At 44.9% G+C, this 144,179-nt stretch overlaps 1 protein-coding gene across 4 annotated transcripts; it reads right to left on the reverse strand.

Moving 5' to 3' along the window:
• Window positions 1-25,566: 25,566 nt before the first annotated feature.
• On the reverse strand, window positions 25,567-88,117 carry LOC138521033 (potassium voltage-gated channel subfamily A member 2). 4 transcript variants are annotated; one of them, XR_011282921.1, is made up of 4 exons: window positions 87,824-87,985; window positions 84,046-84,467; window positions 81,141-82,836; window positions 25,567-26,889 (listed from the first exon to the last, which is right to left on the reverse strand). XR_011282921.1 is itself a non-coding variant. In XM_069633541.1 (3 exons), exon 3 carries the CDS (start codon window positions 82,692-82,694, stop codon window positions 81,195-81,197), a length of 1,500 nt encoding a protein of 499 aa, XP_069489642.1. In that variant the 5' UTR covers window positions 82,695-82,836; window positions 84,046-84,467; window positions 87,993-88,117; the 3' UTR covers window positions 80,379-81,194. The 4 variants fall into 4 exon arrangements, 3 of the variants coding, with proteins under 3 accessions (XP_069489642.1, XP_069489640.1, XP_069489641.1); XM_069633541.1 differs by lacking the exons at window positions 25,567-26,889; window positions 87,824-87,985 and adding an exon at window positions 87,993-88,117 and having other exon boundaries at window positions 80,379-82,836; XM_069633539.1 differs by lacking the exon at window positions 25,567-26,889 and having other exon boundaries at window positions 80,379-82,836.
• Window positions 88,118-144,179: the final 56,062 nt, after the last annotated feature.

Raw genomic sequence — 144,179 nt, forward strand, 5'->3', positions numbered from 1 at the left:
ATTTCATACTATTGGTACTCGTTGTAGTCTGTACTGCTACTGCCACAGATTTGGCTGGTCTCTTGACTCACTCTGAAGTGTTAATCAGTTTGAAAGACTCTCGTTCAGCTATTTTGCTCAGCCACCCCAGAACACCATGCTCACTGTTTAGTTCCACAAGCTTTTTGGCCTTTCCGTTTTCTCTGGTCTATCCACTCCAAGCAAAGGAGTTCTCCATGTCCTCTTTTCTTTTGACAACCACAGTGCCAGACATATTGCAGGACCTTCCGTGAGGGTATCCATCAGGGGCGCCTAGTATGCGGGTGCTCAGGGACTTGCCCCCCTCCATCTATGTACCGGGGAAGTCCCTATACTTTCAATGGGACTTTTCTTTTTGGGGGGGTTGCTGGCAGCCCCTGAAAAACCAGGATGCTCCTGGCATCCATCTCGGCTCCAGTATGTCAACCAGTCACATACGGTTAAATGTCCCCAGTGCCTTAAGTGGCACTGAAAAATGAGCTGGGGCTCATCAAGGGGGCGTGGCCTAACAGTGGGGTGTCGCCTGCTGGCATGTTAGGCCACGCCCCCTTGTGGAGCCCAGGCTCAATGGGCTACAGGCACAATTGTCAGGCAGCCTTTTGTAGAGATCAGCACCGTCCCCCTCCTGGGGGAGAGGTCGCGTATCTCTGCATTTATTTTCTAAAGGCTTGCCTGGTAGGGGACAGCACCTCGCCTTTCAGCCCTAATGGTGGTGCATTCCCTCGCCACAGAGGGGCAGCGTCAACATTGAGGCTGAAAAGGTGAGCCCACTGGAAGCAGAAGTCTTTTTTTTCAAAATCCACAAGCTCCCGCTCATTTGCGGGAACTTCAGGATTTTGGAGAAAAAAAAAACTCTGCTTCCATTGGCCTCACCTTTCTCTCCATAATGGTGGCACCGGCACACAGGCATTTCTTGCTTGAAGGGATGCCTTGCAAGTGCGGCGCCACCATTATGCATGAAAGACATTTTTTCTGAAGCCTGAAGCTCTCGCACATGAGTGAGAGCTTCAGGCTTTAGAAAAAAGGGCCTTGACTTGTAGTGGCTGCGGCTGCCACGGGAAATTAGTAAGCCCAGCAGGCCCCTGCCTCAGAACGAGATTTCTGAGCCTGCCAGGGCTCTGTGGCCACCGCTGTCTGCCTTTGGGTGCCCCACCACTCTGTCTCCTCACTGCAGGGGAATGAAGCCCCCATCTTCCTCTTTTCAGGTGATTGTGGAGACACCTGTCTAGCCCGCAGACCTTATCTAAGGAAGGAAGACCTCTCTGAGCAGTCCTCCTTAGGGGGTAAAATATCACACTTGCAACTTGTGATCCATGACAACAACAAAAAAAACGAACCGTGTCTTCTCATCCGGAGCAAAGAATCAGAACATCAGAACGAAACGGGTTAGTTGTATTGTATTGGATATTTTGGGTAAGGTCAGCGCTGTATTACAGTTTACATAAATAAAGAGTTTTCTTTGAGGCTGGTACTTTTCTGCTGTCCCATAGTTCCGGGAAGGTGGGGGTTGGGCAGAAAACTCGAACTAGATAGATTATGAGTGAACAAAGGAAACAATCACACCAGGCTAAGGTGGCCAGTGAATATATAAATAACTCCCAATTTGGACTGCTCATATGCATGCATTTTATTTAAATTATTTATATATATATATATATATATATATATCTTGAAAACATAGGGGTTATTTGACTAGCGGTCCCCTGGTCCAAAAGATTGTGATCCTAGCCTTCGCCCAGCAGCAGCTGGATACACGCTCTGCTGAGTAGCCTTCCCTCATGATGTCTAATGGAATGATAGATCTTGCATTCAGAAGGGATAGCACCACATATAAGGTAGGCGATGAGGATGGTCTATCATTTATTGACGCTTGGAGGCCACATCCAAACCACAAGCATCAGCATGGAGCTGATGGGTAAAGTTGGGAGTGGAAAGGTCTGTAGCAGTGTCTACACATCGAGGTTAAATGGACTAGTTGTAAAAGTGGGTGTGGTCTACCATGAAATTATGGGGGAAAAAGACCTAATGAGAAATGACCGAATTTGTTGTTAATCTAATTATTTTTTTGATAATGCAGGGGTAGAAGCCCCCACACCCCACTTCCCCCTAACCCAGCCTATACCCTTACCCCACTCCCATCTATTTTTAATAAAAGTGAACAAAAATCCCAAACAAATTCGACCACAAACATTTGTTCATTTCTCATTAGGTATTTTTGTATTCAATCAATTCTGCAGATACCAGTGGCTGCTGGGTCCTTGCAGCAGTGCAGTTAGTTTACTTTGTCACTCTGTGTTTGCGAGATGCGGATTTCATGGCATCAGAGCGGAAAACTTAAATCTCTATCCCTGTAGCCAATGCCTCCTAATCCTGCAACTGGATAGAAGAATGGAGTTTCATGACCTAACCCAGGGTTGTCCAAATCCAGGCATCGTGGATACCCCTCATCACTATTCATGAGGCACATTTGCATACAATGATTCTAAACATATGCACATTCCCCCAATGAATACTAATGAGGGATATCCTGAAAACCTGTGGGGATTCTGGCCCCCCGAGCCCTGGAGCTGAACAAGCCTGATGCCCTCTAGAGATGTGCATCTCTTGACAAGATTTTGATGGCAAGTGGAGTCCTTGCAGTGTATGCTTAGGTAAGCCATATAGAGACATGGAAGGCCTTAAATGGGTACCAACATGGGGGAAGGAGGGGTTAGGATTAGTGTGATCCCTGAGGTTTCAGAAACTGCCTACTTTTTTTGTCCTGGCTTTGACCAATATCGTTGGACCTCTCACAGTTCACTCTTAAAATGACAAGCGATGCCTCCTCCCTTGCAGTGAAGAAATGCACAGATTCCTCAATGTCATCATTTGTTGCTGCAGGTCTGACCAGCAGAGTGAGCATTATTTTAATAACATCTTTGCATAACATAGCACCCAAGATATTGATATGGAAGATCCTGAAAAAATAACGTTATTTGTTTTCTTTTATTTATTTATTTTATTCACATTTGTTAAGCGCACAGCAGCCCGTGGGCATTGTGGCGCTGGTTACAGTGGATATTCATATCTTAGTTACAGTAGTCACGTAAATACATACAGCATGAAGATGGCACTGTGGCTTGTAGCGCATATGTACATATATCATAGTAGTGCGCAAGTATATACAGTGAGTTAGCAGCTAGTTGAAGAGTGTAGTTTTTAGGTTTTTTCGGAAGGCCTGAAGAGAGATTTCCGCTCTGAGGGCTGTGGATAACGTGTTACAGAGTTTAGGTGCCAGATAGGGGAATCCTAGACCTCCTGCTTTGGCCCTGGTGATTCGTGGCACTGTGAGTTGGTTGGTGTACTCTAGTCTAGTGGGTCTGGTGGATTTTGTTCTGACTAGAGAGTCCGATAAGTAAGAGGGTGCTGTTAGGTTGATGCATTTGTGTGCGGTGGAGAGAATCTTGAAGGAGATTCGGTCTTTAACTGGTAGCCAGTGAGCGTTTTTTCTTGCTTGGGAGATGTGCTCTCTTTTGGGAATACTTAGAGCTGCTCTGAGAGCGTTGTTTTGAGTGGTTTGGAGTCTGGCTAAGTTTTTTGTTTATGTCCCCGCTAGGAGGGAATTGCAGTAATCCAATTTAGCTCCTATTGTAGCTCTTGCAATAGAGAGGCAATTGTCTTTTGTTAGAAACGGCTTTATGGCATTGATTAGTTTGGTACTCAGAGCGGAGGCTGATACAATGACGCTAACTTGCTTATCCATAGATAGTGTAGCATCAATGTGGACTCTGAGCGTTTTAACTGACAAAAGGACTGGGATGATACAGTCGTCAATGCAGAAGTTTTGATAGGTTGGACTCAATTTGGCTAGCGTGGATTTTTGACCGAGAATGAGGATTTCAGTTTTATCCCTGTTGAGGCATTATCCATTGGTGGCCATCCAGGCTTGGATGGTGGAGTAAATTTGTTGGAGGGTAGAAGCGTCTTTGATATAGCTCCCCATGAGGGGAAGGAGCACCTGGGTATCATCAGCATAGTTTGTGTATGTAATCCCAAGTGCATCCAGTTTATCGAAGAGTGGCTTTGTAAATAGATTATATAGCGTAGGGGCAGTACAGGATGCCTGGGGAACACCACAGTGTATGATAGTGGGTTCAGCGTTTGCTATATTGGAGAACACTTTCAGGGCTCTGCCTTGTAGGAAGGACATGATCCAAGTTGCTGCGTGATTGGAGAAGTGCGCGGCATGTGTGAGGTGGTTGGTGAGGGTATTATGGTCAACAAGATCAAACGCTGCTGAGAGGTCTCGGAGCAGGAGTACTGCAGGCTTACCCATGTCAAAGATGGAAGTGATTTGGTTTTTCAGATCTAGTAATGCGTTTTCCATTCCGTGTCCTTTGCGTAACCCTGATTGTCTCGTACCAAGGATAGAGTTAGTTTCGAGGTACAGTTGGATTTGCCAGTGGGCAGCCTTATCTAGTATTTTAAGAAGAAATGGGACGGTTGTAATTGGTCTATAATTATTTGGTTGGGAGTGGTCTAATGTAGGTTTTTTTAGGAGAGGACGTACCCACGCCTCTTTGAGGCAGTTGGGGACTATACCTGCTTTGAATGAGGCGTTTATGAAGGTGGTGATTAGTGGAGCGAGCTGCTCCGCGCATTCTTTGATAATTTTAGGGGGCATACATCGCCCTTGCATAGCGATGGCTTGAGATGTTTTAGGATGTCTGTTGATGGAAGCAGTCTTCTATAACATACTTTTAATCAGGAATTTCAGTCTGGCATTGATGCAGTCCCTAGTGCTTGGAAATTGGTTCAGTGGCAGTATCAAGGGGCGAGAAACAGGGTCAGACTGGGGGATAACATTGGCCCAGGGACCAATGAAAAGGATGCCCATAGTCACAAATGGCAACTCATTCCCTTTGTGAAAGAGTGTTTGGGTGTTACAAAAGGGTGGGGAACATTTTGGTAAAATGTGTTGCAAATCCTGCATTTTAAAGAATATTTGTTCAGTCACACATTTGTTCAAAACAACTATGGAAGCTGCACAGCGAAGTAACTCATTAAACTGCTCCACTTTAACCAACAAAATCTGCCCCATTTTAACCAACAGAAACTGCCCCACTTTAACTAACAGAATTTGGCCGACACTAGCATAGTTGAATTGCTATTCAGGATCTATTGCCCTATAGGTAGTGGTCGAAGTGAGTAGGTAGCAGCATTCCACTACTTTTATTTTTTACTGTTAACAGTTCCACTACTTTTTGCAACCATTTCCACCATTCCGGAAATGTTCTTTGTGAAGTTAAGGCACACCTTTCCCATTTACCAGCAGTTAAAGCTAAACTGAAATCTGTTTCAAATCAATTGGCCATCAACCAGCATGGCTGCAACCCTTGAAAAATGTTTTGCATGTTGCACCCTTACTGACTGCTCTATCCCCAACCGCGGTCACATGACCACTACTTCTTTAGGTACACTTCTACCACTGCCTATAGGCCACTCATAGGTTTGCGGGAACGACTGTACTGTGGAACTGCATAATGCAATGACATTGATTTTGCACCAAGAGCAGAAGATGGATACAGTGGGCTCTGTAGAAATATTAATACAGCTAAGCTGAGGGTGAGTGGCATGGATTTTGTTAATGTTGTCTTCTATGTTGAGAATGTGTGTAGAGAAGATGTGGAGTTCATTGTGTATTTCCTGGATGCGTGCTACCAGAGCACTGATCTATAGATGGTTTTGTTAGTAAGAGGAAAGTTGGTTTAGTTGTGGCCCTGAGGTGGTGAATTCAGTGTTTTTCTTTGCATGAGAGTAATAGTTGTTCTTTGCCATGCTGGAGGATTCTTTTATGCTTCTCTGCTGGAATTGATAAGCTAGTGGATCTGATCAGGTTGCATGTTGTCTGCAGAAATTCAGTACATTTATGCAGGTTATTGATTCAGGCCAGAATGATTAAGGCCTTCTTGACCACTTAGAAAAACTTTCCCTATGAGGATACTGCTAGTATAAATGTGACTGACCCTTTTCCTGGAAGGCCTTCTGGCAAATATCAGGGCACCTGTGAGATGTGGCCTACATGCTGCAGCACGACTCATCAAAGGACTCTGCACATTCCACATCACCCCATGCCTCATCAAACTGCTCTTGCTCCAAGAAAAAGCACATATCTTCTACAAATCCTGCTGCATCATCTACAAGGCTGGTGCTCTAAAGTCACCAAGCTACCTCGCTGATACACTCCACATCTCTGGAGGCTTGCAATCCACCAGACACAAGAACATGTTCAGACTTGAACTCCACTGCTGGAAGGAAAGAACCAGAAGACCGCCCTTCTTTGTCTATGTACCCAGAATTTGGAACCTCCTACCACCAATACCAGACTCACCCTCTCACTTCTTCCTTTCAGGAAGGAGCTCATGACCCTCCTTCAATGAATGGATCCTCCCAAAAACCTAAGGCCCACACACCCTACCCTCCCATCCTAACCTGAGACTAGGTGAGCTGCTCCCCCTGTTTCCTCCCCTGGTTGCTCCACCATTTTTAGCTCCCCGCTCCCTTGTATCTCTGCTTCCATCATTGTGTCCTTTCCCCCATGACTTATAAAGGTCTTATTGAGTTAATTCCCCTGGGGGTGGTGCTCAGCGGGAGGATCTCATGGGGAGGGAGGACTCCATTGAGGACAGTGACACCAGAGGAAAAAAGCAGTATCCCCTTAACCCTCCCACCTTTACCCAAACCACTTCTCTGCACCTTTCATTCATTACCACAATGTACTGTTGTCATGCTGCTCCAGTACAATCCACTGAAGAAAAGGACATTCACCTAGCAGCTAGTGGCAGTACTTTGCAGAGGAAGAGGAGCAATGAAGATTACTTGCAGAAACAATGGCATATGTTCTAGTCCTTGACTTAATGTAATTGTCTGCCTGTCATTTAAAGATCCAGGGGGAAGGGAAGGATGGCATCTTCGATTCCAGCTCGATACTGACCAAGCACTTTGCACCTCATAAGAACTAGCTGACAGAACGCAGAGGATAGGGAGTCCTGCCGGAGACTGTCAATCCAAGAGGTTGAGCAGGGAGGATGCGACATAGCTGCCGGTTACCGGGGCTGGTCCAGAGACGCTAACCCAGAGACCAATTTCTGCAACGGCACACAAAAGACCGCAGAAGGGTCTGCAGAGCCAGAGAATCCGTCCCGATGCCTGGGAGGCCGAAAAGCAAATGCAGCAATGAGGCTAAGGCCTGACAGGTACACGGCCAGTCGTAAGGTTGAGGAGACCCAGAAAGGCACAGGGAACGCAACTCGAGGAAAGAAAGGAATACTTACTGGGGCAGAGGGTCCCAGAAGAGAGGGCCTGGGACCCGGTGCAGACGACCATACGCCACACAGGAATAGGGAAAGATACGACCTTTACAAATGTGAAGAACATTCATAGACCTTGGCAGTAGAGTGAAAAAGGGCTATGGAATGAAGACAGAGGATCTCATCACAAATTGGGCAGTATCACGGTGGTAATACTGCCAGGATACTTCCCAACACTAATAGTGCTACCGCAACTCAGTCTGGCACAATTTGCACTGGATCACGAGTTGCATGGGGTGGTAAATCCCCATTTCCCATTCGGTCCATAAGACCCAATGGGGTTTGGAAGTGATATTACTGCCGGCGGTACTACCACCAAAAATGGACGAAAACAGCTTGCAAATGGGCATTTTTACCTCAATCAAAAAGCTGGAGGTAAAAATGCCATTTTCCACCCAACTTGTGATTTGGTCAGCCCCTAAATGCAGCAGTAATACTGTTACCACCGCATGTAAGGGCTCAGGCCAAACTCGTGATAAGGTCCAGAGTGAGGAGTGAGACCATTGTAATCAGCCAAGGGAAGGGGGGTCTCAGAACTTTGAGGAAAAGGCAATCCCCAACTTATGGCAAAGCGGAGCACGATCCCTACAGAAACCAGTGACAAACACAGACCAGACCATTGGCAGGGGAGAAAACCAGGGCTGTGGGACAGAAAGAGATTGGAGCAAAGAAACACTGAGAGTGAATAAGTGAAAGAGATCGAAAACTCAGATTGGGGAAGTGTTCCTCAAACCATACTGCAAGAGTATACACACTTGGTGTTGTACAGTGGCACCCAGAGACCTTGGCAGAAGAGTTAACCAAGGCTGTGGGTAAAGGATATGGTATGGTGAGTAGGGTCTGGGACCCACAACACATGAAGCAGAAGTGCAATACATCTTGGGAGAATAGATCCACGCTGTTTTACCTTGCCACAGTCCTGGGAAGCAGGTCTGCTAATAAAGAGTCAAGTTGGTGGAGTACGAGAAAGGCTGTGGAGAAAGGGGAACAAACCCTAGGCTTGGTGAACTTATATTTATTTTTTTGTCACCCTTATTGATCTTTCATTTGGAACTTTTTTGATGAACATACCATCAGGCTGCAGGTTGACCGTCAAAAATACATTTATCCTTTCATCTTTTCCTCAGTTAATGTCTGTCTCTCACTCCCAGAACCTCACAGTTTCTTTAGAAAGTCTCATACTAAGCATAGTATGGTTTATTTTTCTCACATTGGAGTGAATGCATGTTGTGACATGTTATGTTATGTTATTTGGCATTTATATAGTGCTCTATATATCATTGGTATGACCTCAAAGCGCTTGTAGATTGAACGCCCTCGGGGACCATAGTCCAGATCAGTCAAGAGAGTAGGGTATCACAGGGTGCTTGGGTGCACTCAATATGTGAGCAGTTTATGCGATTGCCTGATGGTAGCTGCATCCTAACATTAGGTGTGGTGGCATTGATATGATATGATATGGCATTTATAACGTGCCTACACACAGGTGTTTCAAGGCATGACAAGGCAAGGGAGGGGAACAGAGACAGACAACAATCCTACTAGACCAGGTGTTATTCAGATCGCGCAAGTGCATGGGAAGGGCAGGGAGGAGAAGTGCGGGGGGAAAGGGGAGAGGACAGTGCAGTACATAGGAAAAGAAAATAAATAAACAATAAGTAAAGTACAGCCAGCAGGTGGTGAGTGTAAGGGTAAGTGCAGACATCAGGTGTCAAGTGCTGGTAGTGGGACTGTTGGGATACAGAAAACAGTCCCCAAGTGCGGGGTTGACAGGAGGGCAGTGCAGGAGTGTGACTGATGGGGGAGGGGACCTGCGCCCGAAATCAGAGGGCGGCCAGGCAACCAGTGCAATGTCAGTGTCAGCCAAGAAGTCAGCAATGGAGAGGAGGAGAAAAAGCAGCAGCAAAGAGAAAGGTTTTGAGGTGCTTCCAGAACCGAAGATGATTCTCCTCAAGTTTCAAGGAGGCTGTTCCAGAGGGAGGCGCCAGCCGAAGAAAGAGATCTACCACCAACTCGTTGCTTGGAGAAGCGACTGACCCTGAGGGAGTTTGAGGCAGATGAGCAACGAGCTCGAGAAGGAAGGTATTTAGGAAGAGAGAGTTGAAGGTATTGAGGCCCCAGACCCCAGAAGGCCTTGTGGCTGATGCATAGGGTTGTGAACTTAATCCCCACAGCCACTGGTAGCCAGTGCAGAGATTTCAATCCTGGAGAGATTTGATCCCTGGGCTTGAGGCCAAGGACAAGTCTCGCAGTCCTGTTCTGGATAAGTTGCAGAGAGCGGATAGTAGAAGCAGGCAGATTTGGAAAGAGGCTGTTGCAATAGTCCAGCCTAGAGAGAACCAGAGCTCTGGAGACATTGAGCTTCTGGGGGAAGGAGAGGAAAGGAAGAATACCTCTAAGGAGGTGCAGTTGGTAGTGTGACTTCTTAGAGATGTCAGAGATGTGTGTAGAGAAGGAGAGTGTAGAGTCGAAGATGACCCCGAGGTTTTTAGCCTCACAGGTGGGAGCAGGCAGATGGCCAAGAGAGGCCAACCAGAGAGCTACAGGAAAGGAGGGAGCAGGTGTTCCCATGAGGAGAATCTCAGTCTTACTGGCATTAAGGCAGAGGTCATTGATGGCACACCACTCCTGGAAAGTAGACAGACAGTCAGAGATGAGGGAAGTAGAGGAGGAGGCCAAGGGTAGCCTGAAGATGAGCTGGGTGTCATCCGGACTGAGATCAGTTGAATGTGTGCAGTCAGGAGGTTGGTCTCCGAAACTGGATTCTGGTTGCGTTAGGCCTGTGTAGGACGCTTATGAGTGCAGCTAGGCCAATTTATCATAGAGGAAAGCTGCGTTCTAGCAGGATGTTGAGGTGTCCATGGAGTATTGTTCATATGTGAACAGATAGGCCCAAATTGATCGAGGGGTGTAACTGCGCTCTTTTTTGTGTTGGTGTAGAGTAGAGAGTGAGCATAGTGAGAGGAGAGGAGAGTGTATTGAGTGGAGGTTTTATTCGTACGAGCCCACCGTTTCGGATTTCATTTATGCGTTTTGCAATTGCTACATTCAGACTGACTTATTAGTGACTTAATAGTTGTTTTCAGTGGTGTAATTGCTTGGTATCTCCTTGAACATTTGTCTGCAGGTTGGAGGGTCTCAGTGGCCTTAGATGGTCTTAATCGGCATTATGGAAAGAGCTAGGTTTTTAGAGCTTTGCGCCAAGGTTGAGAAGGCGGATCCTCCAATCCTGGTAGAATTGGAGGTTGGAATCCCAAGTAAGAGGGCAGTGCTTTATTTTAGGGTGCGTGATGGGTGGTAGGGTTTTATTTTCTCTTGTAGGTACATTGGGCCGGTCTTGTGCACTGCTTGGTGGGTAATGCATAGGGTTTTGAAGGTGGCCCTTCATCCGACAGGGAGCTAGTGGAAGGTGCGGAGAGCGGGGGAGCTGTGGTCGCTGTGTCCCAGGGCAAGAAGGAGTTTTGCAGCAGCGCTTTGTGCTCTTTGGAGTTTGTTAAGGTGATATGCTGGTGCTCCCATGTATAAGGAGCTGGCATTGTCCAGTCTTGACATAACAACAGATATAACAGCAGCAAGTCTGTTGGGATAGGTGAGGTAAGGGAAAATGCGTCTTAGGAGTTTGAGGTTGTATTGACAGGATTTTGATATATTAATGATCTGACGGGAGAGGGTTAAGCCTGAGTCCATAGTGCAGCCGATGTTTTTGACTATTTTGGAAGGAGGGGGGCAAGGGAGGGGGCCATGGGAGCGTTAGCGGGAGAAGGGCAGTATTGACGCATGCAATGATTTCTGTTTTATCAGTGTTCAGAAGGATGTAGTTACTTGTCACCCATCAGCCAATATCACTTAGACATGCTTCAAGGTCAGGACGTGGGTTGGTGCTTGTTTTGGGAATTCTTAGGATAATTTGGGTATCGTTTGTGTAGTTGTAACAGGAGGGGTTTCGCGCATGGATGATCCGGGTAGAGTGGTCAGATAGAGGTTGAAAAGGAGAGCAGAGAGGCAGTCGACTTGGGGTACTCCGGTGCTCAAAGTATGAGCAGTTGAGACAAAAGAGGAGAGGAAGGCGATTTGTTTCCTGTTGCTGAGGAAGGACGCAATCCATTTGAGTGCCGAGCCACGGATTCCTACGGATCCAAAGAGCCACAGAGGCGGTCAAGGAGGATTGAATGATTAATGGTATCAAAGGCTGCTGACAGATCAAAGGGAATCAGTGCTGCGCAATCCTCAGAGTCTGCCGCAACCTTGAGATCATCCCATATGGAAATCACAGTGGTTTCTGTTCCATGGCGTGGTCTGAAGCCTGATTGTGGAGGGTCAAGTAGTTTGTTGGATTCTACGAAGGAGTTGAGCTTGAACTATGCAGTCCGGTTAATGAGTTTTGCGAGAAATCTGGTGTTGGAGATTGGCCTGCAATTCTTAGGGTCATGGGGGTCTAGGAACTCCTTTTTTAGAAGCGGTTTGACATGTCTATTTTTACGCTTCTGAAAGGTGCCAGAGGTGAGAGATTAATTTAGTATGGATCTGGCATGTTCTCCTGCGCAAGTAGAGGAGAATATTTCTTTCAGATAAGAGGTGGGGTAGAGGTGGAGGGGGGATCCGGAGGTTCTGCTGCGGGATATTAGGTCTAGCAACTCGCCTCTTGAGATGGGTTGGAAAGGGTCGAAGGTTGGCATAGTGGTCGCCGGGGTAATGGGATCAGGAGGGGTAGATGTAGGGTGGGGGTGAGGGTGGAAAGTTTGGTGTTAAGGGTTGCCATCCTGTCAAGTGCGGTGTTGTAGAAATGTAACAAGAGGGAGTCGCAGAGTGTTTGTCTGGGAGTGGTTTGGGCCAATTTGGTGTTGATCTTGTGGAGTTCTTTGCTGCTGCTACTGCCATAGTCCATAATGTGTTTATTGTAATAGGCCTTTTTGGCCTTTTGGACTTTGGATTTGTAATTTCCGTGGTGGAGGGCAAACATGGATCTGCTGAGATCAGTTTTTGATGCTCGCCATTTGCGTTCAAGAGAGTTATTTTGATTTTTTTTATGTCTTCAAGTGGGGCGTGAACCATTTGGGGGATGGTTGTGAGGCTGTGGGGGTGAGGGGGTGAGAGGAATTAGTGATTCTTTAAGCCATGGGTCAAAGGATTCAATGGTTAAGGGTCTACCACAGATCAGTGTCATTGGGGGACAGAGTAGAAGGCTTTGGCAAGGTCAGGTGTACCTTGACTTTGTTTCAGCATTTCTGATCAAAAGTGGGGGTAGGGGGAGCTGTGGGAGGAGGGGCTGGTGTGTGGATGGAGAAAAGGATGGCAGAGTGGTCTGTCCAGATAAGCAGTTTGGGACTCGATATAGAGACAAAGTCATAGGAGCTGAAGATCGCATCAAGGGTGTACCCACCTGAGTGAGTTAGACCAGTGGTATGTCGGGAGAGGTTGAGTGCACCAAGACTGTCGACCAGAGGTTGGGTCATAGGGTTGTTGTGCATATCGAACCAGATATTGAAATCTCCAATAGTGTGAGAGTTGGGTGTCTGTCATATCCAGGGGGTCTGTAAATTAGTAGGAAGCTGTGGGTGAGTGTTGACGATAGCGAGAGCTTTACTAGAAGGGATTCACAGGAAGCATTGCATGTCTGGGTTTCGACGAGTGAGACTGAGAAATTAGGTTTGTAGAGGATTTCCACTCCGCCACCTCTGGAAGGTCTGTTGTGGGCGATAAGCGAGTACCCGGGCGGGGGGGAGGCCTCGTGTGCGACTGGTACAAAATAATACGAGAACCAGGTTTTGGTGATATTAATGAGGTTGGGATTGTGAGAGGATAGGAGGTCAAAGATGCTGTGCCTGTTTCTTGCTACGGAGTGGGCATTGAAAAGGATGCATGAGACTTCATGAGGAGAGGTGGTTTTTGTGACATTGCTGGGAGTGCTCGGTGGACATTGTTTGTTTGTTTGTTTATTTATTTGTATTGCGCACCAGACCCAGGGGTATCAGGGCGCAGGAAAGACAAGAAAACTTTCAGCTTAAGTTACAAAAGACAAGTAAAAAATACAAGACATGGTAAGTAGATAAATAATGTACAAAAGACATGTAAAGAATACAAGACATGGTAAGGGGATACATAATGTACAGGCCATATTGGGCAGATACAATACAGAGAAATAACAATTGGTGAGCAGGATAACATTAGGTGAGGCAATATATTTACAAGGTATGGTGGGAGACAAATGCGTCATTGGTCGTTGACTTTGAGCCAGCCAGTGCAATTCTGTCTAAAGCTAGCATATGTTTGGTCCGCTCTCAATGATGGAGACAGGGAATTCCAAAGCTGAGCTGCTTTAACTGGGTACTACACCCCCCAATCGTAGAGAGTCTAAACCCTGGTACAGTTAGACAGTTAGAGTTGGCTGATCTTGTGGGCCTGCTAGACAATGTTCTATTAACTCTCTCAGTAAGGTAGGAAGGTGCTGTGTTATTCAGGCATTTGGAGATCAATGAAGCAGTTTTCAGCCTGATTTTATCGCTAGTCGAGAGACAGTTGTTCCTTCTTCTGATCTCTGAGATGTGTTCTTTCCTAGCTATATCCAGAGCAGCTCTAAGGGCATTGTTTTAGAGTGTCTGTATTCTTCTGACAAACTATGTATTAGCACCAATGTACAGGGAGTTACAGTAGTCCAGTTTGGACAGAATCAGAGCTCTGGCCAGGATAAGACGACTGTTCTTGGATAAGAATGGTTTACCCGCTCTGATTAATTTGCATGTATATGCATTGGTGGAGGTTATAGCCTTTACTTGTTTGGTGAAGGTAAGGGTGTAATCAATGTAGAAGTCAAGGGTTTTAACGTCTTTGGCAACCTTGATATGGTTACCATCGTTGTTGAAGGTGGTATATTCAGGGCCACGTTTTTTGAGGTTAGATGTGGTTCCCAAGATAATGAGCTCGGTTTTATCATCATTCAGGCAGCGCTCATGCGCAGCCATTAAGGCCTGGATGATGAGGTAACCTCTGTTTACCAAGGCCAAATCCTTATTGTTGTCCCCAGTAAGTGGTAAGAGAATCTGAGTATCATCTGCATAGTTAGTGTAGGTGATACCGAGATGGTCCAGATCATCGAAAAGGGGCTTGGTAAATATGTTGTACGGAGTAGGCGAGACACAAGAGCCTTGGGGCACTCCACAAGTGATAGGGACGGGGTCAGCTGATGCTGTAGGTGAGAAGACCCTCATAGTCCTGTTGCTTAGGAAAGATTGGAGCCAGACTTTTGCTTCCTTAGAGAAATGCGCTGATGAGTCTAGGTGGTTGCATAGGACCTTGTGGTCTACCAGGTCAAATGCAGCTGAGAGGTCAAGAAGAAGAAGGAAGGCTGATTTTCCCTTATCCCTAAGCTCATCAATTTGAGCTTCAAGGTCAATTAGAGCTGTTTCGGTGCTGTGTTGTGGCCAAAATCCTGAATCGTGGGCTCCAATGAGTTGGTTTAGCTCCAAATACTTCTGTATTTGGAGATAGGCTACCTTGTCTAGGATTTTAAGGCGAAATGACACAGTAGTGATAGGCCTATAGTTGGTCGGGATAGAAGGGTCTAGAGTCTGTTTTTTAAGAAGAGGGAGTACCCAATCTTATCTTGAAGGGTTGAGACTTCATTGGATAGTGCATACTGAATATTAGAGCACCATGTTTTATCCTTCACGCAGTAGTCTTGCACTGGGATTGGTGTTTCTAGTTCTTTTAGAATTAAAAATAATTCCTTCATACTTGAATTAGCTTGCAAGAGTCTGTTATTATAGGTTTACTGTTTGGCTGAAAGAATTTCTTTCTTATATTATGAGGATATGTTTTTGATGTTAGTTCTATTATCATCGGAAGGTGAGAGCCTCCATGAGACTTCACGTTGTCTTTTTTTCAATCTCAAGGTTTTCAGGTGAGAAGTGAACCAGGAATTGAGGTGGCTTTTAGGCTTACATTGTCTCAGTTTTAGAGGGGCAATAGAGTCAAGAGAAACAGTCATAATTTTGTTATATTCGTCCACCAGCACATCTGGATCCATATTATCTGAGAGTGCGTTCAGCGTGGGTAAGATAAGGGGTAGGAGGTTGTCGACCGTAATGTTCTTTTTGTTTCTTGTAAGTGTTGGAGGCACAAATAAGGTGTTTTTGGAAGTAGGCATTGAGGTAGCTAAAGTAAATACTACAAGGTGATGATCCGACCAGATCTGCGGGGTTATGGCAGTGATCGCGGCATTACAATTGTAGTCTTCCACCCAGTCGAGTGTTCTTCCCTTGTCATGTGTGGGTAGGTTCACTCTATGGGTGAGGCCATGATCTGAAAGGATATTGGAAATAGTAGTTGCTTGTTGGTCTTTAGGATCATTACATCCCAAATTAAAGTCACCTAGCAGTAATACTTGTGAAGTGCTCTTTAATTGTCTGAGAGGGTGGTAGATATGATCTCCTCAAATAAACCAGTGGGTCCTGGGGGTCTGTATATAAAATGGATCGTGAGTGTTTGGGAATGAGTAATAGGTAGTTTAACCGTGAGGGATTCACATGATTTCGAGGCTGTTGAGGGGGCTAGCCTCATGGAGAGATTAGATTTAACAATGAGGCCTAAACCACCTCCTTGTGCCTCACATCTGTCTGCTCTCAGGATGGTGTAGTTGTTAGGAACTGCCAACATGAGGGCAGGACCTGATGCAGCATGCAACCAGGATTCGGTGATGGCGAGAAAGACGTAGTTTTCTGGCAGTATGATGTTGGCTATCTCAGTGGCATGTGCAGCTAGGGATCTGGCGTTTATTCTTGCCCCCTTAAAATCTGGAGCAAGGCTGCCTACCAAGGGGGGTGGAGTGCAAATGGCAGCTCCCGCATCATGTGATCCAGTCTGAAGCTTAGCCTGTTGGTGTTTTTTGGCCAAGAGGTTGTGAGTAATAATCGAGGATATATTAGACAGAATGGGCTTGTTGGTGAAGGTAGTTTGTCTACTTTGGAGGCTTTTTCTCTTAAAGTCTGTATTAGTCATAGAATTGACAGGTGGTTCAACTAGTTTGGACAATCTAGATCGGAGTCTGGAGTTTTTAGAGGCTGTGTTGCAAGGTCTAATGGGAAGGGTCTGTCCCTCGGAGAGATTCAGTTTACTTAGCGGATGTTGGTGAGGTGTATAGTCAGGGTGGGAAGAGGTGTATATATCTCCCAGAGCATAGTTAAGTGTGTTACCCAATCGCAGTCTGGTAATGGTGGGGTAGTGAGTCTAGTGCAGTTAGGCATTGTGCATAGCATAAATAAGGTGCCTAATGAGACTAGGTTCAACGTTGTATCGCGCATGTTGCTCCAGGGTGGGAGTGGCGGCATCAGAGGCGTTCGGGCTATGGTGGATCCCTCTAAGTTATGCTGTAGGTCACAGAAAATTGTAGACACTTGTTCAGGTAGCTAGAACCAGGGTCAGGTGTATTTATAACTTCAAGTAGAAGGCAAAATCAGAGTACTAAAGAGGTGAGGCACTACTATGGTGGAATGCTAGATAGGGTATATTGCGAAACTAGCCGTTGGCCCTAACAACAGGCATGTTCAAATACTAAGAGTACGCAGATGAAATAATGGAAGGCGGAATTAGGTTGCATGCAGGTTCAGATATAAAGCAGAAGGGCACTTCTACGCTGGAATGTTGTACACGATGCGGCCAAGAATAAAGTACATACGGTAAGGCATTATTAAAGTTATGCAAAAACATACATAGCTAGTATATTCGACACACACTATGGCACTAGTATGACAAGGCATTAGCATATATTACAGGCAGATTCAAAGGATAAGCCGTGAGTCGCTGCTGATAGTGTATTCCATCGCATATTGAATGGGCAAGGAAGTGAGAGTAGCAATAAGGTGATAAGGGATCATACACATTAATAACAGTTGTACCGCTGATGGGTGGCATAAACAGTGATGTGGGATACGCTTGGACCAGTAGAAATATGGTAGTCAACGGTGTAGTAAGTGGCGTTCATGAATGTGTCCTCTATGACTTTCGAATCGGAGGAACAATGACGTTGTAGACAGAAGGGTTTAAGGCAATATTATATATGTACGTCGGGCATTAAGTCACTAATGAGCTCCGTTCTGCATGGCATGAGTGGATAATATGCTATTGTCCATGGATTTACTGTAGGTGTCTCGGTTGGGAGACCGGAGCACGTGGTTGGTAGGTCTCAGTTGAAAGGTGTGTCAGCAACTCATGGCAGGGTTAGTGGGATACAGACCACAATTGGAGATGAGCTGCTGAGGGCGGCCCCCTTGCGCCCGTGGTGGACAGGGGCAAACAGGGCCTTTTGCAGGCCTTCTGCACTGGCCGGCGTTTCCGCCTGCCCACGGAACTTCAGTAATTAAAAACGCCTTGTGTTGCTTGGCAACAGGGTGAAGCGAGCCTTGTCCTGGTGCCACATCGCGCCCAACATCTTAGGGGCAGGCAGAGGTAGCGATCGTAGGCACGGCTCCAAGTGTTCAAAATAGGTAAAATTGAGCAAAGCTAGCCTTGCATGGTAGGCAGGGGCAGATTGGGCAGCCTCACCATTATGATGGGCACCACGGTAAATCTCAGTGTGACGCGGTGATCTCTCGTAGCAGTAGCCGCGTGGCTGTGCAAAAGGTAAGATGGCTTCCTCGGTGGAGTGGTGGGGGCTCCTGCCCTCTCCACCTTGGGGATGCTGGATTACTGAGGGGCGGTCCAGGAGCAAACAGGCCTTTTCAGGCCTTCTGCACTGGCCAGCGTTTCTGCCTGCCGGCGGAAATTCGGTAATTAAAAACGCCTTGTGTTGCTCTGCAACGGGGCGAAGCGAGCCTCGTCCTGGCGCCGCATCGCTCCTGACATCTTAGGGGCAGGCAGAGGTAGTGACCGTAGGCAAGGCTCCATACACTGGGGCAGACCGTGCAATATAGGTAAAATTAAGCAAAGATAGCCTTGCATGGTAGACAGGGGCACAGATTGGGCAGCCTCACCCTAATTCTGGGCACCACAGTGAATCTCAGTGTAACGCAGTGATCTCTCGTAGCAGTAGCCGCATGGCTGTGCAAATGGTAAGATGGCTTCCTCAGTGGAGTGGTGGGGGCTCCTGCCCTCTCCACCTCAGGGATGCTGGATTACTGAGGACTTGGGTGTCCGGTAAGATGTGGGGCGGGTAGCATCAATCTGGAGGGTTGAGACTGACTGAGGGGGGATAGTGGTGAGTCTGGATGCATGTGTACTTTGAAGGTCGGGTGAAAGGGTTAGGTCATGGAGAAGCCAGTTGTTTTCCACCAATTCCGATGTTTTTAGAGATACATTCCTCTATGTATTTGACAGTGAATGGTGTGTTGGTAACTTGTCTGTAGTTTCCTAGGTCATTGGGTACAGCCACTTGTTTTTTGGCCATACGTTTGACAAGGCTGATTTGAAGGCATGAAGGACAACCCCTTGCTCGATGGAGGCATTGACGGGTTCTAGGAAGGAAGGTGCTATAGCATTATTTACTTATTGCTTTGTAGACCTGGAGGGAACATGGTCTTGCGGGCGAGTCTGCTGCTTTGCTAGCAATGACCTTCGTAAGATACTCCTGGGTGATGAAGGGAAGAAAAGATCTCAGTGTTGGGGTCTGTGGTTTCTTCTATACTGCTTTCCTTTTTGCTGGCTCCAGCCTGCACTTTGCAAGTTGAAATCTTTCAGCATGGCCAACTCAGCCCTTCATTGTTCCGAAGTTGATACATTGAGAAGGGTCACCTTGGGTAAAAGTAATGCTTGTTATTAAACACTTCGTAGTGGGAGGCCTCCAGTATGAAGTGCGTATAAAACCACACATTATTATCCTTGATTTACAATACCTGTGTTGCTGTCAGTGAGACTTATTTCATGGATGACTGGAATTTGAAGACTACAGACTTCTTTCAGATAGACAGTAACTGCTTGTTTACTTTGTATCCTGTTTCTATGCAACCAACAAGGGGAGAAGACTGTGGGTGAGGTTGGTTGGAGAATATTAGGGATTGTAAGAGAATGATGAGTTCTGGTCAGAGAACAACGCTGTTATAGGAGAGCAGTCCTTTGAAATGTGTTTTGCTTCGTTACCTAGGGTTTGTAGGGCTGTGATGAATCCAGTGGAGTCATCACTGGTCCTCAGCTTAAAATCTCCTCCCATGTGGCCAGGGGAAGGCAGCTGCTACCTGATCCTTACCCGGAGGTTGGACCACATGGGTAGAGATGGCTTTCAGGGGGAAGTGGTGACTGCAACAGGAGAGACAAGGTGTTCTTCCCTTTCCTACGAACAAGACTGCCTAATTCTAGAGTTTCTGATGGCATGTTGTCATTGTTCAAAATCTTTTAATTGCAAAAACCTAAAACCTACTTCTGTCAAACATTCCAAACAGAACTCTGTTCAATCTTCACATGTACATAACACCTCTAAAACACAATTAACATTGAATATTTATGATGGTTATGTTTTTAAACAAAAGCGTCCAACAATGTAACTGAAAACAGTTTTAAAATTATTTAAACTCCAAGTCCCAGAAAGCCTCAAGTACTGAGACAAAAAAGAAGAGCACGGGGTTAATATGGAATGAAAGCAATACTAAGTACTATGTGCGGTCTAGGTGTCGAGTTCACAATCACCTGTGCGAGACATTTAAACTTAAAAATCACCTGCAAGCAAGAGGGAGAGAAGAGGAGAGTGCAGAGCAGTAAGCAAACCCAGAGGTAGAGGCAGGGCAGGAAGAAGCAAACGATTACAGGCAACGACTTGGAGGCGTATCATACTGGAGAAGGGCAACTCCAGTGAAATCTTAGCGGGTGCTCTGGAGGGACCACTAGAAGTGAGATATTTGCCGCGTGACCGGAGAAGACTCAGTCCTGTGGAGTGGCAATGGTTCCTTTTGTGAAAGGGTGAAAAGATGACGCAGGAATCGAAAGAGACTCTGCCTGATAGGGAACGCGTGTCGAACGAAAACCCCTTTGCTGCAGCTGCACATGACACCAGTGAGTCAAACCAGAGGACTTGGGGGCCACGGGACATGCCAACAAGTTAATGAACACTTGGGGACCGAACAAGTAGAACTAAAAGACAGGGCAAAAGTGGTACAAATCTCCTTATATGATATATCAGTTTGGGGAACTTTATACCCACATTGCCATAAACCAAGAGACACTAAAGACGAAATAAAAGGGAAAAGGTTGTACAATTTCCCTTATATGAGATGTAAATTTTGGGAAACTTGTACCAAACATTGCCAAAAGCCAAGAGAAATTAAGAAAGAAGTTGACAGATAAAACTTGAACAGACCCCCAAATCTGGGATATCAATAAGAGGGGAGTTGGAGCAAGTGATACCGGAAGTCAGATTACTCTGATTTACCGAATGAAAATGTTGAGAATTACATTTTACTGAACCCTAAATACTGAAAAAAATACTGAATTTTCTTTTCTTTTCTTTTTGGGGGTACCCCTTGTTCCCCCTGTTTCCCCATGTTAAAACCCCTGCCCCAACCCCCTCCCCACCAGATTTAACTCCTTATCCCACATATACGTTTTTTTATCAGTATTTATTTCAGTATTTTATATTCGTTAAAATGTCATTCCCTATTTTCTATTAGGTATATTCACTGGATACCCGGGAGTCAACAAAGGTATAACCAGTAAAGAAGTGCAACTGTGTTATACTTCATAGGAAAGTGAACATTGCAAAAGGACCTGGTGAAAGGTAAACATCAGGCAATTAACCCTTTTTGTAAAGAGATGTCTGGCAGGAGAGTACACCAAGGTATCAGCAAGAGCCAAATGGGGGTATATTCCTGGCAGGAGAGTAATCCAGGATATCAAAGGATTTAGTGGAGAAATTCATGGCATGAGAGTAAACCAGGAAAGGAACGGTTGTGTGAAAGTGAAAGTTTATCATCTCAAACAGTTGTGGAAATTAAACATATTTTTTCACCCTGTTAAGTAGCCTTTTGATATATTCCAACCAGTGTGGTGGAAAAGAGATTTGCTTTGCCATCCACAGGAAAGCAGTAGTTTTTTGTGGGAAGACATTTTCGTTAACTTTACCAGACCATTGTTGGAACAGAACATTTTGAACACTTTTCCTGAAATAGTTCAGGGTAATGGAAATAAATCCTGGACACAAGGATTGTTTTGTTGGTATTATACATTTGCACTTTTGCACACTTGTGCGGAGTTGGAAACCGAGACATTTACCTTTCACCTTTTGAATGAGTATGTTAGTGTGAGTGTCAGATATATTTTGGACACAAGGTCAGCTTGCTTTAATTTTAGTTTCCTAGGTTGGGACACTTTCTTTAGGATAGGGACAGTTAGTCCTTTATTGAGAATATTACAACTGTGTGTCTTTAATTTCTGATCACTCACAGGGCAAACCTTTGCTATTTACACATCCTGATGGAGGTGACCCCACTATTCACTAGCTAGGGGAGATTTAGGAAATGATAAATGATAGATGAAGGTCTGATGCAGTCAAAGATGATGAAGAACCTGTCAGTAGGGCTTAGGGGTAAGAGAACACACATGGTAAAATTGATTGGTTTTAAGTGATGATTAGATTTGCCAAGTGGATGCATGTGTTGTCTGTGTAGGGCTCAGGTATGGAGAAATTCTATAGTGGGATGCCAAAACAGCTGTTAATAATAAAGCCTTATAGAGTGAGGGAGGGGTTGTTATCACGGGATAATGACCCACCACGAAGTTATGGCCCAAGTGATGATAACACCCTTAGAGGTGTATGGGGTATTAGCAGATGGTTTTAGTAGCAATAAATGCAGTGGAGTTTCGTGGTGATGTTAATAAATTAGTTTTAAGAGTAAGTAAAGTAAATAGACAAAGTGAGTTAGTACATTCAATGTTGTTTAATTTTGTAGTATTTAAATAACATGCTGTCTTGGAACAGGTTTAACATGAGCATGCATTATATGTAAAAGTAAACGGTTTTGCTACAATAATGTGAAAGCATTTTCCAATGTTTTATCTTTTCCCAGAGAGGAATTCTCTTGATGAAACAAAACCTTTCCTGGAATTTGTATTGTTTTTGTCTGCTTCTGAAGATAGATTGTCCAGAATGCAGTCAATACCTGTAGTTACTGACTGCGTCGTAAGCATTCCAATTGCATGAGAGGAGAGCCATACTGATGTCCATGTGCTAATAGCCAGTGTTTTGTTGATATGCCTAAGTCTATGACAGTGAAGAAGAGATTTTTTGTGGTTCTTGCTGAGTTATTATGTAGAGTTTCAAGAGGCTGATTAAGTATTCCTCATTGTGTTGTCGGAGGCAATCATCATGAAGACAGTTGATGGTAAGAAATCCCAGATTCATATTGCTAACTTTATCAAGCTGCCTCATGTGGGATGCTCTCTGTGCACATTTCATTAGAGGCTCCTGGTTGCTTTCCAGGATGTAGGGTGCAGGGTTTTAGCTGACCAATTAGTCAATATCTGCCGCTGTTCAAGTTAGTTCCTTCGCCTTAAAATGCCCACCCTTCATTCTGAGAAGTTGCTGGGGAGAAGAAATTACAGCAGAATTTTCCAGGTGTTCATGGCATGGCTCACACTAAAAAAGTGGGCATGGAGAATGAGTGATTAGATAGGTGTGTGAGAGAGTGCGTGAGTGAGTGACATCTAGCCCCAGGTGATTGAGTGTATGGACCAGTTTCCTGAGAGGTACCAACATCGGTATGCAGTTCTAGATTCTGATCTCTCTTTCAAACCACACCAATGCACAGAAAGTCATCATCGACTCATGAGGGTCTGAGCATATAGAAGCTAGAGGGATGGTAGCACTTAAAGACGGGAATGATATGGAGAGGTTTCAAATCTGTTTGGGGCTACTGGGAGTAAAAGTGTGAGGAACCCAAGTATTCTCAGCACGCCATCTGGAGCTGGATGTGCTGTCGGACCCGGGCTCTGGGGAAGCACTGCATTGCCTATGCAATTAATAGGCCTTTGCAAGACAGAACATGGTGGCTTAAGGCATTCAGCTAAGGGACGAAGAAGAAGACTATTAAATAATAGAGGATACTAAATGAGGGGCTAAAAAGGAGGATGCTACATAACGGATTCCTCCTGCCCACTTATTTAGCATCTAAAGTGGTGATGTGGGTGGCACTTGGTGCATGAGGGTTCAGAATAGATTACTAATAGAGGCACCAAAATGTTGCCTTACACAAACCCTCAGAAGCTTTTTCTCAAGAGCCGCAGCAAAATCGTGATCTCCTCTTTCAGAAGCTTTGAAAAACACTGCTTTTCAATTATGTTATTTCTCAATATTGAATAATTTTTTTTTTTCTTTAGACGTAAATTCTTTTGGTGACATTTTATAAATGTTAATGTGTATATTTATTTTATTTTCTTCTGTTGTTATACATCGTCTGTACAGTGCTCTGACACATTTTGGAGTAATTGCTCTTATTTTAGCAAACGCATATTTTAAGAATATTAAACAAATAAGAAACACGAAATATTGTTTGTCCCAATGAAATATTAATGTTAAATCATTTCCCATAAACCAATTTTTAAAGTTTGTTCTGCTTACCTTTGTTGGATGAAAATGTCTTCCCGTCATCATGTCAGTATGAAGGGAGGTTTGGCCAGTTGCATTGTCTCAGAACCGAATGATGCTCTGAATCATATATATATATATTTGTTTGACAGGTTTTACATTTTAACTTGTTTTCTCTCTGCTGCTTTTGCTCGCTTCGCGCTTGTTTCACCCCCATACTTCTCACTTCACACTCTACTCACACTGATTCCTTTTTTTCTTTGTCTCTTTGCTGATCCAGCCATCTCTCCTTCTTCGCTTTCCCTTCTTCTCCCCTTCTCAATTCGATTCAATTCAGTTATACTTTATTGGCATGGCACATGAGGTTTGAAACATGTTGGCTTGTTGACGATTTACCCCAAACTGCTCAATAATTGTCTACATTTACAGATTGCTACTCTTTCTGAGCAATGAAAAAATTGTGGAATATTGCCACAAATGTTATGAATGATTAGACAAATATTGTCAATGAACTACAATACAACTGTGTGTTTTGATTCTAACTATTGTGATCCCTTAATTTTTGTTTCATGTTGATATGGTTCCATGTAATTTCGACACCAGTAATTACCTTGAAGTAATTTACTTTAAAGTAATTACTCTGAAATTACTCTGAAATATGACTTCAATATTTGTTTTGATTGGGGGATTTTCCCCATGCCCCCATTCCCCTACACTACTATCCCTCTACCCAAGCCCGGCTATCCCCTTTTTACCCCTTTACCCACAACCCTTTATATATTTGCAAATCATACACTAGATGACGTCATCTTGTAGAAGATATTGAGTGCAAGTTTTGTCATCTAGGATTCTGTTCCTGCTTCATTTGTTAGGAATCTGTGGACATACTGAATTCCCAGGTATTAACATAATTGACCTAAAAACATTTCACTTAAAACATTTGATTGAATTTTTTGGGAACTTTTTGCAGGTCAAATTTAAAAATGTAATTAAATATATATATATGAGGGGGAAGGGTATAGATTAGGTTGAGGGGAAGTGGGGGTTTGCGGTTTGCCTCCCCCTCAGTTTAAACCGAAAAAAGGTCAAATAAATTTGATCAAATGTGATTAGGTCAAATGTTTTAGGTCAAATAGACCCAAACCGAATTCCCACACCCCAATGTTGTATATATGACATATGAGGATTAAAGTGTTGAGAAAGTTTTAGAGATCCACAGATATTGCAGATGTGATTGTGGTTCCAATTTATAAGTATTCTGTTGTTTCAAACCCATCTGCCTCTCCCTTCCTTTCAATCTAACTCTCTCGCTATTTCTATCTCTCTCCATCCTTTTCTCTATAGCCTCCACCTGCCCACTCTTCTCTCACTCTCTATTAAGCATCTAGCAGCTATGCCTCTCTCCCTCCCTTTGACTCCACGCATCTTACATTGGCTGCCTCTTCAGCACCGCTCTTACCTCTTGCTCGTCTCTTCTCAACGATAATTCTCAAGTCACGAGACATCTTTAATTAAACAACATTTTGAAAACCAACGTTGTTAGCTGCACATATAAGAAATTAATTTTACTTTGAATCCGGCACACTCTGTGATATGAAATTGATCCGTAAACTGTACACAAATACAAATAATAAAATGGTTGCAAACATTAAAAATATAATTAATGCATTGTTCTCAATGATTTGAAGCAGCCACTTGTGATACTGATGTCACAGTTCAGTCTTTTAAAGATATTTATTTCACTGTATCATATACAGCATATTCTAAATAAAATAGCAATGGCATCATGCATTTACAGTGTACAATGAGTCCTGCAACTGATTGTATCTCAAGAACTAAGCCTGTTGCAGGTTAATAATAGCACCTTTTTTTGTTTGCACAGCAATTTATAATGATACATAGTTTAACGTTGCCTACCCAATAAGGTCTGGATAGTGTATTTATACCACCTCTTCGGTTTCTTCCTTGACTTCAAGAAGAGTCAGCGGCAACTACATTTTCTTCAGCAACCAAAAAATAAACTTTGTTTTTAATATTAGGCTCATTTTAAATGGAGTTAAGCTTAGTCTGGGAGTGCATGCAGCAAAAAGAAAGCCTCGTTACATATCCTTGTAAAGGAAAGCAGCTAATAGTGAGAGTACCAGGCAAGGTAATTATACTTTTCAAATATCCTAAACTTGCTACAGAGAAACCACATTTCCCACACAGGGTCCATGTGAGATGTTTGGAGATGGTGGAGAAGGTGATTTGTAGAGTCACTTCATTGGAAGCATTTTCATGTATTTATTTTTAGCAGGTTGTCGCTAAGTCTGTAATTCTGGTTCCCCTTCACCAGCCAGTATTTGAAAATAAATACCAGGCGTGCGCATCATGAGCAAAAATTGTCCCCAAATATTGTTTGATTAATTTGAGCCGTTCGTGTCCCAGTCCAAAGCAGCGGGTTTACGGATGGCGCGCTGCAGTATGCTCAGGGGGTTGGTGCCGTGGGAGCGGAGGCTCGCAATGAGATTTGTTAAGTTGTGCAGCGAGCCTTTGTACAGCCCCCTCCCCCAGCACGGACAACCTGCTCCATCCTCGTCGCCATGCAGAGGGCCGCTTAGTGTCATTAATGAGATCACTGCTGCAAGAAGATGGTGTGAGATCTATAATTCCAGCCATTGATCGGCCGGCGTAAGTGCAGCAATGAGGTTCTCGGACAGATGAGCCCGGCCTTTTGTATTTGAGCCTTTTACACAAGTCTAACCACACCGCATAAAAAGCCGAACCTTCCAGAAGAAATCCATCAATAATGCATCCACCGGCTGTAGGCCGAAAGGTACTGCTATCAAAGCCACACCCACAATCCTCTCTGGCTTATGGGAACTGCAAGGAGATTCCATGCAACAGACCCCCATTTGGAATGTTCAAGTAGTCATAGAGTTCAAATAATGTATTCTCATTCAATGTCTAGGTTGAAGGGGGAAGGATAATATCAGATGTACACATTACACTTGTGCTGATGTTTATGGTCGTACCAGTGCTCACCTAAGAAAATAATGCACATATGTGGTCAATAAACATTGTGTAATTCATATTCCCTCATACCACTTACACTCCACCCCGCAAAATATGAGGCATAGTTTCTAGTCGTTAAATGCATATATACATACAGTAATTGCTACATTTCCGTGGAAGCATATCCTACTACGCGGCAGTGTGTGAGCGTGCATGCTGCATGGCGGGATGGCTATAGGATTTTAAAAAGGTGCACTGATGCTTGTTTCATACACACAGTTCAAAGAGCCAAAGTCCCAGGAGCCACCCCCCTCCTCTTTATGAATCTCCCCTCGGTCATTGGTCCCCCTTCTCCAGTAACCATGGAGACACAAGGTTCCTTCCAAGCATGAGTATTGCACAGATTCTCAAACAGATTTGGATGTTGTCCTCCGTTGAAGTCTTTTAACGTAGGCAGTGCCACCCGTCGTGTGGCATACCGTGTTCACGCCCAGAGTCGGTAACACTATGACATTAAAAAGCATGCGTAAAGTGAAGGCAATGGGAAGCGAGTACAAAAGTGAGTCTTATATGCATCTTAAAGGCTTTAGGCAGCAGAGCTGCACCAACACAGGCGCCTCGCGCGACAGCGTGTCTGGCAGTAGGGCTGCATACATTCTAAGCATCAAAGCACATATGGAATTTGTGTTGCAAACGACCACACAATACAGTTGCAATGATTACGCAGTCACCGTCTGAGGTTTGCTACAATCATGAAAAAGGAAATTGATTTGGAAAAGGCCTCGGAAATGACATTGACAGTGCAACTGTATGATGCAAGCTCATTCGCTGGCAGTATTAAGCTTCGGGAACGTGTTCAAAGAGTCACATGTTATTACTATCACACAATGCTATCCATGAATATTTTACAATGACATTTGCTTTTTTTTTTAGCATCAAAACTATGTTGTGCTAGGCTGTTAAGGCATATGAGCAGAATGATTGCTTTGGTTGCACAAAGACAGCACGGTTAGCTATATACAGCAGTAGTAGTGGGTTTCGAAACACACACAGGCTGCCCAAAAGTAGGAAATTGTGGAATGTTCTGCCAGTTCAAACCTTTACTTTTTGGAGGGCACGTGCATAGCAGTGTGGCGACCCATGATGGACTTACTTGTCAGGGCCAAACAAGTTGTCTATCATAGTCTGTAAAATCGAGCTATGTCAGTAGGGGCCGGACAGACATGCTTCCCTGCATGCATGTTAATTGCGATACAGTCAACTGCGGCAGTGGCGTGGAGTAGGGCTATTGACAATTCTGTTGGTTTTGCCTGTGGGCAGAAGGCTTCACCTAACCCTAGAAGCACATCTACCCAGTTTCAGCCAAATATATTCCATGAGATGCAGTCTCAATGAAGTTACATGTGGTTATTTGTAGGTTGAATCGTGGCCGGATTCTTGCGTCGTCCACATAGCATATGTTGCGGCACCGCCCCCCCCAAAACTACCAAATGGAGCTCAAGTAGAAATGATATTACATCTAGACACAACGAGAGGTGAAACCAGGCTGAATGAACAGGAGAAGGGGGAGGAATCGACCAAATGCCACCAGATGGGTATAAATCTACTCAATGCATGCTGTGAACTTTTGTTAATATGAACACACCTCATCAAGTACAAAATCACCCAACTGCAATGTCATTACCCTTTTTAACATCCAAGAAAAACAAAAGTCTGCCAGGAAGATAAAGACATTCACGGAAGTGCTGCTAGTTACTTTTTGGGACAAGTTATAATAACATTCTGGGACTGAAATTGGAAAAGTCTTACACATTTCTTGAAGACCTTCAAAACTCCATGAATCACATTTGGGGAATGTGTGATTTATATCGTAAAAAATGGAAGTCAATATTTAGTAGAATTGACAGGCTGAATCTTCCTGACGTCTATTTTTGAAGTCTGAGAATATTCTGATGAATAGAGACACCAATCAAATTTGCAAAAATCCAATCTGAGAAATTAGCACAGTAGAGACGTTGAGAGGAGTAGATGACTTTGATAATACGTCTCAAACTCCAAAGATGGATGGAAGTTATATGTTTGAAACCAGTGCAGTCTACAACGTATTTGTCGTCTTGCCTTCTTGTTCAGAAAGTTAATCTTTCACCTTAAAATATTGCAATTAGGTAATCGGGGAGTGACAAACTGGATGCTGACAGGAAGAGAGAAAGTCAGAAGAAGAGGAAGACAGGTAGATGGATAGAAAAAGAAAGATTGCTAGATAGACTCAAACAATGGTAGACAGATAGATAGCTAGACAAATAGATCAAAAGGAAGATAGATAAACCCAAATACCGGTAGATGGACATAAGGATATATATGCAGGTTGAAAGCAGGACACAAAAGGAAATGTGTGTGTGTGTGTGTGTGTGTATGAGAGAGAGGGAGAGAAAAAGTGATCTGCAGAAATTTGGAGAGCATTCAGATAAAGAGGGAACGGAGACAGAGGGCCTCATTAGGACCCAGGCGGTAAGGGGTTTACGGCGGCGTAAACAGCGCCGACCCTTACCGCCTGATTCCGAGGTCCCTTAGCGCCATGGAGGTTTTAACACCTGCTTTTAGCAGGTGTTAAAATCCATGGCGCTAAGGGACCTTGTTGTTAATTACGCCACCGTAATTTACGGTGGCGTAATTAACGCCTTCCCCACTCCCATTATGCCCTATGGGGCAAAAATGGGAATGGGGAAGGGTAAATGGGTTAATGGGGACTTACCGCCCCACTCACCTCGGAATGGGGCGGTAAATCCGCCAACCACCATGGCGTAAACGTAGTAAACGTAGTTTACGCCATGGTGGTAAAGGTACGACCCAGGCGGTAATTTACCGCCTGGGTCGTAATGAGGCCCAGAGTTAGTATACCCAATCACTTTCAGAAGCAGTTATATCTAAATCACCCTTAACCAAAAACAAATTAGAAGACTAAAACAATATTGCGTTAGCATTGATCATTGACAGCAGCAGTACAATAGTCACAAGGAGTGATGCATCGCTTTCATGGTCATTACGATTTCCACCCATTACAGTGAAATAACAAAGGGTGGACTGCAGCGAAACAGTAAACACCTGCATTAAACAATAGATCAATTATTCCTTCTTTGGTTTGGTAAATTCAACTAAGTAGAGATGGTCCAGAGACTTCTATGAGCATCTGATCATTTGTGCAGAGTTTGTGCATGCACACACATAGGTGCCATAGGGGGGCGTGTGCCACACACACACACGCACACTCACACGTCAACTAGCATCCCTTGCGTGTGCCCCTTAACACTTTCAACTCTTCACCTAGGATTGGAGCTCCTTTCGATGTCTGACGAGAAAAGCAGTACGTGTGATCAACATGTGATATATTAATGGCTGCTTTAGTATCGAGCACTTTCACTTTGTTCTGTCTGTGAAACAGCAGATCCTACAGTGTTATATAGCACAGCCTTACATGCACGAGAAACAAAGTGGGACGAACAAAGTGCGATTACCACGGACAGACGGCAGCACATTCTGCGAATTTTAAGGATAATTCACAAGCTAGAATCCTTAATCAGCATCAGCTGGTAAGGCTTTGTGGAGCTCTCATAAACAGCACGCAGAAAGACCAGTAGATCGCCCATAGGGCTCAGAAGTGCATTGCATGGAACTAAGAATTTGATTGGATAAGGTAGCTGAACACGGTTTCTTCTAAAGCTGTCATCTTTGAACCATGTTAATATTTCTGGGTGGGTTACGTTGTGTATCACTCCTTGCTTCCCAAATCTCTTCAGTATTTACACTTTGTTGTGGTCTGGCAGGCCCTGATGCCCACGGGCTATCGGTGCCCTAAAAATAAATAAATAAATGATCATTTGTCACTTCTTATTATCAAATGGTAAGACAATATGATGGGGCCTAACATTACGAGCACTGAGACTTGCAGAAGGAAGTGCAGAAAAACACCATTTCGCGAGACAGCAAATCTGAGTCTGTACAATAAAAGTGCATAATACGAATAGTGTTGCTTTTAAGACTGTGTGTGCTCTGGCAAATCGAGTGATGCTGCTACTGACTCTATGAAGGGAGTCTTCTACGTGGCCAGAGAAAGGCGGAAGCTACCTGACTCTGCCCTTGGGAGTGGCTATCTGCAGGAAGACCACGTGGGGGAAAACCAGGTTCTGCGAGGTAAGGGATTGTTAAAACAGAATTACCCCTCAAAGGTGATTTTGAATAACACTGATGTGCCGCTGCAACATGCCTGCATGGCTTACTATGACATAGGTGAATTCCCAAGTCTGCATAACCAACCTCCCTGTTTGTCTCCCACTCTCCTTGGAAGAGGGATAGAACACTGATGATCACTAGAGGTGGGAAGCAAACACTTCACTCTAATTTTTGGAGAGTAATCATGAAGACCAGGAAGTTTAAAACATACACAGCTGATCAGAAACATGGGGCAAGACAGAGGCGGCAGGAGAACGCAGCTTGTGCTGGCGCTTGTTGGAACGCTGATCATGAGCGTTTTGTGCTAAATATCACAGAAGCCGACAAGAGTGGTGAGACAGAAGAGCAGACGAGGAGAGGTGTGCTGCATTGGTGCAAGAGGCAGCCAGAGCAATAAGAGTGACAGAGAAGAAAGCAGCAGCTGAGAGACAAACAGGTCGCATTCCCAGTCAGTCCGGATAAGCTAAGAAGTATGGAAGAACGTGAAGGACACTGGAGGTTGACGATAAGCCCAAAGAGAAGCAGTAGATTCCCGGAGCGCTCAGCAGTGAGGCTCACCTGTCCTTTACAGTGTGTGACAGAGTGATTGAAACCAGTGGAAAGACGGATACAAATGAAAATGAGAAAGGAGCTGTAACCCGCTGACTGGCAGGAGAGTAAGCCAGGAGTAAAGAACCAAGAGTGAAACTTCCTGGCTGGAGAGCAAACCAGGAGTAAAGAAAGAAAGTGTAACTGCATACGCTACCCAAGATTGAAAAATCCTGGCAGGAGAGTAAACCAGGAGCAAAGAGAGAAAGTGAAACTATATTTGAGAAACAAGAGTGTGACATCCTGGTAGAAGGGAAAACCAGGAAGAAGAAGAACGATATTGTGGAATTGTGGTACCTTATTGGAAACAGAAAGAACCACACCCTGAAATTGGTGAGGAATTGGTGAGAAAGTGACAAGCACCGCGGCAGGAGAGTACAGCAGGGTAAAAAGGAGAAGCTCTTAAAAGAGATGGTAAGAATCATTCCCTTTTTAATTTTGATGAATATACAAAGTGAAATATGGCAAAGATACTGAAGAAGTTGTCTATATGAAGAGACTCAAGGGAAGAGTCCTCTTGTTTGAACTGTGATAATGAAAGAAGCAAAAGGGAAAGAATATACACATAATACACTGGAGAAGCATAAAGGAGAGGATGTCCCCTATATGAACTGTGCAGGGAAATATGGAATCGAGAAAGGAATATATAATTTATGAGAATCATGGAACATTAATATTCCTTCTTTTAAAGTATTGGACAGCTAATAGAAGAAAACATAGTGAAAGGGAGGACCTACCCCCATTGTGTTCTAGTAGAACGCTGTATGTCTTTTTTTCTTTTTGTTTTGGGACACTTTAGAACCTTTTGCTTTGAACCATTGAGAGAAAGCTACATCCATATAGCTTACAAATACCCCTTGTACACTCTGAGTTTAGGGTATAAAGGGGCAGTTTAGCGTTTGGACACAACACAGAAGACACTTTTTGATTTAACATCCTGACACAGACGTTCCTTAGGTTTTTTGAGTTAGGGAAACCCCTCACAGTCATATGGACGGGTAACGTTTTCCCAATTCCTTTTATTATTTTCACACTAAAAGTCCTGTTGGACATTAAAACCTATTATTTCCGAGTCTTAGCCATGATTCCTTACAGTGCCTGTACCAAATATGACACACATGATGCAGTGTTTAAATAGTTTGTGGGCCTGATTCACAGAGGATTTTTCAATACTATTTCGCCATTATAAAATGCTGCTGTGAAACAGGCCCTTGTTGTCTACACTAACCACATGAAACAATTCAGTGACCAACATCTGTGTGTTTGCGCTAAGCACATGATACATTGTGGAGCATTTGCAGACTTCCTGTGCATATACTTGGCCCTGATTTTTTAGCCCCACCACTACAACCAAACTATTGCCAGCCCCTCCTCCCTCCCACCTATTCGCACCAGATAAAATATTAAATGAAATTCTCAGCTGGGACTTCTCCTCACCCCCATTTCCCCTTCACGTCCCTCCCTGATCTCCTCCCCCTCCTCACCCTCAGATGAAAAGCAGCTCTCGGGTTTGGCTGAGAACGACCCAGACCCCTTTTTTCCCTTTGGTTGCCTTCCCTAACCCCAACACCCTCTTTCTCTGACCAGAACCTGAAATGCAGCGAGGCACAGCTGTGATATCTCCGACTCCCTCGTTTCCACTTTGCTGTGGCCCACCCCCACTTTCTTGCCATCCCTGACACCAACCCTCCTGTTTCTCTCCGGTCAGGATCTGAAAAAAAAGGATGTGGGCTTAATAGGGACAGGACCGCCTTCCTTAGTGTCTACCTCGACCTCTTCTCTGTATGGTCAGGATCTCTCATTTGACCTTCGGGTTCAGCTCTGAAGGTCCCTAAGCACCACCCCTGACTGCCACCTAACCAACCCTGTGCTTCAAAGCTTTATGCGACGGAAGCGTAGCATGTTATAAAACTCCAGTACAAAAAAAAATACCAGTTTCTAGAGACGCCAAAGTCCAGATTCTCAAAACGTAGCGCACATGCGAATGCGCTTGTTTCATGTGCGCTACTGTCAGAAATAAGTAGGTCACCTTATTCACAAAGGGCCGAACAGTGGCACGGAGATGTGCTTTCCAGACACCTTGTGTACATTAGGGTCGGGAGTGAACCTCTGACTTCAACCTAGGGCAACCAACTACCAAGTGGTTGCCGAGAGCGCATTTCAGAGATGTTAAGGGGGCAAAAAGCATTTCCATCCCTGTTTAGGGGAAAGAGATGCAAATGTGATAGCTGTGGTTAAACCGCAGATGTCACACTTAAAGTGAAATTCACCATGGGGTCAGAAATGACCCGCTCATGATTTGCACCTCCCCCTGCGCCTGTTCCCAAAACGCGAAGGGCATGACCCTCATTTATGCACATTCAAAAGGAGCATCACAATTGTGAATTTGGAATGTGCTTTTAAATGCACAAAAAAGCCCCCTAATGTGCACAAATACACAAAGGGGGTGAAAAAGGGAATCTGAACTAGTGCATCTAAGATGCCACTTGTGACTCTTCCTGCTCCTTTCTTGATGGAAGTGATGAGAGGTGCACTTATCACTTGTGATAAAAAAAAAGAGCTTTGAGGATCTAATGACTCAAGTGCCCAACTACACAGGACAGAAGCAGCACAACATTCATAGTTTCCCTGTGCGTCTGACTATGCTAAACACCTGATACAAATAGTGCAGTGATAACAGACCTCCTACCTGTACTAAGCACAGGGTGCGCAGCGTAGTGGCCCCCATCTGTTGGTTGTCTGGCAGTGCTAAGACCCATTTGCACGGTGTAGGGTATTCTATGTGTTTGTGTGTATGGCTGCAAAGTGCCAGGCTATTATGCAAGTCTATGCAAAAAGGACGAGCATACTCGTCCTTGGCACTTTAGAGGTCAATAAAGTGCAATGTTTACAGTCTGCGTGGGCCTCTTGCAGGGTATAAAGACCTGGTCCTTATAGATCAGTGCTTGCAGTCTATTTTCCTATCTTCCTACATCTAACACGCTTGCACTTTTTTGGAGTCTGCCTGTGAGACGGACTCAATCAAAGAATGTAACACACTTAGGGCCCGATCCATGAAATATTTGGCCGGTTCAAAGTGAATTTGCACTGCTGAAAAGTGACTTTGCACTGCTGAAACAAACCCTGATTCAAGAAACCGTGCAGTGTTTTTTTGCCGTGGTAATGCTGCCAAACGTATTTGCTGTTACTGCATGCAGCATGCACGCTGGAACTAGTTAAGATGATTTCGAAGGATGTAGACCCTTCAGTTACTCCTCATTTTAGAGTACCATAGAAGTCCACGGTGAAATGCCAAAGAACCGCATGCGGTCATAGCACATCCAGTAATGCTTTTGTGTGCAGGAAATTTCCTCAACACAAAAGAAGGGGGTTTTGATAAGTGTCAGTCCTGAAACTCGGAATCTGCCAGAGTGGCAGAACGGTTCGACGTTCATTCATCGGCAATTCGTTTTTTTTCAGTGAGTTTTTGCCAAAAAATGTTTGCCCAACAAAACGAATCGAAAAATATGGGGAGTGGGTAAGGTCATGTAAGGGGTCAGGGGGTGGGGACTGGGGAATACATGATAGGGCTGTGGGCTAGGGGGAACCACCCAAAATAAAACATTTGATGAGTTTTTTCAACCAAACATTTTTGGTAAAAAACTAATCGGAAAAAAAACTGCAGATGAATGAACATGGAACCAGTAAAACACTTGGGATTCTGAAATGCCGGAAGCTTTACCACTACCGCCAGACTTCTAATGACGTTTCTGCGTACGTCTGTGGGCACGTTCCTAGAAATAGTGCAGAGGGTCTTTCTAATCTACGCAGATAAGCACATAATGCACACAGTGCATTGCTACAGTGGTTTATTGTGCATCGCCAGTAAGCACATGGGTCAAACTGCCTGTGTGTCTGACTTCACTTAGAACCTGCTAAAAAATTGTGCCCCTAATTATTTATTTAAAGCAAAGCCACACCTATCGGCTTTCTAAATGTGCAATGTAGAAAAACTAGGAGGGGATCAACATGAGCCTTCTGTCTTAAGCCTCAATCACTGAAACATGTACCTTTCAGCAATACACCAGTGTTTGCTTCTGAATATAGGTGATGAATGCACGATGAATTGTCTGGTTCAGTATTTTAGTAAACACATATTAAAATAACCTACATAAAAACAAAATGGGCCTCATTATAATGTTGGCAGTAACAGTATGAACGGTGCCGGTAAGGCACCGGCACCGTTCATACCGTACCGCCGAATTACGAGTTCTGCTCGCGGGTGTCTGACAGCCCGCTAGGTCTGACCTGGTGTGCAGAGCGGCACCCGCGAGCAGAACTTGTGATTGCACCGGCGCCGTTATCAACTGTGCCGGTGTAACCATGCTCCCCACTCCCATTCTGCCCTATGTGGCAGAATGGGGATCGGGAGCCCGGCAATACCACAACCCGCGAATGGTAATTACCGGCCCATTCAACTCATAATGGGCCGGTTATTGCCCAATCGCGGGTGCCGGTAGCGAGTTTGGCAGTAGCCGAACCTGTAAAACGGGCACGGCTACCACCAAGCTCGTAATGAGGCCCAATGTGTTTTTTGGAAATCACTAATCAATCTGCATAGTCACAAAATTGTTAACGCAAAAACCTGCTCTGTACTTTAAGCCACCACTATCTAGCTACTGTTAGCACATTGAAGCAGAGGTGACCATGGTCTGTATTCGATTAATAACAGTTCAACCAAGTAGGTCTTCATTCAGGGCAACAAAAACTCTGGTACTAAATTACTGCTACCCTACGCTGGCATTACCACTCCACCGATTTTTGATGGCACCATTATCAGTAGAATAAATTACCACCAGAACTTTGTAATTATCACTCCTGGAAGAAATGCCAGGTGGTAATAAGGTACCACAGGCTGTCAATTACCAACCATAAAAAATGTAAATTTTTGAAGCAAGCATAAGGCCTCTGAACTTTTGTATCAACTTGTAATATGAATGTGTAATATGGTATATTGTTTGACGAAGTATTTTAATTGTGTATGCTGTTAAATTGTTATTTATTTATGCAAAAGATTTGTTTTATATCCATATGCAAGAATATTTTTTTTTAAATCCCCCATTACTTTAGAGTCACGTGACAGCACATGACAGACACATTGCAAAGCAGCAGCTATTTAACACCAGCTCAGAGCCAATCTTAATTTCAGTGGTATTTACCACCTTTTTTAGATATCATTTTTTTGCATATTGTAGGTTGATGTGTTAAATCAGGTGAGGGCCAAAACCCAGCGTTATTGACCAGCCCTAAGGTCAGTAATGTAAACATGTTGAAAACATCACACATGGAAGACTTCTGCTTTGGATTTTCGTTTGGACAGTCCAATTGTGTTACATGCCTACAATTAAAAAAGCTCTGGAGAAATAGCAGAGTAGTGTTTAGACTACGCATTGTTCTTTAAAGATTGTAATGAGGCTGTGTTAGGATTGCCATTGGACCTATCAATGTTATTATAATTTCCAATGTGGATTGTTTTGTCATTAAAAAGAAGTCGGCATCCAACAGTAACAACATCTATAGAGAAACATTGGGCCTCATTACGAGTATGGAGGTAGCCATGCCGCTTTTAGCGGCATGGCTACCCCCATACCGGGTAGCGGGTCTGGGTTCCAGGAATGAGGAATTACCGGCCCATTCCGACCTTGGTGGGCCCGGTAATTCCCTTTCCTGGGACCCAGACCCGGTACATCCCCATTCCCATTTGAGCCCCCACAGGGCTCAATGGGAATGGGGAGGATGCTAACAACGGGCCTGTCAATGACGGGCCCGTTGTTAGCATCCTGGTCTGCAGCGGGTGCCGCTAAGGACGCCTGGTCTGACTAGGCGTTCCAGACCGGGACCCGCTGCAGACCTCGTAATAGTACGGTCCATAATGAACGGTGCCCGCCCCTTAACGGCACAGGTCCTTACAGGTCCGCACTCGTTGTAATGAGGGCCATTGACTTATATAGCTAGAAAGAATCTTAGAACATAATGTTGGAAGCTTGGTGACATTAAACTATGACTTTCAGCCACAGGCCAGAGAGGATGCTTGTTGGGCTTCTGTAAAACCTGCTTTCATAACAATACACATGGGCTACCAGGACTATCAGGACAGCAGACAAACTAAAAGCACTGTTGGGCGAGGAAAAGGCTGGCAACTGTCCCTGGACTCCGGCCATCAGTTCTGCACCAACACAGAGCAAGTGGGTGGGATTCTGACCTACAAATAAGACTGTGTTTAAAATGGTAAAGGGACAACTAAGTTATTCTTCTGACAGTGTTAATATGTGGGATAAGGTACCCCGAATCAAGAGAATATGTGACACCTTAAAGGCATGAGGTCCACGCCTTCTGTCTTTTATAAGACCACCAAACTACTAGGTGACCTGGTTATGTATTTGTCTTGGTGCACTTTATACCTTATAAATTGTCCAATTTGACCCCCTAACTAGATCGTTTCATTCTGCATCTCCCCTCCCCCAGCACACAGAAGATGTCTATTATTTTAAGGTGAAACCCCTGTGAGGTTCTTGAGTTTGCCAGAAATAACTACTTCTACTCTCCCCGATGCACAGTCAGTTCGAGAGTTCTGCAATTGAAATGCTCGTCCCAGGCATCTGTGTTCCGCCTGCAGACATGGGATCAACCCCAACTAGATTGACTTGGCGCTTCACCCTTCCATTGTTGAGAACTTGCTGTACTATTAAACTGGCCATTCATAACTTGCATTATTACAATGCTTAGAAGTGGGTGAACTCCATATGAAGCATTGAAAAGAATTGTGAATTTGTAATTATTAGTGTTACTATTTGCTGTTTGACAGACATTTCAGTCGAATGCAAACATACATTTTTTCACTTGTTTTGGGAACCTCAGCATTATGTAGAATTGACAACGCAACTATACGAGGATGTTTCTACTTATACTGAGAACACTGTGCCTGGATTTCTGCACTGGCGAGAGCACATGTTGTTGAAGGCCACCATTCTGGATCAATTCTCGTGGACGTAAAACCAATTTTTGTGAACATTTCTTGGTGGTTGTCAAGGAATTTTCCACAGGCAACTCATCAGATATTTTGCATGCATATAGATTTCCACCAAACAGATTATATATATATTTTTTTAAATCCTAAGGCATTTTATGAATAACAATAGATGGAAATGTGTACAGGTATGCTGACAATCTGGTGGAAATGACCATAAAATGCCAAATCCTTTTACTAGAAATTTCAGATGAAATGTCTATTGACATTCAAATAGACATTTCCGTTGACATAGTCTGGATAAGTTATCACAGTACAGTTGTGGACCTATTTGCCTATTTCATATGACCACTTATGTTATACATGAAGTGTATTATGAGAATTATGGACATGATCTTATGTAGATATTACATGTCGACAAAGCGTTTTTAAACCGAACCAAGTAACCCTTCAATTTGTGAAGTGTGAAATATAACAATGATTGATATGATGAAATTATTCAAATGAGACAAAGGAGGGACTAATGATCAGTTAAAAAAACAATTCCTAAGCCTTACACAATGTCTCAACCAGAAAACATTTCAGACAGACTTTTCATTCTGAAATGATTGATGCACGAGTGTCGGATTACTCCTTGGGATCTCCACGTCATCACAAAAAGACAGTTCTTCACTCAGCAATGGCCGATCTCTGGACCAATTATTCAACATTTATTTAAATGTAGAACAAAAACACTGTCATTTTAATTGTGGGGAGGGGTGGGACAATTGTGTCCATGTGCCACACTGAAATCCACTGTATTTTTTTGGATACACTACAATCCTAACCTGCACCACACATTCAGGCATTGCTAGCTATGCCCAACTCTGCTGATGCATCTTCCCTCAATCTTAACATCCAACAACCACAGATACTACACATTTGGGACATGGACAAAACTCAGAAACCACATCAGAAAAGAAGAAAACATTTTGCGAAAATACTGCGATGCATCCAGCCTGGTCCTGTTCAAGAAACTCTGTGCTAAATACAAACAAATGATCACCAAAGCCATGGTCAACTGCTACTAAAACACCATAGCCAAGGGCAACACTGAAATCAGAGCCCTCAAGCATTGAATCAACCATCTGCCTGACCCACCTGCGCTGCTCGGTGTTGAAAAGTACACTGCCATCCACTCTTCATCAACAAGATCAGCATGATCTGCCAGCGGAAAGACACTAATGCCTTTACTAGCAGCACCCCACACACCCCATCTCTCAAAACCACCCCTAGCTGAACATCTTTCATGAAACTAACCAGGGAAGACCTGACAGCCACCCTAACTTCACTCAAGAGCACATTGAATGTGGATGACATCCTCCCTGCCTCCGTACTCAGGACTCTTTTGACTGAATCACTCTGCCCATATCTTGCAATCATCAACAGCTTCCTCACCGAGTACAGCTTTCCCTCAACACTCAAGATGGGATAAATACTCCAACTTCTCAAGAAACCAACACTGAACCCTGACAACCTTAACAATTATTGCCCAATCTCCCATCTTCTCTTCCTAGGGAAGATCTTTGAGAAAGCAGTAGCCACACAAGTCTTCCAACACACCAACCGTAACAGCCTCCTTTCGTCCTACCAATCTGGCTTAAGACCCAGATGCAGTATGGAAACGGCTACCATCAAGGTGGTCGACGATGACCTCAACATCCTAGACGATGGCCACCCTTGCCTCCTGGTTCTCCTCGACCTCTCAGCAGAAGTTCATAAAGTAGACAACCGGTCCCTCAATGACATTCTACATTTCTGCATAGGGATCAGCAAGACCGTTCTCAGCTGGTTCAAATCACATCTTTCTAATCATTACCAACTTGTCTAAATGGATTCCTCCAGACCACCATCTCTATTGATCACTTGTGGAATCTTTAAAGAATACAATCCTCTCCACCTTGATCATTAACCTTTACATGGAACTGCTCAGAATCCTCTTGGCTCCACCCATCATCCATATCCACCAACGCACAGATGACATGCAGTCTACCTCAAGATATCCTTAATCAAAGACATACACAGGCTGAAGGCCTGCCGCACATTGATTCATTACTGGATGTCTAATGCTTAGCTGAAGCTCAACCCCTCCAAGACCACAATCTTACTGCTGGCCAACAACACTGAACAACTCGATGTTCTGACTTGCCTTTCTACTATCAACCTCAAAGGCTTTGCATCCCAGCTGGTCACATGCTACAAGGCCCTTGGGTTATACATCGACAAACACCTCTCCTTCAAAGAGCACATAGCAAGGAATGTGTATGGTAGGTTATTTATAATGTGCTTAATACCCAGAGATTTCTAAGCGCAGACCCGGGGATCGAACCTGTGGTGCTCCATGTCGTCTTGCTTTCAAGGCGAGCACGTTGCCCCTGAGCTATCCTCCCGAGAAGGAAGACACACATTGTTTGGTTACCCACTTTACCTTCCACGGAAAATCAAGCCTTTCTTTCCCCAACAAACAACTTCAGATCTGCTGTCTTAGCCTTGGTTCCCTCCCATCTGTATATTGGCAATGCCCTTCTGCAACGCTTTCCAGGGACCACTGTCATCCGCAACCGCTACCGCGGATGGCGGCTCCTTCCACGTTGGAGGCTCTCCGGCAGGTAGAGCCATTTAGTCCTTTCTTTGTATCTGGTACCTACCACCACCAATCACAGCACTGCCGGCAGTTTATCTGTCATCCAAGCCCGACAGTCGCTGCGTTTCAACCGTTGCTGGCGCTCACTCCAGCGGCTTGTGTTTTTGCGCTCTCCAGCGTTGCCCTCTGCTAGCCTCGACTTGCAGCGGGTCTCCTTTGCTTGCTCACTCCTCATTTTTGGTATAGGAGTTCTTTTCCTCTTACCTATTTTTTGCTGTTTGATTACAGCGGCAGTTTTTTGCTTTTTGCAGCATTTTGTACTTGCCGATCCTTCGGCTCTTCTTCGTTTTTTCTCTTTCTAGACTCGCCGCTCCGGCGGCGGGCGTGCTATTTTTATCCTTTCGCTTTGCCGCTCTTTTCTCTCGCGGCTCTCCAGTTTTCCTTTTTTCTCTGTCCATCAGTTTTCTCTTCTATCTTTTCTCTTTCTCTCACCGCTCCCAACTTATCCGTGGCCTGGTTCCTTCCACCATTCTTTGGAGCATTGGATATCCCTCCTGAGTTCTAACCAGTGGAACACGCATCAGCTTCCAGTTCGATTCGTCCCACTCCTCTTTACCAGAACTTCCTAAGGGTTTTTTCCCACTTGTGGGTTTTTCCCTTTCTTGTCCGGCCTGTTCCCGGTCAAGGGGTCCCAGGACGGCTGTCCAGTCAGCGGTCACTGTGGCTTCTCACCGAGACAGGCAAGTGCTACCTAAAAAAGAACGGGATTACCTGAGCCGGCGAAACCTACAGAACACCGGTGACTCTGAGGACTCAGGTGAGGAGAGTGTGGAGGGAAGAAAAGAGAAAGGGGAGACACAGCTTTCACAGCCACGTAAATCACAGATTGAAACGCCATTAAGGACCAAGATGTCTGCCGAAGAACAAGTCCAAGAATTATGGAAGGCTTTTCAGGCCATGTCACTGGAATTACAGGGGGTAAAGTCGGAGAATGCCCTTCTAAAGCAAATGGTAGCGGTCCGGGAACCCTCACATCCTCCGGAATTGCCTCCTATGACTCTTTCGTCAGGAAGATTTGATGGCTCACCTAAAAGGGTGAAGGAATTCCTGGAAGCCTGCAATGTATATTTTACTTTCAGACCACACACCTTCTCTACAGATCAAGCCAGAGTAGGTTTCATGATCTCCAATATGACAGGGAATGCTTTAGCCTGGGCTACTCCGCTAGTTACGAGCAGCAATGCTATTCTACAGGATTGCTCAGGTTTCCAGAACCTATTGAAACAGACTTTCGAGCGACCTGAACTATCTTTTACTGCAGGTGAGGACCTGCTGGATGCACGACAGGGTGCACTGGATGTGCTGTCATATATTTCCTCTTTTAAGACACTGGCGGCAGGAGCAGGATGGTCCGAACAAGCACAATACGCTGTATTCCGAAGAGGGTTGAGAGAGGAGATCAAAGATGAGTTAGCCAGATCTCCACGCTCTCCCACATTTCCAGACTTACTTGCTGCCGCGCTCCACATTGAATACCGTCTCCAAGAGAGAAGGACAGAACGCAGGAAACAAAGAGGACCAGGAAATCTCATGAACCCTCCTTCACACTCTCCTTCTGGACGATTCACCTCTACTCCAAGCGAAGAACCGATGCAGATCGGAGCTACCAGAGCACCTCTATCGTCAGCGGAGAGAAGGCGAAGAAGAGAAAATGGGTTGTGCGCCTATTGTGGTTCCGATCAACATGTACTGAAGGACTGCTCTGAAGTACCGGAGAAGAAGGTGGGAAACGATTACCCTCGACGCCAATAGGGACGGGCAGCCGGGGGTATTCAGATCTTTTTCAGCGTCCCTATGTCACACTTTCGGTATCAGCGTCAGAATCCCAAGAGGATTCCAGACTGATGGTACTATCTGTTACCTTGAATTTGAATGGAAGACTGGTAGAAACATTAGCCTTATTGGATTGTGGAGCGGCCGGAAACTTCGTGGACACTCTGTGGGCAGTCAAGATGGGGCTCACACGGATAGTACGGAAGGTGGGTCAGAAGGTAGAAGGAGTGGACGGTACACCTTTGTCATCCGGATTAATCACTCATACCACTGAACAACTCTCCATGGTCATCAACCAACACACAGAAAACCTGCAGTTCGACATCATTAGAGCCGCACATTTCCCCATAATCTTAGGCATTCCCTGGCTGCGCAGGCATAATCCGTATATCGACTGGACGGAAAATCGACTAAGCTTTTGCTCTACTCACTGTTCGGTACACTGTTTTCCTCCCGATACCAGGGCGGATCAACAGTCTATCAGAGTTCTCTCCAAGGATCATTTAGGTATTCACGCGCTTCCTAGTTTCTGTGCAAGATATTTCGGGGTATTTCAAGAGAACCTTCACGCTCAGCTACCTCCCCATAGACCAGAAGACTGTGCAATCGATCTCGAACCTAATGCACTGGTACCATTTGGGCGCATGTTCTCTCTCTCTCAGGCCGAGAAGAAGGCATTAAGAGTCTATCTAGATACCAACTTGGAGAACGGTCTTATTAGACCTTCGAAGTCGCCTGCTGGCGCCTCCCTGTTCTTCATTAAGAAAAAAGACTCGACTGATCTTCGACCCTGTATCGATTACCGGGGCCTCAATAAGGTTACAATCCGTGACCGGTATCCCATGCCACTCATAACCGACATTATTGAGGCAGTACAAGGGGCTCGAATATTTACAAAATTGGATCTCCGAAATGCGTATCATTTGCTTCGCATCACCGAGGGGGACGAATGGAAGACGGCTTTTCGAACTCCATTCGGTTTGTTTGAGTACAGAGTAATGCCGTTCGGCCTAGTGAATGCACCGGCTATATTCCAAAGGTTCATGGACAGGCTATTCTCTGATCTGCTGTCAGTCTCAGTCATCATCTACCTCGATGACATTCTGGTTTTCTCCCCTACCCAGGAGGAACACGTTCAACATGTCACACAAGTACTGTCTCGCCTTCAGAAAAATCAGTTGCTAGTCAAGAGCGGGAAGTGTAAATTTGCAGTATCCTCAGTTCACTATCTCGGATTCATTCTTTCAGAGGAAGGGGTGGCCATGGACCAAACCAAGGTGGATGCGATTCTGGATTGGCCAGCTCCTACTTCAGTCCGAGAAGTCCAGAGATTCCTAGGACTAGCCAACTACTACCGCAGATTCATTTCAGACTTTTCAGAGGTAGTATACCCGATTACGCGCTTACTCAAGAAGGATGCTATTCCTTTTTTTTGGTCTGAGGAAGCAGAGAAAAGCTTCAACTTTCTCAAAAGATTGTTCTGTACTGCTCCCATTCTCCAGCATCCGGATCAATCAAAACCTTTTGTTCTGGAAACGGACGCGTCTGCGGTAGCTGTAGGAGCGGTGCTTCTCCAGTTTATCCAAGGAGCGGAACACCCCGTAGCCTACATGTCAAAGACCCTTTCTCCCAGCCAGCTCAACTATTCGGTACTGGAGAAAGAACTTCTGGCCATGAAACTAGCCTGCGAAGAGTGGCGCCATCTCCTGCTAGGAGCCAGACATCCTTTTCTGATTAGGACCGATCACAAGAACCTCAAGGTATTACAAGAATTGGAATGTTCAAATTCCAGACAGGCCAGGTGGGCACATCACTTCGCACAGTTTGAATTCCAAGTCTCGTATATCCCGGGATCCCAGAACAGTCTGGCGGATGCCTTATCCCGCAAAGACTCTACCAAGGAACACCTGGAAGTAAAGAGGGAATCCATGTTCAAACGCAACCAAATTCTGGCCTTGGTTGGTTCTTTCCTCAAAGAAGTGAAGACTGCCCTCACTCAGGAAAGACTTCAAATACCCCTACGTAACACCTCTCCTTTTCAACAAAGAGGTGACTGGTTATTCTACAAACAGAAATTTTACATCCCCACGGGTCCTCTTCGTTCGAGAATTCTAAAGTGGAGTCACGACTCTCGCTCGGCCGGCCATAGAGGACCTGAGAGTACTTTGGAACTTCTCTCTAGAACATTTCTTTGGCCAAATGCTAGAAAGGAGACATACGAGTATGTCAACACTTGTCCAATTTGTGCCAGAGCCAAGTACCGCCTAGGAAAACCATTGGGTCTGCTCACTCAGGTCGAACTTCCAACGCGCCCTTGGGGTCTTATATCGACCGATTTCATAGTTGATTTGCCTGTTTCGGAATCCTGTACCTGCATCATGGTCACGGTAGACGCTTTTTCAAAGTTGGCTCATTTTTCTCCCCTTCCTGGTCTGCCCACTGCTGCTAAGATGGCGGAGGTTTTCTCTCGAGATATATTCAAGCTACATGGTCTTCCCGATAAGATAATCTCGGATCGGGGAAGTCAGTATATCTCAAAGTTTTGGACCGCCTTCTGCCACCGTTTGGGCATTGAAAGAGCTCTGTCTTCAGGTTTTCACCCAGAGACCAATGGTCAGACGGAACGCCTTAATGCAACACTGGAACAATACTTAAGGTGTTATATTTCTCAACATCAGGACAACTGGGTATCGCTGCTTCCCACAGCGGAATTCTCATACAACAATACTAGACATTCCTCGACAGAACTCTCTCCTTTCTACTGCACTTACGGGGTTCACCCTCGTGCAGTATTTCCGGAGGTTCCCAGTTATACTAACTCCCCTACGGTGGAAGAGGTATTAGGAAATATCAAGGAGGCCCAAACCTCTGCTATGCGGAGTTTAGAGATTAGCAGAAGACGGACGAAATCCAGTGCCGATCAACATCGGAAAGAATGTCCTGTTTGGAAGCCAGGGGATCAGGTGTGGTTATCCACCAAGTTTCTACCTAGATGGACAAGGCCTTCTAAACTGTCTCCTCGTTTTCTGGGACCTTTCACTATTCTCTCTAAAGTGAATCCTGTAGCTTTCCGCCTTCGGCTTCCTTCCTCTCTTCACCGCATTCACCCGGTCTTTCATTCCTCTCTTCTCAAACCTTACCATCCCGATCTTCACCAGAGAACCATCCCCAGATCTATACTAGCAAAGTCCTCGGAGCCTGAGGAATATGAGGTATCTGAGATCCGTGATTCCAGGTATTATCGTGGACGTCTTGAGTACCTTCTGTCCTGGAAGGGATACCCGGAGTCGGAGGACTCATGGGAACCGGCTTCTCAGGTTCATGCACCAAGGTTATTGGCTACTTTTCACCGCCGCTATCCGGGGAAGCCTGGGGCGGTTAGGTGGGGAGGGGGTCATACTGTCATCCGCAACCGCTACCGCGGATGGCGGCTCCTTCCACGTTGGAGGCTCTCCGGCAGGTAGAGCCATTTAGTCCTTTCTTTGTATCTGGTACCTACCACCACCAATCACAGCACTGCCGGCAGTTTATCTGTCATCCAAGCCCGACAGTCGCTGCGTTTCAACCGTTGCTGGCGCTCACTCCAGCGGCTTGTGTTTTTGCGCTCTCCAGCGTTGCCCTCTGCTAGCCTCGACTTGCAGCGGGTCTCCTTTGCTTGCTCACTCCTCATTTTTGGTATAGGAGTTCTTTTCCTCTTACCTATTTTTTGCTGTTTGATTACAGCGGCAGTTTTTTGCTTTTTGCAGCATTTTGTACTTGCCGATCCTTCGGCTCTTCTTCGTTTTTTCTCTTTCTAGACTCGCCGCTCCGGCGGCGGGCGTGCTATTTTTATCCTTTCGCTTTGCCGCTCTTTTCTCTCGCGGCTCTCCAGTTTTCCTTTTTTCTCTGTCCATCAGTTTTCTCTTCTATCTTTTCTCTTTCTCTCACCGCTCCCAACTTATCCGTGGCCTGGTTCCTTCCACCATTCTTTGGAGCATTGGATATCCCTCCTGAGTTCTAACCAGTGGAACACGCATCAGCTTCCAGTTCGATTCGTCCCACTCCTCTTTACCAGAACTTCCTAAGGGTTTTTTCCCACTTGTGGGTTTTTCCCTTTCTTGTCCGGCCTGTTCCCGGTCAAGGGGTCCCAGGACGGCTGTCCAGTCAGCGGTCACTGTGGCTTCTCACCGAGACAGGCAAGTGCTACCTAAAAAAGAACGGGATTACCTGAGCCGGCGAAACCTACAGAACACCGGTGACTCTGAGGACTCAGGTGAGGAGAGTGTGGAGGGAAGAAAAGAGAAAGGGGAGACACAGCTTTCACAGCCACGTAAATCACAACCACTCGGGTACCCCTGAGATGGTCTTACATGCTGCAGCATGACTTATCAAAGGACACAGTAAATTCAACCACATGACCCTGATCCTCATGAAACTGCACTGATTCCCACTGCAAGTTATGCTGCATCTTCTAAAAGCTGTCAGCCCAAGTCCCGAAGCTACCTCGCTCTATATATCCGAAAGCTCTACGATACACCAGAAGCAAGGACACATGCAGAATTGAACTCCACTGGTGCAGGACGGAAGGAACCAGCAGACAGGCCTTCTCCATATATGCATAGAATAATTAGCAGTGATCCATGAGACCTTAACTCCCAATGGTCAGAGTTAATCAAAGTCTAAGACCAATTTGTTAATCAATAATCCTTGAACCATTCAATTATAATTGCCCACAGTTGATATTAACACAACGAGCCTCTGAGCTTTTACAACAGTTGAACATTAGGTTTAAATGTGCATGTAAGCCTAATGTTAGGCTTGGATACACATCATATCCAGCCTAATGTTCGGTTTACACACACCCATAGCTAGCCAACACGTGGTTCAACCTCTACAGGGTCCTCATAAGGGCTGGTATCATGTCACAAAGTAACGTTGTTTTACAGAAACAAAACCTATGTCAAGGAAAATTGTCTTCTCTCACGTTGTAATAGTAGAACTAGTAAAAACCACTAAGGGTTGTTTGAAATAAGCTCTCTCTAGAGCTTGTCCCCAATTAAACTCCTTGTTGGTGTCTCAAAACGGAACTCAAATAGTCATCCTCTCTATATCGCAAATTCTAAGTTGATTGAATTATCTGATCTTTTTTAATTAACCTTGGTTTCACTTCAATCTTCGGTCATTGGACCAATTCTTGTATTGTGTAATTCAAATTCGAATTCCCAATTTGGAGTGCGTTGGTTAGACACACAAAGTCTGTGGACTGGATAGCGGGCTGCCCTGCGGCATGCCGTTCGCAAGCCAGTCCACAGACTTTGTGTGTATATCCAACGCACTCCAAATTGGGAAGTGGAATTTGAATAACACAATACAAAACTTGGTCCAATGACCCAAGAACACCTTCTTGGTCATGCCCAAGTACCCTAAAGAATATTCACTAAGGCCTATTAGAATGTTGTACATTGCTAACAAACAATTAAATAAAACTCCTCAATGGTAGAAGCCACGACAATGACTTCTGAGGTTTGTTTAACATCATAGTGGTTCTCCAAAATGTATTGTTTGAAGCAAACTATACCATGCCAGCAGCAAGTGAATAATAGTCTATACATTTTCTTCATCAAGATGAAAACGATCAAACGAAACATTGCAAAGAAACCACAACTCTCCACCCTGAAGCAACCGACAAATCTCATTGATGGGCATCAACACTAGAATCCAGGCATGTCCGGCTCGGCTTTTGTGGAACAGCCTGTTCCACAAAAGGCCACATTATATCCACTGCAACAAGCAAAAGCGCATTGAGTCCATACAAACGGGGAAAGGGCACTATATAAATGATGAATACAATGTGATACCATTAAACCATCACAAATACTTGTGCCACCTTGCACACTATAAACATGATGAAGAAGGGACTAGTTGCCTCTTTTTGGAATAATAACTAATGTAACAAGTTGTCAAAGTACCAACCTATACAAAACCACCATGTGGAAGTTACAATCCGTGAACGAGCAATCACTCATCAGCCTCTGCTGGTGGGCAAGGAACGGTCATTACTGCATGACTGACAGTCAACATTTACAAGACTAAGAGTGACTGTGTGTATGATAGCAGACATTATGGATGAACGTCTGTGGTCCTCACAACTTTTCGACTTCTCAGAAGTCTACAATAATAGGGATCCAAAAATCTAAATCCACAAAGTGATGGACACCATTGAGATTTGTTTAGAATGTCTTTCCTTCAGTGTCAGTCATTTCAAATGGAGGTCTTTAACATTCAAGTTTGAGAAGCAAATTGTGGCATCCCTCAAGGATTGGGAAATGCTTGTGGTCTATTCAGTGGTTCCTGTTCCCTAAACTCAATGTTATTGAACACTAACAACAACTCTTAGGATTGGTCACAGGCGAGAAGCCCCGGCCCACCTATAGCATTTTAGAAACCATGCAAAAATCACAAATTGCCTGTCCCGTAAACAGGATTACACGAGAGAGTAATATGTACACCTGTTTTGAAAAAGCCAGCCAGGTCTACTGGCCTGCAAAGGTTATCAGCTCCCTAACTCGCGAGAACAAACATCGATGTATGGGCTAATGTTGGACCCATCTCTATCACTTGCCCCATAGGGTTTCTCGGGGCAGAGTGCCCATTTATAGCTACTCGTGCCTCATAAAGAAGCCTGCGCAAGGCCGCATCACTGCAATGTGGATCTAATCCATGCAACGGATCTATCGTGCCTAGACTATTAAAGGACTCACTACACAGGTATTGAGGCAACTTAAATTTGGTCCAAAGCATGCAGCGATAATCCCTTTACAACCACACAGTCGCTTTGAAGAGCATTTATCTGTTCTTGATGGAAAAAGGGATAGTCCTTATGCTGTGTTTGTCCCACAAAGCATGACAAACCTTCCAGTATTAAAGATCTTTGGGAAATGGAAAAATTGACCAAAAAAAATATTGTAGGGCATACATCTTAATGTGATTGCGACAGCGGTAGAGCTGCACCAACAGAACATACACCGGAATGGTCTGTCACATCTTTACAAACAAATCCCAGGGAACTGATCAATACTTACTCCTGTCCAATGGCTAAGAAATCACCAATAATTATTCTTATGTAATTTGGTGAATGGTGGCAGCATTTGTAACAAGGCGTCAATAGAAGTTGACCGTTTATGGCATTGCACACTTTTTCCCGTGCCAACAGGAGAAAGACTGCAAAAAAAATGATTTCACCATAAATGTTGTGCCCAGTTCCCAGGCAACGTTCAGTCCTGCTGGGACACAAGTAGAATGTGGTGAGCAGGTGACATTCGGCAGCCGCACTGAAAGTCATACCTTCAGCATTGGCAAATCCCCCAAAGATCACTTAGGATTGGCCATTGGAGAGCACTTCTGGTAGCGTTGGGATTTTCTGTCCTCTCACAACATGTTCGCTGAGTGGAGTAGCGAGTGTTTCCACTGATTTTCCTTTCTCTAAGGATCCAGCTGTCCCTGGTGCTTATCGTGCTCTCTAACGCCGTCAGACATACACGTTGGCTGCGTAGAAACGTATGAATTGATATGCTCTGTTAAACTGTTTCACATTTCTTCAGCTACATGGGCAGCCATCTTGTTTCAGCCTGTAATAGACGTTTATGTTTACACAGTTATGGTGACAGTGGGCTATTTAAGCCAATTGCTCGACAAATGGACTCTATTTTTAAAACAAAGGTGACTCATAGGCTGTTGTTCATGCCCGCAAAACAGCCTGTGGTGATCAATTGCCCCAGTGTCGAGAGTACGGTCCTTAAGATCAAAATCCACCCCTCATTTCAGAAAATCAACAGAAAGTAAATTTTAATATAGTTAATTTAAGTCACTGTTATTTACAAAGTCAGGGCTTATCATAGAAATCTGTTTCTTTGGGGGTGTCGAGGACCGGGTGTGTTAGGTATGTCATCTGAAACTATGTGCTCTCAATTCTGACTGTTCAAGCAATTTTCATGAGGATCTAGTATGTGCTCAGGAAGAATTGGATGAGTATTTACCCATCTTATACCCCGCAGAGGATGATGGAACTCCAGCATTTACCTTTGATGTCCGAAACGACTACTTGTTAGAAAATCCATCATAGTCTTCGCTGGAGAAGGGGTATGGACGTACAAAGAGGGTGCTTTGAACTAAATATAGAATTTTATCATAGTCGGTCTATAGTGGAAGCAAAGTCATGCTGATGAAGTCGACGTTGAAGGCTGACTTCTATGCCGAAACTTAGTGCGACAGCAGTCAACCTGCCCTACGACAGAGGGCAAATCAAGCCATACACCATTGAAAATGAAAACCAAGGTGGGAGAAGGCTACCAGGGAGGATGAACTATGACCTAAGTGTTCCGATATAGACTGCTCTGCCTCCTACCTGTTGATACGAAGACCAGACGACAGTGCATTAAGGAGGACGCTAAGGGGAGCCCCTGATCTATATCAAAATAGGTCTGTAAACTTCTCGAGCCAATGGGACAAAATAATCCTGTTTAGAGTGTGCTGGTCCTTTAGTTAGTATCATGACTATTATTAATGAGATGAAAGAACAATTGGCCGAGTCATGTAGAAGAACTATCTTAAAATGTGCTCCATAGTATAACATGGTGCGCAAGCTTCTTTTTGACCCGGTCCTAGTCTGATTGCTGATACACTAAGGCCTGCATTATTGTAATTAACATATATATCCCTGTACAGTGAGGAAGTACACCCTATAACTAAGCCTACCTGCCCCATGCATCACGAACTTCATCCAGCAAAGGGCATCCTCAGTAATGATGGGGATGGTCATCAATGTCCCTCTGGATGGACTCTGCCAACGTCACTCCCACGGCATGCCAGCACATCAAATGCTCTACCTGGAAACGGTCAAGAATTCTGCAACAAGACAGGTAACTGCAGCTCAACAGTCCACCTTCACACCAGGTAGAACCTCTCCTGGCTGCCCATCAACACCCGCTTCGCTGAGACACATTCCGCCTCACCCAGAAATGCATTCATGAGAAATACGCAAAATATTACAACCATGATGATCCCGCTGCTGTCCTCCAACCAGAGCTTATTCCACATACCTCAAAACGCCTGCGGCTCATAAGTAGGCAGATTCTTCTCAGTGCACGGTCCTCAGCTGCGGAATGTGTCGCCTGTGGATATCAGCAGCATAGCTAACCACCCCGAGTTGACAGAGGAAACAACACATCTACTTTTAAGAATCCTTCTGCACTGACTCTTCCTACTCAGTATCTCTTAGATGCAAGTTTATTTTGCGAGGACGTTTTTTAGAAGTAAAACTATAGATTGCAATCGATCATTTAGAGTCAGTATCCTTTAACCGTGGAATTTGCTCCTAACACCCAGACTGTTCATCTCACCTTCAACTTCAAGCTAAGCTACTAATCATGGACCAGCTAGCTTTATGGAAAATTCTGAAAACATATGCTTCTAAAAATGTTACCACTGCTTCAAGATCTACCAAAGACTGTGCAACCCAACCCTTGTGGTGTGCTCTAGACTCATTCTAAGGCTGGGGCCTGCAACCTTTGGCTCTCCAGGTACTTTGGATCATATCTCCCATCAGCCCCATCCAGCATTGCCAATGATGAGCGATCATGGGACTCGTAGTCCAAAATATCTGGAGAGTCTCAGGACAATCCACCTGAGGCTACAGCACATAGTTCTATGATGTGAATGGAATGCCACCTGCCACTATGACCAGAGCCCATATGATATACACACAACTCAACATAAGACTAAAGCCCCCCCCCTCCAATTATATATACACACAAAACTGCTTCTGTGGTTTTGAGACACACCCTCAAAATGTACACACGGCTCCTTCTAGAGTTGCACCAGGCAAACCCTCAAGATGTAGACAATACTCAATCTGAGGCTACAGCAACCAATCCTTCTAGATGTAAATAAGACATTATCTGGGGCTGCAACACCCAACTCACAATATGTACATGAGATGTAGGGTGAATCAAAAACCAATGGTCATAGGATATGCTTGTAATCCGTCTCTGGGTACAACCCAAATACCCATGACGTGCACATTACACTGTATCAGGCTATAAACCACACACCCACAAGAGGTTAATAATATTCACCTGATGTAACTACTCCCAAACCCTCAAGAGGAACACCAAGACACCATCTGTGCCCACAACTCTCAAATCCTCAAGATGTATAGGAAGACACCATTTGAGTCTACAACACTGAAATTCTCAGGATGCAGACCAAGGCACCATCTGAGTCTACAACTCTCATATCCTCAGGATGCACACCAAGACACCATCGGAGTCTGCAACTCTCATATCCTCAGGATTTACACCAAGACACACATCTGAGTCGACAACTCTCATATCCTCAGGGTGTACACCAAGACACACATCTGAGTCGACAATTTTCAGATTCTCATGATGTACACCAAGACACCATCTGAGACTGCAACTCTCATATCCTCAGGATGCACACCAAGACACCATCGGAGTCTGCAACTCTCATATCCTCAGGATTTACACCAAGACACACATCTGAGTCGACAACTCTCATATCCTCAGGATGTACACCAAGACACACATCTGAGTCGACAACTCTCATATCCTCAGGATGTACACCAAGACACACATCTGAGTCGACAATTTTCAGATTCTCATGATGTACACCAAGACACCATCTGAGTCTGCAACTCTCATATCCTTAGGATGCACACCAAGGCACCATCTGAGTCTGCAACTTTCATATCCTCAGGATGTACACAAGACACAATCTTAGTCGACAACTCTCATATCTTCAGGATGTACACAAGACACCATCTGAGTCGACAACTCTCATATCTTCAGGACGCATACCAAGACGCCATCTGAGTCGACAACTCTCATATCCTAAGGATGTACACCAAGACACATATCTGAGTCGATAACTCTCCTATTCTCAGGCTGTACACCAAGACACATATCTGAGTCGACAACTCTCATATCCTCAGGATATACACCAAGACACCATCTGAGTCTGCAACTCTCATATCCTCATGATGCACACCAAGACACCATCTGAGTCTGCAACTCTCATATCCTCAGGATGCACACCAAGACACCATCTGAGTCTGCAACTCTCATATCCTCAGGATGTACACCAAGACACCATCTGAGTCTGCAACTCTCATATCCTCAGGATGTACACCAAGACACATATCTGAGTCTGCAACTCTCATATCCTCAGGATGTACACCAAGACACATATCTGAGTCTGCAACTCTCATATCCTCAGGATGTACACCAAGACACCATCTGAGTCTGCAACTCTCATATCCTCAGGATGTGCACCAAGACACATATCTGAGTCTGCAACTCTCATATCTTCAGGATGTACACCAAGACACATATCTGAGTCTGCAACTCTCATATCCTCATGATGCACACCAAGACACCATCTGAGTCTGCAACTCTCATATCCTCAGGATGTACACCAAGACACCATCTGAGTCTGCAACTCTCATATCCTCAGGATGTACACCAAGACACATATCTGAGTCTGCAACTCTCATATCCTCAGGATGTACACCAAGACACATATCTGAGTCTGCAACTCTCATATCCTCAGGATGTGCACCAAGACACCATCTGAGTCTGCAACTCTCTTATCCTCAGGATGTACACCAAGACACTGAGTCTGCAACTCTCATATCCTCAGGATGTGCACCAAGACACACATCTGAGTCTGCAACTCTCATATCCTCAGGATGTGCACCAAGACACATATCTGAGTTGACAACTCTCAAAATCAAGATGTACAAAACACTGCAACTGAGGCCACAAAGCCTGACATGCCTAATGTGAATGAAGTACCTAATGAGGCCATGCCTCCCTATATTTATAATATGAATGAAGCACTCAGATCTTACATCACACCACGCTCAAGATGTACCTGAGATTGTCTCTCTGATGTCACAGCAGGCGGGCCGCATGATGTGTATGAGGCTACAGAAATAAACCTACTAAAACGATGACTGCTCCTCCATACCATGTTCAAATCAAGAGCCTGAACAGTTGGAAATGGCTGTCCGGGATATAAATACCACTGCCATTTCACACTGAACAGTGTGGTGACTATCTCCTGCAGCTTCTGAAAGCCAAACGTAAAAATAAATAACTCCTTCTCTACGCCTTCCTCCCTCTCACGCTATGACTCTGCCACATGTGCTAGAGCCACCCCAGCCATCCCTAGCAGCAGGCCTACCACAGGAAAGACACAGGTATCTTGATGGTAGGAGTGGGTGCTCTATGTTTATGGTTAAAAATAGCAGGAGCGCAGCAGTGACAGAGGCATCAGCTGAGGTTGGTGCCAGCCTGGCATTTGGAGACAGGTCTTTTCACTTTATGTTTCCTGCAGGAATGTCACCATCAACTGAGGGCTAATTGTCCATATACGGACACTTTATGGGATGCAGGTAGGCTCTGTGGGGAGTGCTGGATGCAGGGGTTCGGGAAAACTTTGTAAGGGACCAGAGGACAAGGTGCAGCGTCTAAAACTGATTTTGTTATTTTCTATTTTTTGTTATGTATTACTGTTTATACAGACTGTAACAGATGTACAGGTTCAGCAACGCTACCAACTAATACATTGCCAAGCACTAAAAATGAAAGATGTCTTCGTGCTCAAAGAAGAAAGAGAGCATTGGTTTTAATCTGAACGTGATCCTGTCCAAGAAAGGACAAATGCTATGAACCTCCAGAAAAAAGGATATTTGAAAAACATTTTTCTTTTTTTAAGTATAGCAACACCAATATCTAGTGATCACTTCAATATATATTATAGCAATAATAAGAATGTTATATTTGGCTTACTAAAAGTACATTATCAAAACCTAGAATAAGTGCAAAAAATATGTTCTGATAGAAGAATATCATTCCAAAATGGTGTGTCTAGCACATTCCTTTTGCACGCTTTCAAAATACTTATATGAGAAAGAGCACTGGGAGAAATAGAAGCAATGAGGGCTCCTGGATGTTTTGCATAAAATCAAAAAGCATTTTTAGAGCATAAGAATGAGAACATATCTTTACAACTGGCAAATAGGTCTGTGATAGAAGTTATGTGTGCTTGGTTGAATTACTGATTTCATAGTGCACAATGGACCTGGAGCTCATATCTAATATTAGAGTTTTTGAAACCATGAAACATGTACCCATTCATAATGTGTCAGGATTTCGGATATGAGAATACAATGGCTGAAACATCTGTCACACCAAGTTGTTTCCTCTTCTGAGCCTCAGAATTTTAGAAGAGGTGGGTCTCAGAATGGAAGCTGTGTCTCACAATGGGACTGTGCATAAGTGCACAGATATTCTTCATATATGTATAGAGATAGATGGATAGATTTAGATGTATAGGAAGATATTGATTTAGATAGGGATATGGATAGATATAGATATTGGACAGGATTGTGTCCTATTGTATAGCAAGAGTCTACTCCAATGTTATATCAGAGATCACATATTGAATGGGACATGGGGGCAGCTAACAGACAAATCTCATGACAGCCCTCCTTTCTACCGTCAACATGGGCAGATGTGGGTGGATGTGTGTGGACAGAGAGACTTATAGCTGCAAACTAATGTACTCTTCACAAGCCATGACAACCTTCCTCTGGTGCTGCATCCGATCTGTTCTAAACACACACACACACACACACACACACACACACACACACTGCATAACACGGTGCAGGCTTCTCCTGGAATATCCCTCAGCCCAGTCACCTCCTCCCACAGTATCCAGCATTTCACGCACGGTCTCCGGGGAGGCTTTCTTTAGCGTATCTGAGCTATTCTTAGGTGCAGTCATCATTTACCAAACGCTCTGGAAGGATGGATTTTTGAGCTAGTTTCATTGCAAGAGATGAGGCTGAAAGAATTGAATTGTCATTTCACAAGCTCGGTTCATTTCGGTGCTGGTGGTTTCTGTGCTCACAGTGACTATTGATGGTGCACTGCTGGTGGATCACGTTGACACAGTGAGGTACTGAATTGTTTTAAACCAAAGGGCGAATTCTTCTAAAGTAAATTCTTTTATTGTGAAGCACATATTCACTATTGCATTGAACCCCACTTTATGGGTTGGACAGGACGGTAACGACATGCCAGCCTAAGGCAGGTAGGCCTGAGAATGTTGCTATTAGCACCACAGGGCCTCTGTTCTGCATGATATTCGTTTGTGCAGGAGATGGGATCCACTTGTATTGTGTATGCCCAATCTCCCATGGAAAAAAATGTCCACCGCGTTGGAAAATAGAAAAGGGAGTAAGTCCGTTTATATTTTGATGTTGGACACCAGCGACTGAAATGATGCAGAACCAGAGGAGAGGGGCAGGTAAAAAGAGTGGTGAGGGGGCGGCGTGGCAAAAACAGTTCCAGACAGAACGGTCAGAGGGTGGAGGCAGAAGGGATGGAGGGCAAAAATTTAAAAAAGATGCACACCCACATTTTTTTTAGGATCATGGGGGTGCGCGGGTGGCCAGGAGAATGTGGGCTGTTACTGTGAGTTTCCGCCCAGGACTCCATGCCTCCTGATTGGTCAAGCCTTCTTTTCCAGTTGATAATACCTCATTGATGATAGAGGTTGGTTGTGCCTGACTTGTATCTACATGTGCTGAGCCTAAGATGGGCTGGTGGGTGACATGGCTACCATTCTGAAAAAGCAAGATTTACCCTAGGAACGTTCTTCAGTCACCCACTGTCCTCCCCAAACCAGCTGTTGCGAGAGGTGAGCCAGCTGTAGGATCTGTGAATGCAACAGATTCCTCTGCAGTACCAAGAATGCCTAGCTGTCTCCAGTCAATACGTTAGAACAGCAGCCACAGCAAAAGCTGAATGGCAATGGTTAGACCTCTGACTCTGCATGGGGTAGGTTGGATACTCTGCGTTGTTTTTGTTACGAGGCAATTGACACCAAGTAATGGGAAATGTCAATAGTGAAGGCCAATCATTAAAAAGATTATTGGCACCGGCCAATTTCCACCAGACCACGTCTTGCCTTGCTAACTGAATGGAAATACAAGTGCAAGGAAGTCCACAACCTTTCCATTGCCCGATTGGGTGGAAGGCTTCCGCGGCATTTCAGTTGATGGACACGTGGCTATAAACATTTGAGAGTCCTTTATTGGATTTCTGAAGAGGTCCTTTCTTTACCACTGTTTTCCATTTAGAATTGTTGGTAGTTTATTTAATTGCTTGAATCTTCCTGGAAAAACCCTGACTTCTGTGCATTACAAAAACCATGTTTGGCTCCTCGCTCACCCATTGAACCATTGGCACACGCTCATAGAGAGAATTTTCCTGAACAGATCAAATCTTTCGGAAGAATTCATTTTCCCATATTGTCATATACATTCAATCCTTATAAGATACTTTCTTCAACTTTAAAGTTGCCAATTAAATTCATCGGATTTGAACATTCCAGATGCTATATTTTCTGGTATTTCCCTAGTATAAATTTTATGCAGTAATCCTCTGGGCATTCTTCAAAAAAGTATGTCCTGTACTCGAGGCGATGATTCATGAAGACTTGCCAAATGTGAAGACTTTACAGACGCTTTTTGGTACCAACCTGTGGCAAATTGAAATATGACATGGGTGCTGGACTTGGTGTATGAGACCTATATGAGGCAATACCAAACTACTGTCCTAAGAAAAGGAAGAACGTCTTGCACCACAATTCGGGAAAGAACTATAGACAAAAAAAGGAAGATTAAGCATTGAGAAGAAAGCAAATTCTGGCTGATCGGGGAGTAGAGAGGAGAACCAATAAAACTCTAGGGAGAATCACGAAGGAAAACAAACAAATATATCTCAAAGAACACCGAAGAGAAGGGAACAGCAGGTATATCTTCTTGCAATGTTTCTTCCTTTCTATGTGTAAGACACCAAGCTGTACAGGGTCTGTCAGATCCAAATGACTCAGAGCCGCATGTGGAGTCCCCCAAGGTCCCATCCTTTCCACAATCATCTTCATCATCTATATGGAAACTCTGGGAACTTTCTCAAAAACCCTCACATAGTCAGTCATCAGCATGCTACATCACACAGCTGTACCTCAAAGGTCCTCAGAACATCCCCCAGTTCCCTAAGTGCCTGACCACCAACCAAATCAATATGTTGAATGCCTAACATAAGCTCAACTCCGCCAAGACTGAATTTGTCCTGACTGGTCCCCCTGTCACACAACAGCATGTCCAAAAGTGGCTCAACAATATGCAACTGGAGGGATTCAGCGCACAGCTGTCAGACTCAGCCAAATCATGAGGCTTTATTGTTGACAGCAGCCTTTCCTTTGAAATCACATAGCCAAGAAAGCCCAAATAGCCTGCATAGACATCACCATGTTCTTGTGATCTCCCACATTGACAGTGAAATGCATTCCAAATGGGGCACTCAAGCAAGCATCTGGGACCCCTCAAGGTCTCATCCAGACTACAGCCCACCACATTACAGGTTGCCACACATTTGAATACATCTCATTCTCCCTGTGTGAGCTTCACTGGTTCCCCCTCCCAACCTGGATCTTATTCAAAATTCCCAAATACCCAGCCCCTGGATCTCCATTCTACTGCAGGCTTTGAACAACTTCACTTTCCTCCAGTCCTGCAAAATCCTAAAAATGTGTCTCTTACATCAATACTTCCCACGTGACTAAGCCCATGTTTTGTATCCCTTCTTGTCCAAAATCAACATGTCAAACGCTGCCTTCCACATGTTGTGAAGCACTCTATGGCTCTTGAGCTAGGTTCATGCCATAAAGAATGGTATATTATCCGCTTCAATAAGGCCCAGCCTCCATTAATGCACAGATCCTGATCAACTCCACCAAGAATCATAAACAGAGAACAGAGTCTGTACACCAGAAGAACCACGAGAAAAGTTCAAAACCTGCACCTTTCCAGGAAGAATTAACCTGTATGCTGTGGGCAAAAATAATTAAACGGACAGAACCAGAGGACCTTCAAGAAGCATCATAAGAGCAAAATGAATCATCCAACGTACAATACTCCATCACTTCAAGGTTGTGTGGCACAGAACATTGATGTTAACATAACCTTCAGTATTTTAACAATTACTTTTATTTTTCTTTGTCTTCATTTTCTGTGTGTGTGTCTTTCTCTGATTATTATATTATTTACTATGTATTTGTTTCTCATTGATTATACAAATGTTTTTGATTTCATTAATGATATCATGGCCCGTTCTTATTTGTACATTAAAAAAAAACCTTTGTTGATACATTCATTGTGGTGTGTGACAGTGTTCACGAAAGTAGTGACACGATTATGAGCATTTTGGTTCTAGAATATCAATATTGTACGCAAGTGTTACTAACATCACAACAAGATTATTGTTTGTTGGTTTTTCTATTGTTACCGTACCCCTGAAGAAGAGAATTACTTCTCGAAACACGTGTCAGCTCATGGTTTATTTGCTATAATTACGCTCATGTTCAATAGGTTGGAATTATTTTATCAATGTAATGAAATACCCATGCATTTATGGTCTAGACTATTGTGTTCTATATACATTGGATCAAACCACTATATTGCATTTGATTGAGTGCATTTGAAACTTAAAGCCATTTTTTCTAATTTCTAGATGTGGAGAGCTAGGGAAGAGCCCCATACTCCATTTAAGTTTCATGCAACATATATGCACAAGCCCACTGCACATTGATCCGTTTTGGTTGTACCTACTTGTGTGTGTGTGTGTGTGTTTTAGCAAAACGTTCGATTACACCATTAGGGAAATTAGGGGAAACCATAGGAAAGGAGCAGACCTGGTTTCAATTCCATACATATTCTTGAAACTATGCCAGAGCCTACAAATCATCAAGTGGAATTATGGGATGTGAAGATAATCTCATTTATCATTCAGAAGATTCATGAGATGAGAACATAAAACCCTTACCTTCAGGAAAGTTGAATAGCAGAAAACAAAACCTGTACATCTTCTCAAGAAATCCTGCAGAGAGGACAGAACCTGAACACAGCTATTAATAAAAATGAGAAGAGAACCGGACCTGCATGAATAACACATGCAGCCCTTCAGGCAGTTCCAAAAGAAGAGAGCACTGCCAGTAAATCTTCTGAAAGGAACATGGCAGAAATGAATGTGTGCACCTTTAAGAAAATATGGATGAGAGAATTGAACCGATATATCTCCAAGTAGGCTCTCGGTATAGTACAGAACTGAGCAGCTCCACTTCATGTTTGGCCATGTTCGCCTGTGACGTCTGACGCAGACAACCTACACCGACTGATAAGGTAACTGTTGTGTGGTGGGGAATACAGCCATTACTGTACTCCAGTAAAGCCCTCCACTCTTATTTATATCATATACCTACATACATTTAGCCTAATTGTGTAAGGTAGCCATATTTTGCATTTAGCCTAATTGTGTATGGTAGCCATATTCTTGCATTTAGCCTAATTAAGGTAGCCAAACCTTGCTTTTAGCCTAATTGTGTTAGTCAGCCATATTGTGCATTTAGCATAATTGTGTAGGGTAGCCATATCTTATATATCGGCTCATCTGTGCTTGTTAGCCAAATTGTGCATTTAGCCTGTGTGTAAGGAAGCCATATGTTGCTTTTAGCCTAATTGTGTTAGTCCGCCAAATTCTGCATTCAGCCTAATTGTGTAAGGTAGCAATATTTGTTTCATTTACCCTAATTGTGTTAGTCTGCCATATTCTTGTATTTAGCCTAATTGTGTATGGCAGCCATATTGTGCATTTAGCCTAATTGTGTAAGGTAGCCATATTCTTGCATTTAGCCTAATTGTGTCCGGTTGCAATATGTTTGCATTTAGCCTAAATGTTTAAGGTAGCCATATTCTTGCATTTAGCCTAATAGTGTATGGTAGCCATACCTTTCTTTCTTTTAGCCTAATTGTGTTAGTCAGGCATTTTTTCTTTTAGCCTAATTTTGTAAGGTAGCCATACCTTGCTTTTAGCCTAATTGTGTTAATCAGCCATATTTTGCATTTAGCCTAATAGCCATATGTTTGCATTTAGCCTAAATGTTTAAGGTTGTACTATTTTTGCAGTTAGCCTAAATAAGGTAGCCATACCTTGCTTTTAGCCTAATTGTGTTAATCAGCCATAGTTTGCATTTAGCCTAATTGTGTAAGGTAGCCATATGTTTGCATTTAGCCTAAATGTTTAAGTTTGCACTATTTTTGCAGTTAGCCTAATTAAGGTAGCCATAACTTGCTTTTACCCTAATTGTGTTAATCAGCCATATTTTGCATTTAGCCTAATTGTGTAGGGTAGACATATCTTATATATCGGCCCATCTGCGCTAGTTAGCCAAATTATGCACTTAGCCTAAGTGTGTAAGGAAGCCATTTTCTTGCATTTAGCAAATAGTGTATGGTAGTCATACCTTGCTTTTAGCCTAATTCTGTTATTAAGTTATTTTTCATTTAGCCTAGTGTTGTACGGTAGTCATTCCTTGCATTTAGCCCAATTGTGTTAGTCAGCCATATTTTGCATTTACCCTAAATGTTTGAGGTAGCTGTATTTTTGCATGTACCATAATAGTGAATGGTAGCCATACCTTGCTGTTAGCTAATTGTGTTACTTATCCATATTTTGCATTTAGCATAATTTTGTACGGTAGTCATTCCTTGCATTTAGCCTAATTGTGTTAGTCAGCCATATTTTGCATTTACCCTAAATGTTTGAGGTAGCTGTATTTTTGCATGTACCCTAATAGTGAATGGTAGCCATACCTTGCTGTTAGCCTAATTGTGTTAGTCAGCCATATTTTGCATTTAGCATAATTTTGTACGGTAGTCATTCCTTATTTTTAACCTAATTGTGTTAGACAGCCATATTCTGCATTTAGCGTAATTGTATAAGGTAGCCATATTGTTTGCATTTAGCCTAATTGGGTGGGGTAGCTATATTTTGCTTTGAGGCTGCGTGTGCAGGGTAGCCATATCTTAAATTGCGGTCCCTTTTGCGCTAGTTACCCATAATTTGTATTCATTTAGCACTTAGATAGTCTGTGAAACGTAGCACTGCTCTTTGTACATAGATGGAACCCAGGATGTAGACACTGTTGTTTGTACAGCTAACCCATTTTCTCCCCTCGCCTGCTGCCCATTATTAACTTAACGAAAGGCACAGGATCATTCCACACAACCTGCACTCACATATAACACAAACACTACTGCACACCTCTGCCATAAGAATGAAGCTACTTTTAATGAAAAGCAATCGAACTGTAGCTTCTCACATAATTCTCTATCACCTTAAACACAACCCACCCCTGTTTACGTCATAGTTTACCTCCACTGTGCCCATCCACACGCCATTCAGACATTGTTGATTGGCATGGTGTTGGCCACACTCACATAACTTTAATGGCTGAAATGCACACACGCATAAGAGCACCTCCCAACTTCTCCCAAATTTGGACTCCGGTCCCTCCAATGGCATTCAACCAACAGTGCGTTGGGGCCATAATTATGGTGAAAGGTGCTATACAAATGACAAAATGAATGAATGAATGAATGAATGAATGAATGAATGAATGAATGAATGAATGAATGAATGAATGAATGAATGAATGAATGAATGAGAAGGGAAGAGGCTAGAACTATGTACACCTTCATTATAATCACAAAAAGATAACTTTTACATTTTCATAAGGGACCATCAAAAACAACCTAGGAATGATATCAAGCATCTGGATGCCTTCACATTGGAACATATGTACACCCTCAGAAGGACCTGTGATAATAGAACAGCCCCTGGAAGAGTTTGGAAACATCATTGAAAGAGACCTTGCCATATACACACATTTGGGAAGGTATGGAAAGGACAGAGGAGGACCTGTACACCCTCAAGAATGGCTATCAGAGGGGATCACAGAGTGCATAGCCCCAGATGGAACCATAATCACAGAACAGGGCATATCATGCCTGCAAAAGGAGGCAACTCATTTACATCCACAGAAGAAAGCAGAAAAACATAACAGACCATGTGATTTTAGGCGATGCCATCAAAACCGATCTTAGCTTGCATACCCTGAGAGATGACCATAATGACAGAACAGACCCAAGTGCACCTTCAGTATGGACCATCAAAAGAGAACATAGCGTATGTATACTGAGAAGAAACTATAATAAAATAAAATCTGAATACCACCAGTGCATTCTATAAGGAATGCTGGCCACTGGGCTACCAAGTACATGTGTTGGCATTAGTGGAGCTCATTTCCAGAGTCCTCAAGCAGAACTCCCTGGAATATCTCAGCTTGAAACTGTGCCAATGCTAGGCAGATGTTGCTGAGTGAGAGCGCAGAAAGGGGGCCCAGCACCACTCTTAAGAGCCATTACTGCAGCCTTTGGAGGCATGGCACAGCTTTGGAGAATCTGAGGGTGACTTGCGGCTCAGAACTGCTGACCCAAGTCCAGATATCACCACTTACCATAAAGTGAGGGCTTGGTCGCATTGTGGCTGTAACCGGGTGACTGTAGCCGCTTCCTGCACCAAAAGTTTGTAGGATATCATATGTGGACAGATTTAAAGTAATCTTTGGTTGCTTTGCCAGGGTCACCCGCATTACTGATCCAGAAACTAAAGCCAACTCTGAATTGTGAGCGCCTCTGGTGGTGGGGTGATTCTGGAGCAGGTTTATGGATTCAAGAAATACTTTGAATGACACCAGCAATTATGTCAGGGGTAGTGGTTGGAGTCATTGGAGGGGTGACTTTAACAGAAGTGACATTAATAGAGTTTTTAGTCGGGGTGACAGCGGAAGGCATGGAGGTGACATGGAGGTCATTGCCAGTGATTCCGATGAGACGGGCTGCTTGAATAACAAGGGCAGCAAGAGCTCAGCTCTACAGGGTTCCTCCAGTACTGGTGTGTTATTATCCTGGGTAATGAATTAATCAATGAAGCTTTTGTAACATGCTTAATATCAGAGACCAGTCTCTAAGCACGGTACCGGGATTGAAACCTATGTTGCTCTGCTGTGTATTTGTTCCAAGACAAATATGTTGCCCCTGAGCTATCTTCCTGGCCATGGACTACACTGGTAATAACAAGAGAACAGGGACTGCACAAGCTCCGAGAGTATGATCAAATGAGAACATAGCGATACAACCACAAAAACAACCATATCAAGAGAACAGACCATGTTCGGAGAGGACCATCAACAGCCATCAGAGTATGTATAACCTCAGAAGAACCAGAATAAGAGAACAGCGAATGAGCACCTTAAAGAAGAACCAAAAACCAAAAGGAAAGGAGGAAAAACCTGTACAGCTTAATGCTGGATTCTGAAACCAACCCTTCCAGAAGCCATACCCAGATGTGTCCTCCAAACACCTGCAGGAGGTCACAGCACACTGGTGTTAAAGATTTTTAACAATATCTTAATTTCGTCTCATGATGTCCAACACCATGCACATTGACAGTTCATCTGCTGTCAGACCTATTGCTGGCCCAAGTCCCCGTTCACTGGCCATGGCCTTTGTGAACCAAGCCGACTGAGCGTGGGCATGGCATGGCTTGGCAAAGGAGAAGATGTGTGGCCCGGCTTGCTTGGGCTGGGATTCTTGGCCTCTTTTCTCCCCCTCGCCTCTGGATAAGACAAACTAAAGGTACTGAAACCCATGCCAAGGAACAGGAATTCACTTGAAAAATTGTACAAAACCTATGCCAATACTTTATTTCCTGGGATTTCTGGGTCTCATCTTGCTTCATATCAGTTGAGTCAAGTGACTGCCAGCACACACCACAATTGTACTTCTTACAAACAGCTCTTGATGTACAACGCCAGCTAGATATCTATTTCTATTGATAAAATACATTCTTGACCAATTATGTAGGTACACTTGCCATATAGAAAAGAAAAAAACAAATTTCAGGAAACATTGCCCATTGACAGGCCAGAATGGTATAACTATTGCACCCATGAAACATTTCGGCCCGCATAATGAACCGCCCATGTGCGCCCAGTTATCTACCATCGGGCAGTCGGCCACCGCCCAGCGTCAACGAGAGCAGGTTCCCACAGGCACAGGCCCTGTATTGCTGGTGGATGCAGAGACGCCAAGGCCGCACTAAAGACACATCCCCCCTTCCTCCCAGTTCAATGTCATGAGCCTCACAAGGTTACTGAGATAGTCTGTGGAGATCTGTCAAGTAAGAATGTGATGATGATGGTGAAATGTGTTCCTTAATCGTTTACTCTTAATGAACAAATATTTGGTTGGAAGCGCAATTTCTACCTTATTGTTTTAGAACTCAGAACAATAAATAGTGAACATTTGCTAAAGGTCTGAGAGCCCATCTGCCGAGAACAAGCAAGACCTAATAGCCTGTGGCATGGGTTAGTACCCACTAAGGCTTTAGCTCCTTGTGGAATGCCGGAGTAGAAATAGGGCCTCATCACGGGTTGGGCAGTCGCCCTTAAATGCAGTGGTAATAGTGTTACGGCTGCATTTAAGGGTCCGCCCAATCTCGAGTCTGGCGGGTTTACCCCCAGCTCAGAGTTGGGGGAAAACACGCCAGAAAAATGCCAATTTTCAGCGCAATAACCTCAGCGATATTAGCGCACAGTAATTACACCATAGATTCCCCATTTGGTCCAATGGACCCAATAGGGAGTAACGGTTAGCGCCCAACCCGTGATTCAGTGATAATACCGTCAGATGGGTGGGCACTAACGCAAATAAAATTGGGCGGTATCCCAGCCTGGATACCACCCAACTCGTTCTGAGGCAGATCATTCTGGGCTTGCGCCATGGGGACTATCCCATAAAAGAGGCCGCCTTTTTTCTCTGCAGAGGGATATCTGCAATTTTAGCCATTAACTATCAAATATGTTTAAATAGGTACCTGAGGGCAATTTTATTCTTTGTGAACACAACATTTCCAAATTCACGAGAACTTACTGGGAAGTGACCCCATTGCTGTGTGAGGTTGCCTACAGTTGCGTGGCATGCCAGCAGGATAGGGCAGGTCATTCTACAACAACTCACAGGGGAGAGGAGTCTGGGTAATGTAGATCTCCCAACACAGTAGATGTTGGAAGCTATAATCCCATCAAAATCGGAGTCCTGTTCAAAAGCAGACTGGCATCTATTGAAATCAGAAGATCTTCGGATAGGCCAGTAAGGCTGATCCAAAGTCTAAACCACATGACAGCCTGCCCCATCCACTACCATATGATATTGAGCATATTTAAGGCCTAGACCACAAATAGAATTGCCTCTTGCACTTCAATGATGGTGGTATCGTTGAACTCAATGCTTCTCATTCTAGGGTCTCGAAATAATGAAAGTAGGGTTGGCCATGTTGGGATTGAAAGCATGAATGTGGATAATAAGGTAGTCCCTGTATTTGGAACCCAACATACAGGCATGCTATAATCACCAATGGCAATCTTGCTCTATATAGATAGAGCCAGCTGAAAGTTTACAGGGACAGGAAACAGGCATGTAGCGCTGAGAGTATGTCAGCATGGACCCACGGATTTGCCATGCCATTGAATACTGGGATTAGTAACTTCGAAGGGTAGGCTGGACTAAGAATCTTCATTTGATGTGTTAGAACTTGAGCTCGTGTTTCTGCACCAAATAAGAACCAGATTGCTGAAGGCGCCGGCCTACAAATTAGAGTGTGTTGGTTTTATACAAAAAGAAATCATAAGAGAATAGCAAAAAACTGAAAAACCTACACTCTCGCCGACACTCTCTGGCGGCCACCTCAAGTCGGACGAGAACAAGGGCAGGGCATTCCATCCTTGGCGTAAATCCCAGGAGACCGCTTCCACACTTTACCAGCTAGATTCAGCTGAAGCAGGTGGATTATTTTGGGCAAGTTGTCTTAACAATAATACAAATAATAACCGTAGGTTTTTATATAGTGATTCATCTCAACACCCTCCCACTTTAGCACCATCACAATAGGTTTTATTATTGACCAATGTATAGGTACTCAATTCATTATAAGTATTATTATTATTATTATTATTATTATTATTATTATTATTATTATTATTATTATTATTATTATTATTATTATCATCATTCTTATATGTTGCTTTATGCCAGTATCTCTCCACTGTTATCCACTGTCATGATCAGTTTTATTATTACATGTGGACCTTCTTGGGAATCCCGGAGTCTCTTGAGTGGGCCACACTCAGAGAACTCCAACCTTTCCACAGACTCACAAGACTCTATAGTAACTTTAGTACAGTTGGAGTGTATAGATTGGCTCTTTCCTAAAAATGGGGAATGCATCCCATTGCAGTACATCACCCGTGTGGGAATTGGTGAGTATGTGAGAACACTTCCAACACAGTTGAAATAGATATTGGGCTAGATAGATTGTGGAAACAGCTTAAATTCACAAATTGTTTTTCTGAGTGAGTTCTCTACATGATTACTTGCCTATGCGGCCTGAGGTATCTCGGGATAACCAATCGTAAAATCAAAACACAAATGTGTGAGCACCGAAGCTCCCTGAAGAATAAAATAGATATGGCACCAATGGTCAAACATTTCATGGCTAAAGTGCAAAGTGCACCATTGGAACAGTTTCAAATGGACTGTGTTACTACAAGTTACCGGACTCAATGGGTTGCACAGAAAGGAACAAGAATTGATCTATGCCACCAAAAACATATACAGGGCCTCAATGAAGCTGTTGAGTGGCATAAATGAAAATAGTTGGGCACAGTATGGCTTGCATGATGCAGAGCTTAGAGACACTCCCTGACAACCCTTTTATTTAGAAATACACATATCCTACTATGAAAATGAAAAAGAATGAGTGACATCTAATAGACAAGAAAGGTGTACCCATAGAGAATGCATACACCTATAAAATGGTTACAATATTTTTGGGTGAAAATGTAGCGATTTGCCTAACATGGTGCTCGGTGTAGTATCCTTGGAATATACAGTGCGTTTTTCCCTGTAAGATATTTACACTTGAAGTATATCACAATGTATTTTGTGATTTCACCAACAGTGTGCATGGGCCTTTTAATTTTGTGAGTGGCGACTCTAGCTCCTTTAAAAACGGCGACCGGGTAGTACACTAGCAGGAACTAGTCCTTTTCTAGTGTCTACCCTGACCGCGTCTCTGTCATTTACAAGCGTGTCACTGGTGCAATATAGATAGAATGGTGCCCGGGCGATCAATTATAACATTACGCTGCGAGCTCCGAGACTACAGTCACAAGGTAAGATCCCTAGATAGTGTTGGCAACACTAAGCCAACAGCGGGATGCATATAAGGGAATGAATAGCGTGCTGTGTATGGTGTTCCTTCCCTTTGCCCTGTGGGCACTTTGAAACACAATGTCTTGATGTATAAGCACCTTACAAATGCTCAGTAAAATAAAATAAAATAAATAAATAAAATGATTGGTGTGCTTCTTTCCATATAGCCACAAAACCTTATCAGAATCCATGAAGGAAACAAGACAATACTGCATCCTGTAATATGCACAGAAGCCATAGAAATCTGCCCGAGTTCATAATCAAAACAATAAGACTAAGGTAAGCTGAATTTGCAATATTCCTAAAAGTGGCATAGGCAATGCTTAAACAGAAGCACCTGCTGGCAACATGGCACAAGTACAGGTATTTAAAATCATATGTTGTCTGCTCCACAGGCACTTCAATAAGAAGAGCCCTAGCAGACGAATCTTCTAACTAATGGCCACACAATAGCGTACATGTTGAGAACGCCAATGTATGGCGAGTACACGGGCAGTGGAGGGAGTACATGGAGAGAGCTGGGAAGACTAACAGTCAATCCTTTGAATACTGAAGAGGATAACGTTATGTATCCTTGCAGGGCATGGAAGCCGAGTAAGCTGGAACCATACAAGACTCCAAGCAGGTAATCCCTGTAGATGTAATGGGGTGACCACATACTAACAATAAGTGGTGTCAGCTTACTTTAGAATCTATAGAAACTGTATTCTGTACATTCTGTATAGCTGATGACATTGACTCTTTCTTTCAAAGGTGGGAATCCCTGTATTAAGGTCACAAGGCCTATGAAAAAAAGGACGACATATCTGTCATTTTGAATACGAAGATACATAATGTGTGATGTTTTTGAAGCTCCTGAGAGTGTAGGGCATTGGTTTCAGCCCGGTCCACGAAACATTACATGTTGAGCCAGTGGGCAACGGATTCCCCATTGCCCAGAATGTATGCAAATTTTATACTAAACCCATCTTGGGGATCCAAGACAGTGACATAATATATGTCTGACATTGAAGTATATTAAAATGTATGGGCCACTTTGGTGGTGGAATCGTGCACTTTAAGTAGTAATTGAAGCACTTTGTGTTTATGGGACTTTGCAGGTTGTTATTAATAGTATTTTTGTATTAGAAATATTAAAAAAATAATGTTTACATTATAACATTGATCCTACCCACTTTCTTAGGAAAGAGCCAATCTAGACACTCCAACCGTACAAATTAATTTATTTATTTATGTTGTCATTTACAAAGCGCACCGAACCCGAAGGCATCCAGGCGCTGGTTACAGAAAGCACAGTTAGCTTTTATACATTGTACATTCACACAGATCAAAGCCAACAGTTTGAAGGCTTAGAAGGTACGTTGCCTTAGCGAGGATGGAAAGTAGAAGGTATACATCTTGAGAGAAGAGGCAAGTTTTGTGACCTTTGTGGAAAGGTCCAGAAAGAGGTTTCTGAGCTAAGATGAGGTGGGAGGGCATTCCAGTATTTTGCCGCCACCACAGGGAAGTTGCATCCCCCTGCTTTTTGCAGGATGAATCTAGGGTTAGAGAGTAGGTGGGAGTGGGAGGCCCCAGTTGGTTTTTTTGATTGTGATTTCTTGTATTTGTTTGATTGATATCTAGGGGCGGTGTATGCCAAGCATTTATGAGTTAGTGTGATAGTTTTGAAATCGATTCGCTCACCAATTGGGAGCCAATGGATGCTTCTTCTAGCCGCAGAGATATGGGGCCTCATTACGACCCTGGCGCTTATGGGTTAACGGCGCCATAAAAGGCTGCGGCGCAGTTAACCCATTAGCGCCTGATTACGAGGTCCCTTTGCGGGACCCAATCTTAACGGCTGGTCTACACCAGCCGTTAAAGTAGGGACCCGCAAAGGGACCTTGGTGCTAAGTACGGTACCGCAATTTGCGGTACCGTACTTAGCGACTTCCCCATTCCCATTGAGGGGAATGGGGAAGGGCCATGGAGGAAGGGGGAATTACCGGCCCGCCAACCTTGTAATGGGGTGGTAATTCCCCCTTTCTCCATGGCGGAGTCGGTAAGTTACGGGCATGGACCATAGTGCTATTAGCAACATGGTTTTCCGCCTGGGTCGTAATGAGGCCCATGGTCTTTTTTGGGAATGTTCAATGCTACTCTAAAGGGCATTTTTTTGTATGGTCTGGAGTTTTGTTATGTTGCCTAAAGTGGTTCCTGCAAAAACGGCATTGCAATAGTCTAGCCTGGAGACAATAAGGGCTCTTCATAGCGTAATGCAGCTGTCTGTGGAGAGGAAGGGTGTGCCGGCATTGGGGAGTTTAGTTGTGCAGGCCGTGAATGAGGCTATGGCGTTAACCTGTCTGGTTAGTGTGAGGGAAGAGTCTAGGTATACCCCAAGGGTTTTAACTTCTTTGGAGACTGAGATAGAGTTGCCATTTATAGTAAATGCTGTGTGGGCCTGTCAAGTTTGTTTACATCATTTTGTGATCCGATGAGTACCAGCTCGATCACCATGTCGTTGTGGCAGGGAGTGCCGGCCAATCCCGGCCTGGACAATTTGTTAAATGGTGTTAAGTGAGTTGGAATCAGTATTGTAGTTGCCTTTGATGGGTAGAAGGATTTGGGTATCATCTGCATAATTAGTGTAGGAGATAACCATAGAGTCGAGAAGGTCGAAGAGAGGCTTTGTGAAGATGTTGTATAGCGTAGGTGAGACACAGGAGCCTTGGGGGACACCGCAGGAGACTAGGGCAGAGAAGGCCGATGCTGACGGCAAGAAGACTTTCATGGTTCTATTGGATAGGAAGGATTCAATCCAAGTTATTGCTTTCGGGGAGAAGTGGGCTGCTGAGGCAGGTGATGACAGAGGATTGTGTGATCCACCAAGTCGAAGGCTGCTGAGAGGTCAAGCAGGAGGAGGAGGGCTAGTTTGCTGTTATCTTTAGGTACGACCATTTGCATTTTTAAGTGACGGAGTGCAGATTCCATTCCATGTCCTGGCCGCAAGCCTGATTGGCACAGTCCCAGAAGATTGTAGGTTTCAATGTACTTTTGGATTAGTAAGTACGCCACTCTGTCCAGAATTTTGAGAAGGAAGGGGACAGTTGTGATGGGGTGATAGTTAGTGGTGATGCTAGGGTTGAGTGTTGGCTTTTTGAGAAGCGGCAGGATCCACGTGTCTTTGAGGTTTTTAGGCACTGTGCCCATGGTAAAGGAGGTGTTGATGAACGAGATGATAAAGGGGGCTAGCTCAACAGCGCAGTCTTTGATGACGGAGGCCGGGCAGATGTCGTCTTGACATCTGAAAGGTTTTGGGCCTTTGATGATTTTAGTGACCTCTAGGTCGGATACATGTGAGAATTCGAACAGATCGGTAGGATACTCCGGCTGCACTAGGAGTTGTGCTGGGAGTGTTCCACTGGACATACATTTGTTTTTTTGTTGCTAAGATTGTATTTTGGAGGGAGGAGATTTTGTCCACTAGTTCATATTGTATATTTGCAAACCATGCATCTTTGAGTCAGTTGGCAGCAGAGGCAACTGGAGATTCCAGTTTGCGCTGTACTGCAAATAGCTCTCTAGTGCCTGACTGGGCTTTATCAATCCTCTTATTGTAGGAGGCATTTTACGCTTTGAGTATCACCTGCTTATAGGTTTTCGATATAGTGGTGAAGTGGTTTTTATTGGTTTCTGAGGGATCCTTTTCCCAGGGTGTTTCAGCTGCTCGTTTCATAGAGCAAATAGTTTTGAGATTAGGGGTGAACCAGGTGTTCACGTGAGCTGGTGGCTTGGGTTTGTGCTGGCTCAGCGGGGCCACTGTGTCAATACCTTGGAGGAGTGAGTAGTTGTATAAGTCGACCTTTGCTGTCGTTTCCATTGTGGAAGGTTGGAAGGCTGTGAATGGCTTCAGGAGTCGGAAGATTTTGGCAGGAGTAATGTTCCTCACCTTTCTGGTAACAGTGGCTGGTAAGAGCCTTGCTGCCTGCAGGGCAGGGTTACTCACAGGGATAGCAAAGGAAATCACATTATGGTCTGACCATGGGCATGGCAGATTAGAAAGTATTTTGATATTACTGTTGCATTCCGCAAGCCAGTCTAGGGTGCAGCCTTTGTTGTGGGTAGGCTCAGTGATGTGTTGGGAGAAGCCAGGGCTTCAAGAAGCTTGGCAAGTGAGAGAGTGGACATCCATGAGGTCGTTATAGCCTAAGTTTAAGTCACCTAGGAGAGCGATTCTGGAGGAGGGCCTGGCCTTCCATGAAAGTAGTGTGATGTCTTCCTTGAATGAGAGTACGGGTCCCGGGGGCCTGTAGATGAGGTGAAGGTTAAGGGTGGCTGTGTGGAAGCGGTTCAATTTGATAGACAGAAGTTCTCCAGAGTGGAAAGCAGGGCTGTTTATTTCTCTAATGGAAAGCGCTTTTTTTTAGCAATGAAGGCTACTCCCCCCCCCCTTTTGCTGTTAGTTTATCTTTCCTATAGATAGCGTAGTTGTCTGGGATGGCCAAGTAGAGGGTGGGACCAGCTGCTGGGTGTAGCCAAGTTTCTGTGATTGCCAGAATGTCTAGGTGATTGGAAGTGATTAGGTCTGTAATGTCAAGGTCATGTGCCATTAAGGATCTTGCATTGATTAGAGCTCCTCTGAGAGCTGCGGGTGTGAGTAGGTCAGGGCTAAGGCATCCAGATATCTTGGGCATGGCACTGGTCACAGTATCTGTTGGGACTTTGCCGTTTGGGTTGGGCATGGAGGTAGGTGCAATAGGAGAAGTTGCCTTAGGATGGGAGCCAGTCACCATGCCGTTAGCAGCCGTAGCAACCACTGCTTCCACCAGGCGAGTGCCAGTAATGTAATTCTTAGGCAGGGCCGCAGATGTACTGACCTTAGAAAGGCAACATGCTATATTGTTTGCTGGGCAGGCTGTGGCACAGTCTACATGTTGTTGGCATTTGTATCAATGGCAGAAGGAGAATTAACCACAATAGTATCCAAGACCGGTGTGTTGAATTGGGCCGGCGTATCAGCCGATATCAATGCAGGACTAGCAGAAAGGATAATAACATCATGCACATTGATGTCAATTGTATTAGACAGCACAGCAGAGACATTGCTGTTAAACAGAACGTGGCATGCAGAGGCTGTATCAAAACTTTTAGCAACTGGTTTTTGAGGCCAGGGTGTTAGGTACATGCTTAGCAGGACAGTTCATTGAGATCTAGGCGTCAAGACTCGTGGACATATTTGCTGGCATACATGTAGTGACGCGTTCTAAGGTGTGTTGGCAGGGAGCGTAGATTTTGGCCAGTTCGAGTGCAGCAAGGTTAGGTTTGGGCCCAGGTGTTGCAGAGGTGAACCTGGGGGCTTGCGTTGCATGTTTACCAGAAAAGTTGGTGTTACGGGGGCAGTGAGCTGTGCGAGTAGGGGCCCAGTACTGGGGTCTTTGGAGAGAGGTTCACTGGGCTCATGGCGGCGGTCTGGGAGCCTACCCAATCGTTTCTCTGGTGAGTTGGCATAGGTGTGGTGTGCCCCATATTGTGCCTCATGATGCGTGTGGGAAGCCGCTTGTTTTGGGCCCAAGAAGACAGGGTTTGGCAGCACCTGTTTTGCTGGTGGGCACCTGGCTTGGCGGAGAAGAGGCTTAGCATAGGGAGCACATTAGGTGGGAAGGGGGCGGGTGGGATACTTGCGTGGTTGGGCAGCTTGGTTGCCATGCAGATCCTCGCCCTAAGGACCCGTAGGGTAGGTGGAACAGGTCGGACCACAGGAATGGTCATGGTAGGCATCCAGAGGCCAGACGGGGCTTCACAGTGAGTTCCAAAGGCATGAAATGTGGGTATTTAATGAGGGCTGGCATAGCCTTCCAGATCACTGGGGGCCGTGGTATAAGATGTAGAATAAGCTAATCAGTAATTCACTTCGGAGAGCATCTGGACACATCCACAGGTGCAAGGTAAGCAGTGATACTGTGGTGGCCATCTTAGAGTGCATGGTTTTGAGTGGGATGTGCAGGACAGCTTGCTCCATAATGTTGTTACCAAGTAGTACCAAAGTGTGGACGCAACACGATAAGTGGCCAGGTGCTACCGGACAGTAATTGTGGGCATAGGGGTTCACAGATCTCCATTTGGTGCAACCGGGCGGACAGCAGATTTACTTGGCCTTGCACACTGGCCTTCTGAACTGGCCGGCTTCACCCTCTGGATCACCGCCACCTTGGCTAGAGGTGGGGCGGTGTCCAATCTAAAGGCCCCATACTTGCATTATCCAGGCAATCTCTCTTGATGGTTACAGTGGCTGCCATCTTTGCAGTGTGTTCCAGGTCTTTGTGTCTAATAATGCTGCTGGATGTTTCTTCATGTCTAGAGAGGCACAGCAGGGAATGCTTGCACAGGAGACCGGCAGAGACAGCAGATTCACTTGGCCTTGCACACTGGCCTTCTGAACTGGTCGGATTCACCCTCCGGATCACTGCCACCTTGGCTAGAGGTGGGGCGGTGTCCAATCAAAAGGCCCCATACTTGCATTATCCAGGCAATCTCTCTTGATGGTTACGGTGGCTGCCATCTTTGCAGTGTGTTCCAGGTCTTTGTGTCTAATAATGCTGCTGGATGTTTCTTCATGTCTAGGAGAGGCACAGCAGGGAATGCTTGCACCGGAGACCGGCAGAGACGGCAGGTTCGCTTGGCCTTGCACACTATAGTTACTGTACGGTTTATTATAAACCAAAGTATTGGAAATTGACATATTATAATAAATATAATGAATGTAATTATTAATATTATTATTATTATGTTTTGTCACATCATGCAGTATCCTGTCACAGTTATTCACTCTCATAATAGATTTTGATTGATGGATTTGTGTTTTTGTATGTTTTATGGAACTTGCTTTGATGGCACAAATGCCAGATAAAGCTTAAATCAATCTATAGGTCTCACTAGTACCTAAATTGGTGGTATTCGGTGTATTGCCCTCGGGGGTGAAGGGCTAAACTAGCCCTGGAGGGATTCGAACCTGTGAGTGCAGAGTGCAGACAGATGTCTGATGCGAGCGCTTAATTCCCTGGCCTGAGCTAAATTACGACATACACAGATATATGTCCAGTGAAAGAAATCATTGGATGTTGAGCTGGTTAAATGAAAATGCAATCTGAAACAAATGGTCAACATTAAACACTGATATCCCGGTCGAGGGTGTAACTAAATTCCGCTGGATGTTTCTCCATAGCACTTTGGCAAATGTCTAAAAACCAATATGGCGGCAACATTATCCAGAAGTCAAGTGCAACTGGTCCAAAGGATTTTCCAACAGGGATAACCTTTTGGGGGTTCTGTCGCTTGTCGGTAGAAACTGTGCGATTAGTCAAAACCAGAAAATAATACCAGGTGAAAAAGCCCCCAGCAGCGAACACAACAAATATTCTAAGAAGTCCACTCCAACAGAGCAGAACCAAATGACCATCTCTCTTCTTATAGCGCAATTTCTGAGAAAAACCTTTTCAATCTTTTCTAGCAATGACTCCCATCCTTTTTTCAAGCCATGTGCAGAACAAACTCACTCGCTCAAAGTATATGCGTAAACAGAATATAATGGAAACCACGTATGGAATTTCATGGGGATTCGGGTTCATTTAAACAAACCGGCCCACCACTGTTTTGCACTCACTTGTAGATTTTCTTTAATGACTCCTAAATCCTGTGAGATTAGAAAAACTGCATGTCTATGAATTTCAAATGCTAGGAAGATTCTGCAGAAGGTGTCCTGCTCTGGGCTGTACCCTTTTCCCCCAGCTTTGTTACAGAATGGAAGTTATTATTGGTGCAGTTTCCACTATATGTGAGAGTATTCATAAAAGGCCTTTGTCCAGGTCTCTGCTACATTTGGCGCAATATGTGAACGGTATGTCTTCATGTTTAGGGTACCAAAAAAGTTAGTGGCATCTCGCAACCAAATCTTCCACCTTTGAGCCACTGCTAGTGCTTATCAAAAAATTGGAGTCCACGCGAAAATGACAATTTTCGCTGGAGCATTCATCCTTTAGCATATGCAAAGGAACTGTTTGCTCCGTGTCAACAGCATTATAGAGTGACGTTGAGCCTGGGAGAAAATGTGGCAGCGTAAAAGTCTGATTTCGCCTCTTATCCTTCCCGCGCCACTTCCAAATATCTCTGCCATTTGGCAGCCAAAATCCACCCCGAGTGGCAGGGGAAAACTTTGGCCAACCAGGAGGCCAGATTGTTCAGTGACCTCAGTTGACCGCAATTCATATCCAGGCCTCTTGATTTTCGAAATGATTTAAGCTCCAATCAAGGAAGTGGTGAGAGTTTCGCCATGAAATTCCAAACTATGGAAACACATTGCCCGCCCACTCTGCTATCTGCTTCCGTGGTACATGGCGCGTCTTTCCCCTTGGCTAAAGCGAGTAGGGGGAGGCCAAGTGGGGTAAGCTAAAGGGTTCTTCAGCAGGATGTGGCCTCAAGAGTATATCGGATTAGATCTTTCATCTTCTTATAAGGTATCTGCTCCGAAATATCCCAGCTGTGGTTCAGAAGACGAACCTTTGGTTGGCAATGGCCAGCCTCTAGTTCTTCATACCACAGGTTGAAGGATGACTCAAAGATGAGGCAATTTGCCTTCAGTGATTATCGCTATGTGTTCATGTTGTCATAAATATTAGTTTCCTAAAGACATCCCTAACCCGAATTGGGTTTTATTTTGTGTTGGGTTGTTCAGATGAGACCAACAGGAAATAAGTGTATATGACAGATAAGAACCTCCACGCCCAACCCGTCCTTGATCAAGTCTACTCGTGAGTTCCTGAGGTCTTTCACAGCTTCCGCATTGATCAATCTTCCCTCTAGGAGGTGTGCCCAGCGGTGGCTGTGAGACCCCAGTACCATGTCAGGGCAGTGTCATGCCACAGGCTCGAAGTGTGGGGTATGTCAGCAATTCTCTACAAGAAGTACGCATGTGGTTCTCCACTGATGTGTGCTTTCCGAAAAGTACCATAAACCATGATTAAAAAAAAACACGGATCTCGTGCTGGATCTACACCCCTCTCCGCCACGAGCCTAACGTGAACATTACTTCTTGGCCCGTCCCCTTTAAATACAAATGATGAGCGATTTACAGGGCTGCTAGATAACCTGCGCTTAGAGAGTCACACAATTGGACAAATCCAGATGTGTTTTCGGAATAAACAGTCGAACAAGCACAAAGTCTTCATCCGCACCCATCGGAGGTGCCTTTTCCTCATGGGACATCATGGCGGCTATCCTGAAAACCTGGTTGGATTGTTCTAATTAGAGGAGCCACAGGCAGAACCCTGCTGCCAGGGGTGGTTGGAAGAAATTTGAGCCTTGTAGCTACTTCCACTGCAAGATCAAGACATTCTAAAGTGCCACCATAAATAAAACAGAATTTCTTAAAGTGCTGATTGTGATTGCAGGGTTTGTTATAGCTGCTGCTTCCCTAAATCCAGTCCCTTGTCCTTCTCGTTCACGTAGCTAGTGATCAGTGTGACAAAGGTGCCTATACCATGCCAATCTTTGGATATGCTCATCTCAAATACATGTATTTGTATGGGCTGCAAGCAATCTTTCACGGATCTATGTTATTGCTACGACCCCCAGAATTTCCGACTGCCGAAAATGATGACTTGTATTTATTTATTTACGTATTTATTTATTTATTTAGTTTTGTATTTATTTCAACACCCTTTATACCCCATAGATATGCGGGGGGAGACCCCTGCAACACCCATACTACTATTATATCCTATAACCCCCACTTACATATGCGCTGTAAGGGGGGGTCGGAAGAAAAGAAAAAGGTTGGCATTTCGGAAGTCAGAATTCTGGAGGCGACATTTTGGTGCATTTCCATCTTTCACTGCTATCCTTTATTTACTCAATTCATTATTCTGCACTATCTCCTTACAAAAGCATGTGTGCATCGAATGCCACGCCCACAACCCACATATGTATTCCTCTAACTCATTGGTGCACATCCTTTGGCCCCCGAGGTTTCCAGAGTAAACACAGACTATGGGCCTCATTACACGGTAGGCGGTAAGGGTTTACCGGTACCGGTATTTTACCGGTACCGGTAAATCCTTACCGCCTTACTACGAGGTCCCTTTACGGGTTGGGGAATTTAATGCCTGCTTTTTGCAGGCGTTAAAAACCAACCCGCAAAGGGACCCAGGGAGCTAATTACGGTACCGCAATTTGCAGTGCCGTAATTAGCACCTTCCCCTTTCCCATTATGCCCTATGGGGCAAAAATGGGACTGGGGAAGAGCAATGGTGGAAGGGGGAATTACCGCCCCGCCAACCTTGGAATGGGGCGGTAATTCCCCTTTCCACCAAGGCGGTGCCGGTATTTTACCGGCATGAACCATGGCGCTAATTGCGCCATGGTTCTCCGCCTACCGTGTAATGAGGCCCTATAAATGACTCATATACCAGTTGGATCCACTGGATGCAAATGTGCCTCATGAATATTCATGTTGGACAGCCTAACCTGTTTGCAGCCGCCCAGGAGCGGAATGACGCACCCTTAGTATGCCCTTATTGGCTATGCACACTCGAAATATGAGTGCTTCAGGTTGCCTATGAAAATATAAATATGTGTATGTATCTGCACACATATATTTGCATTGAGCAGTAAACACGCACGACTCATGCAAGCACCATGCAGCACCACACACCAACACAGATCATGTCCACCGCTGGTCAAAGGCAACTGGCTACAACATTATCAACATGGAGGCCTCAACGCAATGGCTTGGAAGTCTGTGCGTGCCTTTGTTGACCCCCAAAACATCAGAGGTGGAGGATGAGACAACGCAAGACTGACAAATTAACTTTGGGTGATCAATATTCTCCACCTGCAGTGGAAGAAATCAATGCAGCATTTGTTATGAAGCCAGCCTGTGAAATTGACTTAATGAACTACTTAAAGAAAATATCAGAATTTAATATACAAATTAAAAAGAAATCAACAGAAAAGTAAATGTACCTCGATTCAAACGTATGACCTTGTGTATATGAACATAGTACACATATGTATATCAAATCAGCTAAGTATAAATATGTGTGTGTGGTATTTTGATGCTTAAGTGCAAATATATATGCTACATGTCTAGTGTCGTTTTGTTGGTAATGGTTGCATGAGGTCCCTTGAAATATAAGTTTGGATTATTGGTGCAGTCGCACAAAGCAATAGCCATCACTGCGTATCTTTGGAAACTCATGAACCGTCCATTAAACCGATTCTAGGCGAGCTGTACGGAAAAGACTCCTACATGTGGTGCGTTGTTTGCCAGTGCTTAATTTGTGCAGGTGTTTGCTGGGGCTCAGCTCTGGCACTTATTTGTGAGCCCTGTCACCTATTGTCTCAGACGCACTTTAATTATGAAGTGGTCATAGTCAGTACATCCCTCAACCACAATGAGCAGGTGCGAGCTGTAGTGTAACCCCAAATATGTCGACACTGTGGGTAGTAGCTATGCGTGGTGGCAGCAGTGGTGGGGAACTGCCCCCCTCCCCTCCCGCAGTGTCACAGGAGTGCTAGAAAATATTTGGCCCTGGCACTTCTTTTTTTTTTTTTACAAATTAAGCACTGCTGTTTGCACAGGAATAAATACAGCTCATTCTTTTCACTATTGCTGTCCATGCACAACCACACCTGTAAACTAGATAATGTGAAATGAGATGTGTTACCCGGATGTGTAACTTCTATGTGAGCTGTAGGTACGCCAACTTTATGGATTTCGGCTACACATCGGTTCGCATTTTTGTGATATTGACATAGTTTGTGTTTGCAAGGGCGCAGTTGGCCGATTTCAGGTTCTCCTCTTGGATGTCTTCATTGCTATTGTTGGCACCTTCCTGGATCTCCATGTAATCGGACTTGCTAACAGTGGAGGCACTATTGCTTTTCAGAAGATCGGGAGACGACGGGATCTTTGGGCAACTGGTCACTTGCAAATATTGTGCTTGCTCCTCTCCCTCGGTCTCGCGGTGGTAGAAGTAGTTGAAGTTGGACACAATGACCGGGACTGGTAGGGCAATTGTTAGTACCCCGGCAATAGCGCAGAGGGAGCCCACTATCTTCCCGCCAATGGTCGTGGGGACCATGTCTCCATAGCCAACTGTGGTCATGGAAACCACCGCCCACCAAAATGCATCCGGGATACTAGGGAACTGGGAATCTTCTTCGTCGGCTTCCGCGAAGTAGACCGCACTGGAAAACAAGATGACTCCAATGAAGAGGAAGAAGATTAGGAGGCCCAGCTCCCTCATGCTTGCTTGGAGTGTCTGGCCCAAAATCTGAAGGCCTTTGGAATGACGCGAGAGTTTGAATATTCGGAAAACTCTCACCAATCGGATGACTCGAAGGATTGCTAAAGACATGGCCTGTTGGCCCTGCTGGCCATCTTCTGGCTTTTCGGCCAGCTCTGTTCCCAGGGTGATGAAATAAGGGATAATGGCTACAATATCTATTATATTCATAATGTTTGTGAAAAAGCCAGCTTTGCTCGGACATGCAAAAAATCTCACCAGGAACTCAAAAGAGAACCAAATTATGCACAGTGTCTCCACGATGAAGAACGGGTCTGTAAATGAGGTTGACTGGTGATAGACCACTGTAGTGTTGGAATTTGGATGATAAGTCACCACACTGCCATGCAGATCTGCATCGTCATCTCGGAAGATGGGCAGCGTTTCAAGGCAGAAGCTTACGATGGAAATTAAAATCACCATTACAGAGATAATAGCGATGATCCTGGCTGGGCCAGAACTTTCTGGGTACTCGAACAGAAGCCACACCTGTCTTTGGAATTCATTATCTGGCAAAGGGCGCTCCTCTTCCTTGATGAAGCCTTCGTCCTCCCTGAACATCTCCATGGCCTCCTCACCTAGTTCATAAAACCTGATTTCCTCTGAGAAGATATCCAAGGGCACGTTGACCGGCCGCCTCAACCTCCCACCAGACTGGTAATAGTATAAAATGGCATCAAAGCTGGGCCTGTTTCGGTCGAAGAAGTATTCGTTCCTAAGGGGATCAAAGTAGCGCATCCTTTTTTTGGGGTCCCCCAGTAGAGTTTCTGGGAATTGTGCTAGCGTCTTGAGCTGTGTTTCGAAGCGCAGTCCGGAGATGTTGATAACGACTCGTTCACAGCACTCGTGGTCGGCTTCCGGGTCATAGTTGTCCTGGGGATGACCTGCCAAAGCCGCGGCATCATCTGTGTGCTCTCCAGTTGCAACTGTCATATTTAAGATGAGCAGAACTTCTTAATGCAAATTTGCCAACAACCAGAGAGTTTGCTGGTCAGCGACTGGTCAAATCTTGGCGGGAAGGTGCACGGCCTTGCACTGGAATGGTTTTTGATAAAGCTTCTGACACATTTCTAATCTGGAAAGAAAAAGTTGCTCGAATTAGAAGCCATGACATGCGTACCTCTGCGTGGTTACGTCATAACACAGTGAAGAAGCGTGCATGAACACAGGACACGTTGGAGACACTTTAGGATGCCATTTAACGCTCAGTGCAGGGGTGGTGAGCCTTTCTGCAAATGATTTGTAAGACACAATCATTCTCATTTCAGCAGTAACCAATTTAGCAATAATGCACAGCTATTAAAAGAAAATTTAAATATTCAAATGGTCGGAAATTCAGGGCCATTTATGACTTTATAATGAATGCATTCGGTGCCAGATTGCATAAATGCCCCGGATGCCAGGCAATTCTGGAGGGTGGCTAGGAACTGTGCAGTGACATTCATGCAAAATGTTACTTGCAATGGTTATTTGTTGCAAATGTAATTTTTTGTTTTTAGGATTAAGCCAAAACTATTGCAATAAAAAATAAATAAGATAGAGATCGGATGTGAAGAGGGACACACAGCCTGTTGGTGTTGTTCGTCTATTTCCCGACCAACTGCTGCTTATGGCAATGCTAATCACTTTGGCCATTCCCACCCACTTATTGCCCCTCCATGCCCAAAACACCCTCGTGGGCTCTCTATGAGCTGGCTTTATCATCAGACTTGGTGCTGTATAGGGAATGCCAGTGTTATTTCTAAGAAGTCATCTGAGCCTTAAAGACTTAAATGCAGCAGTAAATGACCTTTGGGTATAATTAAAATGTCACCATGTGTTGCTTCTGCCAATCAATTTATAGGCAATATGTGTGTCCTCACAGCTGTTTTTTTTTGCATTGAAGTAGCTTAAAAACAAGCATTGTGAAAGTTAACAATGTTGTCTTTTGTATAGGTGTTAGGCATTTGCCAGACACTGACATCATGTGCCCAAGTGTTCTTACTATGTTATCTGTTGCCATCTTTTGGACAGGCCGTATCCTTCTGGCTGTGCCTGGCAAACGCCTATGTCATGCCCACACAAAAGCTGTAACAGTTGGCAGTGCCAATGCTTATTGCAAGGGTTGTTCTGTACAAACGCTGTAACCCTGCAGTTTCTGTTCTCTGGCATTGTGCTGCCATGCAAAACAGGCACGTGCACACACTTGATTTCTCTCGAAGTGGGAACCCTTGGCAGTGAGTGTGACGTTATACGTGCATTTAAATGAAATATACATCGATATAAAAATTTGAAAACGCGTTACCTTACAGAGCAAGTCTGGGGGTCGCTTAGCAACGCAGAGGATGTGGGTGGGTTTCCAGGGAATCCTGAACATGAAAGCAGTCATGCCATAAGTTGCCGTCTGCCAAGTTAACAAGATTGATGAGTCACCGTGTGCGAGGGGAGGCCCCGGGACCCGTCTGGCGAGGCTGGGCGCCCGGGGCGGGCACGACCGGCTCCTGGGCGCTCTGGCAACAACTCCTCTCCGGAGGTCAAACGCGCACCCTGCAGATGCGTCCGACGATGCGCCAAGGATGCTGAAGTCAGCAGAAGCCGGTGTCCCCTGTGTCCTCGGGGTGCGTGACGCGGCCCGGGAAGCGGAGCAGCCAGGTGGAGGCAGCGCCTCCCGACTCAAGGAGCCGGCGCTCGGCGGACACCACCCCAGCCCTGCGCTCCGTCATCGTTCTGCAATGGAATAGACAAGAAGACAAGCGTCACAGCACCGCACCGGCACGTACCCCTGGGCAGCCTGCGTGCAGAGAAGGGATCCATGAATGGCACGGGCGCCGACTGGCATCCGTGCCACCGCCCACTCCCCGCCACCCCCCTTCTGCATCCCTGCACACACTGCACCATGGAGCTTGTCCAAGCATCCTCACACAGAAAAAGACCGCAACCCATTAGGTGATAGCAACACCGGCAATCTGCAGCGCCATGAAGAGGCAAGACTGAAAGCAAGCGCTATCTAATTAGAAGCTTCAATATCCCTTATTGCATTTGTAACTTATCATTAGTTGTTTTATTATGTATTGTTTTTATATGTGTAATTATGTTTTTCCTAATTAAATACAGTTATAAAGGATATTAAATTATTTCCCTCTTGTTTTCCATTGCTGATTAAATTGGCTCATTTTTATTTCTGGAACTGCGGGTGTTCTTATAAATGTTATTGCTATTTGTGTTTATCCTTACCATATATAGTAAGTGCCCTTACACTATGTATACAATATGTATTATCAGTTATCATAGTATTAATATAAGTGTGAGGTAACATTGCCGGCAATGCTACAGTGCTGTGGTGCGTATGTGCATCAGTAGCATTGTGATATATGGATTGTATATGGTATTTTGAGAGATTATGTGTAATATGAGTGTGCAACACATATTATTATTAATAATAATAATGATAATAATGAGACTATGGTCACGGTGGTTGCTGTCTGTTTTATTTCCTCCCCTCGCGCCTTATGCAAGATAAATAAGAACCCAGGAAAGGCTTGTGGGGGGGTTTCTGGCTCGCAAACGAGCTGCCTGGAGAGCGAGGCAGGCTTGCGTTGGGCACCTGGGAACTCCCTGAGCAGCAGCAGAGGCAGCAGCAGACATGCGGTGCCCTGGAAACCAACCTAAACATGTCTGCCGCTCTGCAGCGGAACCCCCCCGCTCCATCATCGCAACGTCCCTGGGCAAAGCACACGCGCGGCATTGAAAGAGCCCAGGACTGCGGTGCACTGCTCACACACATACACTGGTGACACTGCGTCTGCAACGTTTGGGTCTCCAGGTGTTTTGGGCCACAACTCCCATCAGCCCTAGGCAGCGCAGGCAATTGCGAAGGATCATGGGAGCCGAAATTCAAAACATCTGGGGAGATGCAGGTTAAACACCCTTCAGAGCAGAATACAACTATCTATGGCAGCTTGTAGAGTCAATGTTGTCCAAGCTCACTATACTCCCCAACTGAAAGGAACTCATTGCAGCGAGCCGTGTAGACACAGCATTGATAGAAACCTGCTTTCTACATATTACACTCAGACAGGTCCATGCAACAGAGGCACTGCCCCACAGAGCTATCTCACTCGGAGCAAACGTCGGACCTAGAGGTATCCCATTTCATTTGCAGCAGGTGCATTTTCCTACTGAGCTATCCCTATGTCTTGGAATTCACACCTGGGACCAGCCAGTTGCACAACAACCCCGGATATGACTGCATTACTCAACTGAGGTCACGCAGCTTGTTCCACAGCTGTAAGTGCAAGTCACACACAGCAGGTACCCTAGAGCAGGGGCTGTGCTGCAGGTCAGACACGGCCCCATGCAGCAGGTGCTTAAACCCAGCCCGCCCGCTAATCCCTGCTTAAAGGGGCGTCTTCGATGAGGCTAATTTCCAAAACAAACTCTCGCGCACTCACCCAGGGCTGGACATCGACAATCGAACTGCTGTGAGTTAAACACCGAAACAATATTGCACGGCCTCGCTTTGCTCCACATCCTTTGCCCGTTGCTTTGTAGTTTAAGGAATTCGCATTGGATGGCGCGTGGCTTCCAATCAGGTGGCGCTGAGTGATGCGCGCGCCTCTCCTCCCCACCCCACCTCCCTGTCTGCCTGCATTGCACATTTCTGGGTTTGCAGCAGTGACATCCTCTTTGTATCCCATTGTTCGTATCCGTAGAGTGTTGCCCTGACTAGCAACCCCGGCCCTGCCATCGCATGTGCCCCCCAGCCCTGTGCAGCTTTATGCAGGCAGCGCGAATGGGAACGAGGACGGAGGTCCTGCTGCAGGCTCCCGGCCCGGTGCCCAAAAACACCGTCGCACACTGTGCCTGCACACCGCCCCGCGGAGCCCGTGCTTGTTTTCCTGTATCTATGGCACGAGCGCGCAGAGGCATGAGGCTTGGCGTAATACCACGCCCCCTTACTTACTACTTTAGCCAGACCGTACTGTCCAAAGCCATGGCACAACATAACATTACACCCTGGCAGCACGGCACATCATGCCTTCACAACAGATAACGCAATGCAGCACAGCCTAGCGAACCAAACCCTGCCATAACATGCCATGATATAGCATGCCATTAAGTGCAATGCCACACCGTACTGTCCAAAGCCATGTCACAATATAACATTACACCCTGGCAGCACGGCACATCATGCCTTCACAACAGATAACGCAATGCAGCACAGCCTAACAACCCAAACCCTGCCATAACATGCCATGATATAGCATGCCATTAAGTGCCATGCCACACCGTACTGTCCAAAGCCATGGCACAACATAACATTATAGCCTGGCAGCATGGCACATCATGCCTTCATAAAGGTTAACGTAATGCAGCACAACCTAACAACCCAAACGCTGCCATAACATGACATAATATACCACGCAATGCCATCCCATAATGTGAAATGCTGTATCATAGAATGGCATGCCGCAGAAATATATAACAAACATCATAACATGACACAGCACAACAAAGCCGTCAATGCTATAGTATGTCTCAATACAGTATACACATATCAGAACATACTATACTGTGGCATAGTAGCCCACACAGCACATGCCACTTACCCTAACAAACAAAACAAATCGTAATGCGGCAAAACATGGCAAGCCCCAACATACCATACCACTCTGCAATGCATGGTATTATGCCATGACATGCTACATCATAGTAAACGTTAACAATCCCTGGCATGTCAAATAATACAGCAATGCAGCACAGCATGCCACAAAACACGGATCATGCCATAACATATCCTAGCATGGCGCACCTATCACACCGTGGCATGTTAGGGCATGTCGTGACATCATAAGCATCTCTCACCGCCCACCGCGGCAATTCGGTGCTGCACAGGGCCCGGGGCCACTGCTCAGGTCCGCCTGTTCACACATACGTTAGTGTATAAATGGGCCGGAAGGTAGGTGCGTGCACTGGGTGCCCCCACATACACGCGCACAGCACACTCACTGCCGGGCGGCACGAGACCTGGCACCCCCGCCCCCCGCCCCTTGTGACCCCGCTAGGGGTGCGGGCGGCGGTACCTGCTGCGGGGTCCCCTTGCCGGCGGTGCTCCAGCGGCGCAGCATCCTGTATCCCTGATGCGCAGAGGCTGGGTCCAGGCAGCGGGCAGGCACCGGCTTACAATTGGCTCTGCAGTCAGGCATGCGACGCATACATAAGGAGACCGCTGCACTGTGCACCGCCGTTTACCTGAGCGAGGTTCCGGCAGCTTAAAGGGGCCGGTGCCCGGAAACGCGGCATGCCCAGAGCCAACAGCATCAGAATGCAGGGGCCGGGCAAAACACCAGCTTGCCCCCCGCCCCCCGCTGTCATCCAGTAGCCCCGGCGCTGACACACCGCAGGAGAACGTGTTTACTGGTTACCGACAGGGCGCCAAACTACAGACCCCTTTTAGCTGGGTTTATACAATGTCATAATTAGTAGCGCTTGGACGACCACGCTCAGTTTCAGCGCTATACACATGAAGCATCATTTAAGAAATAGGGGCAGTGTGTTTCCCCCAAATTGGGAGCACGAAGAGATGCGCGAAATACAGCCATTCCGTACTATAAAAGTAATGTATTTTTTAAATAGCTAATTGGAGTGCCTATCTCCTGGGGAAAGAGTGCGCAATCGACACGCAGGTCACAAGGGAGAGAATCGGCCTCATTCTAAGAAACGGTTGCTATAAATCCGAGGGACACACAAAGGCAGAATTGTGACAACACATTAGCCGCCCCTAGCCTTGGATAATTAAGTGCGGGAGTGGGCGGAGCCTACAGCGATTCCTTATGGGAATTCTGGACGAACATGCACGGCCTTAGCACTTTCCGAAACTACATGGGTGGAAGGGGTAGGCTACTGTGCGGTCCCTATGGTCATTTCACTGGCAACATCGCCGAAAAGGGAATCCTGGGGGTCGCTTCTAATACTGGCGTGGACAGACCTTTCTCAAAGTTGATCATCAATCATAGACGAGCCTCTCCCCAGTTCGGGCTTGTCCAAGTAAAATGCAAAACTCTCTCCACTGAAATCATTCCACAGCCGGACATTCCACACCTCTCATTTCATCCTATGGTATTGGGGCGTTTCTGTATTTGGCCCCATTATGGGCGAAGGGTTACAATTTTGGGGCGATAGCTGTGCCACAGGGAAAGCGAGCTCTCAACGGGATCAAATAAAACACTTACATATTTTGAGTACAATTAAGTTGCGTAGCAATAACATATATGTTACTACAGCAGTTAGAAGCACAAGGCCTACAGCATGAAGCGCTAAAACCAAACGGGCTATGATTTTTTATTAACATTAGAGTATACCCTCCGTTATCCGGCACCCCATTAAACAGAAAGCTCTATTGACCGGCACGTGTCAGTAATGGTAGTAATACTGTTCCATTCATGGACGTGACTGCGCTCACAGTTGAAGCCTTAAATAAATAAATAAATAAATGCTAAATAACAAGGTTATAAGGCCAGCAAAGGGGTAGCAAACATAGGAGAGGCCCAGGAAGCTCTGTTATCCGACATGTTTGCTCTATTGTCTTTCTTTCTAGAATTCAAAATACGGAAACGATATTGTTTAGCAGATTGCTGCCGGATAACGAAGCTTTTACAGTATTATACTTTTTAATTTGAATCCTTTTTGCTCAGCCTGAAAAGAATCTGGCAGACACTGCACATTGCGAGCACGCTTTACAATTTACCAGTTGAAAGTCGATTGCTTCCTTGCTTTACATACTTCACGAGCACGTTCAGGTTTTCACGCTGCAAACTATCCCAGGAAAACAGATTTCAGAGCAAAGGCCCTCCCCCTCTTGTGTCTCCTTCACCAGGAAGCTACAACAAGAAGCAGTGACCTCATCATCACATGCTAGGGAAACGAAAGGGTGGCTGAAAACACTCTAAAGCTGCCGAAGGCAGTCCCCGCCCATCTGTCAGAGACAGCCTAGCAAGTGTGGGGTGCATTTAAATGCCCCAAACAGAAGTCCCTTTCACATGAATGGCAGGCATCTAAAGTAAGTAGACCTAAGCCCTGGAAAACCGAAAGGTGGGGGAAGTCTGCTTGGCTTGAATCCTTTCCCTTTCTATAGTGGAAGAGGAGAGGGCGGGGGTAGGGACTGTGTAGATCCTTAGCCTATGTAATCAAAAATATTAATTTAATTAATTCCCCATTTGGCAGAACACTACGGGGTGAATTATGTTAAAATTCGAAATGTATACATGCTCACTTCCCAGTGTGCGCTGACAACTATAGCCTATAATTTAATAGGGTAATCCTTGTTGTCGAGCTGACCCTGATTTCTAGAAGGAAGCGGAGTGTCTTTGTTCTTAAATCAGTTCAACCTTTTTATCCAGCTTCCTCAACACAGGGCTTTCAGTCAGGGGCAGGGGGCGGGGGGTGGGGGGTTGGGGGTCCAAAATCCAAAATTCCCCAAAGCATTCACATTTTTCTGTGTGACTTTCCAACATAGACCAAAGCCAGCGGGTGGGGAGTGGGGGGAATGTGAAAAAGAAAGCGATAAAATCACCCGGTGTTTGTTTTAAACCAAAAGTTTGGGCAACATTTTATTATTGATCGTGTAATTATTTTGTGGAGTGAAATTGGCAGAAAGTGCAAAATTGTTCTTGTGTTCTTTTTAACTCACTTTTATGATCTATTTATGCTGAGAGAAGTTGATTGTGTTGTGCAACGGATAAAGTGGTGTGTTTGATATTTTTGTGCTAATTTCTATTACTGTTAATTTAAATAAATACCAATATATTTCCTGTACACCGGCCTGGTTCTTGGCTCATTGTTAGCTCAGGGGCGAGGTATTCAAGGGGCATGATATGTGTCTGAGATAGGGCTAAAAAAAAAAAAAGAATCTGTTAAACAGTTTGTTGCATAACCATGTGGGTGGAGAGGAAAGGAACTCCCCATGTTGCGGGTGGCTTCTCAATAAACCGTTACACAAGACGCTAATTGGTCCTACAGAAACTTCATAGCTTGAACCTCGCAGGAAGTTAATGGGCTAGACAAAGGCATCTGGGATGCTTGATAAAGATAGAACCACATGGGGTGCATTTAAAGGCCCCAAACAGAAGTCCCTTTCACATAAATGGCAGGATTCTAAACATTGAAACAAAACAGCCTGGCCTTTGTTTTGGTTTTTCAAGCAAAATGAAGGTGCCATGTGGAAAGGGGACCATCTGTCATTACCAATGGATGGTACTCTTGTTGAGAGGGGAATTGCCATAGCAGTTCGGTGCTGGACTGCCCATGTGGTCGGGACACAGACTGATGTGCAAATGGATATTTCCCATCTGTGAAAGGTACAGTGAGCAAAAAGCGTGTGCTGCAAACTCTCCTCTCAGAAAAGGTTATCATGCCATGTTCTTTCTGGATAGGAGCGCATGCTACCTTTTTTTAAACCAATGAATAAGCACCATTTTAATTTACAAAAGAAGGAGGAATCAAAGATCCCTGTCACATGGGAAAAGGATTTTTAAACATTGAAAAAACGGCCTGCACAGGTGTGTGCAAATAAAAGCAGTTTGAAAAAGGGAAGAACAAAAAGTATCATTGCTATCAGAAAAATGTCAGGAAAACAAAACGTGATGTCCCGGTTGACGAAAATCTATTTATATTATGTTTCACCTACAAAACTCCAGTGACATTTGAAGAGCCACTTTGTCGTGATGGAAAATGTCAGCCCCAGGCAAACTCTTTTGCTGGCTGTGGGAAAAACCTCATAAGGAAATTTCCCACTCCCAGCCTAGATGTCACATCCCCCATCTAATGACCAATCACAATAAAAATGTCCTGCTAAATGTGTCAACATTCAGTTTGCTCCAGACCTGCTGGCTCTGAAAGCATTGGCTTCAAGAAAAGTTATCCTTGGCTGGAGCACGACTAATATGTGTGAAAATGAGGGCATCCACTTTAAAGAGCAAGCTTCCAACACAAAGGAGAATGAGAAAAAAACAATTCTGGGTACAGTCTGACCAAGTGAAACCAAATTGCCAGGAAGCAAGAGGAGGGTCATTTGTCCCACATGAAGATTCACAATTAATTTAAAAGGACTATTATCATTTAGGGCTTTTACGCAGCAACCATAAGACATATTGATTTCATTTTTGTACCATTTTTTATGTAATTTCTAGGTGATTATGAAGATATAAAATTCATCTACCTGTGACTCGGGGAACTGTAATGGCCAGTCAAACTAGGTTTCTGGCTGATCTGAACATGTTCCAAATGTGAGAGTTGGTGAGAAGGTGGACGATGAAATTTGGGATATGCTTAATAACTTACATATTCATAACTGGTGTGCTTTTTATGGAAATGGCAGAAATGTGCTACATGGCTGAGCTACATGGTACAGGTTTGATTCTCGGCTTATCTAATTCTCCATGGTTAGCTGAATCGGAAAATATGTTTAGTATGGCAGTTGCTAGTGAAAGTATGACGTTGTGATACATAACTAGTTTTTGCCAAAAAGTTGAAAGGAGAGCAAAGGGTGATGACAAATGGGAATTTCCATATGTTGCTCTAGACCCCTAAACCAATACTGACTTGGAGGCTGGGTTTTGGAGGAGAACGGAGGGTAACTATCCCATTACTAGTGGCAGGAATTATTGCAGGGTACTTCCCCAAGATTGCAACATTGGTGGTGTCCTCGCTGCTGTATAAGGGGACTGCACTAGGACAGAGACAGACAGAAAAAGACAGAAAGACAGACAGACAGGAGACATAGAGGGCTGCTGAAACCTACCATCTGACAGCTGTAAGGAAACACCAGGCGAGATTGCTGAGCGTGCATCTGGGTAGAGCTGTCTATCTCTAGGAAGGTCTCAAAGCTGACTGGGTCCTATGGTGGAGAGTGGGAGGACATCCTTGAGAATGGAGTGACCAGACCCTTGCCCAATCTATACAGATGGTCATGAGATGCAGCTGGTTTTCCTGAACCTTAAACAGTGGCTGCTATGTAGGTAGAACAGAGCCCTGAAAAACAAAAGGTGAGGGAGTCTGCTTCTTGAATCCTTTCCCATTATAGTGGGCGGGGCGGGGGCGGCAAAACTGTGTAGATCCTTTGCCTCTTTAACCAAAAATATTAATTTAATTAATTCCCCATTTGGCAGAACACTATGGGGTGAACTTTGTTAAAACCCGAAATTAACAAAGCTCACTTCCCAGTGTGTGCTGAAAAATAGAACCTATTAATGAATTGGGTAATCCCTTTTGTCCTGCTGACCTCGAATTCTTCAAGGAAGGGGGGTGTCTTTGTTCCTTAATCAGTCCAACCTTTTTATCCAGCTTCCCCAACACAGTTCTTTCAGTAAGGAGTGTCTGTAATCTAAAATTCCTCAAAGCATTCCATTGTTCTGTCTGACTGCGCAACATAGACCAAAGCAAGGTGGGGTCTGAAAAACAAACCAATAAATCACCCTCTGTTTATTTTAAACCCAAAGTGTGGGCGAAATCATCATTACCAATCCTGAAATCCTACTGCTAGCCTTTTAGCCTGCAGCAAAAGCAAAATTGCACATAACATGATAAGTGCCTTTGTTATTGATCAGTGTAATTATTCTGTGAAGTGAAATTTGCAGAAAGTGAAGAATTGTGATTGTGTTCTTTTTAACTCACTTTTGTGATTTCTTTGTGCTGAGATAAGTTGATTGTGTTGTGCCATGGATAAAGGGCTGTTTGACTTTTTTGTGCTAATTTCTATTACTTTTCATTTAAATAAATACCAATATATTTCCCGTACACTGGCCTGGTTCTTGGCTCATTGTTAGCTCAGGGGAGAGGGATCCAAGGGGCATGATATGTGTCTGAGATAGGGCTAAAAAAAGAATCTGTTAAACAGTTTGTTGCATAACCACTTGCGTGGGAAGGGAAGGAACTCCCCGTATTGAGGGTGGTTTCTCAATAAACCGTTACAACAGTGTTTTTAATAACAGGAGAAGTACTTTACGCTTCACACTGTCGATATTGTATATTGTAACGAGAGTTAACAAATAGGCATGTCTTCAAATGTTTCTGCCCCCATGGCAGTTGATCAGGAATCATTTTGTTTAAATCAGAGTTTAAAAAGAGCACCTAGAAATATAGCTGGGTTTCAATGGTGACTGTCTAATAATTTGTTTTCTAAGCAAAATTTATTTTTATTTGTCTTTTATAGCGAGAGGAACACTACAACAATGCGTGTCGGCAGAAGTAAAAGGATTGTATCAGAGGGCAACATTTTCACAATAACACACTGTGGCAGCGACTGATTCAGCAGGTCAGTTCTAGGCAATTCTGGAAGTTGACGCAGGTGCCAGAGCACCTTGTACCTGATTTAGAAAGCGTTTTTCAATGGGATTTCGCCACTGTAAAACACATTTGTAAATCAGACCCCCTGTGTTTCAATTTACACATAATCCATCAGTGATGACTGATGAAAATATATAATCAAAATGATGGAGAGCTGAAAATATTGAGTGAAAAATCAGTAAAACACAATCTCAATTTTGAATTTTTAATAATAATAATCTTTATTGTGTTATAGTTCTAAAAATTGACCTTTGCACAAATAAATATATCAATTTCATATTACAAGAAAAAGACATACAAGCACATAAACTTTAACTTTAAGCTGTGAGTTGACCGATGTGAGAACTAAGAAGTACGATAGACTGGGTTGGTCAGACAAGAAATTAGATAAGATTAATCATTTTATGCTAACAGTGTTCAGGGCGACTATAAGTGTCTTGGCTTATCTAATGAGCTTGTAGAATGGATTTTATCAATTGCTTTCAAACATTTATGTATGGGTAGTTGTAATTTTTATAAGGAAGGTAAAAATTCAGGGCGACTATGCGATAAAATGATACGTCAAGCAAAGAAAAACATGAGACAGGAGCTACGAAGTATCTGCCTATGCGGTAATACAGAAATAGAAAAAAAGGTGCTTACAAAAAGGTGAGGAATAGGTATACTAACTGGGTAAAGAGCTATAAGGCCTCCTCGTAAAATGGCATTTGGCAAAATATGTTGAAGGACCTTATCGTCGGTGACAATAACAAACTTTGGTCATCGTATAAGATGATTATGCAAAAAGATTGGAAGAGTTAGTGTGCAGTATTAACGAAGCTACAGGCTTGATAGTCTATCTAAGAAATTTGCGAACAACAACCATGCAATATTGGGTAAAACCAAGATTGGTCTTTAATTTGATCAAACGGCCCACATCTGATCCCTATTTACGAGAAAGGCAAGAGGGGCAATCCGGAGAACTATCGACTATTGACACTGATTGATCTGGCTAGTAAAATCTTCTCAACCTTCTTGATGAAGGAGATAAACAACTGGGTTGAGAGCAGTGGTGCCCTGAGTTGCCTTTAAACTGGTTTTAGGAAGGGGCCATCGACCAGTATGAGCATATTCCTTGTCACCTGCCTAACTGAGCAAACCAAGTTGGTGGATGATATATCATTATATATTTTGTATGTATATTTATCATCAGCGTTTGATGCTGTTGATAGATCAAAATTGTGGTCTAAACTGGAGAAAATGGGGCTTCCTGTTAACTTGCTCTACGTATGCCAACTTCTATTCCATGACAATATGGCATGTACGAGATTGAATGATCTTGGGGAACTTTCTGAACCAGTGCGTATTAGGTGTGGGGTCAGACTAGGATGTGCTCTGGTACCCCTCCAATATAATTTGTTTCAGATCTCAAACAGACCTTGGGGAATTTACTAATGCTCCTCCTAATTTGGGCCATACAAAAGTAGGATGGCTCGGGTACACTGATGGCTTTATCTTTGATAGCACCTCTATAGGGATCAGCCATAGTGCCTTAGCTATCCAGGAAGTTCTCAGTATCATTGGTAATGATTTTTCAACTCACAATGCAATATATTGCACAATATGATATGATATGTTATGATAAGTAATTTCTAACGTGCCTGTACACAAGTGTTTCTAGGAGCGACAAGACAAGGAATTGGAAGACAAAGGGGCACAAAACAAACAATCTTACTAGGTATTAGGTCATTCAGATCATGCAAGTGCAAGGGGAAGGGAGGGGAGAATTGCCAGGGAGGGAAGGGGAAAGTGCAATAAGCAGGCTCAAGTAAGTGCTGCCAGGTGGCCGGGTCTAAGCAAGTGCGAGGAGGCAGGGCACTGTAGGGTTGCAGACATAGTCCCTAGTGCATGGTGGGCTCAGAGGCAGTGTATGGGGCTACTGGTCTTGAAGAAGCCTGGTCCCGTAAGGTTCAGAGGGAGGCAAGGTAACCAGTTAGCGCAGCAGAACAAAAACATCGGTAGGGGAGAGAGAGCCAGCAGAAGCAAAAAGGCCCTGAGGCAATGCATGGGGCTACTGGTCATGAAGGACCATGGACCCGATAAGCTTCAGAGAGTTGACAGGTAACCAGTTAGCACAGAAGAACAAGAACATCAGCAGGGGAGAGAGAGAGAGAAAGCAGAAGCAAAAAGGAAGGTCTTGAGTTGATTCCGGAACCGTAGGCGGTCCTGCTCATGTTTGAAAGAGGCAGAGTGGCTGTTCCAGAGGTAGGCACCAGCTGAGGATATAGATCTGTCCCCAACTCTCTGCTTGGAGAAGCGTCTGACCCTCAGAGAGTTGGAGGTGGATGAGCGGAGGGCTCGAGAAGGAAAGTTCTTAGGAAGAGAGAGTTGAATGTAGTGTGGTCCCGAGCCCCAGAAAGCTTTGTGGACAATGCATAGGGTTTTGAACTTGATCCTTGCAGTCACTGGGAGCCAGTGGAGAGATTTCAGGGCTGTAGAGATACAATCCCTGGGCTTGAGGCCAAGAACAAGTCTTGCAGTCCTGTTCTGGATTAGTTGCAGAGTGTGAAGAGTAGAGGCAGGAAGATTTAGAAAGAGGCTGTTGCAGTACTCCATATTAGAGAGAACCAGGGCTCTGGAGACATTGAGCTTCTGGGGGAAAGTGAGAAAAGGAAGAACACCTCTAAGGATGCTCAGCTGGTAGTGGGACTTCTTAGAGATATCCAAGATGTGAGGGGAGAATGAGAGGGTGGAGTCGAAGATGACACCAAGCTTTTTTGCCTTGCAGGAAGGTGCAGCTAGAGTGCCCAAGGAGGGCGGCCAGAGTGAAAGAGGGAATGCAGGAGCAGGGCTCCAAATGAGAAGGATCTCGTCTCAATGGCATTAAGTCAGAGATCATTGGAGGCACACCATTACTGAATCGCATATAGTCAGGAATGAGCGAGAGAGGAGAGGAGGCAGCGGGGATCCTGAAGGAGAGCTGAGTGTCATCCGCATAACACGGAAAGTTAGGGGAGAATGTAGAGATGAGGTGGGCCAGAGGTGCCAAGTAAAGGTTGAAGAACCAGGGTGAGAGGTTGGAGACCTGGGGAACACTGCATGAGGACAGAGCGGTGGTGGAGAGAAAGGACCCCGGTTGGACCTGGGAGGGTTGATCGGAGAGCAAGGAGGTCAACCAAGTTACGGCCTGATCTGTGATGCCCAGGATGTCCCAGAGATGATTGATCAGGATGGCGTGGTTGACCATGTGAAAAGAAGAGGAAATATCAAGGAAGACGAGGAAGGAAGGAAGGAAGGAAGGTTAGAAGTGTGTTGTTACTTTGGCTGAATGGGACTCTATTATATATCCTGTTATATAAATGTTGTCTAATGCGTAAGTAAGATGAATATGTTGATAGTGATTATTTTGTATTGTATTGTATGTTAATGCATTTTTTGTATCCATAATGGAATGTGTTGTACAATATGATTTCTATTTTGCTTTTCTTTGGATTTTATTTATTTTGACCTGAATGTTTGTGTAAAAGTTTTATAACTACATACGCAATAAAATTAAATGTTATATAACTTAGATGTTTTCATCAATGTCATAGGAAAACAGGTAGGCATTATGGGGTGTTATAGCCTGCAGGTTGTCCACTACACCACAAACCAAGTCTACCGGGGTAACAGAAAGAAGACATGCAGCCAATTCCCCAAGATCACTCAGGTGGAGGCAAATCCTGTGGAGAGCCCTTGCATACCCATGTTAATCTTAATACAAAAGCGAGTTATAGTAGCTATTTAGACATTGACCTTTGGTCGTGGCAGGTGTTATGGGCCTGTAAACCTTTTGAATTACCCTTGCCGCATTTGGGCCTTTATTTTAGTCTTCAGGGCCCATAACAACGTTATGGCCCTAGGTATCAGTCAATAAAGCTTAATTATAAACATTGGAACATTGAAAGACTGTTGTCATTGGGCAATCTGCCTATAAAAACTAGTATAGCCCATTGTTTGGCTCACATAGCCTGTAAATTGTTCAGGACACTACATTCCAAGTCTGCCAGCAGCACAGAGAATAATTACAGCCATATCCCCGCCAAAGCCTATGTGGATATATGTATTATCTTCTATATGCTTTTATAAACACACTACAAACTACTCCGAACCAAGTATGTTATGATACCTTTATAGACACCCACCCATGGACTATGTCAGTATTATGGGCCCATAAACCACATTACATTTGGTCTTCAGGGCCCTTAATTCCTTGTACAGGCCTTTGGCAGGGGTCTATAAAAGCTGAACTATATGTCAATTCCATAATTATCCAGCAGGCATTTTTTGAGTCATGCCTTACTCCTGTTACTCAATATGTCCGCAGCTTTCAATCTCGCCAACCACTCACTCCAGAAAAAAAGGCTTAGAGGGCTTACCAACTGCTCTGAATCAGGTACAGCATGGATTAGCACCTTTCTTGGAGTAAGAACCTTCAGGGCCTCCAGGCCTTAGCTGCAGACTTTCAGGCGCCACCTATTTCTGTATCATGTGGGGTTTTGGCAGGGATCGTGTCTGTCCCCTGCAAATTTCAATCTCTACACTCGCCCATTGTCCAATTGTTCGATCTTGTTCACATGGCAGGGGTAAAATATGCAAATTACACGGATGACACCCAGTTGATTTTTTAATTGACTGATGGTTATGATACCGACTCCTTGTCAATCAAGCACGTCTATTCGCTAGTATAGGCCATTGTTGAGACCACTCACTGAAGAAATTGAAGGAAAGGTAAAATCAACTTGTAATTGCTGGCTGTAACATCCTGGTGGTGTCATCTGTCAAGAAATTGGGAGTTGTTCTGCACTCCAATTTATCCATGAAGAAACACGTTGCACACCGTAGATCTATTTGAGCATATACAACTGAGCTTATCAAACAGATTAGGCCTTATATTTCTTCTAACAAGTTGGCCTGTCTTGCAGGTGCCTTTCTCAACACCAACATTGATTACTGCAATGGCCTATTTGTTTGTACAATAATTGCAGATTATTCGGAACAGTGCAATCAGAGCTGTGAAGGGTCTTAAAAGTATGGCAAATGTTACTGAGGTCTAGAGAGAGCTCCACTGGCTCCCAGTGTGCGACAGAATGGTGCATAAGTCTTATCGCTGACACATAACTGCTGCATAGGTAATGCCCCTGGATACCTTGCGAGTCATGTACAGGAAGCTGTGGCACCTAGAGTACTCAGATCCAATGGAAAAAACAGACTCCAGCAGGCACATATTAAATGAAAGAACTTTGGTGGGAGAACTTCAATTATTGTAACCCAGAGCTTTGTAACAAACTTCCATTCAACTTACAGGATGTGATGAATCTCCCTAGCTTTAAGAAAGCTATAAGGTATTATTTCTTCAACTGTAATGATAAAGTTGCATCTCTCAGTATCTTCTTGGTTTCCTGAAGCTTGAAATCCCTTTTATTATTGGATGAGTTCTTTATGTTGCCTGTCTTGCCTAGTCTTTTGTGCGCACAGGGGCCTGAGATCATGTTGCGTGTTACAATAAATTAATAAACTAAACTAAACCAATGACGTAAAGGAACTATCTTTTAAAATTAAACCATTTCGTAAATATTTCACGTGTACTTGCAGCTGAGTGTATAGTCTCAAAACTGACAAGGAAGGGCTGTAGTACATTTCAATCATACAAACTGAATGCAATGTACATTAAAGTAAAAATCACGAGGAAACACTGATATATTTAAGAATTTTTTTTTTTTGGGAATGTTTTCACAGATCAGCCATGTAAGATAAGACCACTTTATCACCCTTTCCCTCTCTTAGCCTTGTAATATAATGACCTGTGACTCAAACCATACTTACAAAGATGTCCCAGTAGGTCCAACATTCATTTTTCGCTAGTCATTTAGGGGGTGTGAGGAAAGCTATATAAGGGTTGGGGTTGGGCATAGAGTTAAATTAATAGGCGGAGGCAGGGACTTGGGCGTGAACCCCCAAAAAGAAAAAAACATGTTGATGGATTTTTTAAAGAAAGAAAATCAACAAAAAAAAACATTGAAAAAAGGATTGTCAAAAACTGAATATAAACCGTCCCAGGGAGAACGTTGTCTTCCTACTATAAAATGGTAAATTCCCATTTTTCATCTTCCAAATCTTTGTTTCTACATTGTGATTGTACTCTTCATTCTTACTACATTGTGATTGTACTCTTCATTCTTTCCCAATGCTTTATGAATAATGCCACCAATGGTCCCTTTTACTTATATGGAAGGGCTCTCCTTGTTATTTCTTTACATTTCTTTCAAAAACATCAAAAGGGCAACACCTCCATTCAAACTCAAAAGAGGCTGGTGACTTAACCCCTTGACATCCGCACCCAGTCCTTATGACCAGACCTAAGCAGTATTGCATAGGGTGTGCCAACCCCTGCCCCTCAAATGAATATAGATAACATGATAGGCAGATCAAATAAGTTCACTCTCCCATCCATCATTGCAGAAATCAGGATTAGATTGCCTTTATTAAAAGTAAAAAGTACACATGGCACTGCACATATTTGAGTCGGGATGGCCCAGGAAATAAAGGGTACTTTTAATGTTACACACACTCCATTACTGCACAAAGATACAAAGTGAAAGATGTTTCATTAAATAAATAATACCCCCTGAAGCAAAATACAGTGTCAGACAAAAATATATTTCAAAATGGATAACTCAAGTGCAAAAGGTTTCCAGGCCTAAGTCGGGTGTGGAAGACTATGACCTGTGCCAAGAGTTTTCAGACAAGCAACAGCGGCTGATACATTGAAGATAGTCTTTGGCAGAATCTTGCAGTGAGATCATTAGGCTTGTTAGGTTAAAAATGGAAATTGGCAGAAAAAGCAGACACGCTTGTGATGAAGCCAGATAAGTAAGGGAAGTTTTGTCACATTTATCTATGTTCTTATTGAAGAGGGCACAACATGTGTCATGCAGACTATTCTGAGAGACCAGCTGTATTATTTTGGCACCATGTAATAGAGTAGTATACATATTTCTCCAACAGTACAAGGAACTAACTAATTTGGAAGGACCTCAGCAATCAGATAGGGATTACATATCGGTGCGTGGAAATGTTCTTGGCAAGAGTTGAGCACTGTTATATTTGTGTCCAGCCAAGTCTGAAAAAAGCTTATCAGTTTACTGCATCAGAGAAAATTGTGGATGCCAGCTATGCTAATGTGGGCTTCGTGTACAAAAAAGATAAGCCATCCAATCATATTGATGGAATGTTTTTTCTCTGACTAAGTGGACCTATCAGAAGCATAACATGTACAAGGTAGTCATTTGCATAAATATGCTGCATCAGCAAATTGACTAGAAAGCAGGTTAATGGAAAACATTTCTTTGTGTCTGTGTCTTGTTATTACAGCAAATACAGGCCATGTTGAAAGAACTCCCAGGCATCTGATTTTCTCTTTTGTCTCTCTAAGAAGTATTCATGGATGCCTGGTTCTTGAAAAGATGGAAGCAGGACCATCAATACAGTACCACATTCAGACAACGATGGAGCTAATTTCCTCCCTTACCACACACCTTGAATTAAGTTAGACCAATGATCACACCTCCACAAAAGTAGGCCAGCACCTCACAGTGCCAATTTTGATTGCAGGTGTTTGAAGGCCTCTGCATCCCAGCCATGTTAGGGAGTGCCATTTACACTGCAGGTAAGTCATTTTGTAAAGCAAATACAGGCCACAGCAAACACATGTGTGTGAGTCTGTAACACACCCCAAAAATATAAATTGGACATCCGTACTCGACCTACATATTTGTCCTCCAATAGAAATCATTTAATGATGTTGTGCAATGTTTAGATGTTGAGGTGGGGGATAATACCCCTACTCTACCCCACAATGCTACCAAATCAACAGTGATCCTAATTATAAAGGTCAAGCAGGCACAACCTAAAATCTATACCTCGGTTGCCTCTTGAAGGTAGCATGGGCCGAGGTCAGGCTATAATCTTCAGGAAGGATGTGAGCTACCACAGAAGCAGACTAAATAACAATATTAATGTGGTATTAATGAAAGGAATATCCAGGCAAAGTTTAAACAACAAAAATATGAATCTTTAATAAGACAAATACTAAACAAAACTAATAAAAACACTAATGACTCACCCCTGTAAAGGAACATGTATCATTCTGGATGTATGCTGTGAGTGGAATGTGGAGGGGTTATACTTCTTTGTGCATTCTATGGGTTGAGCCTAGAGATTGACTACACCAGCAAGGGTCTTGCATCCCGGTGGGGTAAAGAAGAAGACTAAATAAAATAATCATTTGAAGTACATGTGAGTGGTCCACTATTTCATCAGATGTTTTAACGGCTCAATGTAATTCCTTTATCACTCTGATGGGTTTGGACCAACTCTGCCCTGATTCCTTCCTATCCTTTGACGCCCTGAGGATGTCAAACATGACTGTGTTGCCTTCTTGTTTCTCTTTGATCCCTTCACAAACCACATCCAGCACAATTCGGCTCACAATAGCTCTTCTAACCCATGATGGACATATCCTAGTATTTCGCTTTCACCCTCTGATTTTCTCAGTATGAGATACACCTGTAGTAGAATGAGGCGTAATCCTATATGCTTCTACTGTATCTTCAACTGCTTTTTTCCAATCCCTCTTTTCCAATATCGCTCCATGAATGCTGTCCTTAATGACTCGATTAACTCAGTCAACTATCCCATTAGTATCAGGGGGATATGTGGAACTGGTATGGCGCTCTATCCCATTTCCCTTCAGAAAACATCTCATCTCCTTAGACACCAATTGCACTTCATTATCCATTATCCTTCGTTCTTAACAATAGTCTCTAAAATGCAATTGATATCCCTGGTACAGAAAACCGTGAGAATTCAGAATTCTACACTTACAAAGGTAAGAAGTAGGGCTCTACATTTCACTGGGGCCAGGAGGATAGAACCCCTATCAGTGCCTTTATTCTTGCATTACAGCTTTTCAGCATTGAACCAGGAGTCAGGGTGCTTTAGGCGCTGCACTGGGGTAAAGAGGGGGAATCCGCATCCATGGGATCCAACAATGTGCTGTGGTTTGGCAAAGTTTGCGGTTGAAGATGTTTGGAAATGGCAATCAATGTAGGGTCTGTGGCGATTGACGACTTGGTGGAGTCAGAGAGAAGACTTACATTCAGTGGCAAGGCTGTTCAACTGACTCAACAAGTCATCATGGTACTGCAGTTGTGACAGCTTGGGGCACAAGGAAGCTGGTATCGAGGCTGGTGGTGTCACATTGAGGACAATAGAAGACTATGTGGGTCACAGATGTGGGTCAGAAGAGCCTCAGCATCAGTATCAGGCAAAACTCGGTGATGCATGAGGTGGCTGGACATCACACTGTAAAAGAAAAACCTCTTGCTGTTCCCTCGCAGCAGCTTGGATAATATTGTGGGGGCCCTAACCAATTGAAAGTATTGCAGAATTCAAAGAGAGACTGGGTTTGCTGGGGGACTGTGTCAAAATTCAGAGGGTTTGGGTGGTCCTGGAACTGTACTCCCAGCCAGGAATGTTGCTAAGGAGCACTTACAAGGTTTGTCATTTCCAATGAGCAGGTTCCTGGATACAAGTGTGTTCAGCTGGCAGGAAGCCTTGGCAGAAGGAATTGTCCAGCCATCATGTCACCACAAATGATCATCTGTGAATGTTGAGGGGAAAGGCTTCCCTTATTCTTGAAGTCTTTATCGTTGCCTCTATGGATGAGGACTTTGGAGCAGACTGTACACAACAAAGTTCCAGGTGAAATCATTCTTCTTCATTAGTCCAAAGATTATTACACCAGGTAGGTAGTCTCACCCATAAATATACAATTGTCTATGGCTGATTGGTTTCCTTCTATAATGCTGAAAGGGGTCCCATTCTGGCTGCTGTTTCAAAAATGTCTGGCCTATGATGTTATACCCAGAGTCCGTTATCTGCAGGAAGTAGGAGGATGCACAGGACATTTGGGCGCCCTTGGAAATTCCGAAGCAGTGAAACCCCTGCCTAGATGGAAAGTCCTTTCTTGGGCTACTCTATTCCACCTCTTTTACTCCCTTCCTACATCAAAAATATCTTAATTACCATCACATTGTGAGCTATCCATTGTCCTGGCAGGACATGACTTTGTAACAGTGGTTCCCAGCGACCCCAGGAGATTTCCTAACTTCTGGAGAATTTGTCAAACCTTCTAAGAGAGATCAAAATAGATTTCTATGGGTTGGTCCGAAAGGTTGTTTTGGGTGAAACCCTGTTCCCAGCTTCTGATACACATAATACCCTGTCAGTGTACAAGTTACTAGTAACCAAGCTGACTATAATATGACACTAATAGATTTGGACCAGTATAACTTTAAATTCACAGGAGCCACCATTTCAAATCAGACTTGGCCTATATTTAGTTATTATATTAATCAACTGCCACCAGGCCATGGGGTACACAATTATTTCAAATTTGGATTAAGGCTGCACACAGTCAAGAATGGCAGAGCCTGACTGTTGGAACTCTCGGTTCCAGCAGGCTGTCTGGAGGAATGCCTATGCTACACTAGAACTGATCTATTTCCAACTACAAGGCATCTGTTGAGATTAGTAGTAGACAGGCTCAGCAGAGTTATTGTTTTGCACTATGATTATCAGCATGGAGTATTTTGAAAGGGGTCTGATTAATAAAAATATCTGTTGTAATTCCGCCCTCACAGATGTTGTCCTGCTCCAAGCCCCCAGCCAAAACTGGTTGTGCAAACTCATACCAAGGGTCATGGCTCCTCTTCAATGTGAGAATGTCTACTGAGGCTATCAGTTTGGAAGTGCTGACATCCAGGCTGTGGCAGAACATCCATATGGAAACTCTGTAGAGGTATGGCCCGAATGCCTAAGCTTTGGATTTTTCAAAACTATTGCCCCGTTTCTTAATCTTTTCGTCAGCCACCTGCTAATGTAGACAATGGGCTGATACATTCTTTTCGGGTTTAGCTGTGCTAAAACTGCTCCAATTCCACATACACAGGAATCTGTCTGAATAATGAGTTCATGTCTATAGTCTGGGTTCTCATCTTTGTGGCTCAACAGCATTGAGGCTGGCCTTTCATCTGTCGAACCAGGAGTCTGGGCGCTTTCAGTGGTGACTCAGGGTCAAGTTGAGGTGTGGCACTGACTGGTTCCAGCAATGCATTGCTGTTTGGCAGTGGCAGCGGCTTGTGGTCTAAGATTCTTGAGATGACACGTGATGTCGAGTCACCAGTGCTGGAAAACTCTGCAACATCGGGTACAGAGAAGCAGAGGTTGGTGTACAGCACAAATATGGCTTGGGTGGCTCAACACTGCGTTGGGGTATGGCAGTGGCTTGGAGGTTGAAGAAGCTGGTAACCAGGCAGCAGTATTGAATTGGGTCCATAGAAGACTTGTAGGGTCTAAAAAGCAAAGACGACAGAGCTTCTACATCGGCATCAAGGGAAAGAAACAGATGCATTGGCGGTTGATGACTCCAGTGGTATCCTGCAGCAAACTACATGGTGTTGAAGATTCATGAACTGGTGTTGAGGATGTTCAGAGATGCAGGGAGAAGCATGGGGCTCTTCCTTAGTTCAGTGTTTATTTGGAGATCTTGTAGAGGGCCTCAGGTGTAAGGTAAGATCTTTTTGAACTTCCCAGCCAGGAATGCTTGTAGAGCACGCATACAGGGCTCTGTCACTTCAGAAATAAGGTTCCACAGTAATTGTGTTTCAGTTGAGAACTCCTTGTTGACAGCAGTGTTGCCTCAAATGTAGCCTTGAAGTGGGCAGAGAAGAGCCTTCCTATTCCTTGAAGCATTCTGTGTTAAACTTTATGGAAGAAGTCTTTGAAATAGATAATCCCAACAGAGTTACAGGTGAGTCATTCTTATCTTGTAGTCCAAAGATGAATCAACTAAGCGTAGAGGTTTATCCCTTTATAAAGGCAAAATACTACAGCAAATTGGTACAAACCATAATGAATTAAAGGGGCGGGAGGATAGTTCAGGAACAATGCGCTTGTCTTGGAAGCAAGACAATGCAGAGCAATACATGTTTGAATTCCAGTCCTGTGCTTAGAGACTGGTCTCCAGTAATACGCATGTTATAAAAGATTAATGAAGTGTCCTTTGCATTCTGACATCGTACCCAGACTGCTTTGTCTGTATTAAGTAAAAGGGGCATGAAGTTAAGGCAGCACTATCAGAATCCAAAGCCGTTGGAACTCTTCTCTTGCTTGGCTTAAACTTTTCATCTAGGCTTCTGAAATTCCACTCCTTCACATGTCTGCCTACTTCAAATGGATGCCTGCAAACAACAGACTAGTCTCAAAGTGTTGTGATTTTGTGTCAGGGCTTCCTTTAACGCATGATTCCCAGGGTACCTCCCGGGAAGGGTTCCTGTTTCCTGGAGGAAGGTGCTGGCCTTCCTTGAGGGGGATCAAAAGGAGTAGCCTTCTGGGTCAAGTTTCAAATGGTTGTTCTGGAGACACCCAGGCCTATAGCTAATACACACCATCCCTGCCCTTTCTGAACCTGTGATCACCCAGTTGACACTAATTTGAAATCCACATGCTGTGGCTGAAATAATTGTGTGATTCTAGTAGCCACCATGTCATCACCAGACATGGCTTATATTTACAATGTAACTTGATACCAGGCTCACTAGTAGCAAAGCTCTCTGTTCCACTTACCTGTCGTTGGCATCCCCTTTTGGTGGATTCTGTAAAAATCTGCTGGTATTGGTCGGGAGTCTTGCAAAATGTTCTGAGGGTGACAGCTGTCATTTTGGAATAAAAAAGCTTCTCCTCAGGAGCAAACTGAATGATGACTTCACTTATCTGAGTCAGTAAGTGGCTGTTTGGTGTTGCACCCCCAGTCATTGCTCCACTTCATGAAGCTGCAAGGCTAACTCTCATTCCTCAATCCATCGAAAGATGTCATTCCCTACCTCATATGGCTGGTCCAAACCTTTGAGGATATGGTGTGCAGGTTTTCCACGGGTGTCATTGCATGAAGCACTACACTTCCCATCACAGGTTTGTCTACAGGTCTCCCTTTTCTCCTCAAGTACTAGCCTGTGCAGATCTAGCGTTATTTAGTCCTTTTATTTCACTGCCTAATCTCTATGTTTTTGCTCTGATAGGGTGAGACTCCTCTCCTAGAAGTGGCTTTCTAGTAGCCCGAATGGCCCCAGTCACACTATCCTGCGGCCTGGCTGACATACAGGAACTAACAGAATCTTGCGGTCTAGCTGAGATGCAAGATTTTCGGTACACCATGCTATCTGCCTTTGGGAAGAGTGGTGTCAACAACTATCAGGATCACTGTTTCGTTCCACTTTCACGTTCTCTAGTAGAATAGGTATCTGGTTTGGCGGCTCAAGATCACTACCGCCACCGGAGACTCCTCCAGAACCCTTGCTTCTCCAAAGCTTGCAGGCTTTTCAGGATTTCAGATATGCTCACCGCTCTGCCCTGCGGGAGTCCACTTTCCTGACATATATCTTGAAAAGCTCTAAATTGCGAGCCCTACATGGAATGGATCTATGTGATAAATGTGAAAAAAGTTCGAATCAGAATATGTCGCATTTCTTTTCCCTTTCACTGCAAGTATGTGCGGGGGAGACCCCCGCAGCCCTCCCCCTCACGCTCCCCATACCTTGTTTAATAGCTTAACCCACCCCCCACCAGCCCACATGTACTTGCGGTGAAAGGCAGAGTCATTGATTCCACATGTTCGTGCTCAACATGTTTTCATTCGGTATTTTGTTATGATACCCTTGGAATTCATGCTTGCTTCCATTGTGAAAAAATGTATCTGGTAATATGTTTAATGTTGCCTGTATTCCGTCATTTACTTTCGCTGGCTAAGATATTAGGCACGGTCTGTGCCAGATCCAACCACTGGCCACCTGTGTGATGAAATAAATTCTGCTCTGCAGCGTATAGGATGAGTAATTGACACAACTCCCACTCAGCCCCACACTAACAATAAACAAGCAGTGATCACAATCACAGAGACGAAACAGGCCCACCCGAAGGATATACCTCCTTCCCCTCCTTAAGGCAGCATGAGCCGTTGGCAGGCTATACTCTCAAGAGGGAAGTGCAGTAGCACAGAAGCAGAAAAAAACACTATAGTAAGGTGATACCAAAATACAAGAATGTCCAGTTAAAGTTCTAAGGACTAGGAATCCTTAATTAGACAAACAACTAATAAAAACACTAATGACCTAGCCCTGGGAAGGAAAACATAAAGAATACAAACGTTGGACTTAAGGGGTAATCCGGGTTTGAAATGGTTCCTCAATAAATGGCCCTCATTACGACCCAGGTGGTAAGTCAAAAACGATGCCGGTAAATGATTACCGGCATCGTTTTCTGCTAGGTCCGATCATGACCCGTGACCGTTGACTATGATGCCATTAGCGGCATCGTAGTTAACGCTGCCGCTAACTGCACCAAGGACGCACGCACGCGACCTGCCACACCGTAAATACCGGCATGGCGCAAAGCTACACGAATGACGACCCAAGCGGACATGCACCTAACGCCATCACCCAGCCCGTTAAGTACCTTACCGCCACGGTGCTAATTACGCCATCGCGAACCAACCGTAAAGGGCCTTGTGCAGTGAATCCAGCTGCCACAGGTGCACAGAATCAGCACAGGTGGAGGCAATACAGACTCAGGAAGTACAAAAAGAGCACACCCCACCCCTCCCCACACCCAGTCACACTCCACAATGATTCCAATAGGACCAGCAATGTTGGGGCTGGAGGACCTGATAGCAATGCAAGTGCTACAAATTCAACTACACCAACAACAACAACAACAACAACAGGCTGCACAGAGGAGACGCAGGAGGAGAAGGAGGGCAAGGCAGGGCCAGCAAGCCCCACCAGCACAGCCAGTGGCACCACGCAGGAAGCCCACAATCCCACGCATCAGAGCCAGTCCATTCAACCTCACCGCTGAGCAGATCCACACCCTGTACCGTTTGGACCGGGACACCATCACCGCCATCGTAGACATGACACACAACAACATCGTCAGCATGATAGAAATACCAACCGCCATCCCACCCCTACTGAAGGTAGTGTCTGTACTCCACTTCCTGGCCACAGGCACCTACCAGCACACAGTGGGACACTTGCATGGCATTTCACAATCATTATTCTCACATACACTGATCCAAGTGCTCGATGCCCTCCTCAAGCACACAGACAACTACATCTCATAACCACGGTCTGCCCAGGAGATTGCAAACACCAAGGTGGGTTTCCATGCACTAGCCGGCATACCTGTTTGCATTGGTGCCATCGACTGCACCCATGTGGAATTGGTGGTCCCACATGCCATGGAGGTACCGTACCGCAACCGTAAACTATTTCACTCAATCAACGTGCAAATGGTCTGTGACTCCAACAGGATCATCACACATTGCTGTGCCCGATTCCCCGGAGCAACCCATGATTCAATGGTCCTTCGGAACTCCACAATACCACGCTACATGGAGCGACATGCAGGGCCAAGATCCTGGCTACTCGGTGAGTCTCATGTCATGACCATGGAAATGTGAAGTGGGTAGGTGAACGACGTACCAATGCATACTCCACCTGGCTGAAAGGGGGGGAATGATGCATACTCCACCTGGCTGAAAGAGGGGGAATGATGCATACTTCACCTGGCTGGAAGGGGGGGGGTGATGCATACTTCAGCTGGCTGGAAGTCGGGGGGGAATGATGCATACTCCACCTGGCTGGAAGGGGAGGGAATGATGCATACTTCACCTGGCTGGAAGGGGAGGGAATGATGCATACTGGGTGATGCATACTTCACCTGGCTGGAAGGGGGGGGATGATGCATACTTCACCTGGCTGGAAGGGGGGGGGATGATGCATACTCCACCTGGCTGGAATGGGGGGGATGATGCATACTTCACCTGGCTGTGAGTAGCAGAGACAACGGAGCCAGATCATACCCTAAAGCAGCACAAACTTCAGCTGACACCACTAAACCTAATGCCCGATGTATGCAGCCCTACCACGTGAATGAAGGTGTGATGGTTGACACAACCATCTGCAAGAGCATTGTACCAATTCACACCACATTGACTTCAACGAAATGCACCTACATGCACGTCACCAAACACCATCAACTGAAAGGCCTGTCCCCCATAACTGCGCACGAAGGAGGCACATGACGGACAGAAACATCAACACACCATTACACAGACACCAAGGCCCACAAAATGTCCCTATCAACATCAGTATTGCTCACTGGGGTCATGATGAGGCTGACAGCAATGTTGCAATGATGTGAGCGTTGACATCACAGGCCACCAAAACAAACGGCATGAACAAACACAGTGGATGGGCACTCACAAGGCACTTGAACCCCCTGCATACATTGGTTGATGGCATGCACAACAGTCCATAAGAGCCATGAGCATATACCGGTCGCATAGTGTGAATCAATTAGTGCATTTAAAAGAGGTCCGAAGTAACAGTTGGATGTAAGCCATGGTGGCACGTCATGTTTTGAAATAGACGTCATGACTGACACATATATTCTCGCCCACATACAGGTGATGCAGGCTATCCCCTGAAGAGGTGGCTCCTTACACCAGTCCGGAACCCACAGAACCAGCACGAGGAGGACTTCAACCGTGCACATACACGTACCCGTGTGGTGATTGAGCAGGCATTCGGCCTATTGAAGGCACGGTTTCGCTGCCTCAGCAGGTATGGTGAGGCACTCCTGTACCGCCATGAGAAGGTGGCAAAGATCGTCATGGCATGTGTCATGCTACACAATATGTGCGTCAGACGAAATGTGCCCCTGACGCAGAACTGCAACCACCTGCCGATGAGGATGATGAGGGTGGGGATGGGGCAGCACCTCATGGAGGCGGCGATGCACAGGAGGGGCGTGAAATGCGTAGTACTCTGATCAACCAATTATTCTAGCATACGCAGATGGGGGGTGTCACCTGGAGATGACGATTGTGGCACTGTGTGCGTCTGTTATATGGACACTGGGGACTGTTAACCAATAAATCACACATACGCAATGAGCAATGTCCACACGTGATTTGTGCAACTAGGAAAAGTGTATTGTAAAAGTGATTTTGTTGAACACACCCACTCCCCCCTCGCCCCTCCCCCGAACTCCCCAACACACCCACTCGCCCCTCCCCCCTCCCCCCTGAACTCCCCAACACACCCACTCCCCCCTCCCCCTGAACACCCCAACACACCCACTCCCACCCTCCCCCCTCCCCCCTGGACTCCCCAACACACCCACTCCCCTCTCACCCCTCCCCCCTGAACTCCCCAACACACCCACTCCCCCCTCACCCCTCCCCCCTGGAATCCCTACAAAGGTGTGAGAAAGTCTGTGATGCAGTGTCTGATGTTGGATTTCTCCACTGTGCGGCCACTATTGGCAGCCCCCTACCCCGGCCCCCGGGGCACCCCTGCCTGTGCTACGCAGGTTCCTGCCCGATCGGCGGATGGGGCTGCTTGGTGTCGCACTGGCACCCGAGGAGGTTCCTGCCTGCTCATTTGGACGCATGTCCTGAATTCTCTGAACTAGTTCAGAGATGACGTGCCGCACTGCGGCGAGTTCTGCGCATATGTCCTTTGTGGAGGACTCTATTGCAGCCTTCACTGTCTCCGCGCATTTCTCCATTGCTGCCCTTGCCCCCCCCCACATTCGGCAACATGCTCAGTAAGGAGCGAGGAGAGTTGCTGCTGCAGGGTGACGATCTCCTCCAGCGTTTGTTGGTTTCTCTGGCCCATGGATAATGGCAGTGGTATTCCCATTGGGCTGCTCACCTCCTGCACCGAGCATGGAGAGCCTGGCCAATCCTCATCCTCTAACTGCCCCTGTGTGGCATCCGCATGCTGGCTGCTTTGGGACAGGTAGGGGGAATGAGGGTGGGCAGTGGGGCTTCCGACATCAATCTCTTCAATAATCCCTGCATCGCTGTCGGAGGAGGCTGCAATGGCAGCAGTTTCCCCAATAGTGCTGCTTGCAGCAGAGCCTGTCCCTTCTGTGGCCACCATTTGGGTAATGTCTGCTGCTGCTGCTACCGTGATGCCTGCTGGGGTGGCTGTCAGTGCCCTGTCCTGTTTTCTTGGCACGGATTTTGGCTGCTGTGGGGTTTTCCTCGGTACGGCAGAGGTGGAGGGTTGTGGTGTTGGCACTGTTGTCCTGGCCCTCTTGGCAGGTGTGGAGGCAGTGGTGTCCTCATCCTCAAGGTAGGAATTTGAGCCTGTGGTGGAGCAAAGGAGGGAAAGTGTTATTGATGGGTCTGCGGACATTGGACGGGCATTGTGACGGCTGACATCTTATCAGTTAGTACATGCGGCACATTTGAGGCAGGGGCATACAGGTTGTCTCCCTTTTGTGTGGAAGTAGCATGGAGGTATGTGGGTGCCTGCAGTTAGGGTGTGCATACTGCATGTGTACAGGGTGGAGATCGGATGTGTCTGTGGGCAGTCTCCTGCTGATGTGTTGCATTTACACTATAGGGCAACATTGTACTTCACATGAATGGACTTTGGTGACTTTTGCATGGCTTGATCTGAGCCACCTACCTGCATCGCCTGATATCGGGGCTCCTCTCTCCATTCCTCCTACTCCTTCTATGCTCTCCATGCCGATTGCGGAGGCACAGATTTCCTCCCAGGGCTGCAATTTAATTGGGGACTCCGATCCTCCCCCGGTTGCCATGCCCAGGTTCCTGTTTGCCGATAGGATGCTCCTGACGCGGAGCCGGAGATCCTCCCACCGCTTGCGGCACTGTCTCACGTTGCGGGGTACTGTTCCCACAGCACTGACCCGCTCAGCTACTAGGGCCCATATGGCCTTCTTCTTTGATATGGCCGGTCTGGTCATTTGGTTTGAGAATACCACTGCAGCGTTCTCCTGGAGGGTCTCCGCCAGCATGTTAAGCTCCTCCCTGGTGAAACGGTCTTGCCGCTGGCGGTCACAGGCTTTTTAACAACTTTAGGCATTTTCTTGCAGGAAGAAGGTTGCTGATGGTTTTTGCCGGGTCTCAGGCTCGGATGTCCACTGGTTGCGGAGGATGCCAATGGATTGTGTTTTTAAAGATGGCCGCCGTGCTCTTTCCCGTTCCGCCGCGATGACGCTACTTCCGGTTCCGCTTATTTACGGTCACCGCTAATTGCGGTGACCGCTAATTGTGGTGGCCGCTAACTACGGTCACCGCTATGAACGGTAGGTGCCGTTTTGGGGGCATTAACGCCATGGCGCAGTTTACATTACCGGCATGGCGTAATGCTGGTGCACGATGGGTCGTAATGTCCCGCTTTTTACGGCTTTGACCCAGCACGTAAATGTTAGTTGCGCCATGCCGGTAATGTCGTATACTTACCGCCTGGGTCGTAATGAGGGCCATTTGTAATTTGCACTGTATATACTCTGTACTCCCTTGTCCAGTCCTTATTGTACTTTGTAACTTGCCTGTAACCTCATGCTAAGAGCCCAGATGCCCTTGGGCCAAGCACGCTATACAAATAAACAAATTACAAATACAAAGTGGTAGTCAAGCAAACAGTTTCTGCAGCAAATATTCTGTTTCAAAGTATTGTCTTATGAAGGTGTGGAGTGGGGTCTTAAATGTCACTAGGGTCCTTTAAAGCAGACCACTATAAGTACCTTTATTCTTGTTTTGCTGGCTTTTGGGGATTCATTTATATATTTTATTTTTTGTATATTTATAAGGCACCTATACAATAAATGGTGTTTCAAGGAGCCACAGACAAACAAAAAGGGATGGGGGAGCAAGGGAGAAAGATTCAATAACAGTCTTAATAGGCATTGTTGCATTTGGATCGTGCAAGTGCAGAACAAGAAGTGCGAGGGAGAGGGGGGGAGTGCCGATCTGTGCAATAAGCAAAGTACTAGGATGGGAAGGGAAAAACAGAATAAAGAGCAGCAGGTGCATGTACTCAGGGGAGGCCCGGAAAGCAAGTGCCAAGGATTGCGGTGGTGTGGGTCTATATACTAAGTGCGAGGAAGGGAGGTGGACTGAGCGATGGAGCCAGGGAGCCAGTCATTGCCGCAGGGGGAAGAGATAGCAGGGGAAGGAGAGAGGGAATGAATAGGAGCAAAGGATGGTCTCATGGAGATTTGGGAACTTAAGGAGATCCGGCTAAAACCTGAGAAGGGTAGGAAGCCCCGTTCCAAATTGAGGCTCCTGCAGAGGAGAGAGATCGACCCCCCACTCTCTGCTTAGCAAAGCGTCTGACCTGCTGGGAGTTGGAGATAGAAGATTGAAGGGCTCTAGCAGGGAGTTATTTAGGGAAAGAGAGTTGGATGTAGCGAGGTCCTAGGCCCCAGAAAGCCTTGTGGGTGATCCATAGGGTCTCACATTTGATTCTAGCAGCAACCGGGAGCCAGTGGAGAGACATTAGGGCTGGAGAGATGTGGTTCCTGGGCTTGAGGCCAAGGATAAGTCTTGCAGTACTATTCTGGATTAGTTGAAGGGGGGCGAAGGGAGGATAAAAGAAGATTAAGGAAGAGGATGTTGCAGTAGCCCAGCCCAGAGAGAACCAGAGCTCTGCAGACTTTGAGTTTCTGGGGGAGGGTGAGGATAGGGATAATGCCTCTGGGGAGGTGCAGCTGATAGCGGGCCTTCATGGCAAGGTCGACGATGCAAGGAGAGAGAGGAAATAAAGATGACACCAAAGTTTTTGCCTCACAGGAATGTGAGGGGAGAGGGCCCATTGAGGTCAGCCAAAGGGTGGTAGGGAAGGTGGGAGCTGGGGTCCTGATGAGAAGGATCTCAGTCTTACTGGCATTAAGACAGAGATCAATGGAAGCACACCATGACTGAATAGCAGTCAGACAGAAATGAGAGACGAGCAAGAGGAGGCGGTAGAGGGAAGCTTTTAGGGGAGCTGTGTGTCGTCTGAATAACACTGGAAGTGAGGAAAGAAGGAGGAGATCAGGTGGGCCAAAGGGGCAAGGAGAATGTTGAAAAGCCACTTTGAGAGGATAGAGACTTGAGTTGGAGAGAGTGTTAGCAGAAAGAAAGGGGCCCAGTTGAACCTGGGAAGGATGGTCAGAGAGGAAAGAGGTCAACCACTCCAGTGCCAGGCCCGTGATGCCAAGGGTGTCACGGTGCCAATTAGTCAAGTTGGCATGATTGACTGTGCCAAAGGCAGAGGAAAGATCCAGAAAGGTAAGAACAGAAGGAGAGTTGGAATCAAGATTTGAGAGCAAGTCTTCACGGGTGTTGAGTAGAGCAGTTTCCATGCCTCTGGCTGCTCTGAAACCAGAATTTTGGTCATGGAGTCAACCTACAGATTCAGTGTGTTGGATCAGTTTGGAGATGGCCAGCTTCTCCAGGAGTTTGCTGAGGAGGGGGGCAATGGAGATAGGGTGGTAGTAAGCAGGGCAAGAGGGGTTGGATAAAGGATTTTTGAGGAGAGGTTGCACAAGGTAGTGCTTGAGAGGTAGCGGGAAGGAGCCGGTGGCAAAGTATTGATCACAGAAATGGGCCAGGAATGGCATAAGAGAGGCAATGTTGTCCTTGGTAGTTCTAGAGGAGCAGGGAAGCATCTGTTTGGAGGAGACCTTCATCGCGCTGACTTGTCTAGAGACCTCATCCAGTGCTGTAGGTGAGAAAGAAGAGAATAGAAGAGAAGGGGAGAGAGGAGCCAAAGGAGGCCTGAGAGATTGGGAGAGGAGGAAGGGGAGTAGAGGAGAGTGAGGATAGAATGTCCTGAGTTTTGGTTAAGAAGTTACAGGCCAGTAACGTACAGAGGGTCATGGATGGCAGGGGAGAAGTGTAGACTGCAGTAGGATTGGCGAGTTCCTTGTAGATTTTAAAGAGTTCACCAGTGTTGTTAGTGGCCCCAGAGGTGCAGGCTTGGCTATTGATCCTCTTCTTCAATCAGATGGAGAGTCCGTATTGCCTTTGGAACAGGTGGCAGGCCATTCTTTCAGAGGATGTGCTTGATGCCTGCTCTTCCGTTCAGCCACTCTGCACTTACATTTCAGGGAGGCTATGTGTGAGTCATACCAGGTGCTATGCTTGGAGGCCGGCTTCATTCGGATCCTCAAGACAGGGGAATGTATGTCAAGGGATCTGGTAATAGATAGCAAGGGCACAGTCAGTGTGGGAGTCAGTGGAATGAGTAGGCGGGGGAATGAAAGTGGTGGCAAAGGCAGCAACAGACACTCTCTTCATTGGTCATATGACAGAGAAGGACACAGGCAGTGCAGGCAGAGGCTTAGTCGGGGGAAAGAGATCCAGATGAGAAGACAGTAGAGCATGGTCAGACCAGGAGAGAGGTGTTGTGATGTTGGAAATGGGGATGTCTGAAGAGATGAGAGCATCCAAGCTATGTCTGGCAGAGTGTGTCAAACTGGAGCGATGAATGGTGAGGGAAAGAACATCACAGAGCCGGCGGAAGAGACAAGTGGCCAACTCTGGAGAATCAAGGTGGACATTGAAGTCTCAGAGGATGAGAAGCTTGAAGGTGAAGGCAAGAAAAGAAGAGGTGAGGTCAGACTACTCTGAGAGGAAGAGGGAGACTGGACCAAGGGTCCTGTAGATGGTAGCAAGAGCCAAAGAGAGGGTAGGGGAGACACCAAGCCTGCAGACCAGGCATTCAAAAAAAGAGTAGCCCTGAGTGGGAATGATAATAACAGGGATACAATCAGGGAAGGTCAAGGCAACTCGCCTCCAGATCTTTTAGGCCAGGGCTAAGAAAGGATCTTGTAGTTCTCAAGGTGGAGTGTGTCAAAAGCAGTGACAGATCTGGCGGTGAACCATGTCTCACTGAGAGCAAGAACATCAAGGTCAAAGTCTTAAAGAAGGCGACAGATATCAGCCGAGTGTTTAACAGCAGATCAAGAGTTGAGGGTAGCTAGATGCAGCTGGTTGAAGGTCTTCCGATGAGGGGTGCAGGGATGTGGTATGCCTGTCAGTGGATGAGAAGGGGCAAGAGGGGAGGCAGAAGGAGGAGTGGAGGGAGAAGAGAGGATGAGAATGAGAAATAGAAGATACCTATCAAGTAGGAGAGGGTTGGGCTGAGAGTCCTGTGTCATTACAGTTCAATTCTGATAGAAATGAATGATGCACCTGGAGGATGAGAAGCCTGACAAGAGTACTTCCCATCTGATGCCAACATTAATGGCTGACAAAGAGAAAGGAGAGAGGACAGAGACCATATGGGGAGTCCATACGTCAGGGGAGGGAGTGACAAACAGGATGTCGGTGACAGTCTGGAGGAAGCATTGACGTAGGTGTCGGCAATGGAGAGGCCTGGACTGGAGACCAGGAGATCTTTTTTTAACCTTTTTCTTCCAGGCTTTGGTGATAGAGTAGCAATCGCAATAGAGAGGAAAGCACCATGAAAAGGATAGAGCAGAGAAATGGAGAGGGGGAAGAGAGAAAGGGAACTGCATAATGCACAGCAAGCTCACCAGGCGGCCTAGCAGCAGACAGTTGCTAGTTGAAGACAAATCAGGTGCAGACCGTGTCCTCCCGAGACTCTTCAGAGCCACCACTGGCCAATAGACATCCCCTCCAATTGAATCGTACTAGGAGCCAGGCACTTTTAGTAATGAGCCTCTGTGGAGACAGGGAGCAGCATTGACGAGTTCCAGTGATGTAGTGCTGTTCAGCAGTGGCGATAGCTTCTGGGTGAAAGATGCTGGGAAATGGCAGGTAATGTCAGGTCAGCAGCATTTGAAGACTCCCTGACCTCTGATTTGAAGAAGTGAAGATTTGCAGCAAGTGGGCTCACCCGCTCAACACAGCATCACAGTACTTCAGCAACAATGGTTTGGGGCCCAAATAAGCTGGTGATGAGGCAGGTTGTGGCAAGTGGGAGACACAGGAAGTCTCAGCAGGTCTCAGATGCAGATACAGCAGAGGTTCAATGTCGACATTGAGGGAAACTCAAATGCATGATGTGGTCAAGCCTGGAAGTCGAAAATGACTCCAGCGGTTCCCTGGCAGCAGCTTGGACTGCACAGAAGGATCCCAAACCAGTTTAGAGTTGCAGGGAGCCAACAAAGCTACCACTCTTTCCTGCTGTCTAAATACCATAGGGTTTTCCATGTTCTTCCTTAATGGGGATAATTGAGTCTCAAATGTTTATGCTCTGCCTCAGTCTTTGTATAACAACTTAAAGTGGTGTAACCAGTCAGAGCGGGAGAGGGGATGTGGTGGTGGTGGGGGGTGGGAGGGATTGGATTACTGTGTCGAAATCTTTTTGGAGACCACTAGAATCCAATTTGCGAAATGGCTTATGGTCATTAGATTTTACTCCTAATGATAGTAGATCCCTGTTGTTATCTTCCCATTCCCTTTTCCTTTTGGTACAGGTTACCTTATAACTCACTTCCACTGAAATGTGGCATCAATCATCAGCTGATAGATGGTTTCTTCTATTTTGAACTTATAGCTGGTATGATCTAGTCGCACTGCTAAAAAGAAAACTCTGCTTCATGTCTCACATACCACTCACTGATCTCTACTCTTCTGCTAAGTAAACTTGAGTATTGATCAACCCTGCTCGTTGGAATCCACTTCTACTCCTTTGGTCCCCTTAACAAAGTCTTGAATATCTCTATCTCCCCCTTCTCTGCAAATCACCTTCATGCTCCGTTTTAAAATTCCTTCTTCTTGGCTTCAAATTATGGTTTTATTCCCCCAATTTGCTGAATGCTTCTTTCTAGACTCCTTCTCTCTCACACACTCTACTATCCTTCTCCCTCTTTAACCCCTTCACTCCCCTATCCCCCTTCGCCCCCTCATGCTTCTGCCCCTTGTCCTGACGTCCAACTTGTACCAGGAAACCCTCTCCTTAGATCTCACAACAATAAATTAAACGGTTGAAGACCTGACCCAAGCTCCATCTATTGAGCAATGAAGGGTCTCCTCCCACCCTTCCTAACTTACACCAGTCAAACCCCTGCTACTTGACCCCATTCATATGTTTCAGTTGTAAGTGTGTGCCATTCAGAATATGGATCATAATATATATTGTGGTACTGGGCCTGTACCAATATGTGCTAGGTAGGCCTGTTCTGTAGTCAGTATCCCTAAACTGACCCCTCGTTAACTGGTTTCACATTCTCGAAAATCTGCAACCTATTGTAAAGGCACACTTGCCAGGGACTTCCTCTGTCTCCTGTACTGTTTCTCTTGTAGGTCATTTCTGACCGTCAATTAATAAAAAAACAATTAAATGTATCTGCCTGTGTAAGAATGTATATGTTTAACAGTACATAGGCCTAGCGATCAACAGGTCTGGTTATGCGACAATTGATTGACAAGACAACAAATAAGCTGAGCTAAGCAACACAAATATCGAATCAGCAATGAATAGAACTGGCTATACAAAATAAGACTGGCGATGCAGCAATTGATTGTTCAGACAACAAATAATCATCACTATGAAGCAATACATTTGAATCAGGAAAGACTGAAACTGGCGCTGCAAGCTGACTGCGTATTGTAAGGGTACAGACGTACAAGTCTGACAGAGAAGTGGTATTATTGATGGCAAATACTTTTATTAAATCTAAAGAAAAGGAAAAACCTAACTGGCCCTATTCCTAAAAGGGAGTTCCCTACCTCAACAAAAAGAATAAGGACTCTGTCAGGAAGTCCGAAAACATCAAATGTCCCCCGTCCGTTGACCAACCCTATTTCCATCCCTTACACACTAAATCAACTAAGGAAAACTGTGACCTTCTGGATCCAGGAGAAGGCTTCTCCTGTTCTGGACTCCAACTAAAATGTTCAGTTTTTAATGTTCAAATCTTTACAAGAAAATACAATTCCCAAGTATCAGCAGGGAGTCCCTTCCCTTCTTCTTCTTTCACCTCCCAAGTGTCATATCAAGTCTGGTTCCTGATCCTACCAGACTTAATCTGTAGGTTCTCTTGTGTAAAAGGTTGTACTTTCACAAAACAAATATCACACAGCAAATCCGGTGCACTCTCCTGCCAGATTTGACTGTAGTTCATTCTTTCTTCACTTGCAGCTATGTCTCACAAGAAAACAATAACCAAAAGCAAAGTCCACACAATGTATCATCAAGTCTGGTTTACTCCCTTGCCAGCCCTGACTGCAGCTCATCTGTGTTTCAAAATAGTCACCAAAAAGCAAAGTTCCCATATATAACATCAAATCTGGTTTACTCTCCTGCCAGACTTGACTGTAGTTTTTGTTGTTCCTAAAAACATGTTTAAAAATGGGCCCTCGCCACCCTTTATTTTTTACTTCTTCCTCCTTCTTTTGGAATGGGTCCCACACTCCTCTGGTATGCCTCAGGGTCTTCCCAATATGTTCTGCATCTTCTTATCCTTTCAGGTGAGTCCATGCCCCTTTTACTCTTTCTCTGGACTTCCCAAACTTCTTCTCTATAGCTGTTCTCTCATTCTTGTGGGTCCCTGACCCTTTTAGGCCTCTTCAGGGTTTTCACAACTTGTCTTGGTCCTCAGCACTTTGCTCACTTTCTTCCTTAGACTGCAATGGGTCCTTGACCCTCCTGTTCTCTTCTCATGTGGCTTCTCTAGTTACATATGGGTCGCAGACCCCTCTCTCGGGTTCTGCCTTGTAGCCTAGCACCCTGTTTGTGTGATTCCTTAGATTGCAATGGATCCTTGACCTTTCTGTACTCTTCTTGTGCACTCTCTCCAGTTTCAAGTGGGTCCCAGGCCCCTCTCTCAGGTTTGCCTTGTAGCCCAGCACCTTGTTTGCATGCTTCTTTAGACTGCAATGGGTCCTTGACCCTTCTCTTCTCTTTTTGTGTGCCTTTCCCAGTTTCATATGGGCCCTAGACCCCTCTCTCAGGTTTGTTGTTCCTTTTTGCCAGGCCTGGTTCACTAACCTACCAGCCACTGTTTTTCATATGTCCGTTTTGTATTTCTCCCCAGGGACTGGGATGAGGGAGAAGGGGTTCCTCTGTTTTCCCCATTGCCTCATTTTCTCTTTGTGATCCCTGCACCCGTTACAGTAACCCAGGTACCTTTTGTGGCATTACCATCTGCCGTGGGTGTGTTGCGGGACTGTCTCTGCTTGCTGTGGGCTTCTGCGCACCTTCTGGCTCTCTCTGCGTCTCTCCGCCGTGATTCCAGGTCTGGTCCCTCTTGGTTCATGCCTCATGCCGTGGTCATGTGGTCTGGCTCCTGGTTGTTCCCGGGCCTCCGATTCTCCAGCCAGGACAAGTCTGAACAACTCCTTTGTCCGGCAAGGCTCTGCCAGCTTCCCCCTGCTCTTAGCGGTAAGCCGTTTGCCAGCTCTCGGTTCCTCCAGTGAGGATCTTTTCTTGCAAACAGTACTTCCCTTTTTATGATTGGGATTAAGGTTGAATGACCATATGGCATATATTGGTTCCGCTGTGGGCTTTTGCCTCTTTGCCCAAACCTCTTTGTGTCAGTAGTAAGAGGGACTCCAACTGGGTAGTTCCCACTCTTCCTTATCACAGTATGTTCAAAGTGGTTGGGGTTTCCTATTTTACAGCAATAGATGGACTTGTGGGGAATTATAGAAGGGGAAGTGGGATGAGAAGCAGTGGCGCTGGAAGTAGGGGTGCTGCAGGTGCTGCAGCACCCCCTCTTTTCTTCTGTACCTTTCCTGAAAGAAATCCTCACTGCCAGCCAAGCCGTGCTATCACTGCACACATACAAATCTGCAACCACGTTGCTTTAATTCCTCTGGGATTTCACCTCTCAAATGCAAGAAAAAGTTGTATTAGTATTTTTGAAAAAGGAGCCAATTTATCAGAGGGTTTGTACACGTGAGTCACGAACCATGCGAAGATCATACTTGGTCATGGGAGTTTCTCTTACCATTCAAAAGTTAGCTGCGTGTGTTTGTGTTCAAAGTCCCAATACAGGCCAGAGAGTTGTTTCATTGCAGGCTAATAAGTGGGAGAGCACCACAGGGGCCATGTGATCTTCTGACCCCTGGTCACAGTAAGTATTTGATTTATATGCTTACATTTTTCATATTTACGAGCGGCACTGTCCATTGCCATGCTCCACAGTTGCTATAACCATAGCTGTATCGTTCAACCCCTCTTTAGATTTTCTTTGTTACATACACTTTAATATAGGTTTTCATCCAAGTTATTCATTTTAAATAATAATACTGAACTTGCTTCTCCCTGTGAAAGTAAATGACAAGGTTGACAGTCCTGTATCAAGGTTTGCGAGGCACCTGGGCCAAGAGATGCACATAATTTGCATATTAATTGACATTACATACAGACAGTGCATCAAATAAAAGTATGTCACATGAATTAGTATGAGCCTTTTTGTACTGCGGAGGAGATAATAGGACGTTACTTTACAAGAAGTTGGAATGATTAAGCCATGAGACCAATATACTTTGTAATGTTATTAATGGTCATTATTATAATAATTATTATTGAATATGGAGTAATAAAATGATTGAGGTGTTTTATGAGTGGGGTGAACCACTTCTAGGGACGTTTTCATTTTAGCAGATTAGGCACAGTGAGAGAAAAAGATATGCCCATGATTGCACAATTAATTTAAGTGTTTACGATGGGATTAGAGACTAGTTTGCAATTTAGGCACTTGACCATATATGCTCCAAGCTGTAGATGGAGGAATTAGGTGTTTGCTTTTCCAGAATACTCTATTTTGTGGACTTGAAAAGTACCCAATTCATAATAAACCACTCTTCCTAATGTTTAAATCATTGTAGAAATATGTTAAGCAAAGTAAGGAGAACATGTGGATACTAGCATGTATTTCCCTACGTTGGATGGAGAATTACAAGTGCCAGAATCCAATTCAGTGTGGAAAAGTGGCCTGTGGACTTTGTAAATGAGCTTTTAACACTTGGAATGCAACAACAGATAATGTGTGCTAAGGTTAATTGGTTGTAGTTGTATAACAAAGAAGTGAAGTAGTTAAGTATTTGCCAGACCCCAGTGGGACCTGTAGTATCATATCTCCTGAGCCATTGAGGAGGTGGGGGAGAGGAGATGTGTACACGGCCACAGGGTGACAGTGAGCTAGGTAGTGGAAGAAGATCTCATGCCGTTGCTCCTGCAGAAATATCAGTTCCATTTGGCAACTGCTGTCTTTGGGGCCCCCCATTAGACTTGGCCCTGTGACACGCATGGACTGCCCATGACTCAGACCGACAGTGAGGTCAACTGGGTGTAGTCAATGTATTTTTATAGGCCTTCTGCATACATGATGTGAAGGAAATGGGGCGTTCCACAAAAATCAAACATGTTTTGAGCTGTCAAATAAGCAACCATGAAAATATAGGAGACCATCTACATAAATAAAAATGTAAATGTTTGTTTGTTCAAAATCTTAAATCTCTGAAAGTTCAACATTGATTGCTTTGAAATTTTGACACAACATTGAATTCGAATAGGCGCATATACCTACTATAAATAGATGTCACACCTGTAACGGGTAAAATCATGCCTTTTCTGAAAAACAGCGCCATCTCTTGGATATAAAATCAACACATGCTATACTGAACATTTTACTGCAAAACTGTGCCATCTGTTGTACGTAAAAGCAACATACACTATTTTACGATTCCGGCTCAAATATGTGCCGAGGAAGCAGCAGAGCATCATGCAGCCAGACTTTAGGATGCACGGTTGCGAGCACGGGCGATCGCGTTCTGCAGCTTCAGATCTGCTTTGTTCTCAACAGAATGAACGCGACAGGCTGAGAGTGGCTAAAAAAGAGAAACAGCAGATCAGCATCAAACATGACTCCGTGCTCAGCAATCACGCGATTACAATCGCCTTGTATTCCGGTACAAGCCAACTATTTTACGATTCTGGTTCAAATACATGCAGAGGAAGCAGCAGAGCGATGTGCAGCCAGACTTTAGGATGCACGGTTGCGAGTACAGCAATCGCGTTCTGCAGCTTCAGATCTGCTTCGTTCTCCATAGAATGAATGCGACATGCTGAGAGTGGCTAAAAGAGAGAAACAGTAGAGCAGGGTCAAACACGACTCTATGCTCAGCAATCACACGATTACAACTGCCTTGCATTCCAGTACAACCCAGCTAATGATTATAGTTTGAGCCGGCATGTTCTCATCGGCACCATGACTGAAGTGGGTCCTTATTGAAAGGTTCTGAAATTTAATGGGGAAACTAACGGAATGTGTTGCGTCAACGTGAAAATTAAACTGCCTCAACTTGGAGAACCGCCAGAGCCATTAAAAACTACCTACAAGCATTGTCAAATTAAACATATTAGAAACGTGTGCTTTCTCTTTTCTTTCTTTTCCATTTAACCAGACTGAGCCACAGCAACACGTGGCTGGGGACAGCTAGTTTAAAATAAATGTGTGGGAGACATCATTTTTGCCTTGAAACAAAGCACAGATGTGGGTAACTAACTGGAGTTTTCTGTTGGATTTCTTAAGAAAAATGCACCTATCACTGATCATATCACTCAAATGTTAATTTGTTTTATTGTCTCAAACAATGGTTACCCCAATGAAACATGAATACTAAAAAGCTTCCCATTGAAAGGCTCTGGAATAACAAATACAGTGTTAAGTAATTAAGTATTTGTGAGGCTGAAGTGGAACCTGCACGTCCAAGTCTGCTGGAGATGCAAGAGAGGTGATGTGGTGTGTTTTGGGCCTGATGAAGAGTGGGGTGGGAGGAGAAAGGAGGGTCTCCCTTACTAAGAAAACAGCAGCTTGACCACTAGCACCTCTATCCCCTTCCCGCCATTCCACAGATGTGTTCTGCATTGATGTGCACAGTGGTGTGAGGAGAGCCGAGAGGTGTCAGGAGCTAAGACATTCTAAAACAGGCCTGACTGAAAGTGCCACCCATGGCAGGTCCCCATGCAACATTTCTATATTCAGCCATTACAAAAGATATGTTGGATAAAATGACAGTTTTGGAGGGATGAAAGTAATGATTGACTGTGAGTGTGACGAAATGACTTCTGTTCAGCACAAATATAAGACTAAACCACCTGCTCAGCCCTCACACTTTTAGAAACCAACAGTGATCCCAATCATCAAGTTAAAAAGGACACAGCCAAGAGCTATACCATATTCACCTTTTGTATTAATGTGAGCTGATGAAAGGCTATACTCTCAGAAGTGGTGTGAATGTGATCGAGTAGCAACCAAAACAGCAAAGTATAACATTCCAAAATAAAGGAATTGTCAATCAAGTTTCTATAAACATGTATATAATTTAAACCCACCATATGCAATAATAACTAAATAGAAAAACTCTACACAAAACCCACCCCTGTGGAAAGAATACAGAATACACATTATATAGATGCAGGACTCTGAGTAAGTAAAGCGGGGTGAAAGGCAATAAAAAACACAATGGTTCTCTAAAAAGGGTATGGCTTTCAGTGAAAACTGTGCAAAAGTGACCTAAGCAGTCTGTAGGTCCCAAAGGTTGGCTAGTGCGGTATTTATGGGTCAAAAGTACCTTTTCACTGTTGTATGGCTGTACGATAGCATTGAACCAAGCTTTCAGTAGTTGAGCAAATGGAACTAATCAAATTCAGGAGACGCAAGTTGTGGTGTCCCAAGCAGTGGGCTGGCACTGTCGGTTAGAATGTGGTGGCTCAGAGTACCTTGAGTATCTGGCTCTGGTGAATTAAATCTACATCCTCATTCAGGCATGGATGGCCACCCATGGCCTCTGCCTGAACGACGATAAAACTGAAATCTTGCTCCTCGGATCAGACCATAACCTATCTAAACTCACACCGGACTATGCCTCATTTAACATCGATAATAACACTATCAAGGTTATGCGAGAGGTTAAAACCCTAGGTTTTTACCTCGACTCAGCTCTCACCCTCAAAAAGCAAGTCAACTCCCTCGCCTCAACTACCACTTGCACGTGTAAACTCATCCGTGCTGCCAGACCCTTCCTGTCCAGCGCCAGCTGCCTCACCTTGGCCAATGCCCTTGTCATGTCCAGACTGGACTATTGCAACGCCTTATACTCAAGTACAAATAAGTCGGTCACTGACAAACTCCAGAGATTACAAAACAACGCTCTCAGAGCAGCTTTGACCATCCCACGCAGAGAGCATATCTCCAAACACCGGACCGAGGCCCACTGGCTAAAGATAAAGGACAGAATCCTCCTTAAAACCATTTCCCTCACTTCCAAATGCCTCAACAATCAAGCACCCCCCTACCTAGCGGATAGAATCAATTGGAGACCCTCCAACCGACTAACGAGATCTGCCAACACCTTCTTACTTGAAGTCCCTAGATTCAAGCTTACCATGGCGGGTGGATCTAGCTTCCCAGTTAGAGCTGCACAATCATGGAACACACTCCCTTCTGACCTTAGACGCCCTCTACCCTACACTAGATTTAGATCTTACGCTCTCAAATGGCTGCACAACAACGATATGTAACGATTTTCACCCTTACCTAGCGGAAAACGTTATACTCCTGTTAAGACGATATTCTTATGCGCTTAACCCATCTTATCCTATATGCATTGTATCACCTTATATCATTTGTTGTAAGTGACCACTGTTTTTGTAATAGCCTGTATCAGGCACTGTAACTAAGTTTCGAGTCTACTTGTATTGTTGCGCCCAGCTGCCCACGGGCTTGGAGCGCATTAGCAAATAAACAAACAAACAAACAAACAAACAAACCTTGAAAGTGGTGTTGAAGAGATGCAGGTTGGAGAGCCCGCCAGGATCGGTTCAGAGTTGAGACAGTTTTATACATGCACTTGTTAGGGTCAGGTAATGCCACTCCAGCGGTTTGAGTCGAGGCCTGGTGATGTTTCGAAGGAGTGATTCTGATGTTCCGGTGCACGGTTCAACGAAGCACTGGAACAAAGTCGACCCGGTTCCAGTCCTTCAGTAACTGCTAATTTTGGGTGGAGATGGATACTCCAGTGTGTTGAGTTGAAGTTCAGCCATGAGCAGTTGATTTGAGCAGATGACGGGCTATGTGAGGAAACAATGTGGCTTTGGGCTGGTCCGCAGTTGCAAGCACCTTGGTTTGAAAGTTTGGTTAACTGCCAAAAGCAGCACGGGTGTGTTGCTCTGGTTCGAGTGCAGTGAACACAGTTAGAATGCAGTTTGACAAGTTTGATGCAGCTGAACAGGGCACCTTAGCTGATGTGGTCCTCCACATGCTGTGAAACCCACTGCAGGGGCTCTAGGATGTGATGAGTTCATTCAGGTTCTTCTCTCTCAGCCTCTGGATGTTTGGTGCAGAGTGGCAGGTCCTTATCCGCAGAAAGAGTCATCCCCAATGTGTCCTGGGAGTGGGTATGGAGCAAAGATTGCCTCTGGATAGGACGGCTCCTTCTTCACATCAATTGACCTTAATAGAGGGCTTTGGAAAGGTTAACTCTCCCACAAGAGAGATCCAGATGAATTCCCCCTTAAGTGTTTGTCCAAAGGTGAATCAGAGGAGTGGGAAAGACCTCTTCATTTAAAGGCACAGGTATGCAGGTGATTTTATTAAAGTAAGCCTGCTTCAGGATCCAATCCCTTTCCTTGAGATAAGTAGCCCTTTGCCTTCTGACATCATACCCAAAGCACTTTGTGTTAAAGGAAGTGGGAGGGACAGGAAGGAGAGAAAGAAATACAGGGAAACAAGATGGGGTAATCATCCTCTAGTGATGCCGAGCTCCCTTTGGCTACATTAACTCTGCCCTTGCCTTGTAAATAGCATGAAAGGGCTCCTTTGTGTGAGGCTAGTCATTTTGGGGTTCACTATGACTTTTGATTCCTTTTTGCAAGGCATTCCTTGCTGGGAGGTAGCCCTGCTGGATAGAGGTGTTACCAGACCTCAAAAAGGATCAAAGGAGAGGTCCTGCCATGCAGTCTCTTGCCCTGCTTCTGGCAGTGCCAGGCAGTCTGACCAGAAAACACATAGCCCTTCCACTGCTGAGCTGGACTCACAGAGCTGGCATGTGTACGATAGCAGTCTGATGTGGCTTTAGTAATTATCAGAGATACTAGCCACCATACCTTAAACTGAGGTATGGCTTATAGTTACAGTTTAAAATTGCCACCAGGGTAGCAACTGTGATAGTTATGATCTTTGGAAACAGGTGCATATCTTAAATGCAGATCCAACACTGGAGTGACTTGGCTGTCTCTGCAGCTTTCAAGAGTGCACCTGGACCCCTGAACCTGCTCCGCACTACTGCAGATCCGGATACTGATTCAGCAGGGTACATGTGTACCACATGCTTTTGGCATGGAGTTTGCTAAAAGGGGGGTCTGGTTAGCAGGCCCTCCTTAATTAGACAGAATTATCACAGAATTATCATTCTGTTATTAATAAAAATATAAGAAGGCCACGGCTTTGACACCCTTGTCAGGTGGCAATCCTTCACAGTGAGGAAATATGACCGCCTGAGAAAGCACCTTTGAGGAATTGTCCTCCCCGAATAAAATGTAGACATTGACTGTGTGGGGAAGAGACATATAATGGAAAGTAAAGTACTTTGGACAATGCAAATACCTACTGCAAGGCATGCACATGACTTCAGGGGAATGTGGCATTTTGGGAAGGCACAGAAAAGACTGAGAAGGGAGGTCTGTACGTGTTCCCACTTGATGCTGAGCCCTGGTGGGGATCTTAGGGACCTGCAAAGGTAGAAGCGTACTGTTTTTTGTTTTTTTACATTGTGCTGTTCAGTGGTGAATTTATGGGGAGCTATATGGGCTCCTCTATAGTCACTTAACAATGATGTTGTCACCTCAATAAGTGGGAGCAATAAAGTTCTGTGTATTGTAAATATACAAGATATGTCTTTACGGACTGAGAGGAGGCTATAACATTTCTGGAGAAGGTCATTGCAGAGGCTCCTACCTGATCATCTATGGTGGACAGTGTTTGCCCAGGTATGTCAATGGAGTTCGTCTAGCCCAGCAAACCGTACTCTTTAATGTTGCTCTTGATCGTTAGTTAGCAATATGGGGAGGATGTGGAGAGTAAGGAGTTCCATAATGGATGATTAGATCCTATTGTTTTGCATATGATGTAATTTGCTCTGATCCCTTGTCCCCCATCTATGTACACTAACCCCTTCTACCCTTCTTGCCCCTATTTCTATGTATTCTTTCTGTAAACTTTGCTGTTCTGCTGAGTTGGTTTATTGGGTGTTCTGTAGACACGTATCTTCTCATGAACGGAGCAGTTTTCTCACTTTTTACTTTTATTGTGGGTTGCCCTTGTGATTCATTGTAGTTTTGAAGATCTTTCAATAAATTAAATGTCAAAACACAGAAATACCTGGGCAAATGTGACCGACTGAGAGGGAATGGCAATGACTTTAGTAACGGAGTGTGCTAGTCAGAGAAGAAATGGGAATTACTGAATAGAATTGAATTATGACCTTGATAGAAAAGAGGGAGAGCCCTCAATGAATGCATTTGAATGAATAAAACATGCATGTACCCTTTACCTCAGGAATTCTTGTGTCACTTATCTAGAAGAATTGCAGAGAGGTTCTATATAAATAGTGATCCAAAATTGGCCCAGATTGTGTCATGCTAGCAGATGACTATGTTCAATACTTTGGCCGCAAGAACCAAGATGGAATGGCTCCATTCTTAAACTTAAAACAGTATTACAATTTGTTTTCTGGGGCATGAATAAAGGATGGGAAAATATACGGTTTGAATGCATTACTGAAATAAAATAGGATGGTTTTTGTTAGGTACACACACCAGTATGGTGGCCTTAAGTTTAAGTTTGGAAGTAACAGTAAGTCAGTGGATAGACGTCTACCTTGGAAAAGTTATCAGTCTTGCAGAGTGGGACGGTTATGCCCAGATATGGGTACCAAGCCTGCTGCGCTTACACACCCAAGGGAATCCTCACTGATGATGACCAATGATGCCAAAACATGTCTGGGGATCCTTGAAGTCTTGTGCAGAAGGAAGGTGACCTAGAAGTTTGGGCTGGATGGCCTCTTTTGGGGTGGGACCAAGCCTGATATGCTTATGGTCTTTCCCCTTCGGTAATGACTTGGCAGGCTGAAGAAAGATGGACTGGAGGGTTGCCCCCAGAGCAATGGCAGAGGTTAGGATTAATTAAAAACCTTCCAGCCATCATCTCTTTTGTTTTCCTTAGGTCACAGACATGCCCAATTTAAGTGCTCTGGTACATTGTAATTTTGAAAAGCTCTCCTTGGTCTGACCTATGTTGAAAATAAAGCTTTGGGGTTATTGCTGCTCCTACAATTGAGCCTTGGTTTTGGAAATATAGCAGAGGCATGGCTCTCCAGAGTAGCAGGCATTAATTGAAACAGCTTTGGAATACTTTGGAAATATGTGGTTTGGGGGGGTGGGTCTAGAGAAAATACAAGATGACATTATACCTTGTTGGAGAAAGTTGGAGCCTCTGCCAGCAACATATGAAAGCTTAGTGATTTGATTCAGTATGTTTACCTTACCAGAATGCATTTGGGTTTTATACATTAACCTGGACCTTATCCAGTTTTTAATTCTGCCCACCTCTCTTCCGAAAGAATCAAAAGTGATTTTGGCAGAGACTACCGCCTTGAGGACTTGTGTGTCATTTGATTTTGAGTTACTACCCGCTCAGGACTAGTTGCTCAGAGGAGATGGGCATACAGAAAACAAACAAGAGCAGAGCCAGATGAGAACCCAGAGGGATTCCACATGTGATTTCCAAGGGGCATCAGTAGGGGTCCAACCTGATCTATTTGATCGAATCCTCCAGGAATCACTGAAACCAATCTATATCCCCAAAACTGTTTCATCTAAGCATTGCAATCCACTGAAAGAGAGTGGTCTCCAACGTGGCAGAGAGCTCTAACTAGGACATACATTGAGGTATTACCTTCATTCATATACTTGGTGGTAGCTCAGATATCAATCCATGTTGTTTCTGTTCCATGGCTGTGGCGGAATGCCATTTGGAGCCGGTGAAGCCCTCCAAGTAATTCTTGGAAGGCTAACTGTGATTAGAGAGTGAGCAAGAAGGACCGTAGAGATGCTGGGTGCCACTCAGGAGCTCCTGTGTGCCAGGCTGCTCGAAGAGACATTGTTCTTCAGTTCGGGCAGAAAGGGAAAGCTTTTGTGTGATTTCAGAACTGTGCAGGACTCTGGAAGAACGTCTGCACACTCCAAAAGTGGACAGTGGGTGAAGGAATCTCACTGAAGAGGCACAAGCAGAATCAGAGGAGCTGATAGGAACCAGTGAGTCTGCCCAAAGCAGCTGGGGACCCTGGGGGATCCCGGGGCATTCCGACAAGTGTACGAACGCCTGTTGAATGTTATGAAATTGCTGATGCAGAAAATACGTGGAGTTTCTTTGAATGCAGTCAAGGCAAAGTACAAATTCAACACCCATTAAGAAGAATGTTTGAATGCCGACAAGGCAAAGCACAAAGTCAAACCCCAATCAAGTACAGATGCACGAGATGCTAGTGTGGGAAAAAAGCTTGAGCAAATGTTATCATAGATAGATATACCAAGCACCTCATGGTATGTGCTATTGTGGTATAACCAGAGAACTGTGAAACTATTTGGAAGTCCTGGCAGGCAAGTACACCAGACAGCTGAAATTGTTTAAGGATTCCTGGCAGGGGAGTATACCAGGTGATCTGAAAAACCATAAAAGAAGTACACCAGGCAGCTGAAATTGAAAGATTTCTGAAAGGAGAGCATACCAGGCAATTTACAGAGTTTAAAGAAATTTGGCAGAAAGACTATTACAGAACCTATCACTTAAACAAGAGCTTTGTGTGTCCAGTGAAGACACGAGGAACTGTTAGTTAAAGATACATTTGTACCATTTTATTTAAGAATCCAGGGGAAGGGAACCACCCTCTGGATCCAAGAGTTTTTACCTTTGACATTTTCGTTGGCGTTATTCTTATAATTATGATTTTGAACACCTTTGCCAACGTTAAATTTAAGACTTTTACTGCAACCCATTTGTTGTTTTGTTTATAGTGTGAGGGACAGGATAGGACACAAGGAAGGCTTTTCAGTTGCTTACATCCTGACACAGACAGATCCTTAGTTTTTGATTTCTAGGTAGGGAAATTCCTCTTTAGAATAGGGCTGCACAAGTATTTTCCAACCCATTTTTATTTAATAAATGGCTGTGTTTGAAAACATGACTATCTTGTGTCCAACACTCATTTCTGACCTCTCACAGAGTGCAGTATAATTAATACTGTATACATTGAAACCCCCTATAAGAAGGGGTTACTACAGACAAGTACACTGCAACCATTGAACATTTTCCTTTTTTGTATACACAAGTAAGAAGTTTGAAGATTATTATGTTTCACCATTTAAGCAATCAACTATAGCATGATTTAACCGAATGGAATCTCTTACCATATATAGATTTTCTGAAATACCACAGATATAGGTGTTCGCTTTTGCGGCAATCAGCAGCAGATTAGTCAACATAAAGATTTATCAACCAGTGCCAGAATAAGAGTTTTAATTACAGGGCTTGCAGTAGCAGCCCTGTAGTTATGGTTAAATTGCAGTACCCATAAGAAGAGCGCTGTTTGGGTGGCTTATAACTTTGCCCTCCATGAACGAATTCTCACAAAACTTTGCAAAAAATGTATATGGCTCTGTCAGATCAATTCTGTGAGGTTTGGTGCGGTTTAGTCAAGAGGGGGAAAAATTATAGGGGGGTCTCATATGTATGGTTTTTCCCATAGACACAATGAAAAAAATATTTTGCTTATGCCTACAGCCCAAACCTCTGGACAGATTTTTACCAAATTTGTAGCACGAGCAGCAACTTGGTCATGAAAGCCTGCTTTTGTAAATTTGGTGTAAATCTGTCCAGAAGTATTCTTTAAAATAACCAAAAAGTAGGTAAAACAATTAGTTATATCTGGGTTCAGTCCGCAGACCCACTTCCCTTTTAGGTCCAAGTTAACAACCTCCGATTGGCCCAGGGGGGGGGCGTGGGGTCTGCAGACACCGGGCTCACCTGCTGATTGGATGTTGAAGAGCTTGAGAAGAATCCAATTTTTGGAAACACCCACCATGTTGGATTGGCGGACATACACCAGTGTCCACAGAAGCATATTGAAAAACACAACATTGCACTTGTCAAACGAATGAAACAATCTCTCGGGGTGATGGGCGATGAGGATGGATGGGGTACGGCCTTAAAAGGCCGCAACACAGTTGTGTTCCTTCTCACAAGTCCGCAAATTGCCTGGGGCAGCCCTGTAATGTTCCCAAATATCTTGCGGTCATCATTTCGATTGCAGGGGGGTAGGGGTGAGTTTCATTAGTTCACTGTGTATTATACATACTTGTTATGTAGTTAATTGTGTTGTGGTCTGTTCAGAATATGTGCACTGAGCACAATGAGTACAGTAGTAGTATGTGTATTGTAATTATAGGTAATGTAGTAGGAGTAAGGCTAGAATGATCATAGTAACAATGTTTAAAGTAAATATCTGTAATGTAGTGGGAGTATAAAGTGTTTGTAATATGAGGTATTTTGAAACTGAGTTATTAGGAAAAAAGAACTGTACCTGATTAAAAAAAAAAGCAAAATACAAATATTACAAATAGTTGCAGGTAAACAGTTATGAGGTACTTCAGTAAGTTCACTACACGTTCAAACATATCAGCGTATTGTTACATAGTGGTGTGCAATAACATATGCATTGGTATATGGAACCCGCCTTACCCTTACATACCCCCGTCTAGTATCAATAGCAGTTGGCACGTGTGATGGTGTGCTCACAAGGGGGCAGGGTGGATGAGACGCTGAAAGTGTGGTGCATCATGTGACACCAAAAAGGTATTTTTGTGGAAATGGACGCTGCAGTGCTGGTTTTTGCAGACTCTCCTTTGAAGACCTAGTTCCTGCAATGAACACATGTATGAGTTAATTGAATGTTGTCCCAGGCCTATTGCGCTTACCCCATTAGCGGAGGAGCAGCGATGGCCCCCTGGGCCTCTTTTGTTATTACCCTCTATGCACATTGTAGGTAGTGCTGGCAATAAAAGGCTGTGGAATTTACTGCACAATTACATATATCATAAGGAAAGTTCAATCATAACTTTTTTTACATAAAAAACATGAAAAAGTCCTTTTTTAGCACGAGGGCCAGTGGGTGTCCCCCTAGCCCGTGCCACCTTCTTTTCCCACGACGGTATGCCAACATTCATTGTACTGTCATTCTTTTTTGTGTTTGTCTTTCATTTGTTTATTCTTACTTTTCCAGGTGTGTTGGGTGAAAAAGATGAAGTCTTCTGCGGTTGCAGAATGGCTCCTTTGCACACAGTTCGGAGTGATGTGCGAATTTGAGACCCTTGCTGGCAGGGCTCCTTTTATTCGCTTTTTGTGGCGATAGGCCATTTTTTGGCTGGTGGCTTTGATGCCCTTGTCGGCCGCATGGTGCTGTGAATATTGCATATGAGTGTGTTACTATGCTATGCCGCACTTCCTTCTCCAACGTTCTTGTTCTACAGAGTGACACCTGAGTACTTTTGGCACTATGGTGTGAGATCCTAACTTGCCTTTTGGTTCCCCCGCTGGTAACCTTTTTGTAGTGTGGCTGAAGTAAAGTGGGGAGGCAAGAAAACAGAACTTAGGTAGGAAAAGGGGTGTTAACATCTACTGTTGGTGTTCTGTACTTATTGTGCTGTACTAATATTGTACAGCTTCAGCGCTGCTGTACTCGCCCTATGGGTCCATGCAGGTCCCGCTTATGTTCCTGTGCCTTCTAGCTACATATGGTGCCCTTATTTCATGGCGCTGGTCCATGTCATACTCCCCCTCTTACTTTTACCTAGAAGCTGAAGGTGGGCAGAGCAATGGTACTTTGTAGGCACCCTGTGTGGTTGCTTTAAGGATGAAATTTAAGATCCTTGTATTATCGACAAGGCTGTCCGGCCCGTGGAAACACACTATCTACAGCTGTTTCTGACAAAATACTTTTCTTCACAATACATTTGATGTTGCTGCTACAACTGTGTGCTAGGGAAATGCTTCTTATAGCTCAGAGCAGGGGCACATTGCTATTTTTTTTAAAAACTTTATTTAATGATTGTGGTACATGACATTGCAACAACAACATATATTGCAAATATTCAGAACATCAGCTTTCAGTTTGGTTACATTACAGCGTAAGCAGCATTTTACTGATTTAATGGAACACTCGGCCCAGCCGGGCTGTTACTGGTCGAGTTAGCTTCACTCAGATATATTCTAAATAATGCCCATATGTCTTTGGGTTTACTTGGATTCGGGAGAGTCATTATATAGTATTCTTCACATTCATTTACATACATCAATTCCTTAAGGAAGTGGTTCACTCTCGGTGCCTGTGCACTCTTCCGTTTTTGCAATATTCACTTTTTCGCTACTGCGCATGTGATATTAAAGAGTCTCCTTGTCACCTCTGATTGCTTACCAATGTCCCCAAATAAGTATTTTTGCGGTGTGAGGTCTGCCGGTATCTGAGTCACCTCCTCCAGAATATTCGCAACATCGCCCCAGAAAGCAAGCACATGAGGACAGCGCAAATACATATGTATCGAATCAGCCCGATCCATCCCGCACTTTGGACACATACCAGGCCCATTATTTGTAAACCTCGCCACCTTCTGGGGGGTATAGTGTAGCTTATTCAGCATCTTAAACTGAATCAAACGGAGGCCGGCATTCATAGATACCTTCTTGGTCATTTCGCAGTATCGTCCCCATTGTCTGTCCGTTATATCCTCACCCAGATCTGGTTCCCAGGAGGCTTTCATTACATTTAATGTTGGGGTATTAGTCTGTAGAGCCACATATAGCCCTGAGATGCTAGTTCCAGCCCGGGTTGAAAGGGTCAAAAGGCATGGGTGTGGAAGGGGCTCGTCACGGAACATTGGCCACCGGGCCTTAAAGGCCAATCTCATTCTATGAAATTGCAGAATCATCAATTGGTCCCTCCCCATCCCTATTTTGAAGTCCTTCAACGTTATAAATTTACCATTGCGAAATATGTCCTTAATTTTGAATTCTTCATCTGGGTCCCATTTATTTTGTATACCTGGATCGTATGAGGGTGTTATGCCCGGGAAGTTCCAGAAGGGGGCCTCAGCATAATAGGGTGTCTTTACCCCAAGCCTTTGGAAGAGTTTGAACCATGCCTGCGCTGTCGTCCTAACTGGATCAAATGGGCAGTCGTCCCTGTGTTTGACTTTAAAGATGACTGACCTTATGTCGGTCGGGCGCGCTGCATGTTTTTCAAGACAAATATGGGGTGAGGTGTCGTGTTCGTCATACCAGTGCTTAACAAATTGGGCTTGTGCAACTAGATAATATAATTCAAAGTCGGGAGCTGCTATGCCACCTTTATTATATGGCTCCACCATTTTCTCCCACTTCATCCTGGCCGCCCCCCCGCACCATATAAATTCCACCGCCAAGGACCGGAGTGTGTCAAAGAACCTCCTACCAGGCCAAATTGGGACGTTAGTAAATATGTACAATAGCTTAGGAAGGATGACCATTTTTAATATGGCGACCCGACCTATGAGTGAAATGGGAAGTTTAGCCCAGAAGCGGAGTTTAGTGGCAATTGTAGTGAGTAGGGCATCATGGTTGTTCAAAAATAGAGATGTTCTGTCTCCAGAAACGATAACCCCTAAATATCTAATCTTGTCAGGGGACCACTTTAGACCATGTGTGTTGTTTGGGCAAGTGGTAGCAGGGGTCAGGGTGAAGATTTTAGACTTAGATCGATTAGTCTTGTACCCTGAGTATAATGCGAATTTGTGCATTTCTTCCATTACTGGACCCAGATGTGTGTCAGGCTCTCGGATGTACAATAGGGTGTCATCTGCGTACAGGGATATCGATTGAGTGAGGCCCGCCATCCGTATGCCCCTCTGTTCCTGATGTTCCCTAATTGCTGCAGCAGCTGGTTCCATGGTGAGAGCAAACAGTATGGGGGAGAACGGGCAGCCCTGTCTAGTACCCCTCTTCAACTCAAACCAATCTGACACAGTGTGGTAAGTTAACACCCTGGCTCCCGGGTTAGTGTACAGTACCTTGACATAGTTCAAAAAGCTGGGCCCCAGCCCGAATTTACCAAGCACCATGAACAGGTATGTCCATGACACAGAGTCAAACGCCTTTTCGGCATCTAGGGACACAGCTACCGCCTGGGTCTCCGGTTTGATTTGGGCCTTTACGCCAAACAGTCTACGCAGATTGAGCGCTGTAGATCTAGTGGGGATGAACCCGCATTGGTCAGGGTGTACTAGAACCGGCATGTGTGGTAGGAGTCTATTGGCCAGGATCTTCGTGAATATCTTAGCATCACAGTTTATAAGGGACAGGGGCCTGTATGAGGACATCTCATTGGGGGGACTTCTGGGTTTAGGGAGTACCGTGATTATAGCCTCTCTCATGGATGGTGGCAGTGTTCCTACCTCCGTGGCCTCCTCCCACATGGACAGTAATATCGGGGCAAGTTCTTCACTTAGCTCCTTGTACAATTCGATTCCCAGACCGTCTGAGCCAGTGGCCTTCCCGTTGGCCAATGATTTAATTGCTTCCTTGATTTCCTCAATCGTAAGGGGTTGATCTAGCTGTAGCCTGTTCTCAGCAATTAATTTCGGAAGCGTTATACCATCTAGATAAATTTGGATATCACTGGGGGTTTTTAGGTCATGATTAGCATAGAGGTCTCTATAAAAACGGGCAAATTCCCCATTTATATCCTCCTCGTTTGTCTGTACTGTGCCGTCGCTCCCTACTATTCTGGATATCAGGGTGCGGCCTCTTTCAGCTTTCAGCAGGTTAGCCAGTGTGCGTCCCGCCTTGTTCCCTTCGCCATATCGGCATGCTCTGACCGGAGTGGCCATATACAGCAACTCCCTATTAGCAAGTTTATTAAATTCTTGTAAGTTGCTGTTAATGTCCGCAAGGGTGTTGTCCTCATGCAAGGATGTATATTGTTGTTCTAGTTCCCCCAACCACCTCTCAACCTCCCCAAGTTCTTTCCTGACCGCTTTCAATAGCCCCGTGGATTTGGAGATCAGGATACCCCTCACCCATGCTTTAAATGTTTCCCATACTGTTGAGGGGCTATTTACCGAACCCTTATTGGTCTCAAAAAAGAATTCAACTTCAGTATGTAGTTCCTCTACCACCCCAGGATCCTTAAAGATGCCGTATGGCATTCTCCATCTCCTGGCCGGGGGTTTAAGGTTTTTTAATGTCATGTCTAACCCTATAGGGGAATGATCCGATAGGGTGCGGGGAAATATTTCACTTTCATCAATTTGGTGCATGAGAGACGCCGACACCAGCCAGTAGTCAATGCGGGACTCAGTGTCAGGTACTGAGGAGTAAAAGGAATACTGTCACGTTAGGAGGTGGAGTGCCCTCCAGGAGTCCACAAGCTGCAGCTGTAAGATGATTTGTTGCAAAGTGTTGGCTGTTTTCGAGGGGTTCCTATGTGTGGATGTTGAACGATCTAGTTTTGTATCTAAAATAGTGTTGAAATCTCCTCCCCACACTATTTGCTCGCCCCACACGCACCAATCTCATGTAGTACGTTTATGTAGAACGCAGGGTCGTCCATATTTGGACCATATGTATTAATGACAATCAACTCCTCACCCTTGACGTTACCCCAAATTATAACGTAGCGACCCAGTGGGTCTATTTTACTACTCCCAAACTGGAACCCAATTGATGGGTGTATCAGGGTCAGTACCCCTCTTGCCTGTGAGGAGTATTCCGTGCAATACCTGTGAGCACCCCACCCTTTCAAGAACTCCGTATTGACCTTCTGGAGTGCATGAGTTTCCTGTAACATGACAATGTGGGGCTGATGTCGAGTAATATAGGCTCCCACTCTCCTCAATTTGGCTCGGTTGTTCAGCCCCCGGACAGTCCAAGTGAGCAGTTTCAATCTAAGCCCTCGGGCTGCCTTAACAGGATTAGCCATATCCGTATTTCCAGTTTACATTTTTTGCCTTGCTGCTATTTAGGAGAGTTCCATGTGTTGCAATGTCACCACGTTTTTTAACTTGTGAGACTCCTCCGAGTCCCAGTTCCCAAACCTTCCCCCCCCTCCCTCCTCGCTTAGTCTTACAACATGTTAAACCCCCACCCTCATCATCAATCCCAACATGACAATGCTGCCCCGCAATAAACAGTCCCTGAAACATGTGGAACTTTCCTGAGGGTCACTGATTGCAGCCCACTGGCGTGCTCCAAGCCAGGGCCCACAGTCCAGAAATAACAACAGTTATTGTTCAGTCCGTCTACATCGTATAATTTCCAATTTTTCTTTATTTTCCTCACCTTGCGGCAGGCCATTATGCCTCAGCCTCTCTTCTCGCTCTGCCAGGTCTCGCCTCTCACTCTTCAGTTACGAATTTGCGTTTTGGTTCGCCATTCGGTCTCCGGGAGACAGTGGAATGGAAGACTCCACGTAAGACATAGCTTCTGTGGGATTCTCAAAGAAGTGAGCCCGTCCCCCATGCTGTATTCTCATTTTTGCCAGGAAGATGAGTGCATAGGGTACATTTCGCATGCGTAGTTGCCTCTTCACCCCTTCATATGATCTCCATTGCATTTGCACGCTGGTCGAGAAATCCGGGTATATGTGGATTTTGTTTTCTTCGTATTGTAAAGTTCCTTTTTCTCTCGACAGCCGGAGTATTGTGTCCCTGTCTCGGTAGTTTAGGAGGCGGGCAATTATAGTTCGAGGGGGGGCTCCTGGTTTCGGGAGTGGTGCTAGGGTGCGATGGGCTCTTTCAACCAGAAAGTGATCCGAGAAGGAGTCGGCGCCCAGGATTTCTTTCAGCAATGCTTCAACTTGTCTTTCCATGAGGCCCTTGCCAAACTGTTCCGACACCCTGACAATCCGGATATTGTTTCTCCGGGATCTTGATTCAAGGTCCTCGCATTTGTTTTGAGTTTTGTGCAATTCAGTTTGGAGGTGAGCTATATCTCGACTGTGCTGTAGTATCGTGTCTTCGCTCGCACTTATTCTGTCTTCCGCCTCCGTAACATGTGCGCTTTCTTTTTCAACACGCGCCTTTAAGGATCCGATTGTCGCCACTATATCGTCTGGTTTTACGTTCATAGCCATGAATCCGTTTTCTACCAGCGTTGCTAGTCGTTCCATCGGGTCAGTCTCTCGCCCATCTGGCAGTTGTGGCTCCCCGTTAGCTGCTCCTTGCGGTTGTGAGCTGGTGAAGGTGTCCGTTGGGCCAATCTTCTTCCCACCTGCCCCCCTCTTCTCGGTGTGGCCCATGTGATGCGGAGAGGGGGTACCCTTCGGTGTATCGGCCCTTATCGTCTGGCTTACCGTTGATAGTAAGGATGTAATTACACAATGTTGTGCTGGTGACGGCCTCACCCACTTCCACACCGGATTATGTGTTAAAGGGCTTCACCCGTGGATCTCAATGTGTTTTGGTATTATACGGCAGCTCCGCCGTTTCCCCCCAGTGTAGGGCCTGTGATCACTGCTGGCCGTGTGGTTCTCCACCAGGACGCTGTTCGGTGAGCCTTTATGGTGCACATGAAAGTCTCAGGGTGTTGTAAGGTGGGGCACCGAGGCAGCCCGGAGCGCCGCGGAATCGCCGCCCCCTGTGTCAGTGGGGTCAATACGGAGTGGGCCCAGGTCTCAGTTTCAGGGCGCTGCTCAGGGCCTTCCTTTGTCGCGGCCACCACAATCCTCTTTCCCCCTCACTGAAGTGGGGCACTCACTCCCGCACCACGCAGCACTTACTTGATTTCACGTGGGCGGGGGGGGCGGACCCCGGCCTCCCTCGCCCCCGGGCCAGCACACGACCTGTTGGTGGGGGTCGCAATCCAGCTCCGACTCCACTCAGGGGACCGCGGGTCAGGGCTGAGCCACGTCCCAGCTGCAGTCCTCCCGGCAGGGAGGAGGCCGCGTCCCACGCAGAGCCGCAGGCAGGGAGTCGGGCCCAGCGGCTGCTGTGGCTCCGCGACCGCAATGTAATCCAGCGCCTCCACATTCCCTCTCCCGCTCCCACAGGGTCCGACCGCTCCAATTGGGACCTTGCGAGAGATCGCGAGCAGGGAACCGGCTACGCTCCTCCCGGCCGGTCGAACCCTCCTTTTCCCTCATGGGCGGGCTATCATGCGTCGCGCGGCGCACCTCCCCCACTCCAGCTCTCAGCCAGGCCTCCGCGGTGCTCGCAGATGGCCTCGCAGGCCTCCACCAGCTGCCAAACTGCGTAGTCGGATATTTCCTCACCCCGGCTCCGATTTTCAGCGATTTTGTACCAGCATGTTCAGCAGAGCTTTAGCTATAAGAATATTGCTATATTTCCGCACTAGAGACAGTTCTGACAGGATTTTTTTCCAATAAGGATTTCTTCTGGGCTGGAGCTCCTACACTAGGCGGCCATCTTGAATGTGCGCAACAGCGCCCCCCAGGGGCACATTACTATTGATGTATAGGGAAGTACGTGCCTGTGTACACCGCGGATAAGGTTATTTTTGAAAGAAAAATGTTATTGTATTGTAAGAAAGCACGTTGATAGCAGTAACATAGAAAGTAATATTGTGATTTGCAGTTTACTTAATATATTTGGTTGTTTTATAGGAACTGTTTGCCATCCTAACTAGGAATAAAACTAACGTCACAGAAGACAAGCTTATCCCTCTACTATTACCGACCCTTAACTCGCTGCCAGATACCAATGACCCTTGTATCTTAGTAGACACTTTTAATAAAAGCATGACCAAAGCTCTAGATACCATTGCCCGTCTAGAAATGAGAAAATGCAAACCTAGAGCTCACTTGAACTATTGGTTCACCCCACACCTTAAAACTCTAAGAGCTGAAAAAAGAAAATGTGAAGTCACATGGAGACATTTACCCTCAGACGGAAACAAATCTAAACTCATCAACATCTCGTCCCTTTATAAAAAAGAAATACTACTTACCAAGAAGGACACATATAACATCATGATTTTCCAAGCTAACTCAAGCACAAAGGAACTCTTTGTAATCTTAAAAGAGCATGAAACCCTGGTTCCAGTGCCAGACAACTGTGTGAAGGACAAACGCTGGTGTTCTAATATTCAGAAAGCCCTAACCAACAAATTCATGCTATTCCAGTCTAAAATTGCCAACAAAAAAGCCAACCTACCCAACACCAACAGACCTGCCAATCCCCCCTCGCAATTACACAAACCAGAACAACACTTCAGCTTTACTAAAGTCTCAATCCCTGAGGTTGAAAAAATTATCCTTTCCCTTAAACCGTCAAACTTTCAGGCAGACAAATGTCTGGCTCAAATTATTAACAATGGTGCAAGAGACATCTCACCTTTCATTATTAAGTTAATGAATGCCTCTTTCACAACTGGTACCATCCGAGACAACCTAAAGGAGGCCTGGGTCCTACCCCTCCTCAAAAAACTATCTCTAGTTCCCACCATTCCCACCAATTACAGGCCAATCACGACAGTGCCCTTCTTACTTAAAATCTTAGACCGGGTGGCATATCTCCAGATACAGGAGTATTTAGAGTCTAATCATCTCCGTGGAGCTCGCCAATCAGGCTTCAGGCCCAAACATGGAACTGAAACTGCGCTGATCGATCTCAAAGCACAGATTGACCAATTTAAGGACAAGGGGATTATAGCTTTGCTACTCTTACTGGATCTATCGGCTGCCTTCGATTTGGTTGATCACAAGGTCTTATGTAATCACCTTGACTCAGCAGCCCATTTTTCACAAGAGGACATAGCTTGGATCCAGTCCTTTCTGAGCAACATGACCATGAGGGTCTTCTCGCCATCAGCGGCAGCAGACCCTATTCCTATCACATGTGGTGTGCCACAGGGCTCCTGTGTCTCACAACAATGCACAATATATTTACTAAGCCCCTTTTCGATGATCTGGACCATCTTGGTGTCACGTACACTAACTACGCAGATGACACCCAGATTCTCATACCGCTAACCAAGGATTATGACAAGGATTTGGCCTTGGTAAACAAAATCTATCTCATCATCCAGGCATGGATGGCTGGCATTGAGATAAGCGCCTAAGCCATTGACAAATACATTTACACTCCTTTTTGACGCTACTTATGGATTCAACCCAAATCCGATAAATAACTGTCGAGCACAACTATCATTGGAATAATATTACCTCCCACTCCTTAAGAAATCTGCATATTAAGGTTAGTAGGACAATGAACTCTCCCTTATTTGCATTTTTGAAATAAAAGAAATACCCACGTAGAAATACAGGGTGACTAGATTTTTAATAGTCCTTTTTATTATTTATAGGCTGAAATGGCGATGCACAGGGCCCTGCGCACAAAGCCAAACATACCTCACCACCAATTGTAATCTGCATCCTGAAGATGAGTGCCGAAGATACACCAATATGAAGAGCTAGTCCTCTTGAGTGTATCCCTCTGTACCCAGAAACACGACAAAGTGTTGACATCTCATGTTCCATAGAAATCTGTTCATGGATGTAAAATAATCACTTGTGCTACTAATACCACACATGATTGAGTGAACAAGTTATATTTGATATGATATATTTGGTTTACCTGTTCACAAAGCAATACTTTTTTCTCCAAAATGCAATTGACAAGATCTATTACACTTGGCTTTTATTTTACCCAGTATTTTAACAATTTTTCAATTTCTGTAATTGAATACATATTAAAATATGTCGTTCTATTTCTTGTCTTTGGCTATACATACGGTTGGTCGATAGCCTTAAACTATCACCGGGGGGGAGGGTTGACCTACATCCTATGTGGTAGGAAGGTGGGTGGTGGGTGGTGAAATTGCTGTTTTTCCACCTGTCCATGGACTATGCCTGAATGATGGCAAAACTGAGCACATTAATCTGGGGACTGCTTTCAACCTCAATACACTTGGCTATAAATACACCTCTTTTAATATTGATGGCAACATCATTAAAGTGGCTAAAGAGGTAAAAACTCTTGGCATTTACCTAGATTTCACCCTCACTCTTGCTAAACAGGTCAATGTTATGGCTTCGGCCTCTGCAAGCACATTCAAGTTGATCAGAGC

The sequence above is a fragment of the Ambystoma mexicanum genome, chromosome 13, assembly GCF_040938575.1.
Source record: "Ambystoma mexicanum isolate Mex_15411 chromosome 13, UKY_AmexF1_1, whole genome shotgun sequence".
NCBI lineage: Eukaryota > Metazoa > Chordata > Amphibia > Caudata > Ambystomatidae > Ambystoma > Ambystoma mexicanum.

What these genes read in the sequence shown, in the direction of transcription:
- LOC138521033 (XM_069633541.1), bottom strand. Translation starts at nt 82,694, where the DNA reads ATGACAGTTGCAACTGGAGAGCACACAGATGATGCCGCGGCTTTGGCA.